Raw genomic sequence first — 144,179 nt, 5'->3', positions numbered from 1 at the left:
TTGACCTGTCCTGTATGTTCCCTTCCCTCACCCTCCACCCACCAACAGGCCCTGGTGTGTGTTGTTCCCCACCCTGTGTCCACATGTTCTCATTGTTCAACTCCCACTTATGAGTGAGAACATGCGGTATTTGGTTTTCTGTTCCTGTGTTAGTTTGTTGAGGATGATGGCTTCCAGCTTCATCCACGTCCCTGCAAAGGACATGATCTCATTCCTTTTTATGGCTGCACAGTATTCCATAATGTTTATGTACCACATTTTATTTATCCAGTCTGTCATTGATGGGCATTTGGGTGGTTCCATGTCTTTGCTATTGTGAACAGTGCTGCAATAAGCACATGTGTGCATGTGTCTTCATAGCAGAATGAATTATATTCCTTTGGGTATATACTCAGTAATGGGATTGCTGGGTCAAATGATATTTTTGGTTCTAGATCCTTGAGGAATCACCATACCGTCTTCCACAATGTTTGAACTAATTTACATTCCCACCAACAGTGTAAAAGTGTTCCTATTTCTCCACAGCCTCACCAGCATCTATTGTTTCTTGACTTTTTAATAATCACCATCTGACTAGCAAGAGATGGTATCTCATTGTGGTTTTGATTTGCATTTCTCTAATAATCAGAGATGTTGAGTTTTTTTCATATGTTTCTTGGCCACATAAATGTCTTATTTTGAGAAGTGTCTGTTTGTATCCTTTGCCCACTTTTTCATGGTTTTTTTTTTTTTTTTTTTTGTAAATTTGTTTAAGTTCCTTGTAAGTACTGGATATTCAACATTTGTCAGATGGGTAGATTGCAAAAATTTTCTCCCATTATGTAGGTTGCCTGTTCACTCTGATGATATTTTCTTTTGCTATACAGAAGCTTTTTATTTTAATTAGATCTCATTTGTCAATTTCAGCTTTTGTCACAATTGCTTTTGGCGTTTTCGTCGTGAACTTTTGTCCATGCCTATGTCCTGAATGGTATTGCCCAGATTTTCTTCTAGGGTTTTTATGGTTTTGGGTTTTACATTTAAGTTTTTAATTCATCTTGAGTTAATTTTTGTACAAGGCATAAAGAAGAGGTCCAGTTGCAGTTTTCTGCATATGGCTAGCCAGTTTTCCCAGCACCATTTACTGAATAGGAGATCATTTCCCCATTGCTTGTTTTTGTCAGGTTTGTCGAGGATCAGATGGTAGTAGATGTGTGGTGTTATTTCTGAGGTCTATATTCTGTTCCCTTGGTCTATATGTCTGTTTTGGTACCAGTAGTATGCTGTTTGGGTTACTGTAGACTTGTAGTATAGTTTGAAGTCAGGTAGTGTGATGCCTCCAGCTTTGTCTTTTTGCTTAGGATTTTCTTGGCTATACGAGGTTTTCTTTCATTCCATATGAAACTTAAAGTAGTTTTTTCTAATTCTCTGAAGAAAGTCATGGTAGCTTGATGGGAATAGCATTGAATCTATAAATTACTTTGGGCAGTATGGCCATTTTCATGATATTGATTCTTCCTATCCATGAGGATGAAATATTTTTCCATTTGCTTGTGTCCTCTCTTATTTCCTTGAGCAGTGGTTTGTATTTCTCCTTGAAGAGGTCATTCACATCTCTAGTTAGCTGTATTCCTAGGTATTTTATTCTCTTTGTAAAAATTGTGAATGGGAGTTCATTCATGATTTCACTCTCTGCTTGTCTATTGTTGGCATAAAGGAATGCTTGTGATTTTTGCACATTCATTTTGTATCCTGAGACTTTGCTGAAATTGCTTATCAGTTTAAGGAGTTTTGGGGCTGAGATGATGAGGTTTTCTAAATATACAATCATGTCTTCTGCAAACAGAGACAATTTGACTTCCTCTCTTCCTATTTGAATATGCTTATTTCTTTCTCTCGCCTGATAGCCCTGGCCAGAACTTCCAATACTATGTTGAATAGGAGTGGTGAGAGGAGGCATCCTTGTCTTGTATCAGTTTTCAAAGGGAATGCTTTCAGCTTTTGCCCATTCAGTATGATATTGGCTGTGGGTTTGTCACAAATAGCTCTTATTATTTTGAGATATGTTCCATCAGTACCTAGTTTATTGAGAGTTTTTGCCATGAAAGGACGTGGAATTTTATCAAAGGCCTTTTCTCCATCTATGAGATAATCATGTAATTTTTGCCTTTAGTTTTGTTTACATGATGGATTACATTTAATGATTTGCAAATGTTGAGCCAGCCTTGCCTCCCAAGGATGAAGCTGCCTTGATCGTGGTGGATAAGTTTTTTGATGTTCTGCAGGATACAGTTTGCCAGTATTTTTTTTTTAGGATTTTCACATTGATGTTCATCAGGGATATTGGTCTGAAGTTTTCTTTTTTTGTTGTGTCTTTCCAGTTTTGGTATCAGGATGATGCAGCTCTCATAAAATGAGTTAGGGAGGAGTCCCTCTTTTTCAATTGTTTGGAATATTTTCTGAAGGAATGATACAAGCTCTTCTTTATATTTCTGGTAGAATTCAGCTGTGAATCCGTCTGGTCCTGAGGTTTTTATGGTTGGTAGGCTATTAATTGCAGCCCCAATTTAAGAACTTGTTATTGGTCTACTCAGGGATTCGACTTCTTCCTGGTTTAGTCTTGGGAGAGTGTATGTTTCCAGGAATTTATCCATTTCTTCTAGATTTTCTAGTTTATTTGCACAGAGGTGTTTATGGTATTCTCTGACGGTAGTTTGTATTTCTGTGGGGTCTGTGGTGATATCTCATTTATCATTTTTTGTTGTGTCTATCTGATTCTTCTCTTTTCTTCTTTATTAGTCTAGCTAGTGGACTATTTTGTTACTTTTTTCAAAAAACCAGCCCCTGAATTCATGGATTTTTTAAAGAGTTTTTCATGGCTCTATCTCCTTCAATTCTTCTCTGACCTTAATTATTTCTTATCTTCTGCTAGCTTTTAGATTAGTTTGTTCTTGCCTCTCTAGCTCTTTTAATTGTGACGTTAGGGTGTCAATTTGAGATCTTTCAAGCTTTCTAATGTGGGCACTTAGTGCTATAAATTTCCCTCTTAACACTGCTTTAGCTGTGTCCCAGAGATTCTGGTACATTGTCTCTTTGTTCTCGGTGGTGTCAAAGAACTTCTGGATTTCTGCCCTAATTTCATTATTTACCCAGGTGTCATTCAGGAGCAGGTTGTTCAATTTCCATGAATTGTGTGGTTTTGAGTGAGTTTCTTAATCCTGAGTTCTAATTTGATCACACTGTGGCCTGAGAGGCTGTTATAATTTCAGTTCTTTTGCATTTGCTGAGGAGTGTTTTACTTCCACTTATGTGGTCAATTTTAGAATAAGTGCCCTGTGGCACTAAGAAGAATGTATATTCTGTTGATTTGGAGTACAGACTTCTGTAGATGTCTACTAGGTCCACTTGATCCAGAGCTGAGTTCAAGTCCTGAATATCCTTGTTAATTTTCGTTCTCATTGATCTGACAGTGGGGTGTGAAAGTCTAGGTATGGGTGTCTAGGTCTCTTTGTAGGTCTCTAAGAACTTGTTTTATGAATCTGGGTGCTCCTGTACTGGGTGCATATATATTTCAAATAGCTCTACTTGTTGAATTGTTCCCTTCACTATCATGTAATGCCCTTCGTTGTCTATTTTGATCTTTGTTAGTTTAAAGTCTGTTTTGTCAGAGACTAGGATTGCAATCCCTTTTTTTTTTTTTTTTTTGCTTTCCATTTGCTTGGCAAATTTTCCTCCAACCCTTTATTTTGAGCCTATTTGTGTCTTTGCATGTAAGATGGATCTCCTGAATACAGGACACCAATGGGTCTTGACTCCTTATCCAGTTTGCCAGTCGGTGTCTTTTAATTGGGGCATTTAGCCCATTTACATTTTTAGTATTGTTATGTGTGAATTTGACCCTGTCATCATGATGCTATTTGGTTATTTTGCATGCTAGTTGATGCAGTTTCTTCATTGTGTCATTGGTCTTTATATTTTGGTGTGTTTTTGCAGTGGCTGATGCCGGTTTTTCCTTTCCATATTTAGTCTTTTCTTTTCTGTTCTTTACTTTTTTCTTCTTTTCTCTTCTTTTGAGACAGAATTTCACTCTTGTCACCCAAGCCAGAGTGCAATGGTGTGATCTCAGCTCACTGCAACCTCTGCCTCCTGGGTTCAAACTATTCTCCTGCCTCAACCTCCCGAGTAGCTGGGATTACAGGGGCCTGCCACCACACCTAGCTAATTTTCATATTTTTAGTAGAGACAAAGTATCACCATGTTGGCCAGCCTGATCTCAAACTCCTTACCTCAGGTGATGCACCTGTCTTGGCCTCCCAAAGTGCTGGGATTACAGGTGTGAGCCACCACACCTGGCTTTAGTGCTTCTTTCAGGAGTTCTTGCAGGGCAGGCCTGGTGGTAATGAAATCCCTCAGCATTTGCTTTTCTGGAAAGGATTTTATTTCTCCTTCACTTGTGAAGGTTAGTTTGGCTGGATATGAAATTCTGGGTTAAAATTCTTTTCTTTAAGAATGTTGAATATTGTCCCCCAATCTCTTTTGGCTTGTAGAGTTTCTGCTGAGAGGTCCACTGTTAGTCTGAAAGGCTTCCCTTTGTAGGTGACCTGGCCTATCTCTCTTGCTGCTCTTAACAGTTTTTCCTTCATTTTGACCTTGGAGAATCTGATGATTATGTGCCTTGGGGTTCATCTTCTCATGGAGTATCTTAATGGTGTTCACTGTATTTTCTGAATTTGCATGTTGGTCTGTTTTGCTAGGTTGGGGAAGTTCTCCTGGATAATATCCTGAAGAGTGTTTTCCAGCTTGTTTCCAGTCTCCCCATCTCCTTCTGGTACTCCAATCATAGGTTCGGTCTTTTTATGAAGTCCCATATTTCTTAGAAGCTTTGTTCATTCCTTTTCATTCTTTTTTCTCTAGTAAGGTCTGCATGCCTTATTTCGGCAAGATGGTCTTCAAACTCTGATATCCTTTCTTCCACTTGGTCAATTCGGCTATTGATACTTGTGTATGCCTCACAAAGTTCTCGTGCTGTGTTTTTCAGCTCCATCAGGTCATTTATATTCCTCTCTAAACTGGTCATTCTAGTCAGTAATTCCTCTAATCTTTTATCAAGCTTCTTTGCACTGGGTTAGAACATGCTCCTTTAGCTCAGCATAGCTTTTTATTATTCATCTTCTGAAGCCTACTTCTGCCAGTTCATCCATCTGATCCTCCATCCAGTTCTGCACCCCTGATGGAAAGATGTTGTGATCATTTGGAGAAGATGCACTCTGGCCTTTTGGGTTTTCCGCATTTTTTTCGTTGATCCTTTCTCATCTTTGTGAGTTTGTCTAGTTTCAGTCTTTGAGGCTGCTGACCCTTGGATGGGGTTTTTGTGGGGGATTTGTTGTTGTCGTTGTTGTTGATGATGATGATGATGCTGCTATTGTTGCTTTCTGCTCATTTGTTTTTCTTTCAATGATCAGGTCCCTCTTCTGTAGGGCTGCTGCAGTTTTCTGGGGGTTCACTTCAGGCTCTATTCATATGATTCGCTCCAGAGCCTGGAGATGTCACCCAAGGAAGCTGGAGAACAGCAAAGATGGGTGCCTCCTCTTTGTTCTGGGACCTCTGACCTTAAGGGGCACCAACCCGATGCCAGTAGGATGGCTTCTGGTGTGTTCCTCACTGGGGGAAAACCCACTCATCTGGGCTGCCCAGATTCCTCAGAACTACCAGGAGGAAAGGCTAACTCTGCTGGTCCGCAGAGACTGCAGCCACCCTCCCCCTCGGGGCTCATGCCCAGGGGGATCCAGGTTCTGTCCCTGAGCCTCTGGCTGGAGTTATTGGAGTTCCTGCAGGGAAGCCCCATCCAATGGGAAGGATGGGTCAGGGTCAGGCCCGAAGAGGCACTCTGGCCACAGACTGCCACAACTGGTGTGTTAGGCTGTGGGGGACAAGTCTTAGGATCAAGCCATCCAGCCTCCCTGGCTCCAGCAGGGGAAAATCACAGCCTGGGACTATAGAGATAGTTGCCACCCTTCCCCCACCCAGGGAGCTTGGGCAGTTGCAAGTCCCAGTGCTGGCTGCTGCCCCTCCCCGAAGCAGCCCAAATGGCTTAGATGGCAGGCAGCCACAGTCCCATGATGCTGGTCACCCCTCTGCTTGGAAGTTTAGTAGGCTTAAGCAAATTCCAGCTGAGAGGCTAATAGTCTGCGCGTTCCAGGGTTGGGACGCTAGGTCCCGGTGGTGTGGGTTTGCGAGTGGGATCTTTCACTCCATGGGTTGCAAAGTTCCGTGGAAAAAGTATGGCCTCCCTGCCCGGGTAGCATGCTCACTCACCAGCTTCCTTGGCTGTGGAGAAGGGGCTCCCCCACCCCATGTGGCTCTCAGGTGGGCCACTGCACCACACTGTTCTTCCTTCTCTTCATGGGTCACGTCAGCCTCCTAGTCAGTTCTGATGAGAGAATCTGGATTCTTTGGTTGCTAGTGAAGGATTCACATGCTTATTATGGTTTTTTTTTTTGATGGGTGCCTCTGAACACCACTGTTTCTAGTAGGTCATCTTGGCTCCACCCCCAATTATACTATTTTGTATTCTCATTAGCAGTATATGAGGGTTCAGTTCCTCCACTTTTTTGTCAGCACTTGATATGCTTGGTCTTTAGTTTAATCCATTCTAATAGGTATGTGGTGTTATTTAATTGTGGTTTTAATTGGCATTTTTAAATAACTAACATTATTATTTCATTTGCTCATTTGCCATAAAGGTATATTTTATTTGGTGAAGTATCTATTCAAATCTTTTGACTATATTTAATAAGCAAATTGTTTCTCTTCCATTGAGTTTGGGGAGGATATAAATTAATAATATATTTTTAAATTTTCTTTTTGTCATTGGTTGTTACAATTGGATTATAGGCTTGGTTTGGTGGATGACACCTGGAATCTCAGCGCTTTGGGAGGCTGAGGAGGCAGGATCACCTGGGGCCAGGAGTTCGAGATCAGTCTGGACAACATAGTGAGACTGAGTTTACACAAAAAAATTTAAAAATTAGCCAGGTGTGGTAGCATATGTCTGTAGTCCTAGCTACTTAGTGGGCTGACGTGGGAGGATTACTTGAGTCCAGGAGTTTGAGGCAGCAGTGAGCTATGATTGTGCCACTGAACTTTAGCCTGGGTGACAGAGAGAGAAAAAACAAAAAATGGGTGTCTCAAAAAAAAATTTAAATTAAAACACCCAATTAATTGGATTATGATGAACTGTGTTTGTTATAGCTGTCTTCATGTTTCTTGAATTTGGGGTTCATTGTGCTTCTTGGATCTGTGAGTTTACTGTTTTTATCAAATTTGAAAATTTTCAAACTTACTTTCTTCAATATTTTTTCTGTCTCTCTCCTTGCTTTGGCCACTTAACTTACAAGCATATTAGACCACTTGAAATTGTCTCATATCTATATAGTCCATTTTTTTAAAAAAATTATCCTTTATTTTTGTGTTTTATCTTGATGGTTTTTATTTTCATGTCATCATGTTTACCAATATTTACATCTGTAATGTTGCATTTGTCATTAATCCCATCCAATATATCATTCCCCTCACACATTTTAGTTTTCCTTTCTAGAAATCCCATTTTTGTCTTTCTTATAAATTCCATTTCTATACTTAATATTTTAACATATATAATAGTTATATAAGTGTTTTATGTCTTTATTTGCTAATTGTAATATCTATGTTGGTTCTGGTTTTCAGTTGATATTTCCTCTCATTATAAATCATATTTTTGTACTATCTTGCCAGTTTATAATATTTTATTGAATTCCTGACATTGCAAACTTTACTTTGTTGGATGTTAAATGTTTTTGGATTCCTATAGATATTCTTGAGCTTTTTTCTTGATACATGAGTAATTTATTTGGATACTGTTGGAGCTTGCTTTTAAGGTTTGTTATGCATGACTGGAAAGGTGTTTTAGCCTAATTATTTCCTACTATTGAAGACAGGTCAGTGTGCTTTACCCAGTGTTCCATGAAACATGAGATTTTTCCAGTTTGGCTGGTGGGAATGGGTGCTATGTCCAGCCTTGAGTCACTTCTAGGCAATGCCACCTTTAGTCTATTTAGGCAGTTTTTTCCTCTGTCCTTGGGTGGTCTCCTCATACATGGGCACTCAGTAGCACTCTGCTAAAGACATGGAGGGGCTTGCTGTTGACTTCCGGAGTTCTCACTCCGTGAAGCTCTCTCTTCTCCAGCAGACTAGAGACTCTCAGCTCTGTCTCTTCAACTCAGAGAATTGGTCCGGCTCTGCCTAGATTCTGCCTCCATATACTATGTCCTGAAACACTCTTGAAGGCAATAAGATAGGAAAATAACAGGGCTCACGTCATTTTCTCCTGTCTCTCGGAGATCATTGTCCTACATTGCTCGATGCTAGTGTTTTGATAACTTTTATTTCTAATATTTTGTCAATTTGTTTATTTTTCAGGTTGGGTGAAGTGTATGTCCCTAAGTGTATTCATTTTGCTTCTAAATGATAACTTCGTAAGCCTCAAATTCTAAATAATGAATAAAATATTCCCATAGCAACTGTTATGTCTAACCAACCATGTAGACCCAAATATTCCTTTGTAAAATACTTCACATAAGAAAACCTAAAAACAAAAACAAAACAAAAAAAATGATGGGGGCGCAGTGGCTCACGCCTGTAATCCCAGCACTTTGGGAGGCTGAGACGGGCGGATCACGAGCTCAGGAGATCGAGACCATCCTGGCTAACACGGTGAAACCCCGTCTCTACTAAAAATACAAAAAATTAGCCGGGCGTGGTGGCAGGCGCCTGTAGTCCCAGCTACTCGGGAGGCTGAGGCAGGAGAATGGCGTGAACCTGGGAGGCGGAGCTTGCAGTGAGCCGAGGTAGCGCCACTGCACTCCAGCCTGGGTGACAGAGTGAGACTCCGTCTCAAAAAAAAAAAAAAAAGATGGCTTCAACCAGAATTGCTTTTTTTGTTGTTGTTTTTGTTTAAGGAGCATTGCTTTGAATAAATATTTCTCACTTTATCTTTTGAAAAATTGCCTTTTAAAATTAATATTTTAATACTATTCTTGAGTAGCTATGTTTATTAAAGCACTAGATATTAATTTTGATTTTTCATTGCCAACTTAAAGCTGTTCTCAATAGACTATAGAGATAAATTCAGAAACTATTGGTTTTACATTTTATTCTTTTTTGAAATTTAGGATACTTCTCTGCAAACTTAATTTTAGAAAAATATTTGAATATTTTTTAAAAGCGCAATAAAGCAATGGCAATATTTTCTAATAACACATAATTTTTGTGTGGAGAAAACATACTGACTTATAAACCTTCAAATCAGTTGCTTAGACTATACCTGCAGGTAAAATGAGCTATTTGGCCTGAATTGACTGCTTGGTTGCTTCAAAATCCCTGAAAATTCAGTTAAATTGGTTGGATCATTACATAGTATGAAACTGGCAGATTGCTTAATCAAAGATGGTTGAATTGGCTGTATGTGCAGCTATAACATGAATCTGGGAATAGTAGTCTCATGCTGGGTGTTAAGGGTACTAGAAAGAACTAAGAAAACATTTGTGAATATTTTTTATCCTATAATAATGCTGTTTTTCATCAAAGGACTTTGAAGTTACAATAGTATTAATCTCCTTAAATCTAAGGTGTCTATGTCATTAGAGAAATGATGCTGGGTACTTGCAAATTGTCCATGGCATGTATTATAGACATAATAGTAAATGAGAGGAAATCACAGCTAGAACTTAGAATTATCCCATTTACACAATAAATAGAACACCTGTTATAACTAAATTAAACACACACCAGCAAGAAACTGGCCCAATCTTTACCCAAGGACCACTGAAAAGCTTAAACAGAAACCTCACATGGCATTCAATAAATAGATTAGTATATTCATGCTAGATTTATAAAGTATACCTCAGCACTTCTTGTCACTGAAAAGTCAGTAAGCGTTACAGTTACCAATAGACCTGCTTAAAACTTCTTCCTAAAAGAAGGAGGTTTTTGCTTAGGATGTTATTTGGGGGATTAAAAGATTTAGACAAAGCTTAACTGGGAAGAATAGTATATTTTCTTTGAAATCTTGTAGTTTAAAGCTGAGTTGACAATTGCACATTCACTAGTTTAGTTCCTTTCCTAACTCTGAATGGTTTTGCTAAGAAAGAAGAATGCAGGCCGGACTGAGAGCATTAGAAAAGAAATATCATGATATAAAATGAGGGCTGAGGTAAAGGTGAGGGTAAATGACTATCCAAATGTGAAATCTCATAGATCCAATTAACTTTAGAGTTAGAAAATAGTTCAACAGCCGGCTCATATATTCCCTAATTTTGCAGATATTCTAGGAAGTGAAGCGACTTCACATGAAGACAGGATAAAAGTCCACCCAAGCAGATCGATTGTTAGTAGTTCTCAGAGACTTACCAGGTAGATCACCAAATTTGTGGACACCGATAGGTCCTCCTCCCTGAGGTTCAACAGGGTTTCTAAAGGTGAGGGAGGCTGGCTGTGGCTGGCAGCACGCAGTGCTTCTTTCTGCCTCTACATAGTGTGGCTGGCACTCTTTCTATCTTCCAAGGGACTTTGCTGAGAAAGCTCCAATGCTTCCCATCACTGTAGATCTAATGTTTCAGAGAAACACAAAGTGACTGATGCTTCCAACATAAATTCTTGATTTCTTAGACTGGGGAAGGGAACTTAGGGGCATGGTTAAGAGCACTGACTTAGGTGTGAATCACACTGATTGTTTTGTGAAATTGTACGAGCTATTTTACTTCTCCAAGGCTTACTTTCCTGATGTGAATAAATCAATAATTGTTCCAATTTCATAATACTGAGAAGGAATAATCACATGTAAGGTGCTTAATCCAGTATCTGTCAAAAAATATTATCCGTTGTCACAATAAAACAGGATTGCCCATCCCCTATGTTTCTTTTCCTGGAAGAGCATTGTTGTCTGGTAGACCCTTACTTTACTCTGGATTCACAACGGGGGGAAATGACATTTTTATAGATTACAAATGTTTTGGGTCAGCCATGGAAAAAATGGTCACGCATCAAGTGTGAAGTATTGTAAACACATCATAATGAAATCAACACCATATTATTACAAACTTCTGTTTCATATTTATCTGGGGTCACAGGTTTCTCAAACAACTGTGGGCTTGAAAATATAGTGTCAATGGAGCTTCAATGCCAGTCCAATGGTGATGGCAATGACCCATAAGATTCTCGAATTGGGACGGGGCGTGGTGGCTCATGCCTGTAATACCAGCACTTTGAGAGGCCAAGCTAGGCGGGAGTTGGAGACCTGAGGTCAGGAGTTTGAGACCAGCCTGGCCAACATGATCATACCTCGTATCTACTAAAAATACAAAAATTAGCCAGGCGTGGTGGCTCACACCTGTAATCCCAGCTACTTGGGAGGCTGAGGTAGGAGAATCGCTTGAATCCAGGAGGCGGAGGTTGCTGTGAGCCGAGATCATGCCACTGCATTCCAGCCTGGGCTACAAGAGCAAAACTCCATTTCAAAAAAAAAAAAAAATGTGGAATTGGGTAAAATGTCTTTCTGCACTTCTTTACCCTCTTCACATCCTCTTTTTCCTCAAACAGGCTGGATTCAAAGAAGGGCTGGGAGCCGTGTAGCTAGTTGGTAACAGCTCCTGAAAACTCAATGTAGCAGTGTAATAGGAGAGAATGAAATGGTAAAAGAGAAAAGTTTGAGAATCACTGAATTAATTCAGTCAAGTGTCTCTTTGCTTCCTGTACTAGAACTAGAGTCAATGTATGTTGGAATAGTAATCACTTATATAAATTATGTTTCTCTTATTTCTGTTTAAAGAACTTTGAGTGAATGAATTATTAAATTATCGAATGAAGGTGAGCATGATATAAACAAATTTATTCTTCCCCATAAGATTTGCTTGGACATGGTGCAAAATGAATGGCTCTCAGCCTTCAGAAAGAGTGTTCCCTGCACAGTGTGCCTCCCTTTTTCTGCTGTGCCACATGTGACAAGAAAACACAATTAAACTTTCAGTTGGGTTTTGCATTTTTCTGATCTTCTAACAACTGGGTGTCAGATATCTCAACGCATAACCACCCACTCACAACAAGATTATACATTAGACTCTTTGTTATCTACTTTTATGAAGGATTTCTGAATGCTAAAAGGAATAAATTAACTGTGCCAAATCTGTAATAAAGTTGTTCTCTCTATCTGATTGTTAATATTTCCATGATTGTACAGTAATCCTCATCAAGGACAAGAGTGTTTACATTATCCTAAAAGAAGGACACTGAAAGTTATATAAAATGCATTTGATTCTTGGAGCTATATATCCACATTTGCTCTAGACTAAATATCATAATAGTATCTAATAGCCAGGTGTAAAATAACTACTAGAATAAATCTTTCCAAATATAATGAGAATATAAACCAGGAATGCAAAATCAAATAAAACCATTTTATTTAAATTTCTCAGATTTTAATAATCTGATACCTAGGTTTTCTTCTAAGTGCTGTTATAGTGTTAATATCCCTGTGTCCACACTTGGTAAAAAGGTATTTGCTGGTGACTGCCTGTGAGCAGAGAGGTTCGTCTTTTTCAACATTAACTCCATCACCAATGAGAGTGACTGGCACACATACTCAAAACATACTTGTTTATTATTGAATCAAATAGTACATAAATCATAAACTGTGAATTATGGAGATTAATATATATTTTAAATAATAGCTACAATGTTTGGAATAGTCTCAATGGGTAGGCTGCTTCCATGTATATCGTACCTTTTCAAAGTCATAAATACACAATAATATGTTAGCATGATCACTTTGAAGATTTGAAGATGAGGAAACTTTTAAAATATCTTTAAAATTTTCAATTTAAAAATGATTTAACATAATTTGTGCAGAAAGGCAGAGGATATATCATGCAATCTGTTACCTGTGACCACTCTGATTTCATCCCCAGCACTCTTCCCCTCCCTCATTCACATTGCTCCAATCATCCTGGCTTCCCTGTTGTTCTTGAAGACACCAAGTTTAATGTTGGCTTAGGGTATCTGTATTTACTGTTCCCTCTCCTGAGATATTCCTTCCTCTGTACCCGCAAGACTGGCTTCATCACTACTTCATATGTATCATTGTCTTCTCAAAGAGACAGTCACTGACTACCCTGCGTCATATAGCTGCCCCACTCTCTAGCCCCTTGCCTTCATACAGTTTTCTTCACTGTACTTGTTGCCATCATATTAAATATTCGCCCGTTTGTTTACTCTAGATCTCTCTCCACTAGAATATAAGCTCCAAGAGAGTAGACTTTGTCATTTTGTCATTTTCTTCACCACTGGCTCCTCCTGGTGTATAATAGTGCCTGGCACATAGTATCATTCAATAAGTAGATAAGTATTTCTTAAATAAATGACTCAATTGGTTGCTCTTATTTACTTAAAAATATATTTTACATGTGTTATGAATAAATTCATTTGGACTTTCTTAGTTCATTATAGATTACAAACAAAACTCCAAAACAATGGTCTATCTAATTCTGACTTTCTTGAGACATATTTTGAGAATATTTTGCAAAAATGATCACCAGTACTCATCACTGCTATGGATTTGCCTAAGGAGAAAAGGGATACCTCAATTTACTATGTTAACTTAACCCAGGAAATGTTGAGATATACAGAGCCCCACAATTCCAACACTCATCAGCCTTGCAAATTAAGTTTTTCATAAAAATTTTAGTGACCACAAAAGGTTATTGTGGGAAAAAAAATTCTAGTGATTGTATTTCTGTTGCTATGTGCCAGGCATTGTATTTAGTACTTGACATGTATTAACGTATTTAGTTCTCACTTCAGAGCTCTCTGAGGCACTATTATCATGCTATTTGTTATGAGCTGAATTACGTCCCCCTCAAAATTCATATGTTGAATTTCCAACCTCAGTACCTCAGAATGTGACTGTATTTGGAGTTGGGTCTTTAAAAAAATGAGTTAGGTAAAATGAACTCATATAGGTTATCTCTAATCCAATATGACCAACGTGCTTATTAAGAAGAGCAGATTAGGACTCAGACAACACACAGACTATGAGGCATTGTAGTAGTTAAGAGTTCTCCAGAGAAACAGAACCAATAGGATTTTATATACAGATGGTGGCTGACTTACAATGGTTTGATTTAGGGTTTTTCAACTTTATGATGGTGTAAAAAGCAATAGGTATTCATTAGAAACCATACTTCGTGTAGCCATGCACTATTCTGATTTTCACTTTCAGTACAATATTCAATAATTCATATGAGCTATTTAATATTATATTATATAACAGGCTTTGTGTTAGATGATTTTGCCTAACTGTGGGCTGAGGTAAGTGTTCTCAGTGCATTTAAGGTACGCTAGACTAACATATCCTCTTCAGTAGGTTATAAGCCCATCATAGGATATTTCAACTTACGATGGGCTTATCAGGATATAACCCCATTGTAAGTCAAGGAGATTTATTTGAAGGCTCTTAAGATTATGAAGGCTGCCAAAAAAAAAAAAAAATCTGCAGGGTGGGCCAGCAGGTTTGAGACCTAGGAAAGAAGCAATGTTGCAGATGAAGGTCCGAGGCAGTCTGCTGGCAGAATTTCCTCTTGCCCAGGGCAAGTCAGTCTTTTGTTCTATCCAGGCCTGCATCACCAAGAACAATATATTTTATTCAAAGGTCATGCATTTAAATGTAAATGCCATCCAAAAACATCCTCACAGAAACATTCTGAATAACATTTGACCAACTATCTGGGCACCATAGCTCAGCCAAGTAGACACATAAAATTAATCATCACAAGTCCACTCCATGTGAACTTGGTGCCCACACACATCTTTAACCATACAGTAATCCCCCCAGACTCGTTGTTTTGATTTCTTTGGTTTCAGCTACTCAAAGTCAACCATGGTCCTAAAATATTAAATTAAAATTCCAGAAATAATCAATTCGTAAGTTTTAAATTGCACACTGTTCCGAGTAGTGTGCTGAAATCTCACACCATCCCACTCTGACCCCGAGACGTGAATCCTCCCTTTGTCCAGCATATCCACTGTCTATTCTCTCTGCCCATTAGCCACTTAGTAGCTAACTTGGTTATCAAATCAACTGTCATGGTTTACAGTGCTTGTGTTCAAGTAACCCTTATTTTACTTAATAGTGGTCCCAAGGAGCAAGAGTAGTGATACTGGCAATTTGGGTATGCCAAAGAGAAGTTATAAAGTACTTCCTTTAAGTGAAAAAGTGGAAGTTCTTGACTTAATAAGGAAAGAAAAAAAAAATCATATGCTGAGGTTGTTAAGATCTGCAGTGAAAATGAATGTTCTATCTGTGAAATTGTGAAGAAGTAAAAAGAAATTCATGCATACTATTTATAGGTTTGGGATTATCCTCAGTTTCAGGCATCCACTGGGGGTGCTGGAACGTATCTGCCACAGATAAGGGGGCTACTGTACTTTAATCTCCAATAAAGACAATAACAAGGTCATACTTCCATCTAGCGTAACACAACTATCCTATGTACAACTGAAAATGCACTAACTCTTTTCCCAGAAAAGGATGTGAAGTCCTTACATGGTGTTTACTCTTCTAGATATCTTGTAATTTAAATATTATGATATGAAGTCAACAATACTTAATACTATGACATGAAGTCAATACATCTTATAATCACATAATAAGAGGAAAAGGGAAGGAAACAAAGATACTATATATTATATATATATATTAATACATACATATGTATGTGCATACATACAAACATATTGATAACAAAATAAGGAAGAAATACTTATGGCAATTACAGTACGTAGTTCTGTAACTGGTCACATGGTCATAGCTGAGATCCGTAATTACCTTATTTCACTGCCCATTCTGCATTCTAGCACCTCAGCTGGTCATAGTTCCTTCCCTGGCAGGGTGACCCAAACCTTCATTCCTGAAGGGTCTGGGCCATTAGCAGTTCTATCTGGATTGGATTATTTTTCCATTGATCTTAATCAATGTATAGTAATATAGTACAATATAGTAATACATTGATTAAGGTATAGTAATACTATGAGAAACCCTAAGGGATCTCTTGTATTAGACCGACTCTTACTTAGTATCAGTCCAATTTCTCCTTGGTATAATAGTTAGGATCAATCACCCCAGCTAACACAGTAACTCCTGTATTTGCCTATTGATTCAGAGGCATGAGTAGCCTAAAGTGGTTGGGTGGTAATCTTAACTGCTGGTTCAATGGGATCATTGTTATCTGTCCTGGTGGAAGCATTCCCCCATTTGGAACTGAGACCTCTAGGCAAGCAGAGCGTAAGGTCACAGGAACAGAAAGCAAATATTTTGCTAGTTGGTTATAAATGGTGCTGCTCCCATTTCTACCCCTTGATTCCTGGACATTTGAGTGTCTGCTGTGGAAGAAACAGCATGATATATTGCACACTAATTCAGAGTATGTACAGCCTTTTGCAGAATATTGACCCAGCCAGGCAAGGTACCACCCCTCAGATGTTGCTGTAACTGAGTCTTCAAAAGGCCATTCCACTATTCTATCAAGCCAGCTGCTTCAGGATGGTGGCGAACAGTTCACCATGTGTGGACACAGTGAAAAAGTGGCGATCCTTAAAAACAAAAACAAGAAGAGAGGACTCAGAAGAAACCAAACCTGCTGACACCTTGATCTTGGACTTCTAGCCTCCAGAATTATGGTCTATTGTTATAGCAGCCCCAGCAAACTAATGCACTATTTTGATAGCTAGCTAGCTAGCTAGCTAGATAGATAGATAAAAACCCTGAGACTCAGAAAAACAGATAAATTTGCCCAAAGTAACACAGATAATAAATGATTAATTCTTAACCTCAGAGCCCTCATTCTTGACCATTAGTTAAGAGAGCACCCAGTTACCTTATCTGCATAACTAATGTCAAGTACTTCTGTGGTTTTGATCATGCTCGGCACATTAGGTGGTCAACAATTAATAATTGGTGATAAATTTGTTCACCAGTCTATTCAAGGATTGTCAAGCAAATTAATATCTTGGAGGCATGAAGCTGTAAAGAAAAATACTTGTTCTACGTGTAAGAGGGAAGAGAATATGGAGCATTCTTTTCTTGAGTGACACAAAATGTAGAGAACATTTTTGAGAAAATTTTTACTTTACGAAGAAAATTTTGAAAACTTCCAATGACTTAGTGGTCCAAGCTGGCCCATGTGCTGAGGCTGAGGTGTATCCACCAGTCAACAGTGCAAAAAGCAAAAACAAAATCTCCAGGTGCTTCTGAATAGTTTCAGGAGCAAGGTGCCTCAGATTCTTAGCTGAGGTCAGGGCAGCTTCACACATTTGCTCCCTCTGAGAAAACAGTTCTTTTTAAAAGATTTGGCAAATGTTTCCTTGGAAAACTCTTCAGCTTAGTAATAGTTGGGGCTGTAATTTACTCAAAATGGACAGAGAACAGCTAAAGAAGAAGAGAAGCATCTTCATTCAGAATGTAAAATGTAAAAAACAATCGATACCAAGTGGGAAAGAGGGAAGATTTATATCTGAAAAGAGTAATTAGGTATTATCCCTCCCTAAACAACATATATTTATAATCTATAATACATAAAGCTATAAATATACTATATATACACATATATCTTTCCCAGATATTGAATATCTTTCGTGTATTATTGACTATTTCCCCACCCGTCTTGTATATGTAGAGCAATGCATTACTGGGTATATACCCAAAGGACTATAAATCATGCTGCTATAAAGACACATGCACACGTATATTTATTGCGGCACTGTTCACAATAGCAAAGAGTTGGAACCAACCCAAATGTCCAACAACGATAGACTGGATTAAGAAAACGTGGCACATATACACCATGGAATACTATGCAGCCATAAAAAATGATGAGTTCATGTCCTTTGTAGGGACATGGATGAAACTGGAAAACATCATTCTCAGTAAACTATCACAAGGACAAAAAACCAAACACCGCATGTTCTCACTCATAGGTGGGAATTGAACAATGAGAACTCATGGACACAGAAAGGGGAACATCACACTCTGGGGACTGTTGTGGGGTGGGGGGAGGGGGGAGGGAGGAGGGACAGCATTAGGAGATAGACCTAATGCTAAATGGCGAGTTAACAGGTGCAGCAAACCAACACGGCACATGGATACATATGTAACAAACCTGCACATTGTGCACATGTACCCTAAAACCTAAAGTATAATAAAATAAAAAATATATATATAAAAAAATTAACTTTTATTTTTCTAAAAAATAAAATTTCCTATTTACTATCAGACTAGCAATACTTTTTTTTTTTTTTTTTTTAAGATACAGAGTTTCACTCTGTCACCCAGGCTGGAGTGCAGTGGCACAATCATAGCTCACTACAGCCTCAACCTCCTAAGATCAAGCAATCCTCCTGCCTCAGCCTCCTGAGTAGCTGGGACTATGGTGTATACCACCACACCCAGATAAATTTTGTATTTTTTTGTAGAGACAGGGTCTTGTTATGTTCTTCAGACTGATCTTCAACTGGTCTCAAGTGATCCTCCCACCTCGGCTTCACAAAGCACTGGGATCGCAGGTGTAAGCCACCATGCCCAACCTGATCCTTAATTTTAAAAGCTTTTTGTGGAAGTGTACTTTGCACTGAGCTTGTGCTGATGATGAACGACAACCAAAGGGGTTGCCTCCTATATAGAGCAAGGAAATGCCTCCTATATAGAGCAAGGAAACTGTAAATAAAGCATCTCCCTTCCTGCCTCTTGGCCATTTACTTGATGTAATTAAGAAAGATGGCATTAGATGCTTGTATACTATCTGGAGCAAGGCAGCTGGACATGGTATATTAGGAGGAGAGTTATTTCAAGGAGTAAGGAGATTCACTTGAAACCATATTTCGCTAGGGAAGTGAGAGTACGAAGAGAGGGGATGAACAGTTCTAATTCTGACTCTGTTTTCAAATAACTGGAACCAGGGCCCACTGTATAATGTGTGGGGCACAGCGCAAGATGAAAACATTAGGGCTTTTGTTCAAAAATTACTAACACTTCCAAGACTGTGACAGCAGAGAATTAAACCAAGTGTCAGGCCCTGGTAGGCCTAGGAACCTGCATAACGAAACAGGTCACATACTGTGTCCAACGACCTGGATTCACAATTTATTTGTGAATTCAGGAACTGATTTGCTAAGTTAGCTTGTCTCCATGGTCCCATCCAGAATTTAGAATTCCACATCATGACAGTATAACACCTTATGTTTCTTATATGGAGAAGGTTATAACCTTCACTTGCTGTAACAGAATTTGATGATGTTTTTCTCTAAAAGTGAATTACTCACTAAAATATCTTCCAGTATTTATAGCATCCTTGCCTTAAAGAAAAAAATAATAATCTCATAAATGAAATTTTTGATGATTTCTATCACATATTTCTAAAGAAACACAAAGTAATCTTGCCTGTTAGAAAGAATTTGCGTAAGTCCTTCCAGAAGGAAAAAGAAAATGCAGCTATTACGTATTTTGAATCTTAAAGTTTAAAAGCAGATGTTATAGTTCTTTGGTTGTATTTAAGCCTTCATTAAAGGATACAAATTATGCCATCAAGCCACTTTGAGTTTTTTATGTTTTTGTAATATGATAATTAAATTAAAAGGTTTTCTCTCCAGGGAAGTATTGATTTTAGCACAATTCTCTCTCTCTAATATTAGAATCTGAATTCCTTTAAAGGGGGATGTGTTACATTATGACAGAAATATACAGGAGCATGAAATACCAAGAGAAAGAATGATGATAAGAAACGAAGAAAATAAAGGGGAAAGAGGAATGGAGAAAGGAAGGGGAAAAGGTAAGTTACTGTGATGCTATTCTAAGGAATGTTTACATTTTATATTAAAGAATATTCAAAAGTAAAATTATGTGACTGCAATGATGATTCAGAAGAAATAAATCGTGGGGAAAGAATCTATAAGACCTTTGAGAGGAGCTCTGGGCAATCATGAAGTCTGGGATCAGGCTTGAAGACATCTCCTAGGACTCAGTCTTCAGGTCGGCAATTCACTGCAGCAGACTGACAGCAGTGAGAAATGGGATTTCTGTACTGTCCACCGCAGGTTGTGATGTATTACAGACACAGATGTATTACAGATAGGTTATCCACCCTATACCTAGACTTCCATTTTCCCCTAGTAATGGAGCTCTAATTTTATTCTGTGGAAGCTGTGTGTAAAAATAAATATTAAATTATCCAGTATCCCTTAAAGGTAGGTGTGCTATGTGACTGGCTATTGAATTTGTGGTGAAATCTGGCCACTGAATTATAAACAAAACTCTTCATTATAGTTAGCACGTAATTCCTAATTGCTTAGTTCAGTAGGTCCATTTCCTGTAAGTTCTCTTTGGAGCAATTCACTTTACTTTTTATGTATCCTGAAACTCTGTCCTTCCTTAGCTTTCAAAATAAGATTCTGATTTTTTTCCCCTAATGTTTTAGCCACTCTTTTCAAATATCTATTACCACAAGTTTGGTTAAGATCTCAGTAATTTGGGGACTACAGCAATAAATTCTAAATTACCATCTCAGCCTTTGCTTCAAATATAGCTCTTCGGTTTGTTATACACTGAACATTTTCATATTTTTCTCTAATGGCATAGAACTAGTACAGTTTGAGGTTGAGAATATGACACAGAGAATTAGAGAATAATTATTATTCCTGTGACTGTATTATTCCCAGAATGATCTAGCAGGTAGACTTCAGAAACAGTGGTACATGTTACAATAAATAAACGTAGCTATAAAGTGCCACAGGAGGATGGAGGGAAGTGATTCTTGGAGATAATAGGAAAATTCATCAACGACTGGATGACGTTAAGGTGGGTCTTAAATGAGTAGGAGTTTGAAAGGCAGGCAGGAAGAACTCATCAATAGAAGGAAAAACATGAGCACAATTATAGAAAAATGAAAGTGCAACTGTGTTTGGAGAATGCTAAGTCAGTCTATGTGATTGGACTTTAGAGGAGGTGAAAAGTATGGAAGGTCATTCAGACCAGCAGTCTTCAAACTAGCCTGGGGCTACAGAAGAAAACTTCCAGAAAGTACTCTGGTATGGGTAGTGTTTTTGGTTATCAGTTTCTAGATACTAAATTCCTAAATCTATTCTTTTCTAAAACTGTCCACTTGAGAATATTCTTCCTTTCTAGAAGTCATACCTAATTTTCTTTCTTTCTGTTTTACAGTAGATGCTCTCTCACTTTAAAAAAGAGAGGCATAGCCCTTACACATCTGGAATTTTACTATGGCTAATTGCCTAGAGGGCAAATCCACCAGTAGCTAAACAAAGAGAAAATTAAAATATTTCTCATATATATATATATGGTGTGTGTCTGTGTGCTGTGTAATTAAAAATGCTGTATTCTTGTCAATGTTGCAATGTTCAGAATAATTTTGGGTGAGGTAGGGTTTATTTAATTTCCATTTAGTGACCTCAATCTCATCTGCCTCTGGTTGATCATCAAAGAATGCTTTGCTCCAGTGACTGTGTCTCATGGGAGCAAAGCAATGAGTCTATTAAGAAATGTGAAAACTTGTGATGCTTTATTTTATGCAAATGACAAGCTAGCAGCAAGGATGATCTATCTATTTACCTATCTGTGCACCCATCCTCCCAGCTATCACCTATCTGTCCATGTAATGATCTTAAAACACAGAAGGGAGATGATTCTCATGAAAATATGAATTTGTATGTTTATTTAAACTGAAAATAATGATTGACTTCACAATGAGGGCTGGCTTGATCAAATAGGTTATATGGCTGACATTTTCTATAAATTTCATGAGCTAAGTCTGTTAACTCCAAAGTTTTGACAAAAAAACTTACAATAAGTAAGAATAAAGCACTTCATCAAAAATTGTTGTCATAGCAAAGGTTTATTAAAATTAGCAATATTTAAATTTACCTAACCTTTTCTGTTAAACAAGGTGCCTCTAAAGTGAAAGAGTAAAAGATGAGTCACTGTCATTGAATAAGTTTTGGTAGAATCTGTGCTATTTTCCAGAAACTAAAGAGAAGAAAAACTCCGTGTGACAGTCACTTAGACAGCAGCTAAGTCTGTAGCTTAGCTCTTCTTCCAGGAGAGACCCTGTCCTAAGAAGTGTAGTTAGCAGGCAGCCCCCGACTGCCACATCTTCAGATCCACTGCGATTTCCATGCAAACATCCTACTTTCCCCCAGACTGCTCTCAGCCAGTGACAGCCTGGCAGAGGTACCAGAGCTGGGGGTCACTTCTGCCAAGCCAGGATCCATAACAGAAAAGTTTTGCTCCGGTAATCTCTTTGGCCTAAGACTTTTTGAGAATTGTGCTGTATTCTGAGGCCCTTTGAACCCACTTTCTTCTCCTTCCACCTCTCCCCTCATAGATCCAGACCTGCATGGCAGTCTGAAACCTTTCTCTGGCCCTCTCTTCTTTATCTCTTCTACGCATAGTTTCTATCAATCTTTGACATTTCTAATTTTATCTTGGAGTCTGCCTCCCAATCTGAGACACACTAATACCAGGGCATCAAATCCTTTTCTGATTATTTACTTTCAACAAAATTGAGAGAGGATCTAAGCAAAAGATCCTTTGCTAAATAATAATTTTAAAAACTGGTAATACATCCAGGAGTAAGTTAAACAGAGTAAAAGTAATCTCATTCCCCTAGTTTGGAATTAGCTTAGAAACTCAGGCCTAGGCCAACTGTGTGACAAAATAGTCACAGGGATTGGTTCAGGATAGGCATAAATTTCAATTTGAAGAAATGAGACACAAAGAGAATGTTGGGTATTCTGGAAAAGGGTTTTCCTATTCTTAAAAAAGTAACCATTGGAAAAGATAACTTCCTGTTTCCTTTCTATACCATGTATGTGGATACAAAATTAAAAGCCACCAAGTCACTTTCATACTGTAAGGAAAGGAAGCCAATAAGCAAAATGCTCACAGACCAGGGAACTGCAGAGAAACACGGGTGGAGCAACCAGATTAAGCTGATCTTAAAGCCCGCTCTACTCAGTGACTTCCTAGTTAAATGAGGATACATTTTCTCTCCATTTAAACCTGCTAGAGTCAGTTCCCTATCACGGCCAAATGCATCCCACTTGAGTGTTAGCCTTCCGTGCCTCCACTTACATTGGAACCTGCCTGGAATCCACCTTGCCCCAGCTCCCTCCCATGTGCAGTGGATCCTGTCCTTTATGTCTCAGCTACTTTCCTGGAATGGGCATGCAGTTGTTTATGTGGACGCCGGGCTTTGCCTCTGCCTCAGCCTCCCACTTCTTATATTTCCTCTGTGGAAAGGGACCAATTTGGACGTGAATACCAGCCTGAATCAAAGTCTTCTACCTGGTCGTTTATTGGACTTTCTGCTTCTTTGTTTACCCAGCTACATTTCTGTCTCTAGCCCCTACAACTACCCTGTCAGTTAACGCTTTTGCATCTCCGTGGATCGTTAAGATTTCAGAGACTATGGGCATATAAAGACAGACATATAAAATAATTAACTTTTAAGCTTATTCTGCTAATTTTCACTAATATATGCAAGTGTACATATTTGCATATATATTTTTGCACACATGCACATATATATGGACATAGAGACATATCTATATAGAGAAAAATGCCTTTCTATATATTTATGTCTGAATATCACATTTGAAAGTTCTTACTATGATAAATCCAGTGTATCACAGGTGAACTAATCTAAATAAAGAACTAATCCGAATAAAGAGCTGATACAGGGGTCTCCTAGGCCCCTGCTGTCTCATGAGACGTTTTCATTTCTGAAACTTGGGGACAATCTGGGGACAGTTCTAGAAGATGAGTCAGTGGGGTGATTGGAGGCCTATGCCAGCAGCTATTTAGCAATTATTATCAAAGTATTTAAATGATTTGTTTTTCCTACTGGCATATGTCTCTAGATAGCATCAAATAGTTTAATAACAAGTATGGCTGTACTAGTGCAAACCTCCCTGAATATGAACACTACTTATGACAATTTGAAGCCTGGTATCTTGAATTTCTATTAGTTCTACTGATGTTATTTATGTTTTAGGTTTCCTAATTCTTCTGCTGTTCCTAGCTTCGTATGTCCTCCAATATCCCCACCTTTGTCACTCACTATAAAGGAGGTAATAAAAACCATATTGATTGAGTCCCTTAGAAGTTCACACTATCCCCAACCAAGTTCTGGTAATCGCTCACAATTCCTAAAAAAAAACAAAAAAAAAAAAACCAACACCAACAACAACAAATTCCGGTAAGTTTCAACAACTCATCTTGGAAGCTCTTCTTTCTTGCTCACTACAGCCCAGACGCCCTGGTTTTCTTTCACTTCCTCCTATGCATTAAGCTTTTTCCCATCTCTGGGCCCTTGCATGTGTTGTTTCACTCAGCCACAATCTACTCCCCTTTGCCTGGTTTGTTCTTATTTTCTGGGTCTTAAGTCGTGCTTCACTGTCTACTCAATTTAAAATAGATGCTCCATATTACTCCCTCTCTTACATCACAGCACTTCACACAATTTGTAATTAAGCACTGTTATGGGCTGAATTGTGTCTCCTTTCCAAAAAAGACATATGTTGAAGTCCTAACCCTCAATACCTCAGAACGTGACCTTATTTCACTATGGGGTCTTTATAGAGGCAATCAAATTAAAATGATGTCATTAAGCTGGGCCCTAATCCAGTAAGACATGTGTCCTTGTGCAGAAGGGAAATTTGGACACAGAGACACAGAGGGAAGACAATGTGAGGGCACACAGGGAGAAGATGTCCACGCAATTGGAGTGATGATCTACAAGCCGAGGAATGCCGAGGATTGCTGGCAAACACCAGAAGCTAGAAGAGGCAAAGAAGGATTCACCCCTAGAACCATCAGGGAGAGCATGGTCCTGCAGACACCTTGATTTCCCACTTCTAGCCTTGAGAACTGTGAGACAAGTGTCTATTGTTGTAAGCCACCTGGTTCTTGATACTATTACAAGGCATCCCTAGGAAATAATACATGCATTAATTGAGATTTATTTCTTATTGTATGATGTCTGTCTCATTAGACTTTTAGCTTTATGAGAGTAGGCTATGTTTACTTACCATAATTATTTACAGCAACACAGAGGATGGTGTCTGGCACCTATTAGTAGTGGAGTATTTGTGGAATTAGTGAATTACTGAATAAGTGGATGCATGGATAATATTTTAATGCAAGGTCCTTCAAAAGAATTTAGAATCTCAGATTCTTCAAATAAACCACTTAAAAGCAACACTAATTTAACCTTAAAATCAGTAATCACAATGCTTCAAGTAGGAAAAGAAAATTTCTGATGCATAATTATCAAACACTTCATTTAACCAACTCTGATTAATTATTAAATTGCATGTTGTGGGATGATTCCCCTTAAAATGAGAAAGCATTGTTCTTCTGATCTTACGAAAGATTACCCTGTCATGTTTTAAGATAAAAAGCATAAACAATCTCTTCAATCTTCACGATTTACATTAAGAGAAATATAAACAGGAATTGCAGAAGTACAAATTTTCCCTTTTGAACGTATGTAATTATAGCCTTAAAGAATTACACAAGCAAAAGTGACGGCAAACACATTTAAATAGCTGTCCCATTTTAAGGGATCTCACTGCACAATAACCTTATGAACAGGCACATAAATACATAATCAAACCTAGGTGAACTGTAACACATGAAGACTGGGAGATAAGTAACAGCAGGCATGCAGTTGGCTTCCTGCTCCATTGATTTTTATTCCCATCTTTCCACTGATCACTATATACATTCACACACCACACATGCATACAAACACGCCACATAACACATGTATACCATATATATAAATATGAGCTTAAATATGCATCTATATCTATTTCGATTGACACATATGCATGACATTCTGAACATATCTTACTATGACATGCCTTGGTAAATGTGACTATTGTTTGCTTTATCTCAGGATTCACCTATGAAGGGATTTGGAGTTTCAAAGACTTAGTAGGTAACAAGGGGAAGCTGAGGCAGAACTTAACTTTTTAAATTCAAAGTAAGTAGTCAAAGTCAGCTGTTTCTAATTTATTCTTACACTTTCCAGCAATGTAGATCTGGCAGATTAATTCCCCCTTTCCACAGATGGGAAATTGGGGCCTAGAATAGTTAACTCACAAGCTCAGAATTTTAAATGCTAAAATGACTATTTTTTTTTTACAGTATGTTCAGAATTTAGTTCTAACAACTCATGTGTTTCAATGGAATCTGAATTCAGTATTTCCACATAAGAATATTTCTTACATATTGAACTCCTTATTCAATCAATTCTAACGTAAAGGTGGATTTTTTAATACAGATGAATGCACTAACAACTCTAATTTCACAGTCGTTTTATTTTTTAGCTAACACAATTATGATTGACTTCCTATGTAATTATATGTGCTGGACTAATGGTTTATTCACACTTGTAATCTCGAATAGATATTCTTTGAAGAGCTATTTTTACATGAGTCCTTGCTTGTTGAAGAATTTTAGGCGTAAGAAGTGTTAATTATATAAATATATAGAACTAATACAATTCTAGATAGATAAAAATGTATGTTCATTTAAAATTATCGTGTGGACATGTATTACTCTATCTTCCCCAGTACTCTTCTTTCTTCTGGATAAAGGAGCCCCTTCTTTTAGATGGTGAACACATAAGGTGGTTGAATGAAAACTGCCATCTCCCTTTGGTCATAACTTCTCTGCCTACTGTAATTTGTGTAAAAGTAGGAACTGATCTTGGCTATGATAATAATAGCACACTGGCTCCTAGCCACAAAGACTGACCTGAGACTTGGGGGTGGGGATAAGAGGGGCTTTGGCTGTATCCCAAGCCAGTTCTTCTCCCAAGAGTTTTAACTGAATTGAAGGTGGAAGGGAATAGCTCTCCCCTTCCTAGTAGCAAAGCTGGGCACTTGAGAACCAGGAACTACTAGAGACATTAATCTAGCCCAGGATTTCTCAACCTCAGCAATGACATTTGGGGTTAAAAAATTCTTTGTAGTTGGAAGCTCTACTGTGCATTCTTACCTCTATCCACTAGATACCAGTAGCACTCTCCTCCCCAAGTGTGACAATGAAAAATAGCTCTAGGCTCTGCTAATTGTTACTTGGGGATCACATTGTGCCAGCTGAGAACCACAGAATTAGCGTCGTGTAAAGGCAGCAATAGGAGAAAGTGAGGCCAACCATTCAAGAGAAGTAGGGAATAGACAGAAAGAAAAAGATATCTGTTTAGGACCAGTCATGCCCAAATATATCCTTTTCTTTTTCATTATGTAAACTGGTCAATTCCTTTTATATATTTTTTTAAAGCAGTTTGATTTGCTTTTTGTCAAGTGCATTGATAAGAATCCTGAAACAAAGCATGGTCTCTCAACAAGTAGTGCAGGGACAACTGGATACCTACATGCAAACGAATAAAATTGGGCCTTTTCTTCGCACCATATACAAACTTTAAATCAAAATGGACTAAAGCCCTAAAACTCTCAGAAGAAAACAGGAATTAATCTTCATAACCTCATACTTGGCAATGAATATGATACCAAAAGCATGAGCAACATAAGAAAAAATAGACACTTTGGACTTCATCAAAATGAAAAACTTCTGTGCTTTAAATGGTATAATCAAGAAAGTGAAATTCATAATTCAAGAGATTTGTATATTAAATACATAAAGAACTCTTACAACTCAATAATAAAAGCACACAAAACCTGAATTTAAAAGCGGGAATAATATGTGAATAGACACTTGTCCAAAAATATGTATATAAATGGCCATTAAGCACATGAAAAGATGCATCAGGGAAATACAAGTAAAAAACAATGAGATGCCACTTCATACCCACTAGGGCAGTTACAATAAAAAAATCAGAAAGTAACACGTATTGGTGAGGACATGGAGAAATTAGGACCCTTATCCACTGCTGGAGGGAATGTAAAATGGTGCAGCCACTTTGGAAAACAATTGGGCAGCTCCTCAAATGGCTAAACAGTTACAATATAACCCAGCAATCCCACTTTCAGGTATAGGCCAAAGAAAAATGAAAACATATGTCCACCCAAAATCCTGTATATCAATATTCATAGCAGCAATATTCATAATAGCCAAAGTTGGAAACAACCTCAATGTCCATCAGTGAAAGGATAAACATAATAGATGAACAAAATGTGGTATAACAACACAATGGAGCATTTTTAGCCATAAAAATAACGAAGTATTCACAAATACTACAACATTGATGAACCTAAGTGAAGGAAGCCAGTCACAAAATATCACATATGATTATATTAATATGAAATATCCAGAATAGGCAAATCTATAGAGACAGAAGATTCCTTAGGCCTTGGGAGATGGGGGTTGAGGGCTAAGTCAGTGACAGTGAAAAGGGATGGGGATTCTTTTTGAAGTGATGAAAAAGTGAAAGCAAAGTAAATACCTATAAACAAGAAAATGGCTGCATAAATTGCTGTAGATTCATTTCATGATATACTGTGCAGTCACGTAAAGAGCAGAGCTATTTTTGACTTTGAAGGCTTTCCAGAAGATATTGTTAAGTGAGGAAAGAGGCAAAATAGCATGTATAGGATGATGTCATTTTTAGATCAAAGATAAAAGCTATGTGTGTATAAGCATGTACAGTATATTATGAGAATGGAAAAGTGTAAGGAAGGGTACATGCTAGTTAACATGGGTTACCTGTGTGAATATGCATGGTATGTATTTGGGATAGCAGTCACATGGATGGAAAAGGAGGAGAGGGATGAGGAAAGGCATACAGTACACTAAAGCAGTGGGGCGGGGGGGAAGGTATTGCACTTAAAAACAAAGCACATTTCCTATTATCCCATTGAATCATTTAATGATGATTAACTATCATTTCTCTGCCAGGTTTTCTAAGTTTACTGTATCATTTAACAACCTGTGGGTTAGAGATTACTATCTCCATTACCTCCAGATGGGGAAACTGAGGTTCAGAAGGCTTAAAGAGCTTGCAAAACAGTACTGTTGGGGCAATTTTGATAAACAGGGAGGACTCCCACCTAAAATCTGTTTTGGATGTCAACACTCATGATGCCACGAACACACCAAGAGGATATGACAAGGTTTATCGCTCACATCGTGAGGCTTTCGGGGGAGAGCCAGGCTGGCCTCTTGGACTGATTCAAAAATGGTTGGAGACATTTGGAAAAGGAGACCAGCTAAGGTTTTTACGGTGGTTGGCTAGTAGATTCCCATCTGTAGGGAGGGGCTTGCATGGTTTGAACTGTATTCCGGTCAGTGCCAACGGAGGGAGCACTTGGGCTCTCCAAGCAGCTTGCCCAGAAGATGTAGGGCAGAAGAGGAAGACAGAGGGAGTGGGACTTATAAGCTGTCAGCAGCCAAAGGTCAAAAAATGGAGGAAGTTTTTTTATTACAAATGGTTTAAAATTATATTTGCCAATATTTAAGAAAAGTGTTTAGCTTTATATTTATAGTTGTGTGTGTGTAAGTGAACCTCTTGTCTTTGTTAAAACAATTTCAATGTCTAGTTTTGTGACACTTAATTTTTAATACCCAAAATATAAAGTCGTATGTATAAGACAGCATGCATGACCAAATTCCTCAAATTTTACATGGTCCTGAGAAATATCTATTTCCGAAAATCAGCAAAAATTAAATAATCAACACATTTAGCTTTTGTATATGGTTATAAAATTAATAGAAAAAATCTGTATGATCAATATTACTAGAAGGTAAGCTCTGAAAGTATCTTTTTCATCACTACAGAACATAAGCACCTACAACTGTGCCTTGCATGGGGTAGACAACAAAGGAATGGGAAAATGAACTTGATAAACACTGTATATCTTAACAATTAAAAGCTAGGTATGAGTTGTAAAGAATATGCACAAATTTTACAAAGCCCAAATATATATACTAGTGGGAATATAATTATATAAGGATTTCTAACTAATAACTCAAATAATACTTTAAATCTTGGATGGAAACTTTTTAATTGTGGAAAACAACTACTTAACTTTTAACAAATCCATTTTTGAAGTTATGAATTTTAATAATGTCAAATAATTTTTGGATATTACTTTGAATTCCTAATATTAAACTGAATAGTATTTCAGAGGAAATGATAATGAAATAAAAATGAATGTGCAGTATACTTAACACATGCTGAACTCATTTTAGAATGTTTAAGAGGCTTGAGCTACTAGGAGGAAAAAAATACACTGCAGCCAGCCACTTCATACTAAACGTTTTATTAAAACAGTCCTTACAATATATTTAAAATGGCATGTTCCACAGTCAAATATTTAAGAAAAAAAACTATATGCAATTATTGGCACACAAATTTAAGAACATAATTAAAACCAAGCCAGATCTCTCTCTGTATTTATATATCTATATACATATAGATATATATCCATACAGATAGATCTATCTTCAAATTCATGTCAGTGACCTGGAATACCTGAGATTTCAAGTTGTTGGTTTTCCAGATGGGTACAAAATATTTTTCATCCACTTTATAAGGACAGGGCATATCCAGAAAGAATAACTTTGGTTAATAAATGCTGTCTCCCAAAGATCAAACAGAAGTCCTCAGTGGGATTAAGGTTTATCTTCAGAGGCTTCTTCCAAGTGGAGGTTGGTCTGTGATGTAAGGAATGATTCCCACGTAGCAAGGCACTGAATAATGGAAACACACCATGAGGCAATCAACAATAGTTTACTTTCAGTGTTAAAGGATTAATAAATTCTAACACATCTGTTCCTTCTTCAATCTGCTCTATTCTTCTCTCCCATCAGCTTGTCAGAATCCTTGTCATTTTCTACATATTTTAATTCTTAATGAGGGATGCTACTGCTAAGTAAGGGGAAAACATATTAAAGGTTAAAAAGATTAGCAAGGATTAGTTTGCTGAAATAATCTACTATTACCCCATATCAAGAGAAAAATAAAAGCTCCACGTTATAGAGGAAAAGATGGACCCAGCTGGAGCTGAAGAGTGATGATACAAACATACTTCAGTTCGATGTGAATCCCATTACGTCAATTGTGAGTTTCAGAAAGTTGATTAACCTTTATTAGAGTTTCTTCAGCTATAAATTAGGTTAACAATAGTACTCACCACTAGAATAACTGTGGGAATTAAATGTATATAATCTGTATAAATCTCTATGCAGAATGCCTAGCATAAACTGAATGCTCCAAAAGTTAGCAACTGTTACGATGATCTGTTGGGACTGGGTGGAAAGACTTAGTTATTAATGTGCCACAGGAAATGAAACAGGATTGTTAAGGGTCTGAAGGCGTTGGGAACACATAAATACATAAAATGTGACCTGTTTGATTTCGCCTGGGGATGATCCTCCTAATAGACTAGCCTCAAGCATCTGTATGAAGTTTATCTACAGCATAATTTTAATAGTCTGTACACATTTAGGATTCTTCTCAATCATACCTACTCTAATGTATATTCAACCTGAGCTATAATGAATTTGGAAAGAAATTATGTTTCTTTTTTTTCAAACGTGGATAGACTGCCATAGACGTGTATGTTTCTACATAACACACTCCAAAGCTGGACTGATTAACACTGGTCCACCTGGCTCAACTACCTCCACGTCACTTCTTCTGCCTCTAATCCTTTCACAGCTTTAAAGTGTCCATATCGGACAACCGGTGCTAATAACAGACTAGAGATTTCTCAAACACTGTAAAAACTCAAACGTTTAAAGCTCTCAAATTATAAGTGTGTTGCATTTCAAAAAGTATGTATGTATATACTTACGTATGTGTTTATGTGTGTGTATGTATGCACAAACACTTTTTTTCAAACTGAAGATTTAGAATATGGGAAATACTATGTCAAATCAGGTGTTCGTAAAGATTACATACTGTGATTTAATTCAGAGCTAGGCTCTAATAACTTAGGAAGCTAATAATAAAGCTAAAAGATTTGTATAATTACAAGAGAACAGTAAAACACTGAAAGACCTAATTGTCAAATAAAAATGATACTGGGTAAAATTTTCCCAATAAATTACTGGGTTAAATAGTGGGTATTTATTTTGTCATATATTTTGAAGGACAGGCTTGGGGTAATGTAGGCCTCATTAGAATAATCAAGTTTATCAAGACTTTAAGGGATACTTTTTGCTTTAAATAGCTTTAGAAGGTACTGAAAGCCAAGTACAATCCAAGAAGCACAGTCACTGTAATGAATTGATTCTGGGATTTGCTTTTATCCTCCAGTGAGTTACTAACTTTATGATATTATAGCTCCTCAGATATATAATATTAATAGCCTCCCTCATAGGGATGGAGAAATAACAAAATAAAACAGGAAGAGGAGGGGAGGGGAGGGGAGTAGAGGAGTCAGGGTCAGGTAGTTACTACAGGAGCCAACTAGTAAGAGTGGCCTCCTCTTAGACGGTACAGGAGAATAATTTAAATATCTTTAAGTGTATCATAAAAGATGAATACTTCACATTTGGTATATTTTTCAAATTTTGGACTGTAAGTAATTTATAATTGTCCAAACTATGCATGATTTGGGGGACATGGAGGGTAGACATACAAAAATCTCTTCACTCAACAAATATTTTGAAGTTCTTACTATATGCCAAGCACTGTGATGATGCTAGCACACAGCTCACAAACTAACAGAAATTATGATTTAGCATGAAACCCAAGTGAGCAAATATAATCAAGTATAGGGTCTGTGATGTTACAGGACATGATGGGAGTAACAGTAATAGGATCTAAGTCAGATTGGAGTGTCCTAATGTTTCCTAGTGGAAGTAATCACTGAATGCAGACTAAAAGATGAGCAAAATCTCTGCATGTTGGTGAAAGGTCAATGTGAGGAAATATAGTGTAGTGATCAAGAACTCAGGCTCAGGACTTCTGTTGCTGACCCAGAGGGTGTAACAGGGACTGGAAAGGCTCTTTTGCCTAAATCAATCAATCAATCAATCAATCAATCAATCAGGTAGATACTATATATATAACGCAATGGTTTTCAACACCCTGGAAATCAGGCAACAAAGGATAGTGGCCCCTGAGGGGGGGAAAAAAAAATCCAGAGTAAGCTCCATGATTACCCCAGTGTTATGGACTGCAGCTCTAATTCTAGTACCTCAGAAAGTGACTATATTTGGAGATAAGGCCTTTAAAGAGGTAATTAAGGTAAAATAAGGTCATATGGGTGAGCCCTAATCCAATATGACTGATGTCCTTATAAGAAGAGGAAATCTGGACACAGAGAGGAAACCAGAAATGTGAGCAAGGAGGAAAAATCATCTGAGGACACAGCAGGAAGGTGGGCATCTGCAAGCCAAGGAGAGGGACCTTAGAAGAAAGCAGCCTGCTGACACCTTGATCTTAAGACTTCTAGCCTCTAGAATTGTGAGGGAACAAATTTCTGTTGTTTAAGCCACCTAGTCTTTGGAATTTTGTTATGGCATCTGTATTGGGCTGTTCTTGCATTGCTATAAATAAATACCTGAGACTGGGTAATTTATAAAGAAAAGAGGTTTAATTGCCTCACAGTTCTGCAGGCTGTATAGGAAGCTGGTGCCAGCATCTGCTCAGATTCTGGGGAGGCCTCAGGAAGTTTACAATCATGGCGGAAGGTGAGGTGGCAGCAGGCATGCATGCCACATGGCGAATACAGGAGTGGTGGAGGCGGTGCTACACACTTCTAAACAACCAGATCTCGTGTGAACTCAGAGCAAGGGCTCACTTACCACTAAGGGGATGGCCCAAGCCATACATAAGGGGTCCACTACTATGATCCAAACACCTTCCACCAGCCCCAACTCCAACACTGTGGATGACATTTCAACATGAGATTTGGGTGGGGACGAATATCTAAACTATATTAGCATCCCTCTAATATACCGGCTTATTGCCTTAACAGAATTTCGAGGCCATGATGAAGGGAGACATTACCTGGCTGACACACTGAGTTAAAAGGATAGAGCTAAGAGTTAGAGAAAATGCAGCTAGAGTTCATAGACCAGAGTATCAGAGAAGAGAGTGGTGCATGGGAAGCTCTGGAGATATGCGGAGGGTGCCCCACACCAAGCTGAGTACTGACTGGCGCATGTACATGAGAAGACTACCAGAGACAGGGGAAAAAGCCATCGGGAAGCATTAAACAGTATCCAGCATTCTCATAGGGCCTACAATAGTACAGGATCCCATCAAGCAGACTGGAAAATCACTTAATTCATTATCTACAAAATTTATCACCAGCAGAACACACTACAAGAAATATTTAAAAAACAAAAAAAACTCATCTGGCAGAAAAAGAGACCAGATAGAAATATGGATCTATAAACCAATGACATAGTAACTACATGAGTACATATGATACATACTTTTCTTATTATTTAAATGTATTTAAAATCTAATGAATTAAAAATAGCAAAATCTTAACAGGGCTTATAATACATGTATAGGTAAAATGTATGACAAAAACAGCATAAAAGCCAGATGAAAGGGAATGAAAAAACACATTTGTAGGTTCTTATATATGCAGTATATACTACCTGAAGGTAGACTATGATAAATTTAAGACACATACAGTAACCTAAAAATAACCAATAAAATAATAAAAGTTATACCTAATACAAAAGAGTTATATCTAATACACCACAAAGAGATGTAAAATGAAATCATGTCAAATTGTCTATCAATTCAAAAGAATGCAAAAGCAGAAAATGGGAACAATGTACAGATAGGACAAATAGAAAACAGCAAGATAAAAGACTCAAATATATCAATAATCTACTCAAATGTCTATATGCTAAACACACCATTAAAAGATGCAGATTGCCAACTGAATAAAAAAACAAGACCTACCTATACTTTGTTTAAATTTCTTATAAATATTTTAAATATAAGGACAAATATAGTTAAAATTAAAAGGATTAAAAAATATATATATGGCCAGGCACGGTGGTGGCTCATGCCTGTAATCCCAGCAGTTTGGGTGGTCGAGGTGGGAGGATCGCTTGAGCCCAGGAGTTTGAGATAAGTCTGGGCAATACAGTGAGATCCTGGGTTTATTTTTTTAATTAAAAAAAATATATATATGTTTTATTGTAACACATGTCAAAAGAAAAGCTAGCATGGCTACATTAGCATTAGAAATGTAGATCTCAGAGCAAAGATCATTATCAGAGATAAAGATGATCATTTCATAATGATAAAAGGGCCAATTCATCTAGAGGACGTAATTTAAAATGTTTACGCACATCAAAGAGTTTCATAAAAACTGACAGAAATACAAGGAGAAAGACAAATCTACAATTATAATTGATTTTGATACCCCTCTCAAGAACTGACAGAATGTGTGGACAGAAAATCAGCACTCATATAGAAGATCTGAACCACACTATCAATCAAGTTGACCTAATTGAGATCTACAGGACAAAAGCAGAATACATATTTTCTTTCACATGCCCATAAAACATTTACCAATATAGATCACATTCTGGGCCATACAAGAAGTCTTGATAAATTTTAAAAGATTCAAGTCATATAAAGTATGTTCTCTGAACATAATGGAATTAAAATAGAAATCAGTAACAGAAAGATATCTTTAAAATCAACAAATATTTGAAATCTAAACAGGGCAATTATAAAAAGCCTCCAGTGTCAAAGGACAAATCAAAGCAGAAATTAGAAAGAGTTTTGAACTGAATGAATATGAAAACACAACATATCAAAAATTTTGGTATGCCATTAAAGTAGAACATAGAGATTTTTTAGCACTAAATGCCTACATATGAAAAGAGGAAAGATTTCAAATCAATGACTTTAGTCTTTACCTTGAAAACCAAAAAAAGAACAACTAAATGCAGAAGAAAAAAAACAAAAACAAAACAGAAAAGAGCAAAGTAGGACTCAATGAAAGAAAAAAAAAAAAGAAAAATCAATGAAACTGATGCTAGATACTTGAGAAAATTAATAAAATTGTTAAACTTTTAGCCATGTTGATCATAAAAAAAAGAGATGACATAAATTGCCAAGGGTCAGGAATGAGAGGGTTAATGTTAGTTCAGATTCTACTAAAGGAAAAGAGAGAATTATGAAGATCTTTATGTCTATACATTTGACAATGTAGACGAAATGGACCAATTCCTTGAAAGACATAAACTACCAAAATTCACCACAGAAGAAACCAATAACCCAAATGAATTTGAATTTGTAGTTAAATATCTTCATACACATACACAAATTTCCAGGCCCAGAATTCTTCACTAGTGAATTACAGCAAACATTTAAGGAAGAAATCATACTAATTCCATATAATCTCTTCCAGAAAACTGAAGACATGGGGATGCTGTCCAAAATACCAGAGCCAAAGATATTCCAAGAAAAGAAAACTACAGACCATTATTCCTCCTAAACATAGATGCAAAAATTCTAAATAAAATTTTGGTAAATCAAACACAGTAATTTCTATAAAGAATTACGCATCAAAACCAAATGGAGTTTATCCCATGAATGCAAGATCGGATTAACATTCAAGTATTTATCAAATGACAATATTAAATGCAATATTATCTCAATAGAGAAAAAAATTTATCAAATTCCAATGTCCATTGCTTATTAAAAAAAATTTCTCAGCGAATTAGGAATAAAGAAGTTCCACAACCTGAGGAACAACATCTACAAAAAGCTACAATTAACATCATATGCAGATATGCAATAAATATTAGCTGTTATTAGTATTTTATTGATTTTCAATACCAAGAAAAAAAAGAAATTAAAACTCAGTTTCATAAACCACTCACAAATCTCCTTCACCAAATGTCAAGTATAAAAAAGAAGGAAATACAAAAATGCCAAAGTATATCTTTAAAAAATCTACCCACAATATTTATAAAACAGAAAACTATTAACTGGGTTGAGAGGGCTCACAGGAACAGCACCACACTTTACATTTAGAGAAAAGCCCTCAGTTTCCTTTGCAAACCATCTTTCTACTAGAGCTTTCTGGTTTGCTCTCTGCAAACCCATACACAATCTTGTATCCGGTAGCCCTGCAGGGCAGCCCCAAAGCAATTACTACTTTCAAAATATATTATATATTTTTAATAACTGCAAAACTATCATTTAAATAAACTTCTGAACATTCTCCAAGTAAAATTCAAAATGAAATTCTAAGTAGTCTGCTCTATTTAGAATTCCTGTCAAATAAGTGATTCAAATTGCACCAAAGATGGCATTAGTCCTCGAGTGAACAAACTCCTATCATTTTCATATTCTGCATTAACGATACTAGTTTAATAAAGATCTAAGATATTCAGTAGTCGTCCATGCTAATTAGTGTGTTAATTAACATTTTCCTTTCTAAATTAAGTACTAAAAGGGACAGTAAGATATGGTAAGACAGACAAATTAGCTATTTCACGATTTCCTTATCTTCCACACCAGAGGCAGAAAAAGTATGTGTTTTGAAATACAGAACATTACAGAACAATTGACATAGGATAGCAACAGAAATAACATTAACAACTGCCACATAGATGATTGCTTTATATATCACCTTCTTTAAGCCTCACAATGACTACTGTGAATCCTATTTTACAGGTGAGAAAGCTGAGGCTCAAATGGTCTAAGTGTGTTTATATGATAAATCTCATAAATTGTATGCCAGTATTTATCCATTAACAAATGGATAGTCCATCTCCTGAACCATCACCAGGGTACATTTAATAAGTCACTGGGCCAAGAGAATGAGATGCCTTTCTTTCACATAGTAGAAGGATGATTTTGGAAGGAGAAGTAGGTAAGAAACCCTGACTGCAGGGGCATCAGGCTGATCACATTTTAGGAAAGAGTATTTACAAAAGGTGAGGTTATGGAAATTAATTCCCTTTATATATCTTGGAAATTCTGTATATATTTCTAGGAACAGATCTATACTTTGAAGAAGACTGAATTAATACGTGCCAGGAATATGGTAAGTGCTCAGTAAATGCAGATGACTCTATAGAGAAGGAATATATTGAACAACTGATGTTAAGATGCTGGCCATCAGAAAACTGCACTTTTCTATTTGAACACTAACCAACTGATATCTTGGTTTCTATTGCTCTCCAAACATGTAAATATTAAGTTTTGCCCTAGAGCCCGATCCCCACTTATGTTGCTGACCAATATGGTTTTTTTCTAGGCCTGTAAAGCTGAGAATCTGACCTTGAACTATGCAGCTCCTGACGCTACCAGATCACTTTGGGATTCTTGACAGCTGATTTTTAATTAAATAAATGTAATTGCCTGTTTCCACCAATGTTTAATATTCACCTGTGTTATATGATATCCTGCACATATATCAAATTAATGTACACAAATCTTTATAAACAACAAAAAGATGATCTCTAAGGCTCCTTAAATTTCTTTGCTCTTGAGTATGAAACCTAAGGAAAAACTCAAGAAATATATTGTTTATACCATATAGTTAGGTAATTTATTACAGTGAGTATTTACTGTCCTCAGGATTATAATTGGAGGATATAAAGAATCATTAATACAACCAAAAAAACTCAAAACCTAGTGTGAGACTTGCTTATAATTATGTAATATTTTTAAAAGATATTTCTATTTGTTATTTGGCTTTGCATTGTCATCAATTTTTTTCCACTTTTAAATCATTACAGTGAGAGAAGAAAGTTAGTATCTGTCAAAATCAGAGTAGTAATAAAAAACATCCAGCATCACTGCTGGCCTGACATTGAATAGTTCTGGCTAGCTCATTCTAGCTTTGGATTCTCATACTATCATGGGAGAACCAAGAACGACAGGAGTTCCACTTCCATTTGAATAAGATGTCATCATTTTCCATACATACTGTTTTATTTCATGCAATAATCTTCTGATGAAATCAGGTAATTTCATTTTACAGTTAAGAAAACTGACTCTCATAGTGCAGTACTGTGTTTTTTCCAGTGCTCTACATGAAACCATGGTGAACAGCTCCTTCTCACTGCAGAAAAAATAAGCTGATAAATATGCTATACATGCAATTAGCCAGGATGTGGGTTGACCAGAAAAAAAGCTTATCACAAATCCTTGTTAATTGAGAATCCAGTACACGTTTCCCCCAGGTGGCTGCAGTTGTAGCCAAAGTCAAGTGCAATTTCTCTTTGAGGAGAGAACTCAGAGAAAGAGAGCCACCACAAGAAGGTGAGCCAGAGGTGGGGAAAACAGACCCAACAGGTAAACAAACCCTTTTTGTTTCTACACACAGGCTGAAAACCTTCTTAAATGCAGTACACACAGATGGAATACGTAGAAAATTAAGTTTTAATTCCAAAAGGAACTTTCAGTTTTGAAAATAAATCTCTTGCTACTTCAGTAAAGGTGGTGACATTTTGCATTAGAAGGGGTAAATGTCTCTTTGGCTCTTATAAGTGGGTAGTAATCCCACAAGCAGATGTGATCAAGTTCTCTAAAGAGTAAATGGTGACAATAATGGTATTTCTACAGATACGATACAGCTCTCAATGGAAGCTTCCACATTTGAGAATCACTATTTTCTCAAGCTTGTCGGATATGAAGATGTTCTGTCCTACGATGTGATTTCAGGCAAATTTCTTTATTGCTCTGGGCCTGTTTACCTATTCATAGTAAGGGGTTTGAACTATGTGTGTCCATTAAGCTTCATCCCAGAACTAAAACTGAAGATTTCCAGAGGCTAACCGTGGCTGACAAGAAGTTGGCAAATGAAATCACATGTAATGTATAAATATGGCTCGCTCTGCTTTGCTTGACCCAGTGTGGAATACAGCAAACATAAAATTTTACTTCTCCTCCTAGCATTTGGTATTTATAAGATAACTGTCATTATAATTTCCAAAGATACGATTCATAAATATATGAGAAATATTTTCAGTACCACTACAGCTGCTAGTACTACTAGTAGCCAACATTTACTGAATCCTTATTAGACACTGAGTTAACTGCTTTTCTTTCATTCATGCATCCATTCATTCCTTTAGCAGCTTTAAAACCTATTTTCTATGGTGGCAATTTTGGGCTCAAGTAAAATTAGTGGCTTAAGGCATATGCTGGTTAAGACTCCTGGAAATACCTGATGAGCATAAAATCTTATAAACTATTTTTAGTGACTCACTGGGAATGTTAAACTTTGCTTCAAAGACTTTTCTTTCATATTTACGTATTCCTTTCCATACATACATATATGTATATGCATGTACATTTATATTTTAACACCTAAACAAATCTATGGCATTTTCGGCACATCATCGATGAGGATACTGAGGCTCACTAAAATAAAAAAACGTCCTCAAGGTCACTCAGCCGAAAGTCAGAAGTCATGCCTGTCCAAAGCCCATGCCCTTAGCCACCACGTGATGCCTACATAACAGCTGATATCTCCATAGGTAATGACACCACACTGTTGATAGAAACAGCTAATAGAAAATTTACTTTCATCCAAATTATTACATAAGTCAAAATAAAATATATTTATGTATTTCTGTGGTAATAAAGTAAAATAACTAGATATTTACCTAATAATAATGATACTTATTATTATAGAATATGTAAAAGACACACCTTCCCATATATTTATTTTAAAACTGGAAATTCCCATATTAAGCCATGCACCTCTAATCAAAAAGCACCTTTTAGAGAGAGTACCATGATAATTACATCTTTCTCAATAAGCTACCAATTGGAAATATGATGAGTTTCTTCTAAGTATTTTAACGTTGTCTCAAATGATCCTGGACACAGATGATATCACCTACATTTGAGAAAACGTTGAAGCTCAAATTCGCAATCATTTCTATACTAGGCCAATAGCATCATGAAATTATTTATCATCTATAAAAGTTGTTAGGTTATGCCTAAAATGAGGGCAATAGGGTGTGTAACATTTCAGTAACTTTTTAAATCTCCTAAACCTAAAATTGAAACACTAATTAAAACTTTCAGGAGCTACATATTTTCAAATTTTGAAATGTAATCAATCTGGAAATTAGAGTTGATATTGCCAGAGAAAAACAACTTCTATTATTTTGCAATAGCTCAAAATTATTCATTATATTTCATTTTTGGAAAAGTCTAAATTCAGCTTCTGAGAATCATCTGCCAAACTTATAATTTTAGAAATACCGATAACTTAAAAATAACAGGATTTGCACATTATTTTTCTAAAAATTACTTTTACATATCTCTCAAGAATGTAAGTGATAAGTGTGCACTTGTAATTATTGCAAATATTTAAATGATTGCAACACAGATAGTTAATGCAAAAGGACTCATTAGCTACAAACGCCATCTTGTGGTCCATTTTTTTATTATTCTGTAGCATTATTCTGTAGATGTCAAGATTGATAAAGACAGATGGAGCCCTAGATAAAATTTATTCCATTTCTCTCAATTTTATAAATGGGGAAATTGGGGTTCTGAAAGGTCTAATATATTGGAAATCTTTATAGGAGACATTAACGTAAGAGCCAAAATTTAAATTCATATCCTTACAAACTCATACTTTTTCTATACCACAACATCATTGTTGTTTACTTATAGCTAAGCCAATTACATGAAGTTTATCCAGTTTAATGCTAGACACTTCAGACATCAAGCTTATCTGTTTTTGTGTAAGCATATGCTGAAAGTACAACAAACTATACAGATAAGCACATTTACCTTTGGATTATTAGAAAATTATTAAGGTGCAACTATGAAGTTTAAGCACATTATTTCATAGCATGTTATATATGTGTTCCAGTTTTATTCTCCTAAAGACTTGTAAGGGGTGAATGTGAATGGGATGTGGGGTGGGGGAAGGGAAGAATACCTCTATTTGGCAGTTTAACAAACTGGGTATATAGAGAAGACATGATCAGGACTTTATAATTAGCTAATGCAGGCATCATGGTACCTAACTTTAATTTTTTCCATTAGAAGACCCGCCTTTCTTATTTTTGATAAAATGCAGTGTGTGTGTGTGTGTGTGTGTGTGTGTGTGTGTGTCTGTGTGTGTGTGTCTATGTGTGTGTTTAAATCATTTCTTCCTTTTCTATACAGAAACTATTATATTGGGCCATAGTATGTAGTCTGTCATTTACAAAGCAAAATAAGCAGAATGTCCTTGATTCAGAAACTAGACATTTTTAGAAATTATTTCATTATTATGTGTAATCTCCTTCTATGCAAATCCCTGATTAACTACATAAAAACTTATGTAGCCCAAAGGATGGGAAGAAGCACAGACTATGCCGTGATATAACCGTCTATTTCATACCTAAGCTCACTTTATTTGCATAGATAGTTGAGAACAAATTACATTACAGAATATAGGGGACTGATGAGAATATTTTTCAATTAAAGTTTTTAAGACTGCAGAAACCAGGCTAGGTGCAGTGGCTCACACCTATAATACACGCACTCTGGGAGGCCAAGGGAGGCAGATCACTTGAGGTCAGGAGTTTGAGACCAGCCTGGCCAACATGGTGAAACCTCATCTCTACTAAAAATATAAAAAATTGGCCAGGCCTGGTGGCAGGTGCCTGTAATCCCAGCTACTTGGGTACTCGGGAGGCTGAGGCAGGAGAATCGCTTGAACCTGGGAGGCAGAGGTTGCAGTGAGCTGAGATTGGAGCACTGCATTCCAGCCTGGGCGACAGAGCAAGACGCCATCTCAAAAAAAAAAAAGAAAAAAAAAAAAAGTAAAAACCTGTAAAACAAAAATATTTAAGACTTATATGACACATAATAAAAGGTTCAAAACTAGATGGAAACATGAGCTATAGCTATGGATTTTGAAAATTTCAGAGCAGAAATCACACTTAATCAAACAATAAAATAAGTACATAATACTTAAGAATTCTAAAAATGACAACTAGTTGATTCTAAAGTTTCCTTAGAAATAAATAAAAATAAAATCCTGCTGCATTTAAACTTAATTCTACCATTGACTGTGTTTTATATGCTTTATATGATGCTTCAATATTAAATTGACTATAAACTTTTAAATGAGAAAGGACACTATATTAAGTGTAAGAGATCAACAGACTTGTAAAAACCAGAAGGAACTTCAGAGCAATGCTTCTTAAACTACCTGTGGTGAAGAACAATTGTTTTGTTTTTTCTTCTTTCAGTCATCTAAGGGCCATTAAATGGTCTTACTGGCCATGACTAGTCTGTAATTCATGCTACATGCAAATCACCACAAAAGCTGGACAATATTTGAATTTTTCCATAGAATTCAACAAGTCAAACCACCTAATCACCTACTTGGTTGTCTTGGCAATGTCTAATTGCTATCGAAGATTCCAACTGATTTAACTTCTAAATTGAATCTGTAATAACTTAGGGAACGAATATCAGTCCACACTTAAAGTAGCATTAGAGATCAACACTATTACCCAAGATTTCCTAAACTATGTTCTGTAGAACACTCATCCTGCAAGAAGAAACACTGATCTAGTCAAGAAAATTATTATGTCTTCAGATTCACAACCATACAAGCACATAAAGTACTCTGAGAACTTCTTTAGTAAATAAACCTGCTTAACTACTTAATAATTACTTTTTTTTTTTAAGTCAGAAGTGTCTTCTAATACAACAGGACCTTAATATGACTCATAAAACTTAACTTTTGAAAAAAATTAAGTTTTTTTTAAATTAAGAGGTCACCAAAACAAATACCCAGAAAATTAAATAAATTGACCTCTAAAAAGCATATTATCATTCTCCATGCTAAAGATTATCTTATTCAAAATAACTTTGGCTTGAATATAAAGATTCCTGCAGAAAGAAACTAGTTAGATTTTAGATTTACCTCCTGGAATGTGAAAGCACGACCTTATCAATAACATAGAAGATAATATTTACCTTCTTATTTGCTATGGTAGGGGAATATTCATCTATACATCAGTGAAAAGTTGCATCAAATTATGCAAACGTAAGTTCAAAGGCAGTTGGCTATAACAGAGCAGTGTTTTAAGCCATGCTGAATTAAAATCTACTCTGTCAAGACCTCATGGTTACCTAACCTCGTTCAAGTGGTGTTAAAATGAACACTCTAATGAGCATTAGAAATCTTATATCTCTATCATGTGTTTTCCCTCTGTTTTCTAGAGAACATTTCAGACAATTACTCCATAAATGGCTTCTGTGAGCAAACAAATTCGGTATGAGAGAGGATAAAGAAAGGTGAGTAGGTTTCTTTCCTAAGAATTTCTTAGAAACTTAAAACATGCTAAGATGCATTGCCAACCTTCTCCAACAAAATGAAACAGTATAACCTAAATGGGAGTAATCTGGCTATCAAGTTGCTATCCTCAATCAGTGGAAGTAAAGGATTGTGGGATCATGTATACCACAAACACACAATAATTCGAGACCCAAAGAACTATGCCCAGGGACTTCCTCTAATAGTCAATTTTTAAAAAGTTATTTGTGAAATACCTTAAATGTAGATTTCCCTGAGTTCAGCTTACAATTCTTGCTTCTTCACTTATCCAAATTTCCTGGTAATAATGTGTCAAACTGAGACGGCAGTTTCTTGGAGTCTATATGGTGGCTTGCCTCCAAAGATGTCCTAGAATCACAGAAGGCTATTCCATTTCTGTATCTTTTGCTCTGATCATTTGTATGTGCCTTTAGATTCTATTTGAAAAAAGAACTGATGGCTCAACAAAAAAGTGATATATTTGGTTAAAAGGACAAGGTTAATCATTAAATAATCAATAACAATGTTGGTCTCTCGAAACACAAGGAGAAAACTCTATTCAATGTGTTGCCATTTAATGGCATTAAAAAGATGAAAAGTTGTTGTTTTCCTTTTGATGATCATCCCTAAATAAATTAGATGATCCACAGAAAAGTAGCAATGATGCAACCTGAATTTCTTAATGCATTCAGGCTTCCAGTGAGTACTTCCCAATGAATAAGACAGTAGGATAATGCAGGTACAAGGATGTAACGAATTGGAAAAGTTAACTGGTATAAAAATGGCTAGACTGAGTAAACTTCTAAGCTTCTTATCCTCTCAAGCTGGTGTGTTTGCTTTGCCAGAAATAGGGCCTACATGTAACTGGAATCTATTCAATTTTAGGGTGTATAATATAGTTCTGAGATATTCTTCACATAGTTCCAAAGATATAGACTGCTCTTTTCTGAAGGCCTATTTTAGCACCATCAGGGCATCTGTCTCCTGAGGTCTAGGGTTTAGGTCAGGCTTTAGTAACTATTAGGAGGCATGACTGTAAAAAGAAATGCACCTTGTTATGGATTCAAAATTCCCTGTCCTGGATAACTCTGGATTATTTCAGCTCTAGTCAACTTCTTTGTTTCATAATAAGGAAAGAGAATTTAACTTTAAAGAATGTGCCTCCTGACAGAGATTCAGCCTAGGAGCCTTTTTTTATGGCCAACATAAAAAAAAAAAGATTCAATACAGACCATCTATTACACCTCTGTTCCAACAATTTAAAAGAAAACTCAAACACTACCTGCCATTTCTTAGGCTCAAAACTATGCTGAACAACGCTATCTGGGTAACTCTCCTACCATATCCATCCTTCTCTCTCTAAGACAGGCTATTATTGACAAAGGGTTGAGCAAGTATTAGGTGACTGTGCATGGTGTGCATCAGAAATTACAAAGGAGGTTACTTTAGAAACATTGTTCCAGTATTGTTGAAAACCTTCTCTGGGGGTAATTTTAGGCTTCACCTAGGAAAGTAACATGGCCTGCATTTCTCCTGGGTAAGTAAAGGTCTGTCAATCTTCCTTCTATGAGTAAATTTAGAATTAAGAGCTTCAACTGGGGCTTTGTAAGTACTGCTCTCAGGTTGGGAAAGGGTGGGCTTTTGCACCACTCACTGAAAGACAGAAGACACCCAGCCATCTCTTTTTGCGGCAATGGATAGTTTTTGTTTTATTACCTCTTCAAATGTATTGGATTTTAGTTAACTTTTATTTGTATTTGCCTAATCCTTTCATCTTATACTTTCATTCTCCTTCATGGAGAAAACAGCAGTGAAACAGAAATGAGTTAGTTCTGTTTTCTTAGTTTACATTACACAGTTTCCACTAGGAATTCATTTTTATTAATTTTTTGATAACATATTAATTCCTAATTTTCTTGCTTCCAAAGATGCTCCTCATACCTACTCTCATTTGACTCGGGTGCTGTTTGGAAGCTCTTCACATGTTTTCCCCCAAAACTCTCTTCTTCCTGACATATGCTTTTACTGACACTGCCCGTTTTTTTCTGTATTCCTCCTTGACTGTATCCTCCTCTATCATCTTTGTTTCCATGACCCATGGTCCACAGGTATAACTGTGTCAGATTCTTTACCTGCTTCATTCTTTTCACTTTTTAGAATTGTCCACTCCTCTCAAGCCATATTTTCATTTAGAGTGTATGATTTTGAGAAAGTATAACTAACTTTTCTCTAATTTTTTAAGCTACTTTACTAAATTCTAGGAAATATGACTGAGAATGGCCAAGTTTTCCTTCCTTTGCTTTCACCTCCCAGATTCTGAAAATAGTACTGTCTCCCGATGGAACTGTCATGTTAAGATAACAGTTCTCTGTTAATCACAATTAAGTCTAGGGAGACCATTCCCCTCATTGCTCCTTTCAACTCACAGATGAGCACAAATCAATACTTTTCCTGACTTTCAGCTTTGAACAGAATGAAATTTCTGACAGGAATCTAAATGCCATCCAACCAAATCTTGCTTAGGTAGCAGTTTTATCATCATTATCAATATAGTTTAACCTCTTAAGGTCAGAATACTTGGAAATTGTCCTAATTTGGACCAGGATGTTTTCAAGTAAATATTTACAAAATCTACAAAATGTTCTGAAGTATGTAGTGTAGTATTAAGTTTAAAACAAACAACCATGTCACTAGAATTTATTTCACCATTTTCCCAACACAACAAGAAATAAATCCCTAAATAAGTAAAACTACACTTGAAGAACCTTCTGGACACTCAGTGCTTATTCATACTTAGTTTTTAGAGGACTGCTGTGAGATCTATTTTTACAAAATTTCTGTAATTTTTAAATGAGCCATAAATAACTAGACTTGGATTTTAAGAAAACATTAGTAGTACTGTTCATCTGGCTAGACAGATACCCTTGTAACGATTTTTTTCTTTTCCTCAAAATCTTTCAGAAATTTTCCTTTGCTAGAATTGTTTTTCTGCTTGCTAGACGTCCATATAAATATATTTGTGTTATCTGCTAAGAATAGAACCTTTTATTCAGTCTATCCATTACAATCAAGCAAAAAAACTAATTTAAATACTTCACCATTAGAAAAAAATAACTTTAGGGCTGTATTAATCAAATAAATGAATAAATATTTTTATATATTATTTTTCCCTAATCAACTTTAGCCTCCTAACAGCAAGACTTAAGTGTGAATTTGGATCACCTCTCCCCATGCCACGCCACCCCCGTGTTTAGCACAGGGCTTTGATGATAACAGAATCTCACATAAATGAGTTTACATAAGGGAACTGACATTCCTAAATAAGACTGATAGAATAAGAAGTGCAGTAATCACAGACCTGCTTATTTCTTGAAATTCTTACCAAGTAAGTTTTCAAAAAGCTAATATTTATAATTATTTTAAATAGTAATGATAGAAGAAAAAAACAAATGTTTAACTATTATTATCTAAGCTAATAAATATACATCAGTATGATGTATCATAAGAAAATTATGACACTGTGGAAACATATGTAAAATAAATGAAAAATATGGAACTCAAAATACTATTCATTTTAATCATTGTGACACAAAATAAGTAAACATGTGTTTTTATGCTGACACATTCCAAAGACCCATGCAGAAAATCTAACAATAATTTAATCTTAAAATAGCAAATTATTTTCTGTAATTATATTTAAATGAACCACTCGCTAGGAGAAAGGATTATATGGGTATTCTTTATCCTCATCATACATTTGTGTACTGAGCTTTTGTTGCTGTAATTGTTTTCAGTGAGCCTGTATTAATTTTATAACCAGAAAAATAAGATAATAAAACAAGCATTTCTATATATTTACTAATAATTTTAAAATAAACTATTCAAAGGAATGAACTATATTATAAAATAAGCTATGCAAAGGAATAAACTATATTCCTTTATCATATTCACTTAACTACAAACTGCATAATTTGGCAAAAATTAACATTAGTAGAAACTTGGGCCAGCAAGACTGCAGAGAGAGAAGAGCGCTATCTCCAAGAGTTACAGAGAAGGTCATGTGAGATGCCACATGTGAGATACAGAGCAGGGCCGGATCATAGCAGGTACTCAGAAATGTTAATTTAGCAGGCACGTATTAAGAATCTGCTGTGTGCCATAGACACCTTTGAACATAGCTCCCTTTACTAGCCCTACCCTTTTCATTGGGAATATTTGTGAATTCCCTACCCTTTCTTACTATCAGCCTTGTCCTTGATGTGTTAGAGACAAAGAAAACAAAGACATTAAATGACCAAAAGGACATCAGAGTTGTCTGTCACCTCCTTAATAACAAAGGTAATTTCACTGGACTGGGTAAATTGTTCCCCATTTTTTGTGCTCATCCTGCCAAAAGGTAATTGTTCTCTTTTATATTAATAGTTCTTGCCAAGTCCAGAGCTATTCTAAAGCAGTTCCTAAATAGCTGCACTTTCCTGCCAGAATTTCCAAATAAGCCCTCAAAGTCTAATCATAAGAGGACATTGGATAGCCAAGTGAATTCAATGATATTAAAATAAAGCTTTGAGAAGAATGCGCTCTTCCACTTCGTAAGATCAGCCAGGAATCACTTGCTCTCAAGCCTTCATCATTAGCATCATCAGCATTGACAGCAACAAAGCAGATATTCTTTTGCACCTTCAAGAAAAAAGTTAGGAAACATCCATGCCCTGTATTTAGGGCATGGATGTTTTACTGTTTTAGAATCCCTTCACATTAGCAGGAAGTCATTTTCTTTCGTTATTTGGGTATCAGTATACTTTGAAATCATTCACCCTGCTCAAATGGATTTTTAATTTTATTGTTTTGTTATTCATTTGTTTAAAAAGACTCAACACATTTATCCTTAATTATTGGTCATATAGAACAAAATGGGAACAACATCATTTTACCTAGTAAAAGTTTCAATTGAGACACCTGTTCTGGATTTAGAATCAACTCTCTCCCAATAAATTCATACATCTAAGTACAACATGACACTGATTATTACATGTTCTTAGATGTAATAGATGCCTCTAAGTATAACATGACACAATTATTGCACAATATGATAATAACTGGAGTTGGATACAGACCCATACCACATACTTATAATATAATCTCCCTCTGCCATTTTGATATTTAAGTTTTAATTTCTAAACAATCTGTGACCAGAACTTAATACAGGTAAATCCAAAGGCAAATGTATATATACCCTATTTCATCCATCACACTAGGAACAGACCCTTTTGGGAATACTGATGAAAAAAGAAGTATTTCCATTAGAACGTGATGAAATTAAACAGGAAATGAATGACCTCTGGAACATTTCACTTCCCTGTATATCTGAGATTTTCTGATGTTAATAGTTAGTGACAGATTGTTGCTGTTTAGGCCTTAATCTTTCTGCTAAGAATCCTTGATCATTTAAGGGCTCCAACTTCTTGATTTTGTTTTACTGGACTGATGTGCCAAATCTGTTAAAAGTTTTTCACTCAGGAAAAATTCAACAAATAATTGGAGATATAAGGATCTCTGGAAGTTATACAAAAGAGAAACAATGATCCCTCCAAATTGATACATTTAAGGTGGAGGACACTTGATATATTTTTGTAACATTTAGAAATGTAGTACACTTGGGGAAAGATTAAAAACATCACACACTGATAGAAACTGCTGTGAAAAACAAAATTTGCAATATGGCACAGCGATGCTCATTTAGCTGTTTCTAAGAAGGGAACGTTTTGTATAAACTGAATTCAGTCAATGAGACTGAAAATAAATACGTTTTTATGGGAGAAGTACGGTCAAAACCCAAACATTTTAGTTGAAATTCTGTGGAATTGTTATGAACACTTTTAAAAAAAATCCAAATTCAGAAAAATTGGCAGATCTTAACATTTAAAGGAAAATATATTAAATGCATTTGTCATGTGATTTTTATACCCTAATATACTTAGGTTTTGTAATCATTTATAGAAAACTGCATGTTTTAATTTAAGGCATTTTCTTATAAATTATCTCAATTAAAATTTTGGTTGTATTGTTTTGTTACCCATCACAAGTTGACTTTCTTAACAATTCTGTAATGTAAGTGTAGACAAGTTCTACTATAAAGGAGAAGTAAGGTTAGTTCTGTGGATTTAAACAGTTAAATGGTAATAAAGCCTTATGTTGATAAATGTGTTCATTAAAAAGAAATATTTTATGTCATTCAAAATCTGAGATTTATGGGAAATTCATTTTAGATACTTGAATTTACTCACGGTTGTTACCAGAATAAAAAATTAAGGAGAGACAGAAAATGATCTTTCCAGTCCTACCCAGTTAAAAAACAAAACAAAACAAAACAAAATAAAACCACGGATCTGTTTGATAATCTCTAGCCCACTAACATCAAACTCCTAGGTCAGTTCACATCTCTGCCTTTCCTGCCTCCTAACTAGTCTCATCATGTCCAGTGTTGCCTAACTCCAACCCATGTACAGTCAGAGCGATCTTTCCAAAAGGCAAGTCTGATCCGGTCAGTTTCCTCCTGAAAACTACTCAATGGCTCCCATTTCCCTTAAAGATAAAAGACTAAATTTATAAAGCACTGTTCAGCTTAATCTTTCAATTCAAAACTACCTTCACTCCTTCTTCCTCCAAAATAGAACCTCAGTTATCTGAACATGTTCTCTCTCCCTTCTACGCTTTTGTGCATGTGTTTTCTCTGCTCCAACTCCATTTCTCACACTCTTATCTGGCAACTCCTTATTCATCATTCAGGTCTCTGCATAAACATATCCTTATTTTTTCTAGATTAGGTTTTATGCCCCTGCAATGTCTTTCTATACTGAACCTTATACCATTTTATTATGCTCTCTTTGTGATTGTTTCCTCCATTGGCTGTAACTATATGAGAAACAGATTGTGTTTGTCTTGCATACTGTGGTCTCTCCAGGGCCAGGCACAATGTCTGGTGATAGAAGGGGCTTAATTAACTCTTGGTGAATAAAAACATCAATATCAGTTAATCTTTCAAGATACATCATATTTCAGTTTAAAGTTCTTTAAAACTGATAAGCACTATATACTATAAATTACAGGGGTCTTCAACCCCTGGGCCACGGACTGGTACTGGTCATTGGCCTGTTAGGAACCCAGCCGCACAGCAGGAGGTGAGCAGTGGGTGAGCATTACTGCCTGAGCTCTACTCCCTATCAGATCAGAGGCAGCATTAGATTCTCACAGGGGTGCAAATGCTATTGTGAACCGAGCAATAAGGGATGCGCAGGGATCTAAGTTGCGTGCTCCTTGTGACAATTTAACAAATGTAAGGGATCTAAGTTGTGTGCTCCTTATGACAATTTAACTAATGGCTGATGATCTGAGGCAGAGCAGTTTCATCCTGAAACTGACCCCGCCCCCCACCTAGGTTCATGGAAAACTTGTCTTCCATGAAACCTGTCCCTGGTACAAAAAAGGTTGGAGACCACTGCTGTAAGACATAATTTTTTTAATGTAATAATTTCATATACTCGTTAATTCAGCCAGAGATAAGGTTAAAGATGTTATTTTAAAATATACTTTCTAGAAAAAGCATGTTTACAATAAAAAAAAAAAACTTCTCTGAGGAAAAGTCAGTTGTAAAAAAAATGAAATACAATCATTTGAAAAACAAAATGAACTTAAAAAAAGATGTTTTTACTCTTTTGCTGATGGAATGGTGTGCTCCTTTGTTGATGGTTTCAGAATAGCTACAGAAGACAGGGATAGCAAGGACATAGAGAACAGGCCCTGAAATGATTTTCTGCTCATTCAAATCTCTGCTCCTTTCCTTCCTTTGCAAACTCTTCATAAACGGAGAAGAGAGAGGAAAGAGTAGTAGTTAGGAAAATCATTAGAAAGCATTATCAAATGCTTTTGAAGAATTCAAATCCAAAACAACAAACTGAGGATAAACAAAACCAAATGGTAACTGACAACTTCATCGAAACTAAGCTACCAGAGAGGCATTAGAATGTGACACTTGTTCTTTAATACACTCTTTCAACATTGGACAGACCAAAAGTAAATGAGAATATAACTTTAAAATGAAGCAATATCAAATAACACTAATTACCTGTTCATAATAATGGATATTCTCCTCAGCCATATCTGTAAATGCTAACTTGATATCATTTTGCATATTTTGTTTCCATCTTTCCCAATCTGCTTTCAGGGCATTATTAGCGCATTCCACTTTATCTTCAAGTTTTCCAATCTCCTCTGGAAGCTGAATTAAGTCACAAAGAGAGATAAATTGATCTATGAATTCTTTCCATCAGGTGAATTCATCAAATTTAAGTTGAACAAAATACCAAAACAGCCTAAATATAACTCTTTTTTGTTTTTAATCACCAGTATTTACTCTGTGTACTAATTAAAGTAAAAAGAACATGGGGTTCAGTCAGGTTGAGTCAGGGTTGTTGAGTACAGTTCTATGGTTGGCCACCAATTAGCACCTGACCTTGGCTAAGTCTCTCAAATCCTGGGCTTCAGTTTCACTATTTATAGAACAAAGGCAACTGAACCAAAAATTAACTCCAAAGTCTTTTGTATTAAGACTCTCCTTACAACTACCATTTCTGGTGATAATATTTATATTAAAAGATATGGTTTCTTTCACTTCAGATTCCCAGTTCTGGTCCTCATTTTTCAATGGTTTTTAGCTGAAGCCTCAACTAACTGAGAGGTTATAACATCTATACTCTGTAGTCCCACCTGGAGGCCCAGGGGATTAACCTGCAAACTCTACTCAGATAGCTAGTAACAGAGGCAAGTTTATGACTCAAGATGCCCAAATCCTAGACCATGAGCCACTGGACAGGCTTAGTGTAATATTTACCCTCTTCCCCACCTTATCAACCTTTGAGCATGTAATCCATTGATTTATTCTTTTATATTTGGCATATTCATATATACATATATATTTTATATTTATATTATAGCTATTCATATGTTCAGTATATATTTACTAAGTGTCTTGTCTGTAGCAGGCATTCGTCTAAGACCTGGAGATTCAGTAGTGAAGAAAATACACAAAAATCCCTTATACCGTACTGGGGAGAGACAAACTACAAGCAAGGTAAATAAAAAATGCGAACTGTCAGCTGGTAATAAATGCTAAAGAGAAAAATGAAGCAGAACGGTAGACAGGGAATGTTAGGATGCTGCAATTTTAGATAAGGTGGCCAGAGAAAGCCTAAATAAGTATGACTTGAATAAATATCTGAAGTAGATGTGAGAATGAACCATGGGATTCTCAGTGGAAACACATTCCCAGCAGAGGAAACACCAAGGGCAATGACCTGGAGGTAGAAGTATGCCTAGGTGATTTAAGAACGGAAAGACCAGCACGGTTGCAACAAAAAGAGAAAAAAACGAGGGGGGAAAAGTCCTGGGAAATGAAGTTACAGAAGCAGTGAGTGGCCAGATCATACTGAGCCATGTAGTCTATGGTAAAGGTTCTTGGATTTTATGGAGATTCAAAGCCAGGAAGATTTGAGCAAAAATGACATCATCTCTCTTACGTTTTAAAAGGGGCCTTATATGTTACCACCATTTCATGACAAAGTATTTGTAAGAGGCCATCTTTTAAAAAGAATTCCCATTTCAAGATGCTATAATGTACAAATGTCTTACAACCAATAAAATGTGTTACTTCTGATGCTTGTTTGAATTAGCTCCTTTTTAAATATGAAATTTCACTTCTGTTATTTCACAGCAGCCATGTGTGCTTTCATTTCTGAAATAATAGATATTTGGTATTACATAAATCTTGCATGGCCAATGTGAGATGTATTTCAGTAGAAAGGCTGACTTTCATGTTTGTGTCTGTGTTTTATTTTTTCACTCTCCAGTTTGTAGGGTCAAACTGTATCAGTGAGAACACTTTATGGGAATCTGTAGTCTTCTGGGCATTTTTCTAAATCTTAAAGAACATGTCTAATGGGATGTTATTGAATAACTAATAATGATAGGCTGTGGGTGTTTGGAAATAGGCACCCACAGCCATAATAAAATTGTTGAAAGGCCAAACTCAAACAGGATCTGGGTCTGCTAGGAGACCTCAGGGACGTTAGACAGCCTCCTCTGGATTGTTGGATGGAATCCTGCCATTTGCAGAGCCAGGTGGGGATTATTAACAGAATGCCTCCATCTAGGATCAAGGGGTACGTACACCAATTGTAACCACACTGTTAACTCTCCTCTGCTTAGGCTTTGCAGTTTAAATTGCCATGCAATGGCATGGAATGCCAACAGAGTGGTTCGACTGAAATCGGCTTTCAGGAAACATAGTATCTAAATCACATAGTCTATCTTCCTCTTCTTCCTGATGGAGCTTATAATGGTGTCACTGCCATAAAGGATTTACTACAAAGAGTTTTTCCATGTCAATCTGTAAATCCCCCTCATTAAAGCCTTTGAAGTGGTGGTCTGGTTAGTTGGTGGCTCTGCTGTAACCAACAGCTACTGTGTTCCTAGAGAAGAACTTAAGAACTCACTCTCAGAACTTTGCCCTCACTGTCACCTACAGAAAGAAGGACTGTAGCCTTATCAGTACAGCATTGGGATTAAGAGGACTGACAGTAGGTTAGCCTGGTCTCAGTTTAAGTCCCACTTCTTTTACAAGTTATGTGACATTGGGTAAGACTATCTGTTGAAGCCCTAGTATTTTTATCTGTAAAATAAAGGTAAAAATAATAACATGCATTTCATAGGGATTCTTATAAAAACTGCAGCATGAAACAATGACCATTAATTGACTTACACAGGGCCTGAAAATTTGCCTACTAAATGTTCTCACCACCATCATAACCATCATCATCAGTTGGTGAAACTGACATTAATTCACTGTCTTCTTCCAGTATTTTAGTCTCTGGTAATATGTCATTCTTCTACCAGTGTCTAGGTCTTAAGTCAATTTCTAGTGCTATTTCCTCAATCTATTTTCACCAGTGTAGAAAATGACACATATGCTTTAAATATGTATGATCAATTCTTGTCATTTTTTGGTGACTATATTGGAGTTTTCTTCTTTGATGAGTTATTCATAATTTTAGTCGGAAAAAAGGAAGGTAAAAAAATTAGGTATTTCCTCACAGTGAATCATCTTCCCATAATTTCAATTCTAAGAAACACTAACATAGTAAGCACGAAACACCTAATTCAAATTAAGAATAATCTGCACTATATCTTTCCTAACAATTTACAAAAGCATAATATAATTAGATGTCCTTCCCCTTAGGTGACTTCAATTTTACTAAGTTATTTGGTACAAAGACTATGCATTCTGACTGTGCCATCCATCTAAGTTCTAATAGAACACATATACTCAACAAAAGTTAATCTGAGGGGGAGAATAGCCCACTGGCAGGCTAAAGAAGTCCTTCTGGTATTTTATTGCTCCCTCCAACACCATAAGTCGGGTTTCAATAACTCTGACCATAGGAAATTCAATCCATATGCTGCAAAATAGCATGGAAAAGACTGGGCTATATAGGATTTAAGGCTTGGTATTCTTCTTCTTTTCACAAGTACTGACAGCAGTTTAGCCCTCTGTTATTGGAAAAATTGAAGCAAGCAACCCTTGTTGCCAGCAAAATGTTGTAATGCCAAAATAAGTAATAATAAAAGACTGTGTAAGATAGTGAAAAAATGCTTTATATTTAATGGTAAGCCTAATAGGTAATTTCTAGCTTCAGTTATATTCAGCTAGAAATTAGCCACACAATTAAAGTCATTAATTCTAAAAGCTCAAACAAAACAATATGTTTCTACGATGGTGACTACATATCTATAGTAACAGTAACAGCAGTAATCATGACTATTTTTTGCATTCTGTCATGGGCTATATGCTTTCCATACATTATTTCACTTAATCTGCATAAGCATGTTACAAATTTGGTATTATCATCTTCCTATTACAAGCTGGGAAACTAGAAGAAAGAAGAGGCAGAGATTATATAGCTATTTGTGGCATATTAGGGATTCAAACTGATGTTTGCCAGTCAAGGCACATGCTCTATTCATACTGACTGAATAGCACCAGCCATTGATTGGACAAGCTTGTCCGTGGCTTTCAAGCTTAAACTGATATAGCTGTTATCTCAAGGATAATCTATTAGGTACAGATACACAAAAGTAAAGCAAAAACCAAAGGCTATAATAAAAAGTAGAATGGGATACATACCATAATGGAAGGAAAAACGTAGAAGTGGTATTTACAGATACAGAATGGAAGACTGATTCTGATTGTGGGGTAGGGGACATTTTGACTTTTAATTCACTAGGCAGTGACTGGGACAATGAAACACCTATCTGAGGGTATGATATGAACACAACCACAGAAATAGTATGCTGCAGAGTGTGACAGAAGAATGGACAAGAGGCTGGTCTGGAGTTGGCAAGGAGAAGCATGGGAAATACAGCTGCAAATGCATATTAGAGACTGACCAGTAAAGGCTGGAAATGATATTGAGCATGAAAAGGATTTTGCAAGAGATGATAATCCACTGAAGGTTTTGATCAAGGCAGAGCTGTACTTCAGACAGACTGAGTCAGAGGTATGTGGAAATTGTTAAGAGAGAAACAAAGGAGGAGGAGAAGAAAGGAAACCAGTTCATCTGAAATGGGACTAAGGAATCAACCATAAAAAGCAATAGGGAGGATCTGGTTGGTTCTCACTCATTCACCCAGCAGCTTCCACTCAGCATCCATCTAGCCTGCGTTAGGAACGAAAATGGAGGGGGAAGAAATGGACCTTGCCCTCACAGACTCATGCTAATGGGGAGAAATAAATAAGTAATTAGGAAAAGGAAACTTGAAAGGCATTCATGCAAAGCAAACTGCAGACGTTAGTTTACAGAAGCATGTTTACCTTGGAGTTTCTGAAGAACTACAGATGGTTCTTTAAGGTTGATACCTAGAGAATGAGTAGATGAAGAGCTAAGGAAAAGGAAAGAGAGGCAGGCAATGCCAGGTCCTAACGGGATTTCTCCTGCAGGTTGTTGTCTTTTCACAGAAGACAAGTGGAGGCGCTGAAGGAGTTTAAGAAAGAGGACTAGAGAACAGTGGTAAAGATCAGACTCCTGATGCCACAGAAACTGAAAAGCAGCAACTGAAATGCTGGGAGGCAGAGTCAGGAGGGTCTAGCCCTGACCTAGATGGTGGGCACTGAGAGAAAAGTCTGCATTGCTGATAAGGTTAACTGGAAGAACAGGTACCGTAGGGTGTGATAGGAGATGACGGCCTGAAGGCTAACAGTGGTAATACATTCACTGTCCCAAATAGTATTGCAAAGTGAGGGACACTGCTATATAAACATTCAAAACATTCAGTTGCATACAGAGCAAAGAATTTTTGGAGGCTAGTAGGAATCAAGATTAAAGTTAAGCTTTGAAGCTACACTAATTTGGGTGGTTTGGGCAGGCTGGGAGATAATATGCATACACCGATTGACATACCAATTGCACCAAAGCAGACCTGACATTTTAAATAAAAAATTACAGGTATATGCCTAAGGAAATAAGTAAAACTGATGTGCAGCTCTGCTCTTTTGCGAGAGACCTCTCTCCATTATCAAGGTTTTTTATTTGATGTTTCAGTGATGCTTAAACTGCTTTGGAGTCTGTTCATTTGGAAACTATTAAAACATTTGGTCCTCTAAAACGAATGACTAATCCTCCTCAAACACATAAATATACAAATCTGTTTTTATTTGTTGACTCTGACCTCTTTGATACCTCTTTGGATACAATCAATTATGGATGCTCCTGACTTACCTATGTGAAAGAAAACAAAAACTCCAATCTGAACCCCAATTCACTATGCCAAAAGAAAAAAATTAAGCTGAAAGCTGAGTCATGCAAGAAGCTGCCTTTCCTTTTGTTCCTAAGCAGATACCTATAGATAAAAAGCTTTAATATCTCCATAGGTAGCTACTCTATGTTCACCTTATCTTATGTAAAGTGCCCATTCACTAAGGCTGAGAGGAATACATAATTGACTACTCCCCTACCTGCTCCTTTTCTCTTGCAACAAGTGGATAACAGTACGCTCTCAGCCCACTTTTCCCCTTTAAATACTGAAGCCTTCAAAATCATTTTGGAGAAAGCTACAGGCCATAGACTGTTTCTGTGATTCCATGTTTATTTCCTCCATGCATGTCCCTAACCTTGACAAAATAAACTAAACGGATTAAGACTCGTCTCAGATACTTTTTGGGCTACACCTACATCCCAATAAACCCACTGTTAGTTGAAAATATTGTAAGTCAAAAATGTATTTAATGCTGGCAACACAGCAGATGGTCTCCAAATTACAATCATTCAACTTAGGATTTTTTGACTTTAGGATAGTGAGAAAGCCAAACACATTCCATAGAAACTGTAACCCCATCTTAAAGTTGAATAATCCTAAATGGAACCATCAGAACTCAGGAACCATCAGAATTCAGGGACCATCTGCATTCTGAAGTGCTAAGCTTTCAGGGCTATCTGAAAACTGTAAATCATTTTACTCGTTATAAGTAATTCAAATGTCATTCACATTTAATTATATAAAAGCTTTAAGTTTGGTGTACCTATAGCAGAATCAAGTTAGCAAGAAATGCAAACAAATTCAGGAAACTTTGTAGAGTCATGTGCCACATAACAACATTTCAGCCAATGACAATCTGCATATATGACAGTGATTCCATAAGATAATCATACGGTATTTTTACTGTACTTTTTCTATGTCTAGATACAAAAATATTTACCACTGTGTTTCAACGGACTGAAATAACATGCTGTACAGGTTTTTAGCTCGGGAACAACAGGCTACACCACAGAGCCTTGGTGTGCAGTCGAGTATGACATCTCAAGGTTGTGTAAGTATACTCTACAATATGCACACAATGATGAGAATGCCTAAAAACACATTTTTTACAGAACATATCCCAATCATTTAATAACATATGACTGTACAGTAATTGAGTTATGGAAAGTTTGACATGAAACATAACTGAATATTTTTCTACTGAAGTCCAAAGAGAAAGACGGCAACATGAGGGAATTCTGAAGCAGCTCATGTTCACCAAGACAACTACTTTGTGAGAATTATGAACTAAAACTATGAAGTTCATTCACTTAGTTAATATTCTTCCTGTCTACTATGGGCCAGTCACATGGTAGATGTTATGAGAGATACAATCTAATAAGCACATAGTTCCTCGAGGCACTTGAAGCTAAATAAAACAGTATTCTTATACTTTTTAAAAAATTTTTATTCTTATAAAAAACAGTATTCCTATACTTTGGAGTTTTCTTTTGTTCGTTCTTAAAAAAAAAAAAAAGAGGCAGGAATAAATTCTGAATTGTTTTTTAGTTAAAACTATTTTTCCTGAGAGGGGAATATGTTACATAGGTAAACATGTGCCATGGTGGTTTGCTGCACCTATCAACCCATCACCCAGGTATTAAGCCTAGTATGCATTAGCTAGTTTTCCTGATGTTCTCCCTCCCCACCTCCCCCGCCAATAGGGCCCAGTGTGTGTTGTTCCCCTCCCTGTGTCCACGTGTTCTCACTGTTCAGCTCCCATTTATAAGTGGGAACATGTGGTGTTTGGTTTTCTATTCCTGTGTTAGTTTGCTGAGGATAATGGCTTCCAGCTCAATTTAACGGGAATAGCATTGAATCTATAAATTACTTTGGGTAGTATGGCCATTTTCACAATACTGATTCTTTCTACCCATGAGTATGGAATGTGTTTTGCATTTGTTTGTGTCCTCTGATTTCCTTCAGCAATGGTTTGTAATTCTTCTTAAAGAGGTCCTTCACTTCTTTTGTTAGCTGTATTCCTAGGTATTTTATTCTTTTTGTGAAACTGTGAACGGGAATTCATTCATGATTTGTCTCTCTGCTTGTCTACCGTCAGTGAACAGGAATGCTTGTGATTTCTGCACATTCATTTGTATCCTGAGACTTTGCTGAAGTTGTTTATCAGCTTAAGCAGCTTTTCAGCTGAGACAATGAGGTTTTCTAGATATAGGCTCCTGTCATCTGGAAACAGAGACAGTTTGATTTCCTCTCTTCCTATCTGAATATTCTTTATTTCCTTCTGTTGCCTGACTGCCCTGGCCAGAACTTCCAATACTAAGCTGAATAGGAGTGGTGAGAGACAGCATCCTTGTCTTGTGCTGGTTTTCAAGGGGACTGTTTCCAGATTTTGCCCATTCAGTATGATATGGCTGTGGGTTTGTCATAAACAGCTCCTATTATTTTGAGTTATGTTCCATTCATATCTAGTTTATTGAGAGTTTTTAACATGAAGGGATGTTGAATTTTATTGAAGGCCTTTTCCGCATCTATTGAGATAATCATGTGGTTTTTGTCTTTGGTTCTGTTTATGTGATACATTGCATTTATTGATTTGCATACATTGAACCAGCCTTGCATCCCAGGGATGACACCTACTTGATCATGCTGGATAAGCTTTTTGATGTGCTGCTGGGTTTGGTTTGCCAGTACGTTACTGAGGATTTTCACACTGATGTTCATCAGGGATACTGGTCTGAAGTTTTCTTTTTTTATTGTATTTCTGCCAGGTTTTGGTATCAGAGTGATGTTGGCCTCATAAAATGAGTTAGGGAGGAATCCCTCCTTTTCAGTTGTTTAGAATAGTTTCAGTAAAAATGGTAACAGCCTCTCTTTGTTCCCCTTGTAGAATTCAGCTGTAAATCTGTCTGATCCTGGGCTTTTTTGGTTGGTAGGCTATTTATTACTGCCTCAATTTCAGAACTTATTATTGGTCTATTCAAGGATTCAACTTCTTCCTGGTTCAGTCTTTAAAGTGTGTAGGTATCCAGGAATTTATCAGTTTCTTCTAGATTTCTTAGTTTATTTGCATAGACGTGTTTATAGTATTCTCTGATGGTTGTTTATGTTTCTGTGGGGTCAGTGATGATATCCCCTTCATCATTTGTTATTGTATCTATTTGATTCTTCTCTCTTTTCTTCGTTACTAATAGTCTATTAATTTTTCAAAAAAAAAAAAAAAACAGCTCCTGGATTCATTGATTTTTTGAAGGGTTTTTCGTGTCTCTATCTCCTTAGTTCCACTCTGATCTTGGCTATTTCTTGTTTTCTGCTACCTCTGCAGTTTGTTTGCTCTTTGTTCTCTGGTTCTTTTAGTTGAGATGTTAGGTTTTTTGTTTTTGTTTTTTTTTTTTGAGACGGAGTCTCGCTCTGTCGCCCAGGCTGGAGTGCAGTGGTGCAATCTCGGCTCACTGCAAGCTCCACCTCCTGGGTTCACGCCATTCTCCTGCCTCAGCCTCCCGAGTAGCTGGGACTACAGGCGCCCGCCATCACACCCGGCTAATTTTTTTTTTTTGTATTTTTAGTAGAGACAGGGTTTCACTGTGGTCTCGATCTCCTGACCTCGTGATCTGCCCGCCTCGGCCTCCCAAAGTGCTGGGATTACAAGTGTGAGCCACCGCGCCCAGCCTAGAGATGTTAGGTTTTTGACTTGAGGTCTTTCTAGCTTTATGAAGTGGGCATTTAGTGCTATAAACTTCCCTCTTAACACTGCTTTAGCTATGTCCCAGAGATTCTGGTACATTGTTTCTTTGTTCAAAGAACTTCTTGATTTCTGACTTAATTTCATTATTTATCCAGGAGTCATTCAGAAGCACGTTATTCAATTTCCATATAGTTGTGTGGTTTTGAGTGAGCTTCTTAGTCTTGAGTTCTAATTTGATTGTGCTGTGGTCTGAGAGACTGTTATGATTTCAGTTCTTTTGCATTTGTTGAGGAGTGTTTTACTTCCAATTATGTGATCGATTTTAGAGTTAAGTGCGACGTGGCACTAGAAGAATGCATATTCTGTCGTTTTGAAGTGGGGGATTCTGTATACATCTATCAGGTCCACTTGATCCCTAGCTGAGTTTAAGTACTAAGTATCTTTGTTAATTTTCAGTCTTGATGATCTGTGTAATATTGAAAGTGGTATGTTAAAGTATCCTACTATTATTGTGTGGGAATCTAAGCCTTTTTGTAGGTCTCTAAGATCTTGTTTTATGAGTCTGGATGCTCCTGTATTGGGTGCATATGTATCTAGATTAGTTAGCTCTTCTTGCTGAATTGAACCCTTTACCATTATCTAATACCCTTGTCTTTTTTGATCTTTGTTGGTTTGAAGTCTGTTTTGTCAGAAACTAGGATTGCAACCCCTGCTTGTTCCTGCTTTCCATTTGCTTGGTACATTTTCCTCCATCCCTTTATGTTAAGCCTATGTGTGTCTCTGCCTGTGAGATGGGTCTCTTGAATATAGCACACTAATGGATCTTGACTCTTTATCCAGCTTGACATTGTCTTTTAATTGCAGCATTTAGCCCATTTACATTTAAGGTCAATGCTGCTATGTGTGAATTTGATGCTGTAATCATGATGCTAGCTGGTTATTTTATAGACTTTAGTGCTTCCTTCAGTAGCTCTTGCAAGGCAGGCCTGGTGATGATGAATTCCCTCAGCATTTGCTTGTCTGAAAAGGGTTTTATTTCTCCTTTGTTTATGAAGCTTAATTTGGCCAGATATGAGATTCTGGGTTGGAAATTATTTTCTTTAAGAATGTTGAATATTGGCCACCAAACACTTCTGGCTTGCAGGGTTTCTGCTAAGAGGTCCATTGTTATTCTGATGGGCTTCCTTTGTATGTGACCTGGGCTTTCTCTCTGGCTGCTTTTAACATTTTTTCCTTCATTTTGACCTTGGAGAATCTGAAGATTATGTGTCTTGGGATTGATCTTCTCATGCAGTATCTTACTGGGATTCTCTGGATTTCCTGAATTTGAATGTTGGCCAGTCCTGCTAGGTTAGAGAAGTTCTCCTGGATGATATTCTGAAGTTTCTTTTCCAACATGATTCCATTCTCCCCATCTTTTCCAGGTACCACAAACAGTCATAGGTTTAGTCTTTTTATATAATCTCATAGTTCTCGGAGGTTTTGTTCATTCCTTTTCATTCTTTTTGCTCTAATACTGTCTGCCTGTCTTATTTCAGCAAGATAGTCTTCAATCTCTGGAATTCTTTCCTCTGCTTGGTCTATTCGGTTATTGATACTATGGTTGCACTGTGAAATTCTCATGCTGCATTTTTCAGCTACATCAGGTCATTTATGTTCCTCTCTAAACTGGTTACTCTGTTTAACAGCTCCTGTAATGCCTGTAATGTTTTATCACGGTTCTTAGCTTCTTTGTAATGGGTTAGAACATGCTCCTTTAGCTCAGTGAAGTTCATTATTACCCACCTTCTGAAACCTCTACTTCTGTCAGTTCATCCATCTCAGCCTCAGCCCAGTTCTGTGCCCTTGCTGGAGAGATGCTGTGATCATTTGGAGGAGAAGAGGCACTCTGGCTTTTTTAGTTTTCAGCGGGTTTTTTTGGTTGATTCTTTCTCATCTTCCTGAGTTTATCTACCTTTAATCTCTGAGGCTGCTGAGCTTTGGATGAGGTTTTTGTGGGGGTGGGGACACTTGTATTGATGCTATTGTTGCTGCTGTTTGTTTTTCTCTTAACAGTCAGGCCTCTCTTTTACAGGGCTGCTGTGGTTTGCGAAATAAATTTGGTAGAAAAGTAAACAATAATTTTTTAAAAACTTTGAGACAGAGTCTCGCTGTGTCACCTAGGCTGGAGTACAGTGGCGCAATCTCAGCTCGCTGCAAGCTCTGCCTCCCGGGTTCACGCATTCTCCTGCCTTGGCTTGCCAAGTAGCTGGGACTACAGGTGCCCACCACCATACCCAGCTAATTTTTTGTATTTTTAGTAGAGATGGGGTTTCACCGTGTTAGCCAGGATGGTCTCCATCTTCTGACCTCACGATCCACCCGCCTCAGCCTCCCGAAGTGCTGGGATTACAGGCATGAGCCACCGCACCCGGCCAAAAAAACTTTATTTTTAAGTGCCTATTATGTGCCAGGCATTGGCCTAGACACATGACCAAGGGCACAGGATGAATATGAGAGGGAAGGTCCTGCCTCTGGGAGCTTACAGTCTAGCAGGGACTGAAGATTCACATAGCACTGGGCATTCCCTGGCATTCTACCTTAACAGTCACCTTAGAGTTTCTCAATGAGTTTTCTTTTTAAAATAAAATAAGTACCCTCCAAACTAAATCTTAAGAAATCCAGACAATCTAGATCCAAAAAAATCCCCTTAAAAAGGAAATATATCTCTATATTCAATGGATATTCCTTACTGGACTAAATATTCACTTGATGAAATTAAGGTACATACTAATATAGACAAGTAAACAATCAGACATAATCAAGCTCAGTTGAATGACATCTTTATTTCCAGGACATTTTTACATGTCCAGTGCTCTGCTACACGTGGGGAGAAAGACATGTACCTGTTACGAAGAGGATGCAACACCTGCCTCAACAATAAGTTTCCTGTCTCCTAATAACAAATGCTTCTGGCTTTAGGTCAAGACAGATTATACTGGCCACTCAGGCAGCTCCACTTTGAAGAAATAACATTTCATCTTTCTCAGTTGCCTTAGGGTATTAACAACTTGGTGTTACCTGCTTCTCTTGCTCCTTTCTTACTGAACTTTAAAAATTTACAATCACACACATTTATCAGTCAGTGATCTGAAGTCTGGGCTCCGAAGTCCTGTGGGTTCAAGCCCTAACTGTGTGAATGCAGACAAGGTCATTTCCTTCAGAGGGTGCAGTTTCCCCCTCTGTAAAATGCGGCATCCTGGTGTGATTATGAGAAGATTTTTATTAAGGTATCGGAACTGTCCTAAATGAATCTGCCCTCTCACTTATCCTGTGTTAAGGAATTGAGGACCTGTAAGAAAAGAAAACCACAGGAGAAACAAAGAGCTATGATATTAATAACTCAGTAAGCTCCTCAATAGCCCTGACAAAGCCTGAGAGTGTTGGTGGGTGAACTGAACAATGAAATGTTGCAGGTCAAATAGTCTTCTATTATAGTAAGACCCTTCTTCAAATCAGATAGTTGAAGCCAAAGAGCCCAGAAATTACCTCTATTTTAGAAACTTAGGTTGCCACGCCACCTCAATAAATCATTCCTCTCAAATCCAAGAAATTTTAGTGTCTTGCAAATTACAGAATGTAAATACCCTAAGACAAAAATATGCAAATGGATGTTTTCCCCCTGACTCTGAAAGCACTTTAGAATATACTTCCTGGTAACTAAAAAAAGCTGTCTAGCAATCTAAGAAGAATAAAAGCCAAGACCATCCCTTTCGACTTCCAAACATCTTTTTAGGCCTTTAGTTTTTTATTAGAGATCAGTTTTTTTTAAGTATATTAACTCAGCCAACAACTATTTCTTCAGCACTTACTTCATGCCAAGTACCATACCAGGCACAGTGCCCCCTTGTGAAATGCTTTTCTTCCTTTCTCATTCGTTTTTGGAACACTTCTTTCATAGAGGCAAATCTTTGCCTAATCTCACAAAGTCCTTCCAATCCGGATATAGTCTCACGATGAGACCACTAAGGAATGCTTTAACATGTTTTTCTCAAATTGGGATTCCTATATCTACATCAACACTCAGCAATGGCCTAAGGATCGCCAAAGTCATGAATAAACATAGAATAATTTTCATAGATATTTTACAGAGATTAAGCCATTTCTAAATTAACAAATATAAATATATCATGGAGTAGTGATATTCACACAAGATTTAAAACAGGAGATCTTAAAGAAATTTTGAGTTTGCATTGCCCATGGGGGGTACCTCTCAGACTTACTGAAGCATATATTCCAACTTTCCTATACCATAGAAAGTAAACTCTTTTGGTAAAAATGTTTGAACTGTACACCATATTAAAATATGTGTTAAAAGAAACTCTGCTTGACTGTTAAACTATACATTTAATAAATAATATACTTTAGCATGATGATTCTAGAGGACTTAATTTTCATAATCACTAACAGTTTTATCAAAGTATCAATTATAAAAATTATGGATTGAGAAATCAGCTTCCCTACAGTCTGTTTCTCTAGAAATAGCTGCCAGAATGGCAGAAGAAAATATCCAGTCAAAACCTTTTTAAATCACTGCAATTTATCATTGCTAAAAAGCAATCTAGGGAGAAATTTCACTTCTCTCTCTAAGAAAGAGCCACCCATGTTGACTATTCAATTAATAATCTTCCATCACTAATCCCTGATTTTGTAATCTAGAACTAGAGCAAATAAGCATCCTTTATCTTTATCCCATGATTGTCTCTATACATACAATAGTAAGGTCATATAATAGCACAATTAAAATTTAGAGTCTTTCCAATATTATTACTAAGCCCCTAATGTCTAAACATCTTATGAGGTCTGCTCCTAATACATTATGAAAAGAGTTATTTCTTCATTAACAAATAATAGCATTCTCATACAAATTAATCTAGTATGTAAAAATTTATGAGGCTAGCATAACTTTGATACAAAAAGTGGCATTTCTGGCAGAAGCAACTATAATTACAAATCATTCTTATTCAGAAATGTGGATACAAAAGTCCTAAAAAAGAAAGTGAGCAAGCCAAACCCAGCAATGGCCAGAGTGGGTTTATCCCAGGGACCCAAGCATGGTTAACATGAGAAAATCTCTAGTGTAAGTTGCCACAAGAAAATAATAAAAAGTGCACAATTATCTGAGTAGACACAGAAAATCATTCTGAAAGTTTGATACTAACTTATGAATCAACCTCTCATCAAATAGGAGTATGAACTGCCCCAGCCTGATTAAAAATATATAGGATAAAAAAACTATAGCAAACATTATTACTTATGACAAAAATCTTAGAAGCATTTACTTTACAATCAGGAAAAATACAAGAATGTTCTATCACTAAGAACGTTATAATGTTTTTTTGCCAGCTAACAATGAAAAAGGAAGTATGAAGTATAATTATTGAATAAATAAGATAAAACTGCCAATATTCACCCGTAATAGAATTTCTTTCTTTTTTTTTTGAGTCAAAGTCTTGCTCCCGTCGCCCAGGCTGGAGTGCAGTCATGCAATCTCAGTTCACCGCAACCTCTGCCTCCTGGGATCAATCAAGCAATTCTCCTGCCCCAGCCTCCCGAGTAGCTGGGACTACAGGCATGCACCACTGCGCCCAGCTACTTTTTTTTTTGTATTTTTAGTAGGGATGGGGTTTTGCCATGTTGGCCAGGCTGCTATTGAACTCTTGACCTCAGGTGATCTGCCCACCTTGGCCTCCCAAAACAGGTGTGAGCCACCGCACCCAGCCTAGAATTTTCTATGTAGAAAACCCATCTATAAATTATTAAAATTAAAAATAACTTAAGTCATTAAATATAGAATAGATACGCAAAAGTGAATTACTTTTCTCTAATTCTGGCCAAAAAAAAGGCCATAAAATGTTTTAAAATACAAAATTTATGATAAATACAAGCCAAAAAAATAAGATACTTAGTAATAAATTTAACAAAAAGTGTACACGGCCTTTTTGGGGAAAAAAAACGTTTAAAACTTTATTGAGAGATACTGAAGGAGTTTCAAACAGTGAAGTATCTAAAAAAAATCATCTATTTTAAATCTCTTGCTGGTTATCTTTCATCTCAGCTTAAATAACAGTTACCAGATAATGCTTCCCAAAACATTTATGTACAAAGCAGGGTTGTTGTTCTTTTTGTTTTTTGTCTTTGTTTTTTGCTATTTCCTATCTCAGTCCATTCATTTCCTTAGCATTCATTAGATCTCGCAATTATTTTATTTATTTGTCTTGTACTTTTCTGTTGGGATGTAAGGTCTACCATGAGGGGCTTGGGGTCTATCCATCTTCTCATTGTTATCCCCAGTGTTTACACTAGGTGGGAATCTGGTAAATATCTGTAGATTGAATGAGTGATTTTAAGAAAGCGAAAAGTTAGTAATTAATCCAGGCTTATTTCTCCTACTGGCTTTATGAGTATTATTTCTTTACATAGATGTGTATCTATGTAAAGATATATCACCAACATTTTTGAGCAAAATAATAAAATTTGAGGATGATAGTTATTCTTACTTAAAAATATCATCAGTTTTCCTTTTTAAATGGCTTATCTATTATTTCCTTTTATGGAAAAAAATCAACCATTCAATCTATTTATTCAAATGCTAAAAATTTCTCTTCATAATCAGAAAAGCTGGGAAATTATCATTTTGAAAAGTTCTTGAAAATAATATACCTAAATAAAAAGATTAAGATTGCCACTCCATCAGAAGACAATAGAAAATTCTGAAATTCATTTCTAATCTGACAGCTACCTCTTCTTAACAAGTATTAATTAAATTGCAGGGGAAAGATAAGAGGGCTCTTAACAATAAAATTGTATTATTTTCTGATTCGTGAGAGAGGTGAGATGTGTCTGAAGAAATTAGATGCTTGATTATACAATGCTGCTTAAGCATACATGTGATTACTAAGTAGTACCTTTTTTACATACTTTACAATACATACTTTTCTTAAAAAGTGGAAACCTCTCTCCCTGAAACAACTGCAGATTTTGTTATCCAAATGTAACTTGTTCAGTAAAACACAATGCATTTTCTAAGAATGACAAATTGAGTCATAAAACACCCACAAATGTAGTTAATGCATCACTTTTCAAGCCAGCACCTTCAACACCATTAACATCCCTCAAATAATGATTATAATTTTTTGTGACATTGCAGGAAACAGAAAGCCAATTATTTAAAGGGCCACATTTTAGGACAGGTAGAGATCTCCTCAGAATCTTCTATACAACAAAAGCCACTAAATATACATCAGAATATAAAGGATTCATTTCTTTCTAGGTGCTTCCATCAGTCATTAATATATTTCTATTAAAAAGAAATGATGTGTCTCCTTAAAAATAAAACAAAAAAATTCACCGTCCTTTACCTCTTTAGATATAATTCCCTGTACTTTTCTGCAAAATATAACCTAAGCCTAGAAAAGCAATACGTTCAATTACCATTAGGCTTTCCAAAGTTAAAAATTATTTCAAAGCCAAAAATCAAAATTTATTTATTTCACAGAACTTCATAAGCCAAACAATTTTCTGTTATTAAATATTTGTATTTTACTCACTACTTAACTAAACAATATCTCATATATTATCTCATTTAGTTCTCAATATACCCTGTAAGGTAAATATTATTTTTCCCAGTTTACTTACAAGAAAAAATAAGGCTTATTGAAGCATAAAAGTGACTTATTTTGAAACTTTGATCTAGAACCTAGGTTCTTTATAGCTTGTGATGCAAACCTTAACATACTACAAAACTCCCAAATTGAGTAGATGAGGTTTAGAGCATATACAAGACAGCTCACAGTACTACATAAAGGAACTTCCATTTATATTTAACTGCTATGCATTGTCTTTAATGTCTACTTACATGCACAGTTTATAACACAAGTTAAACATGAGTATAGTACAGGTTAAGTATCCCTTATCCAAAATGCTTAGGATCAGAAGTGTTTCAGATTTTGGAATATCTGCACTACACCTAACGGTTCAGCATTCCTAATCTGAAAATCCAAAACCCAAAATGCTCCAAAGAGCATTCCTGTGAGCGTCATGTCAGTACTCAAAAAGTACCAGATTTTGGAGCATTTTGGGTTTCGGAGAAATGCGTTGGGAATACTCAACTTGAGGTGCAAGTAAATAATCTGTAAATTAAAAATGAACATCTATTGGGAGGTGTGCTTAAAAAATATTTATTTGATGGAGTATGTGATCAAAAGAGTCTGGTGACTACCATATTATTTTTGCTCTAGTATGGTGTACACTATAGTTTTAATCAGGTGAATTCCCCTGATGTTTCTTTCAGACATTCATCTGTTTTCTGTCTGAATCTCTACCAAAGCTAAAACTTCCATGAGAAATGATCTCCCTTCTTTGATTCGATCAACCAAACTACCATATATAAAAAACAGCTCCTAATGCTGCAACATACTGTAAAACAAATCCAGCCAAATAGAACATTCTGTGATGATAGAAATATTCCATTCTGGACCATCCAAAATGGTACCAACAGCCACATGTGACTACTGAAATTCAGCTAGTGTGACTGAGAAACTGAATTTTTAGTTGTCTTTAATTTTAATTAATTCAAATGTAAGAGTAAATAGCACATGTGGCCAGTGGGTACCATAATGTATAGCATGGCTCTAGAAAGTTGTGATCATGTAACTAGAATAGTGTCATATGTATAGCTCAGGTACAAAAATTAGGGGTTCACTCAAAAAAGTATCCTTTAATAAGGATAAAATTGCTTTCATGTGTTTTCCTAGAAACACTCTAATATTACTGAATATTTTCTCAATCACTTCATTTTGAAAAATGAGGTAATATTTTATAAGAAATATTGGCCTGAGGCAAATTCAATTAATGGTAGTTTTGGATATACATAGTAGTCTACTAACAGAGTTATTTCTTAAAGAAAGGAGACAAAGATTAACAACAGAGTTATTTCTAGGAAATCTCTCATGATTCAGGTATTTGATTATTATTATAAATATTTTATAGTTTACTTTTAAAAGCTCTGTAAATAGACAAGCAAGAGGAACAAAGAGTGGGGGCAGACAAGTCCTGCCATTTATCAAACATATTACAAAACCTCCATTATTGACACAGTATGGTCTTGGAGCATTAACAGACCAAGTGAACATATAGAAAGTCTTAACATCATTGCATATGAAAACAAATTAAGTATATTTCAAAGGCAGCATCAAATCACTAGGGAAAACATGATTATTCAATAGATAACTTCAGTACAACTGGGACAGTTATTAAACTATATACAGTTGAATAATATATATAATATACATAGTTGAAATATATGCCGGGCACGGTGGCTCACGCCTGTAATCCCAGCACTTTGGGAGGCCGAGGCAGGTGGATCACGAGGTCAGGAGATCGAGACCATCCTGGCTAACATGGTGAAACCCCGTCTCTACTAAAAATACAAAAAATTAGCCGGGCGAGGTGGCGGGCACCTGTAGTCCCAGCTACGCGGGAGGCTGAGGCAGGAGAATGGCATGAACCCTGGGGGGCGGAGTGTGCAGTGAGACAAGATCGCGCCACTGCACTCCAGCCTGGGTGAAAGAGCGAGACTCCTTCTCAAAAAAAAAAAAAAAAAAGAAATATATATATAATATATAGTTGATATATACCATTGAAAATATACATTATATATATAGTTGACTCAAAAACCTCCTATTTATAAGAATCAATTTCAAATGACTCAAATATTCTACTGTAAAAAAGGAAACTCAAAAATTAATGGAAGAAACCACAAGACATTTTATTCTGTCACCTGAAGTAGAACACTTTCTAACTCATCCTTAAATGTAAAATCTTTAAGAAAAAGATAGATAAACCTGACTTTATAAAAACTAGAAACTTCTGCTAGTAAAAATCAGTACAAAAAATTACAATATAAATGAAAAATAAAGACTAATTTCCCGAATAAGAAGTTCCTATAAATCAGAAAGACAGAGATCAAGAATAGAGAAAATATAATGAACAAAAACCAGACACTGACAGATAAAAGCAATACAAATTTCACTTAAATATATAAAGCAATGCTTAACCCTACTCATCAGATGAGAAATGCAAATTTTTTTTATTATTATTACACTTTAAGTTTTAGGGTACATGTGCACAATGTGCAGGTTTGTTACATATGTATACATGTGCCATGTTGGTGTGTTGCACCCATTAACTCGTCATTTAGCATTAGGTATACCTCCTAATGCTATCCCTCCCCCCTCCCCCCACCCCACAACAGTCCCCGGAGTGTGATGTTCCCCTTCCTGTGTCCATGTGTTCTCATTGTTCAATTCCCACCTATGAGTGAGAACATGCGGTGTTTGGTTTTTTGTCCTTGCGATAGTTTACTGAGAATGATGGTTTCCAGTTTCATCCATGTCCCTACAAAGGACATGAACTCATCATTTTTTATGACTGCCTAGTATTCCATGGTGTATGTGTGCCACATTTTCTTAATCCAGTCTATCATTGTTGGACCTTTGGGTTGGTTCCAAGTCTTTGCTATTGTGAATAGTGCCACAATAAACATATGTGTGCATGTGTCTTTATAGCAGCATGATTTATAGTCCTTTGGGTATATACCCAGTAATGGGATGGCTGGGTCAAATGGTATTTCTAGTTCTAGATCCCTGAGGAATCACCACACTGACTTCCACAATGGTTGAACTAGTTTACAGTCCCATCAACAGTGTAAAAGTGTTCCTATTTCTCCACATCCTCTCCAGCACCTGTTGTTTCCTGACTTCTTAATGATGGCCATTCTAATTGGTGTGAGATGGTATCTCATTGTGGTTTTGATTTGCATTTCTCTGATGGCCAGTGATGATGAGCATTTTTTCATGTGTTTTTTTGGCTGCATCAATGTCTTCTTTTGAGAAGTGTCTGTTCATGTCCTTCGCCCACTTTTTGATGGGGTTGTTCTTTTCTTGTAAATTTGTTTGAGTTCATTGTAGATTCTGAATATTAGCCCTTTGTCAGATGAGTAGGTTGCAAAAATTTTCTCCCATTTTGTAGGTTGCCTGTTCACTCTGATGGTAGTTTCTTTTGCTGTGCAGAAGCTCTTTAGTTTAATTAGATCCCATTTGTCAATTTTGGCTTTTGTTGCCATTGCTTTTGGTGTTTTAGACATGAAGTCCTTGCCCATGCCTATGTCCTGAATGGTAATGCCTAGGTTTTCTTCTAGGGTTTTTATGGTTTCAGGTCTAACATGTAAGTCTTTAATCCATCTTGAATTAATTTTTGTATAAGGTATAAGGAAGAGATCCAGTTTCAGCTTTCTACATATGGCTAACCAGTTTTCGCAGCACCATTTATTAAATAGGGAATCCTTTCCCCATTGCTTGTTTTTGTCAGGTTTGTCAAAGATCAGATAGTTGTAGATATGTGGCGTTATTTCTGAGGACTCTGTTCTGTTCCATTGATCTATATCTCTGTTTTGGTACCAGTACCATGCTGTTTTGGTTACTGTAGCCTTGTAGTATACTTTGAAGTCAGGTAGCGTGATGCCTCCAGCTTTGTTCTTTTGGCTTAGGATTGACTTGGTGATGCGGACTCTTTTTTGGTTCCATATGAACTTTAAAGTAGTTTTTTCCAATTCTGTGAAGAAAGTCATTGGTAGCTTGATGGGGATGGTAATGAATCTATAAATTACCTTGGGCAGTATGGCCATTTTCACGATATTGATTCTTCCAACCCATGAGCATGGAATGTTCTTCCATTTGTTTGTATCCTCTTTTATTTCATTGAGCAGTGGTTTGTAGTTCTCCTTGAAGAGGTCCTTCACGTCCCTTGTAAGTTGCATTCCTAGGTATTTTATTCTCTTTGAAGCAATTGTGAATGGGAGTTCACTCATGATTTGGCTCTCTGTTTGTCTGTTATTGGTGTACAAGAATGCCTGTGATTTTTGTACATTGATTTTGTATCCTGAGACTTTGCTGAAGTTGCTTATCAGCTTAAGGAGATCTGGGGCTGAGACAATGGGGTTTTCTAGACATACAATCATGTCATCTGCAAACAGGGACAATTTGACTTCCTCTTCTCCTAACTGAATACCCTTTATTTCCTTCTCCTGCCTGATTGTCCTGGCCAGAACTTCCAGCACTATGTTGAATAGGAGTGGTGAGAGAGGGCATCCCTGTCTTGTGCCAGTTTTCAAAGGGAATGCTTCCAGTTTTTGCCCATTCAGTATGATATTGGCTGTGGGTTTGTCATAGATAGCTCTTATTATATTTTGAGATACGTCCCATCAATACCTAATTTATTGAGAGTTTTTAGCATGAAGGTTGCTGAATTTTGTCAAAGGCCTTTTCTGCATCTATTGAGATAATTATGTGGTTTTTGTCTTTGGTTCTGTTTATATGCTGGATTATATTTATTGATTTGCGTATGTTGAACCAGCCTTGCATCCCAGGGATGAAGCCCATTTGATCATGATGGATAAGCTTTTTGATGTGCTGCTGGATTTGGTTTGCCAGTATTTTATTGAGGATTTTTGCATCAATGTTCATCAAGGATATTGGTCTGAAATTCTCTTTTTTGGTTGTGTCTCTGCCTGGCTTTGGCATCAGAATGATGCTGGCCTCATAAAAGGAGTTAGGGAGGATTCCCTCTTTTTCTATTGATTGGAATAGTTGAAATGCAAAATTAAGCCTACAAGGGGATATCATTTTTCACTTTTGAGGTGGCAACAATTCTACGGTTTGATATCTCCCCTTAACAAGACTGGGGGTGGAAGGTACAGGAATAAGCCAGCTGGTGAGAATGTAAAGTAGCTTTTCTGTGGACAGCAGCTGGGTGGTAACAAGAACAGCAGCAGCAGAAGAGCTAATTCTTTTATCCCTTCCTATGGGCCAGGCAATATTCTAACCATCCTACATGGGTTAATACATTTAGCACTATGAGCTAGGTACTATTATTATCCCTAATCCACGAAGTAAGAAACTGAGGCATGGAGAAGTTAGCTAATTTGCTCAAGATCACTCATCTAGTAAAGGGTTATCAAAACTAAATATCCTCCGATTTAGCAATTTCACTTCTAAGTATTCTAAAGATCTACTGGTATACTTACAAATAACATGTACAAAATTCTTCAGCAAAGCATTATTTACAGTCACAAAATATCAGAAATAAATATTTACCAGCAGGGGTCAGGTTAAATAAATTCTGCAAAGCCATACAACGGGATATCATGTAGCTGTAAAACACCAATAAATGGAATGATCTCCAAGATATCTTATTACATTAAAAAAGCAAAGTGCAGAAATCTTTAGAGTGTATTAACACATGCATTAAAAAGTCAGAATGTATAATGGTATTTATTGTATATCCTTAAAGAAAGTGGAAGGCTACAGAAGTAACTAATAGGACGTGCTTATATTAATAACATGGGTAGTGGGACTTGGGAGAATAGGATATTGGGATGAGCACACTTTTCACTGGGTGTGTTTTCTAAATTTATGAATTTTGAGCCATGTGAATATGTTATCTTTTCAAATAAATAATAATTTGGGGTTATTTTATAAGCAATGCACTAATTAGTTATGTTAGAGATGGAGACTATATATCTTATGGGATGAATGAAATGTTGAACTACCTAATGTTATATAAATGAGTAGTGGTGGTTGGGAAGTAATATTTGTAGGGACACGTTACATCTGGATTCAGAAAATAAGGCATAAAAATGGAGACTCTGAGTTCCTTTTTCCTGATGTGTTTATATATTTCCTCTTCCAATAAAAGTGTCAGATGATAAAAGAAGTATTGAAAATGCATGTGAAAGTGGAAAAGGTGTTATTTCTATATTAATGTATTATTTAATATATACTAAAAATCACACATTCATGTGGGATCTTGACTCAAAGTTAATCTAAATATTGTAACTAAAAATTTGACATTGGACAAAAACTATGTTTTTTGGTGAGGGACCTTCTTCAGGAAGTGTGTTAGGGAAGCCTTACATTTGCACTTCTATGTGCAATAAGTAATTAGCACATCTGGCACTTCTCTCACCATCTGATCTATGTGCATGCCCCTTTCATTTCCTCATTTATGGAGTGCCCATTATATGTCTTGCATTTTCCTGGCACAAGGGTCTGCAACAGCTCTTTAAATGCATTAAGGTTTATTTTGAATGCATTTCACGGATATCTGTCTTTTCTCTTACTAAGTTTACATTAAAAGCTTCTAAATAAGAAAGTCTCAGAAGCAACAAAATCTGCCTCCTGGTAAGGACACTATCTTTGTAATTTTGTGTATTTTGAAAATGCCTCTTACCCTCTCCCTACCCACACTGCTTATGAGAACCACTGACATACATTAAGGAAAGAAACTGTACCTCCTTAACTCATTTCATACCCTCTTTGTGACTGAGAGATAAACAAGGCAGGTCAATTTAACCTAAAATAAACACTATTAAGACTGCCAGTTCACTGTAATAAAATATTTCAAGTCACCAATGATGTTCTGGCAAAGAGAATTTATCACATGCGAACTCTGATTGGTATTAATTATTTGAAGCATGTTGGTAAGTATTTTCTGAGGATTGTTCTGGGATTAGATATAGCGGTTTCTGCAATGGGTAAAGCAGTAGTAGGCTATTTACAAGTATTGTCTTGGAATATAGTTTTCAAGTCCTGGAATATAGTTAATAGCACAATTTCTGAAGTTCTGCTTCAAAAATTCCTGCATGTGCAATGTTGTTCAAGTAATTCTATTTCTCTTTTCCTCAACTGTGACATTTATAAAACATAAAAAACTTATAAAATGAGGAAAATAATAGTACCTACACCCCATTGTATTGTGTGAGACTTAATACACATAGAACATTTAGGACTCTGCCTGGCACGTCGTGAGTGCTTAAGAAATGTTAGCTATTACTATTATTATCATCAATTAGTTTTAGTATGACTTGTTCATCTAGTTAACACATAATTCTATATAATAATTCCTTGAAAGAAAAAAAGACTTTCAACTCTCTGAGATAATTATAACTCTATGTATTTCAAAGCATTTCCTAGTGGCAATTTACAATTTATTATGAAATCCAAGTATATTTTTTTAAAGAAGATAAAAGAAGAAAATACCAAACTTTTATTCCTTTTTGCTTTTAGTAGTAGATAATTGTTACTTGCCTTAAAATTTTCTCATCTTCCTATGTATTTCAAAGCATTTCCAAGTTGCAATTTATAATTTATTATGAAATCTAAGTATATTTTTTAAAGAGGATAAAAGAAGAAAACACCAAACTTTTATTCCTTTTTGCTTTGATTTTAGTAGCAGATAATTGTTACTTGCCTTAAAATTTTCTCATCTCCATGGACTTCAGACCCACCCGTTGGGAAAAAAAAAATTGTAGTTATGATACATCAGGGAGTACAGAGTTAGGTTACAACTCTGGCTCTTCTATTTAACTAGCTGTATAACTGTGAGCAAATCACTTAACTTTCTTATCAAAATCTCCACTACTACCTTCTTTTTTTATGCCATCATCACCCCCTACTCATGGTATTGGATTCAACACAGCTTTCTGTTTTCCCATGCAGGAAACATAGTGAGCATTTGAGAGCAACTATAAACTCTTCCTTTCTCTTTTCCCTTCATGAACAACTCAGCTCTAAAGGTTAATCATTGCAGGTAAAACAAGACTAATGTCCACACTGATGGAGAAAAGGAGGCAAAGTCACGGTGGCCTAGCACAGATTGTCAAAGCAGCGAGATGAGGAGGTAGTTGCTGCAAACAGTGGCCTAGAGTAGGGAGTAACTGCCCAAGTAGGATGAAGAGGGCACCATATGGGGATAGGAGGCAAACCTAGCATGGGGAAACAGAAGTGTGGTAAAGAGGAGGTATGGCCCTTGCAGGGTGTGAAAGCCCAAGTGGAGTGGAAAGTGCCACCAACTTAGGAAAGATGACTTGGGCTATACAGGATTGGTTATATACAGGGGGATTAATCAAATAAGTAGATAGAAAAAAGATGACAGCCTGTCTCTCACTGTCAGAAAGGGAACTACAAATACGGAAAATAAAAGATATCAAGAATGAATCCTTATAACTAGATTAAAATTGGAGGCATTGGTGTAAATTCATTGTTTTAATATATATGTAAATACACAAATAAATCATAGATCTAAATATGTGTGTGTGTGTGAATATGATTAAACAGACATACTCCCTAGCTCTGCTCATACAGAAGGTCTTAGATAGTGATACCTCAATAGCAGTGAACACATCTAATGCCAAGATATTGTATTCTAAATATAACTTTTTCTACCAAAAGGAACCAGGGCTCATTAGAGAAATAAGTGATTCCAGGGCTGAGCCAGGTAAAGCATATGAGAGTCAGAATGTTTTGTTGTATCAGAAGCAAAAAGGTGATCAAAATGATGTGAACACATCAAAAGGGCATAGAAGCCAGCTTGAAGATGGTCCCACTCATCAAATTTGGGAAACTCGTGCATCAAAACAAGTAATGATAATAAAACCCACGTCCTAAAATAAAAACAAATTCATACATGAATAAATTGAAAGTTAAAGTACGATAAGGCATGAGATCATCAGTCTCAAAGACGCTCCCCACAAAACACTTATTAATTACATTGGAAAAAGAATGATTTTTATAGTGGAGAAGCTGGACGGATATTGCCTTAATCAGTGATCAAAGGGCACAGAATCATTAATGGGACAAATAAACATCATGTACTACCTAAAAGGAATCAATGAAAGGATCACAGTAACACTTAAGTGACATTCCTGTCAAAGACTGATAATATAAATCTAAGCTTAAGGAAATATGAAACAAGTTAAAATAGGAGGCATTCTACAAAATAATCTTCAAATGTAGAATGGCCATGAAAGTCAAGGGAAGATGAAAGACTGTTCCAGACTGAAGGAGACATCTAACTAAATACTGTCAAAAAAAATTAGAGAACTGGTGAAACTTGAATGGATCTGAGCATTTGATAATATAAATATATCAATAATTTATTGATACTGATGGTTGTACTATAGTTATATAGGAAAATATTCTTGTTTGTAAGAAACACACTATTCAAAGCTTATTAGACTTACAACTTATTCTCCAATGGTTCAAAGGAAATGTAGGCCTTTGAAGTGTACTTACAACTTTTCTGTAAGTTTGTCACTTTGAAATGAATTTAAAAACACGTAACACATCAAATCACAACTCTTCCCTACTTGAAACCCTTCAGGGGCTCTCCACTGCAAACAGAAGAAAACTCAAGGCCTACATGTTCTTCGTCTGCTCGCTTTCAGTCCTCATGCCACAGTGCTGCACCTCTGTCCTTCATATTCTAGCTACTTGCAACCTAACAAAGCTCCTGGAACATGTGAATTCATTCTCATTTCAGAGGATCATGGCTTTTCCTCCTTCTTCCAACACTGGTGCTCCAGAATTTGGATCAATGGCCCCTTATGATGATTCAGCTCTCTTCTCAAGGTCATCTCCTCAGAAAGGCCTTCTCTGATCACTCTAGATACTTCCCCTCCTGGTATTCTTTATCGTGTTACCTTGTTTTATTCTCTTTATAGCACTAATCACGGTCTAAAATTATCATATTCATTTAATTTTTTTTACTTATTTTCAGCCTTCTTCCACTAGAGAATAAGCTCCTAGGGAGACGGGCTTTTTCAGTCTTCTTAAGGAGCTAAGAACTATTTGCCGACTGACTCTCTAGGACTCAATTTTCCCATCCACAAAAATGGGAACAAATTACTACCTATCACACAGGATTAGACATTGGCTGATATATGTGAATGCTTAGCATAGTGCCTGGCATACAACATGTACTAAACAGATGTTAAATATGCTTATAAAATGAAAGCACTAGTTTGGGTCTAGAAATTCTCTGAAAGTTGAATGGCCATGTGATTGGGGCATTGATACCACCCTAAATTGACTATTGACTAAGATTCACCAGAGAGAAAAGGCTTACTCTCCAAAGTCTACTAATTATACAACTATACATCATTTTATCGTACTGTGCTTTTCCGTGCTTTGCAGGTATTCCATTTTTTCTCTAACAAATTGAAGCTTTGTGACAACCCTGCACTGAGTAAGCCTACCAGCATCATTTTTCCAACAACATGTGCCTACTTCACGTGTCTGTGTCACATTTTGGTAATTCTTACAATACTTCAAACTTTTTCATTATTATCATATCTGTGATGGTGATCTGTGATAAGCAGTCTTTGATGTTACCACTGTAATTTGGAAGGGGGGGAATTGTGTCCATATAAAGTAGTGAATCTAATCCATAAATGTGTATGTTCTGACTGTATCACTGAACATTCTCCTGTCTCTGTTCCTCTCCTTCGTATTCCCTGAGAGACAATAATATTGAAATACGACCAATTAATAACCCTACAATGGCTTTTATGTGTTCAAGTGAAAGAAAGAATTGAGCATCTCTTACTTTAAATCAAAAGCTACAAATGATTAAAGTTAGTGAGGAAGGCATTTCAAAAGCTGAGATTGGATGCAAGCTAGGCCTCTTGCACAGAACAGTTAGACAAGTTCTGAATGCAAAGAAAAAGTTCTTGGAAGAAATTAAAAATGCTATTCCAATAAACACATGAATTAAAAGAAAGCAAAAAAAAAAAAAAAAAGCCTTATTGCTGATATGGAGAAAGTTTTAGTGGTCTGAATAGAAGATCAAACCAGCCATAACATTCCCTTAAGCCAAAGCTTAATCCAGAGCAATGCCCTAACTCTTCAATTTTATGAAGGCTGGGAGAAGTGAGGAAGTTGGAGAGGAAATGTTTGAAGCTAGCAGAGGTTGTCCACTAGGTTTAAGGAAAGAAGGAAGCTGTCTCTGTAACATAAAAATGCAAGATGAAGCAACAAATGCTGATGCAGAAGTTATAACAAGTTATCCAGAAGATCGAACTATGATCATTGATAAGGATGGCTACACTACAAACAACAGATTTTCAATGTAGACAAGTTTGTTTTTTTGTTGTTGTTGTTGTTGTTTTTCCTGGGACAGAGTTTCGCTCTTGTTGCCCAGGCTGGAGTGCAATGGCACGATCTCAGCTCACTGCAACCTCTGCCTCCTAGGTTTAAGCAATACTCCTGCCTTAGCCTCCTGGGTAGCTGGCATTACAGGCATGTGCCACTATATCTGGCTAATTTTGTATTTTTAGTAGAGACAGGGTTTCTCCATGTTGGTCAGGCTCATCTCCAACTCCCAACCTCAGGTGATGCGCCCGCCTCGGCCTCCCAAAGTGCTGGGATTACAGGTGTGAGCCACCGTGCCCAGCTGACAAAAGTTCTATATTGGAAGAAGATGCTATCTAAGACTTTCATAGCTAGAGAGGAAAAGTCAATGCCTAGCTTTAAAGGACAGCCTGACTCTCTTGTTAGGAGCTAATGTAGTTGGTGATTTTAAGTTGAAGCCAATGCCTGTTTACCATTCTGATAATCCTAGTGCCCTTAAGAATTACTCTAAATCTACTCTGCCTGTGCTCCACACCTGAAATAACAAAGCCTGGATGACAGTGTTATCTGTTTATAGTATGGTTTACTGAATATTTTAAGTCCACTCTTGAGATCTACTGCTCAGGAAAAAAGATTCCTTTCAAAATATTGCTGTTTATTGACAATGTACTTGGTCACTGAAGAACTCTGACAGAAATGTACAAGGGGATTAATACTGCTTTCATGCCAGCTAATGTAACTTCCATAGTCCATGAGTCAGTGAGTCATTTAGACTTTCGAGTCTTATTATTTAAGAAATACATTTTGTAAGGCTGTAGCTGCCATAGATAGTGATTCCCTTGATGGAACTGAGTAAACTGAAAATCTTCTGGAAAGAATACACCATTCTAGGTTCCATGAAAAATATATGGGATCCACGGGAACAGATCAAAGTATTAACATTTATAGGAATTTGGAAGAAGCTGATTCTAACTCTTATAGATGACTTTCAGCAAAGGGTTCAAGACTTCAGTGGAGGAAGTAACTGCAGGTGTGGCAGAAATAGTAGAGAACTATAATTAGAAGTAGAGCCTCAAGAGATGACTGAATTGCTACAATCTCATGACAGAATTTGAACAGATGAGAAGTTGCTTCCTTATGGATGAGCAAATAAAGTGATTTCTTGAGGCAGGATCTACTCCTGGTGAAGACGCTGTGAACAAAGAACTCAGAATATTACGAAAACTTAGTTGATACAGCAGTGGCAAGTTTTGAAAGGATTGGCTCCAATTTCAAAAGCAGTTCTGTGGGTAAAATGCTATCCAACAACATTGCATGCTACGGGAATTCACTGGTGAAAGGAAAATCAATCTCTGCAGCAAACTTCCTTGTTCTCATATTTTAAGAAATTGCCATAGCTACCCCAATCTTCATCAACCACCACGTGATCAGTCAGCAGCCATCAACATAAAGGAAAGACACTCTACCAGCAAAAAGATTACAGCTCTCTGAAGGCTCATATGATCATTAGCATTTTTAACAATGACATCTTTTTTAACTAAATTATGTACATGTTTTACACATAATGCTATTGCATATCTAATAGACTACAGTATAGTGCAAACATAACTTTTATATCCACTAGGAAACCAAAAATTTCTTGTGACTTGCTTTATTGTGGCAGTCTGAAACTGAACACAGTATCTCCAAGGTATGCCTGTAATAAATCAAAATGCATTTAATTTATTGATATCCAAATGTGCTAGAGGAAAATTACTGGTTCTCTATTTGGTGGGAATACAATTTTTGATTTTTAGTACTAAACTATTTATACTTTAGGCCAGTCCTGTAATCCCAGCACTTTGGGAGGTCAAGGCAGGCGATCACTTGAGGTCAGTTCGAGATCCAGCCCGGCCAACATGGCGAAACCCTGTCTTTACTAAAAAAATACAAAAATTAGCTGGGCGTGGTGGGGTGTACCTGTAATCCCCACTACTTGGGAGGCGGAGGCAGGAGAATCGCTTGAACCCAGGAGACAGAGGTTGCAGGGAGCCAAGATTGCACCACTGCCCTCCAGCCTGGGTGACAGAGCTAGATTCTGTCTCAAAATAATAACTAAATAATGTTTTATAACACCATGATGAATTATCTAACATTTTACATATTCATACTATAACTTACCAAAATTTTTACTAACACAAGTCCTAGATTTATAAACATTAATTCATCTTCAAAAAAATTCTGTAAGCGTAATTTCTGCATATTAATGGATAAAGAATAGTTAATGTCTGATTAAGGTCACAAGTTAAATAAAAGTGAATCAAAGCCTTCTCCTGGCTTCTAATTCCCAGTGTGTTACTGCTCTAAGCATTATGAAATGTTTATTAAGTGCCCAGGCAGGGCCAGGAGTGAAAGAGATATGTACGACAGATCCTTAGGACATATTTCTTATTAACAAAAAGTCTAAATTAAAAAGAAATTGAATCTGGTTGGAGTTTCTATATAGGAAAGCTATTTAAACTTTCTATCTATGGCAGGCAAACCCCATAAAACACACCACAAATCCAAAGGACACCATAAGTAGAATTTCTTAAAACCCTGAGAAGAAATGACTGGAATTTTAAACTACCCCTTTTACTTGTCCATCTGTTACTTTTTCAGTTGCGGTTAAGGCAACAGAAAAAAAAAAAAAAAAATCTTCCTAGAGAAAGACACAGAGCTTAGTCTTTCTTTAGAAAAGAAAGACTAAGAAATTATCTGCAACATTGTCACACTGCCTGTCTCTTTCCACTGTCTTTGTCTTCTTCCTTCTTCTCCCCTTTCACCCTCACCCACCACAAACATACACAGGCCTTATTCATCAAGACTGTACATTTATATGTTCTACTTTAAATTAGCAAACCTTAATATGCAGTTACTTCCCTAAGCAAATTTCATTGGTAAAATTTTGAAAATAGTACAGTATTTTTCACCTCACCCTCTAATATCTCTTGACAAGTTTTCTGGGTGATGGTTACATGAGTCATTTCGTGTTCAGGTTTGTGTTCATGACAGACATGCTGCTGTTTATGAATTTCAAAAGAAATGACTAAAAACACACTTGGGCAGGGTGGGTCACAATATGTTGTAAGAAATGTGTGGTCTTTAAAATGATTTGGAATACTTTACCTCTAGTTCTTATTAATTTGTTTCTAATTTATTCCCTATTAGATTCCATATTCCATATAAGAGAGCTTCCACAATTGTACTCTACAAGTTTAAAGACAGAAAGTAAAGACATTAGTGCAATGAGAACATGAGAGTAAGGAAAAAAACAAGGTAAAGCCAAGGGTGAGTTTGACACACAAAAGACACACTTGCCAGACAGAAGTGGATCAGAACTGGGGCTCTCAATAGTCTAGTAACTACTGTAAAAAGTGAGATAAATGGGATAAGATCAGGTATAAAACCCAAGATGTGTATAAGCTGAAAATACACTAGCTACTCAGGAGAAATGAAACCATATTGCTGGTGCTGAGATGTAAATGAAAGCTTTTTCATGAGGTCTCAAAAAGAAAAATATAAAATAGTGCTGTTGATGTTTATCATAAATAGATTTATGGTTCTCCTTAAAATGTCCTTCTGATGCATCAATGGTACAACATCGAGTGAGTTGAGTTAAAATAATTCCACAGGAGTCCAAAGCACAACCTCTGAATAGTCTTCATAAATTCAGATACAATTTAAAGTATCTATGCAACTGCCTAGAGCGACCAGGTAGGGCAAATGGGAGTAGTCACTACACAGCTAAAGCTAATTGCTGCCTCGCTTTTTCTTTTTTCTTATTTTAACACTGTGGAGGTCTCACAAGCAGGACTGCAGTTAACACTTTCCAAACTTTGATCTAGAAGAACGAAACTAATACATACTTCAAAGAAAGTTCCTTTAATATTGTTTATAGAAATATTTACAATCTAAACCTGGTTAGGCACTGGGCTAAGGTTTCAATATGCTCATTTAACAACACTCTACGGAAGGTATTACCCACATCTCTCACAGTTGAGTAAACTAAAGTATGGAGAATGTTAAGTAACTTGGCCCAGAACTACAAAGGCAGGAAGTGGCCTCTGCCACAAAATGCTGTGTTTAAATTACACACAACTCTGCAACTGGGATTAAGACCTTATATTAAAAACTTTACAGAGACTGCTCTGTTGGGAAGTGCCAGGGGCACAAAAATAAATGACAGAGAGAAAAATCCAATATGGTAAAGTTCCAACTAGAGATCTCAGGCTCAACAGACTCCTATTCATAAGGTAGATATGATGATTTTTGCAAATTAATCAAATATTCATTATTATCCTTTACAAGTTTATATAAATAGGAGAACACAGTTTTGCTTTTGTACCTACCACTCAAGCCAATGAAGCCTTGAATGAGACAGGGCTGCCCGAGAAGACATAGAGGGAGAGGAACTCTAGGCACTCCCTGGTACTTTCTTCTGGGAGGAGCTGGCTGCTGAGGGCCTTCTTGATTATGGCATCACTCATGCACCATTCCAAATTCCCGGCCAGCTGTGTGTGTGCAAACCCACTACCCTGCTGCACTGTCTGTGGCCAGCATTTATTAGTGTTTTACCCAGAATCCATCCTCTACTCTCCACATTACGTTCTGCAAAGGCCCCAGTTTTTTCAGGTATCTGTAACAGGGTGTGTGTTGTAGCTTTTAAGTAAATTCTGATGGCCACATTCCCACTCCATGTGACTGGTTTGATCCTGACTTTTCACAATTCTGACCAATAAGTTTTGAGGAAACGTCAGCCAGGTGCCTTTTAGGATAAACTGATGAATGGAAATATGCAAGAAAAAAAGCCTCTTCTCATCCCACTGGACACTGTCATGTTCTTTACTGCTGTGTGTGTGTGTGTGTATATGTATACATGTGTGGATGCATGTGCATCTGTGCGTGACAGACACATAGCTGTAAACAGACAAAAAGAAGCAGAGTAGAAAATAGATTATATTAGGAAATGAGGCATATAGAAAGGAATAATTTGTAAAAAGTTCAGGAGAGAAGTGAGCCAGAAAATACTTAAGAAAAGGAAGAAGCAACCTTCACCCCTGATCACAAGCAAGGCTCACTATGTCAAAATTGTTTCTTTAAAGCTTCCTAGAATTAGAGAGAAGGCAATCTTGCTCTGTGCACCATTTATACACTACCAAGATCATCTGAAAATTAATAACCTCTATTTAAGGATGAGAGTAAAACACTAGCCAAAAATAGCATGTCATACTGAATAAGGACCAGCTTGAATAATCTGGTATCTGTTTGTATCTACTGAATGTGGCTGTGCAAAATTCCAGACTATGATGATCTTATGAAAATGCATTTCTTTGCTCACATAAATATACTGCTAAACAGCTATGGCATTATATCTAGATCCAACTTTCCAATTCTATGCACATATTGCTAAATGTCAAATGTATTCATATTCATTTATATTTGAATGCTGCTTTGAGTGGAAAACTATAAATCATCCATTCAGAAATAAAAATAAAATAGATATGCAGTATTATTTAGCACCACAGATGAACCTTATTTATTTTACAGTTAAGCAGTGAAGTGAATAAGCATTTTCAAACAGAAGCTCTGACTCTGAAAACTTATAACAAAATGGCAAAACCCACAAGTTTCTCCAAATATCTGAGTTCCCTCATAATCTCAGTTATCATTATACCTTTATCATCCCAGTCAAAAATGATGACTTTCATAGGATGGTATTTATTACATTGAGTATCTTCTTTACTGGTGCACATAATGCAACTCAATTACTCTTGAAATATTTTAATTATCATATATCAAATTGCTTTTTGAAATGCCTCATAAATGGAGAAATGGTTTAAAAAGTTGGATGACCCTAATCAGATCTGTTTAGTTAACCTTACTGGTGCAATGATCTATCACCAGACAAAGCTACATCAAATTCTTTTCCCTTCTCCTCATCAGCCAAAACTTCTGATTCTTCCATTATCACTAATCTCTTAATGTTGAAATATGCCAAGGCTCTAATCAGATTTCTTTCTTCTCTCTTTTCTCATACTTCAATGATCTTGACAAATCTTATAGCTTTAAATACCATCTATTTGCTAATAATTTCCAAATATATATCTTCAGCTGAACCTATGAATTTTCACATGTAACTCCCTACTCAATAGCTCCATTGGGTGACTAATAGGCAAATCAAACTTTACCTTTCCAAATCTGAGAAAATTATCTTCCCCATTAAACCTGTTGTTTCCAATGTCTCCTCATCTCAATTAATGCCAACTATTACCTTCCAGTTGCTCTGTCTAAAACCTCAGAATCATCCTTGCCTCTCCTTATTGGCTCACGATCCACAGCCCACCAAATAGCAAACAGCTCTTCCTATGAAATATACTCAGCTTCTGACCCCTTAACATCACTTCTGCTCTGGTCCAAGCTATTACGTCTCACTGGGAATATTTAAGAGCTACTCTCCAGCTCTGGCTTTCCTCCATCCAATGCACACACCACATGCACATCATCTTGTGCTTTCTCCAAGCACAATAATCATCTTGTAACTTAAATATGATTATGTTACTCCTCTGTTCAACTATTTGCCTATCTCACTGAGACCAAAACCTTACAAAGCTCTATATGGTCTAACCCCTGGTTAGACCTGACTTCATTTCCCACAACTCTTCTACTTGCTCACTTCTTTTCTGCAACACTGGTCTTCTTGCTTCTTCTGGAATGTACAAGCATACTTTCGTTGTGCATGTACTGTCCCCTCTGTCTGAAAGGCTCTTCCCCCAGGTACACATATTACTTAAACATTACCGCCTTGGTAATATTTACTGACCGCTAATCCTAAATTGCACTGCTCCTCAACACTCTGTCTCCTCCACACTTACCACTATATGACAATATATTATAAATTTTAAGAATTTACTCTTTTTTATAACACACTAAAACATAAGCCTCATGAACACCTGGTTTCTTTCCCCAGTGCTGGGAACAGTGATGTTCATATGGTAAATAGTCAACTAACTGCTGGAAATATTTTGTTGAATACCTCTACCTTAAATATCATCTTATCATTATGTAAAGTTGCACACCTCCAAATTTCTTCTTCACTTTTTATTCTGTAGCTCAGTGTAGAGAGTCACGATCTGCCCTGCTGCAAGTTAGAAATGTTAGTTATTGACAACTGGAAACATTGGCTGCCCTTCATTCTTTAAGTGATGTGGATTCTACCCTCTGCCTACCTCTTTCTCATATTAACTCTTCTCTGCAACTCCACTGCCACCTCTTCAGTTCAGGTTCCCACTGGATCCATACTGAGCAAAGGATAAAGTACATATTTCTCAACCTGACAGATAAGGCCTCCTTTCCACCTGACTATAGTCCATCTTTAAGTCACATCCCCTCTTCCTTACTGTACCCTCCCCTCCACACACCAATCTGGTTTAATCAATTTAGCATGCTTTTTGAGCTTCTAAAGCTTTTCATAATATCCGTTCTACCTGAAATATTCCTTGTGCTTTGCAATGAATAATTCCATAGTCATTTTATAGGACCAATCTCAAATTATTACCTCTATACTGTCATCAAAATGCAACAGCTAAAAGCTACTGAGTGCTTACTATGATCCAAGCAATTTATTTGCATTATATAATTTAATCCTTAAACAAGCCTATTAGAAAGGTACGAATAATTTCCTCAACCTATACATGATAAAATGAGGCTGAAAGAAGTTAGAAAACTTGTCCTGGGTCACAAAATTAATAAACAGGTGAGCTAGGATTTGATCTCTGATTTATCAAATTCCAAAGCTTAGATGACAAAACTCTACATGAACAGCTGAACTGACCTTCAAATGAATATTCTGAATGTCTTTACTGACTTAGGTAATTTTGAAACCATTAATTTTATTGCTGTGAGATAAGAACTACAAACCACAAACTCTAAGAAGGAGCCACTTTGCAACTAACCATGTAATGTATCAAGGACTCACTGTCAGATATTATTTTAGTTTGCAGAAAAACACATACCTTTTGTGGGTGTAACTGTGCGATAAGAAAAAGTAACTGTAATGCCATTATTGTTCAAATGCGGGATTATAGGCAAGGTAAAAAGACCAGAGCCCTTGTATTTGCCTACCACAAAACCCACACAAAGGTCACCTGACATAGTCAAATGTCCGCTGGAATGTTACATAACTGCTATCTTTCTACCCAATAACTATAACTCCTCTAATCTTTGCCTTTCTTACTAGAGCTTCATTTCACTGACCTTTTCATTATCAGTTGCTTTGCTGGGTTTGCACGTAGCATCCCACCCAAAGGTGACTTTGATGGAGTCTCTGAAGGCTGCCCCAATGTCTCCATAGAAATGGCCCCAGGGTTGTCTCCAAAATGGCCCTGTCTGAGTTGCCATGGTAAACAACCAGGCAGATTGCTATATTCAGATCTCTGCCAGGGTCGCCATGGTGACTGCAAAGGACGGCTCCTTAGAAGGACCTCACATGGGCACGTTGCCATGGTGACCCTATCCTGCATATTTCTAAGCAACTTCCTTTCAGTCTTTCTGTGACCAATCAAGGCCGGTTCATTTTTAGAGTAACTCTGGTAGATTCCTCCCGAAGATACCATCATAAGGCATAGGGATTTTAAAAGTGAAAAGGCCTATAAACAAATTAATTATTTGAAAATATAAACAGTTCCATTAACAAATCATTAACTCAGTCCCCACAAATTTTAGGAAAAATTTGTTTTGATGATAAACAAAAAAATACCTGCAATGTCTCTGTTAAATGTGTCTGTTTTGAAACTTAATCAATCAAAAGTATCTTACAGAATATAATGCAGATAATTAAAGTTTCAAATTTTTTCAATCTTACAATGTAGCAGCTACGTGGGTATTAAACACTTTATAGTAGACATGACACACACACCCAAGTGAAATCATAAATATATACTGATCAAGTTATAACAAAATATCAAAAAAATCTTATACAGAAGAAGATGAAATATTTGCAAGCCCAGTGGAAAAATAATTTTTTTTTTTTTTAACTGAGTCGGGAAATCCCAGCCATATTTGGACCCAAGCTATTTTTTCCCTTGTGCTTTTGTGTTTGGAACAATCCCGATTAATCTTCTTTTCATTTTAAAACATGAATATAGGCCATTCTTAACATATGCTTGGTTTTTCAGCCATGCTATTATTCTCCTGAAACTTTAGAATATTCTACTGTTTCTAGTATTTCATCAAGAGCAAAATTTTGTCTAACCACTAATTTCGATATCCTTAGTTACTTAACACCTAAAAACAAATTCTAAAATTCAGAAGATGCAATTACAATTTCTATACACATTTGCAGCCTTTCACAGTCAATTCTAATTGACTCTTAACTCTATATATATAGTTAAGAAATATGTGTATATGTACATATATGTATATATATACACACATATGTATATATATGTTTCTTAACTATATATATTGAGAGTGTTAGGAGTCAATTGTTTCTTATTAAATAGAAAAGGTTAACCTGGGATTCTCTCTAAATCATAAAGATGATTTTTCCCTTCAGCACTAGTTCCTCTAGTTCTACATTTTCTGTTATTCTCTCTACAGATTCCTTTCTCCTAATCTGTCCACAGCAGCCCACCACTCCCCACTCACATTACACTGGAGAGAATAGAATTTCAGTTAATATACATAGTCAAGAAACGTGAGAATAATTCATAGTATAATACTTCTAAGTTGCATAGAGACATGCAAGTTAGACTTTGTAGACACAAGGACTCTTTGTATTTGTACTCATCTTTTCTGGTTTTCACAATATTAATTAAATAATGAAATAATTGCACAGTCTGATTTTGTAGAGACTTCATGCTTCAGGCCTTCAATATGCTTGCACAAATCAGAGTAGTCACTGTGGCTTCCACTCATTCCTTCACTACATATTTATTGAGTGACTACCATGTGCCAGGCAGTGCACAAGGGTCTGGGAACACTCCAGCGAACAAATAAAAAAAATCTGCCTTTAAGGAGTTTCAATTATGGAGAGGGAAAGAGAGAGAAAAATACGTAAAGAAAACTAATTAGGAAGTCATATGTTAGTAAGTGATTAAAGTTAGGGAGAAAATTAAAGCAGGGAGGGGGGATGCAGAGTCCTTGGCCAGGTCAGGGCTGAGGAGGCTGCGATACTACAGATTTACAGGGAAGTTTCAAGGACTCCCCCACTCACCTGATGTAAGTGCACTCAATATTGTATTCAATAACAACCTAAATCCTTAAATTTACAGCAAAATATAAAAAATATTTCATAATGCACTCAGCAGAAGTTCATTAGATTAAAAGTCCACTTTTCCCACTTCTATACCTGCTTTCTGATAGGCAGCACTGTCTGAGGCAGGCAAGAGACATCATCACCTCCAGTCCTATTCTGCATTTCAAGAGCTACATACAAACTTAGGCAAATTACTCTACCTTTCAAGTGTCTTCTCACTTTTAAAATGAGAATAATTATTCCAACCTGGTAGTATTACTCTGAAAATGCAAAGATACTAAAATATAAATATAAAAATACCATGGGTAAAATAATCTATATCTAGAATTTGCTTTAGAATACTTCAGTAAAAATGTAAAAATGAGGAGAGACAATAAAAAAGTTGAGAATTAATGAAGCCCAGTTATGAGTATATGAGAGCTCACTATATTTTTAGATCTCATTTTGTTTGAAAATTTCCATAATAAAATATCTTCAGGGAAAGATTACACTTGCAAACACAAAGATATTCCCTTTCATAAAGATTTTAACATACTTAGAAAAAAGTATACAGGAACATTAATGTATATAAATATCTCAAAAAACTAGAAAAAAGTAGATTTACTTACTGAGTACTTACTAGCCTGGAATAAGGCTAGCATTGCCTTGCATACTTTCTTCCAACATATTATCTCCTTTTTACAAAACAATACTTTCCTAATAGTATGAGACATAAGTCAGAAAGGCAGAAAACCATCATTGTGAAGCTTGCAGACTCACATGGTATCCAATGTATAACAGATTTTAGAAAGAAATTTTACGATAATTTGCTGAATGCTTAGAAACAGTCACATAAGGACAATCATGTAAGGACATTGCTAATAAAAATTGTAGACAATGAATTCTATATGATTGTATCAAGAAACTTAAAAACTTACCAGATCAGTATCTGCCTTTTTATACGTCAAAGCTTCAACTTTGGAATCCAGTTCTGCTTGTATTTGGTCTCTTCTTTTCATAACACCCTTTACATTAAAACACACAGATAAAATAGGCTGTACTTAGTTTTAATAATCTTTCCTATAGCAAAAATATATATTTCAGAATATAAATAGCATCTCTTCCCCAAGCCATCAGTCATTTGGGGATATAACACACTTAAAAAGTTGTGTTTTTTTTGTTGTTGTTAATCTCTAAAAACTAAATTGAAAGCAAGTATTTAAGAGGGCTTTTTTCCTATAAATGTTTTATTAGTTTTCCTAACGCACATTTTACCCAATTAAGCATTGTACATATATACTACATTTGATGGAATACGCATGTACAATTCTTCAAAAATAGTAAAGAGCAAAACAAACAAAAAATAGTAGAAGCACTGGAGACATGCACTATGGCATAAACTAGTTACGGGTGGGATGTCACATGGACCATATCTACACTCTGTGGCAACCTTCTTACCTGACTCCAAAGGATCAGATAATGAAACAGGAAATTATGGTAGGAAATCAGAAAATTGAAGTATGCATTCATATCCTAAGCATTTTATTTTAGCTCAAAATATAAACTATTCATCAGTTAGCCAAGCTTTTGATGAGAGATCATAGCCTCCTCTTTGATAGGCATTTCATCTTGTTTTCTTGATTTCATGTTTCAGAGTTATTAAACTTAAAGCACCCACATGAAGAAATTTGAGTGCAGAATTAATCTACATCTTTCATTTTTGCCGAACTTTTACAGTATCTTTAAGTGATTCACGTTTCTTCCGAGACATGTAACTTAGACTTTATGGACACAAGGACTCCTTTTATTTGTACTCATCTTTTACTGGTTTTCACAATATTAAATAATGAAATTCTAATAAGAAGCACAAATGGCCTAAACAGGTTAAGGAAAAAATAAAACTAAGTTTGGACAAGCAAACAATTCAACCAGCTAGAGAAGTACAGGACATAAAAGAGAAGGGCCTTCTGGTGTTTTAAAGAAGAAGGAAAGAAACGACACAAATCAGTTACATGGAGGTCAAACAAGATGGCTCTACACTATTTAAATGATAACCAAAAAGCATTAAGGATTGAGAATCACCTAGTACAGTTTTGCACCTGGTGGAATGACTCTTAAGACATTCAAAGCAGGCCAGGTACAGTAGTTCACACCTATATTACATCTCAGCACTTTGGAAGAAAGAAGTGGGAGGACCACTTGAGCTCAGGAGTTCGAGGCTGTAGTGAGATATGATTATGCCTCTACACTCCAGTCTGTGCAACAAAGTGAGACCACGTCTCTTAAAAAAAAAAAAAAAAAAAAAAAAAAATCAAAGGAAGCTAACATTTTTCCTAGTTGCAAAGAAGTCCATAGAAAATTCAACTAATATCACAAATTCCTTCATATTTACCTCAATGTTTAAATGCCATCAATGTCAAGAAAGCCCTTCCTTTCTTTGACCAAAATGACTCACTCTCTAATTCAGTCCTATTTATTTAAGGTCCGTTTCAAAAAGGATGAAGCACTGGTTTTCATATGCACAAATACATTTTAAGTAAAAGGTTGCTTCAGAGGACAACTGGTGAAAATTATATGAAATTAATCATTTTTATGGAAGGATTATTTTTCATTATTTTAGCTGAAATTGAAGAGAATGTTCCAATATCAAACAGAACAAGAAATACAATATAAGTACTACTTATTATACCCTAGGTGTCTAAAAATTAATTCAATCAAACGAGGACCTATAAAATAATTCTAATTTTTCCATACCCTTAATAATGTAATACTTCAATTACATAATTTCCATCTTGATATAATATAGGAGAAAACACAGAACATACAAATCTGATCTTCTTGAAGATTTACACAACGGGGTGACCCCAATAATGAAGTGAAACCAAAGGATGTAGCCAAGGAAATGGATAGAGAGAGGAAAGAGAATCATCAACAGTGAAACATCGAAGGCCTTTGGGAAGCAAGAAGCTCTGTTTACAGGAGGACTCCAATAAAGTTAAGTACAGCCGAAGCCTGAAATGTCTGTACAATATTTAATGACTCTGTCAAAGGAAACCTAAACATGATCAACGAGAGAGGCAGATCTCATGCTGAAACACAAGTGAGCTTTTCAGACCAAAACAAGGAAAAGTTTTTAAAAAAGAAAAAAATTGAAAGAAATCCCTAGAAATCAAGGGTACATGTCCAAAGAAACCATGGTTCCAATTATAAAGAACAGAAAAAAGGAGCTATAGCTGAATGCAAGCTGACTCCTTTCCCCATCACCACCCTAAAACACTGAGGGTGCCAATTTGCCTGTGCAAAGTATTGTGGGAACAGAAAAATACTGGATGAAAAATATTAGCTTTGCAGATAGCACTGCTAAATTCCAAATATCTGGAAACCTTAACTTGAATTGAGGAAGTAAAATGCAAAACTTTGATATACGAGGAATAAAAGCCTTTTCAAGTAGTGAAAGAAAAACATTTTAACTTGAAAGATTTCTTTTAAAAGCAACCAGAAGGCAGAACATCAAGATCCGACTCAAGTACTTTCTACATAATGGTACTAAATATACTGCTAAATCAAATGTACCTAGAAGCAGGAGAGCAGTTCTTTCATGAAAAGAAATCCCCAAAGCACTAAAAAATTTTAAAGTAAAATTTCACAAGGTTTGGAAAAACTAATCATATTCCCTATGTAAATTTTGATTGAGGATGCTTCAAGTCTATGTATAATCTGATAAATTGTTGGTGTTGCTATTGAGTATTCCTGCTTTTTAACAACGGATTCTTTCCTTCATCTATTTAGGCACACAGTGAACAAATATTTATTGAACATCTACATGCAAAACAAAAAGGACAAAAAGATAGTGGTTTTAAAGAAAAGAAATATAGTTGCCTTTATAGAGCTTATAATCAGGTAAGGGACTGAGGTAAAATTAGAATTAGGTGTTCTTACCATTAACATTTCACTATAAAGCACGTACTCATGTACAACAGGAAGCAGGGCCTCTGAGAGTCCAGACATCCGCCTTTCAGTGGCCTTACAGCATCTGTCAATGCAGCTGGCAACATCCTTTAGAGTATCAACCAGATCCTCTTCTGACGCTGACCACAGAATATGAATTGGGCCATATTCTTTCATTTCATCAAAATAGTCTAAAAAAAAAAAAAAAGACTTAATAAGCTCTTCAATAAACAAAAATTTTCAAAATACCTGTATCCTAGATAGTAAGAAAGGGTCTTATTTCTCTCACAGTGCACGTGATCTTACACAAGAACATAAGAAAACAGATACCATCCTTCATTAAATCAATCGGCCATCACAGTTTGCCCAGGTCAGTCTTTGAATGACTACTGTCCAAGTGTAACCAATAATAACATACCTTTTCATTGTCAAAAATGTCTTGGCTTGAAAAATAAATTATATGACCATCATATCTATTATAGACTTCGGCCTACCACACAACTGTATCTGAGTGCCTCATAGGCAACATGCCCTGAAAAAAACTTAGTAACTTCTTTCTCTCCTTCTTCTGACTATATATTCTACTTAGTGGTAATTACTATCCATAAATCTAAGCAAAAAATTGGGAGGTTATCCTAGAATCATAACTTACACAGAGCCAGTCAATCACCCATTCCAAAACTTCTAGATCTTAAACTATCCATCTGCCTATGTACTTATCTTCACTTCCACCACCATCGGCATCCCTAATCTGTACTGCTTCAAGGGTCTCCTAACTATTCTCCCTCTATCTTTATCACAGTATAGAAACATTGATTCTTTGTAGCTAAATTAGAATTAGTTAAATTAAACCTTTATCATTAGTCCTCTCCGTCTGCTTCTCCAGGTCCAATGTGAAATTCTCTGCCAAAGATTTTACCTCAAGCCAAATTGCTTGTTCATTCACGAATATCCCACGATTTCTCTTTACAAAAAACATTTCCACATGTCCCTCTGCCTTGTCCTCCATTCCTATCACCTGACAAACTACTTCGAATCCTTTAAATTCCAGTTCAAATAAATCTCCTCTGATTCTGTTCCAAAGGATTCATAGATGCTTTGGCTCTCAATGAGCTTATCATAATTTTATACTTCTATTAAAGCATTATCCCACTGTATTATAGATGTCCTATAACTCAAATGCTCTTGGCCACATACTCCTTAAAACAGGGACTGAGTCTTATTATTTTTCTATCTCAAACCCTTATACTTAATGAGTTCAATAAATATTTTCATATCAATGAAAGAATGCATACATGAGTAACCAAAGACCATTCAGTGTTTTATACGCTATGTATTCAAAAATTTGTTATTTTAAAACGTGACTGTCTTTATAATTTTACATTTTTACTTTCACACTTAATTTTCAATGATGTATAGCTTTTTGTGGTAGAAAATTTATAAGCAGTGAGCATTTTTTGTTCACTATCCATATAAATACAATTATCTATATTTAACCATCTTACAACTCATTAGGATTTGCTGATATCTGTCATATTTCTCTAAACTATTAAACTATTAAAACTTTAAAAGTTTGTATTAAAAAATTTAATAATATGAAATTGGAAAACAATGGAGATACTAGTTGTTACCTAATGAACATTTAATCACCTCTGTAGTCCTTCCAAACTCCACCTTCCTGATCCTAGGCCTGTCTTTATGTTAAATAATGACCATACTCAACTAATTTCTAGAGAAGAAAATTTTCCACTTTCTTTTCTCAATTGAGTCAATTGAGAAATCTCAAACTTCTCATCTTCTCAATATATGTCAATGTCAGTCATTAAACCTGAATAATATTTATGTTTACATGCAAAGCTGCCCTAAAATTCTAAACTGCGCTTACATACCACTCAAATCACATCTGTATGCAAACATTTAGTTAGCTGCACTTTAATTTGTCTGTTAATACACATATTTCCCAACTAGACTGTGAGCTTAACAGGTACCATCTTAATTACTCTTCGATACTCATTGATAGTTTATAAAGCTTTTAACTACCAATAGTTTCCAGAGATCTCTTTGAATTGCCATACCACCTAACTATGCATCCAGAATCTACTTAATAGAACTGGAATCACAGAACCTAGTTAAAATAATTCACTTATTTAGGTTAAAAAGACAAATAATAAATGTAAGGGCAAACCAAGGAGGTTTAAAACAAATTATTATACTACATTCAGCCACTACAGTAATCTCATCAGGGGTCAATGCAAGAAAAAAAGGTAGAAAAGGGGAAAAGTACATGCAGTTATAATTTTTTTCTATATCTCTTTTTAAAACCACTCAATTCTTAATAAAGCACATTTTCCTACACCATTCCAAATCTTATGTTCATTCGTGTTTTTTTTTTAATCACTGAATATATTTTAATTGAGTACTTATTATGTTTAAACACTGCCCGGATACTAGAAATAAAATATTTCCCAGCTTATCCTGATATGGGCAGTATAGTTAAGTAGAGGTCAATTAACAAATAAGCCATCAACTTAGGAACTTTTGTTTGTCTTTATGTAGTTCCTCATCTCTAATAACAAATTATATTAGGAAATTATTTGCTGACTCAGTTATCTATTTTTTAATGTAAGTAAATGCGATTAGAAAATTAGGCGAAAAAATCATCATGTGATTAGAATTAGAATTAGAAAAAATTCACCAACAATTCTGATTTATAAACTAGAAAGAAAAAGAAAATAGGAAAAGAGGCAGATTTTCCAATACGTAAATCTCTCTGCCATACTTTGACAGGTTTAATACAGAGTATCTGTTCCCTCCAGAAAAAAATAATTACCAGAAAATGTGAAAACCCTATTTTCTGAAACATCACTTCTTTGATTCTGAGCTCTGTTCCATGTTGAATACAAACTTCATACAACCACATCCACAATTTTAAACTCGGGGCTTACTTTACCACTATTACCTATGAATGGGAAGTAGAGCAGCTAGTGATTCATAAAAGTGAAAATGGAGACTGGCCATAACTACCTTCGAAATCATTTAGGAATCAGAAATGTCCATAAGATGGCTAGGAATAAGCCACACTTTGAAGCTGACATTCTAACTGAATGTTGCTACACTACACCAACAAATGTGAAGATTCATCAGAAACTGAACAACTTTGAAATCACATTTCAGTAATTCTACTTACCCCTTTCTTCCTTATAAATTCTCTGAGATATTTTATCTATCAAATTTATTTTCTGGCTAAATAGTTCAATAAAGTTATTCATTTCCATGAACTCCTCTGGGCGGTTTTTAACTCCTCTCATTGAGGATGCAACAGCTCTGACTGTTTGCCCCATCCTGCTTAGCAAGCCAGGACCTTGCTTCTTGTGAGAAGAGAGTTCCTAGAAACAAAAAATAAAGTATTTCTAGTGAAACAAGTCTCAATATTCCAAGACTCAATACAAAAATAAACCTAATTAGGAGAATAAAGTTAAGATAAAATGGTTTCATAGGCATCAATCTTTTTAATGTTAGCTTGAAGCAAATGAGCTTTATTAAGGTACAGTGTTTCCTCTAAGTGGCAGCCTCCTCAATAATATTCCCTTTCACAGTACTCATGTAAAACAGGTATATAGTCTTTCCTCAGACCGTAAATCTTTAAAAGAACAGGGTTTAACAGACAGAATAGTGCTCAATGAGATACTAGAGAAGATAAGGATAATATGACATACCACCTATATTTTATAACAGGAATTTAATGGAAAATGATTGAGAGAAGATTTCTCAGGGCCCAAGTTATACTCCGAAAAATAAAATTGGAAAACTTCATTAATTCTTTAGATGTAATAGTAGCTAACACTTATTTAGAGCTTAATACATTCTGGGCACTATATTGACATTTTAATATATGTAATTCACCATAAACCTATGAGGTAGGTTTTATTATTTTCCTCATTTTACGGAAGAAAATAGAGGCACAAGAAAGTTAACTAACTTGCTCAAGATCCTAGAGCAGGCCGGGCGCGGTGACTCACGTCCATAATCCCAGCACTTTGGGAGGCCGAGGCAGGCGGATCACGAGGTCAGGAGATCGAGACCACCCTGGCTAACACAGTGAAACCCCGTCTCGACTAAAAATACAAAAAAATTAGCCTGGCGTGGTGGCAGGTGCCTATAGTCCCAGCTACTTGGGAGGCTGAGGCAGGAGAATGGCATGAACCCAGGAGGCAGAGCTTGCAGTGAGCTGAGATCTCGCCACTGCACTCCAGCCTGAGCGACAGAGCGAGACTCCGTCTCAAAAAAAAAAAAAAAAAAAAAAATCCCAGAGCAATTAAATGGTAGAGCAAGAACTGGAATCCTGGAAGTCTGATTCCAGAGGCTTCATTATTAAGCACCAACTTGCTCTGCCCACTTAAAGTCATTAGGATAGTTTATAAATAGATACTGCCTGAACATAGCACTTCAACCAAATGAAGTGGGTAAACTGTGACACCACCTTCACCGGCTGGCTGTCTACAGAGAAAACTTTTAATAAGATATGAAACTAGTTATTTCATACTTAACCTAGGAGGGACAACTATAGACTTGCAAAATAGATAGAAAAAATCATATAAAAGAATATACTACACACAAACATATCCCTTGAGAAGTATGGCATAAGTTAAAAGAACAAATAAAAACAAAAAAGGACAAGGGATTCTAATAATGGTTGTGGCCCTTGTTGAAACACAAGCTTGGGATCAAATAAAATATTTGATCAAATAAAATACTGCTGACTACCTGATCTACAGATAAAAATATTATATATTAGTTACCCAAATATTAAATAACACATTGTCTATCTTCCTCCAGGTTTTCGTTCCTGAATATCTTACAGAAAATAATACATACAAAGTAAACTTGTTTATTTCCAATTCGGTGTGATTTTTTTTTGTGCCAATAATAACAGATGCCATCCTTGACCAGGCAACACATCCATCCAAGAGTGCTACAGCCTCATTTGATAGAGTAAACATTATCAAAGACAGCTCACGTCACAACTGGCAAGCTGTTACTGAAACTGTTGACTGTAGAGAATATTTCTAACAGCTTCTAAGGTTCTGAAGTCAGGCCACATATTCATTTCACATAAGTCACAAAGGGCTTCCATAGAGCAGGACTATCTGTCAAGATTGAAATGAACCACTTTTTAGCTTCTACCACTGGCAACAACTGAGAGATATAAAACTCAACATTTGCCAGTAACTGTTTAATATTGACCCTTTGTCCTGTCTGGTATCTTTCTTGCTGAGTTACAGCTTTACAGAATAAAAGAAAAAACAAGTAGAATGGATAAGGTTTCTGTATTAGAAATTGGAGACTCCCCCACTTAGATAATTAAAGGAAAAGTAAGGAGATCATATTATCTATCCGTCCGTCCATCCATCCATCCGTCTCCATTCATCCATCTACCCATTTAATAAGGACTTTTATCCATCCATCTCCATTCATCCATCTACCCATTTAATAAGGACTTTTATCCTAACTTAAAAAGCCCTGACCAATTATTACTCAAAATAAAGTAGACCCTTGAACAACACAGGTGTGAGCTGAGCAGGTCCACACATGTGGACTTCTTTCAATAAATATATTGGAAAATTTTTTGGAGATTTGCGACAATTAAAAAAAATTCACAAACCACATAGTCCAGAAATGTAGAAAAAACTGAGAGAAAGGTATGTCATGAATGCACAAAATATATGTGGATACTATCCTATCATTTACTACCCTAAAATGTATATAAATCTATTATAAAAAGTTAAAATTTATCAAAACGTATGCACATATTTTGACTCACATGCCACCATATGCAGTTGAGAGAAATGTAAACAAACATAAAGATGCAGTATTAAATCAAAACTGCTTAAAATTAACTACAGTACACACTGTACCATTGTACTGTTTTTGTAGCCCTCCTGTTGCTATTTGTGGCGAACTCAAGTGTTGTGAATATCTGCTTCAAACTCCATGTGATGCTGATCATCTCCAAGTGAGTAGTTCATCTCTCCAGTAAATTGGGTATAGCAGTAAAAAGTGATCTCCTGTGGTTCCCATGTATTTTTTTTATTGTGTTCAGTGCAATGCTATAAACCTGAAATAATACCATGGGACCCATATGAAGTGCCACTAGTGATGCTAGAAATGTTCCCAAGAAGCAGAGAAAAGTCATGGCATTACCAAAAAAGTTGAATTGCATGCTAAGTACCATAGATTGAGGTCTGCTACTGTCATTGCCCTCCATTTCAGACCAACAATTCATCTTGTAAACAGACAACATAAACTTCTGGTTATCGATAAATACAGTAGAATACTGGTAGTGTATTTTCTCTTCCTTACGATTTTCTTACATAACATTTTCTTTTCTCTAGGTTACCTTATTGCAAAAAATACAGTGTATAATACACAAAAGATACAAATATGTGTTAACCAACAGTTTATGTTACAGTTAAGGCTTCCAATCAACAGGAGGCTACTAGTAGTTAAGTTTCTGGGGAATTAAAAGTTACACATCGATTTTCAATTTCATAAGAGGTTGGCTTCCCTAACCGCCATGTAGTTCAAGGGTCAACTATAGTGTCAATAAAAGAAATATATTTATAGCTGTTCAGTATTTGCTATTTATGCAAGAAGCACCCTGATATTAAAACATGAGAGAGAGAGAGTGTGTGTGTGTGTGTGTATATACATATGAAGAAGATACAAGATTTCTGTAATATTTATATGTAGATTTGACACAGGGTTATATCTGAAGGATAACTCTCCAGTGTTTCTGAAAAATTCCATCTCAATTCAAGTACACCACTGCGTGATTTTTAATGGTAAACAAGAGGAAGAATACAATCTACTATAGATACAGACACCCAAAGATTATATGAGTATAAATAAAAATCATTTACCCAAGCTTGTGCGGTCAGAAAAATTTTGAAGTCTTCATTAAATGTTAAAGTTGGATGATCAGCGATTCGGTTCAAAAATTTATGTAAAGCCTTCCTGCGTGTCTCAATGAAGTCATCGTTAAAGCGTTCCACCATTCCTTTTACTATAAACTTTTCTGGCAATGGCTAAGGCAAAAAAAATTAAAAAGGTATTCAAGTATTATTAGCCACAGGTTTACAAGCAATTCTACGCTTTCCCTTTTTGAAAGTCTAGTTGAACATCTGATCATTTCTTATAAAAATAATTTTTAAAAATTCACAATGTTAGAACCAAAAATGAGAAATCATAACACATTATGAAGAGATTTTTTAAAAAATGTGTACATCGATTGAAACATTTAGAAATAAATATTATTCCTAAGATAAATGAATTACAGTGAACCTAAGGTCTGAAATTGGGTTTTAGGCATTCAAAAAAACTCACTAGAAAACTGGTAGCTATTCTATGAAAAAAAAAATTTGCAAACTTACTGGAATAATCAGAGTGGGGTGTGCTTCTTCCAGTTTTCCCTTCAACCAAAGGAAATCTTGATACCGTCTCCTAACTTCAAATTCACTGGAGTCAAATTCCCCACGAGATGTCTGAAGAAAGTAGGAGAAAATAACAGCACATGCAATATAAGATAGAAGATATTTGCCTAATGCTATTTTAGACATTGTGAAATAAATGGGTCTCAAAGAAAAATTAACAAATCCTAAATATTCAGTGTTTGTCAGCCTGTAATTTTTTTTTGTCATCTATTCATGTAGCAGATGAAACAAAGCAAACTTTCTGGTATTTCCAGAAAGAAAGCAAATATCATACTTAAATTTAAAATCCAAACTGAAAAATCTGTCTTACAACAACCATCTGCCTTCCACAAGATTTTAACTACTATTATCTTTGGCATGACTTTCTCGCTAACAAGCAAGTGTGTTCTGAATTTAGGTTTCAAATATATTTCTTTTCTCAAGATGATTAGAATTCAGAATTTGAGGAAAGTCCTATTTTTGCAATTTGGAAAATAACCTGAATGTAACTGAGAAAAATGTTTTCTTGGAATTTGCTCAAATGAATTGCTGTGCTAGGATTTGCTTTCGGTATACGAAAATTCTAACATTTTAGAGTGATTTTTACCACTGTTTTAAAAGAAGTAATTAATAGACATTTGATGTGAAAAGCAAATCTTCCTGTCATTTCTCAAAGAATTTTATTTTGGGTTATATGCCTAAACTCCTGAAAATTAAGCAAATACATTAAAATATCTGTTCTCAACAAACCAAAAATCCATGCCAACACATATGACAAGAAGAACATGGGTACAATATCAACCTCATTTCTATTGCCTGAGTCCCAAGCCAAAGACAAAAACATGAGTTACCTAACGCATACTCACCTCTCATAAGAAACAGTCACTCACACCAATACCTTATTTAACTGAATTTTTGCATATTAAAAATTGCATGCAGTAATATTTAGGTTGAAATTTTCCTGCAGAAGTAAACATGGAATAACACATTGCATATATATTTCACACTCACCAGAAATATCAATCACCCACACAGATGTACACACAATTGTAAATTAAACAGTCCAAGTCATAAGATGCAATCTTCATTGTCATAAAATAAGGTCCATGAAAGCTATACTTTCCAAAGTTTATTCTCTTAAAATGAATGTTCAGAATATCATACAATGTATCTTTGTACAACATTCCCTTTATAATGGGAAAAAGTGGGAGCAAATGAAATGCAGAAATCTAAGAAACTAAATGTTCACAAAACACTACAAAATCTTAACTATTATGCAACATGGTACATGATACGGAAATGGTAAAAACAGGAAAACTAAATGAAGTACCAGCACAGTTTAATAATATAGACTGGTTGGTGTGTGTATGTCCGTGGGCAAATAGATGCATGCACACATACATATGCACCCAAAACATGGTTTAGAATAACTCATTAAAAAATATTACTGAGCACCTCCTTGTACTGGGTACATATGTACAGGTCCACTACCAATTTCTAAGAATATAAATTGCCATAACGAACAATGAAGCACTTAAAAGAAAAAAACCAGCAGTTAAAATAAGATTGAGCTGTATATGTCTTCAAGAATATCCAACATTTTAAGTAAGCGTAAAACGATCTAGTATAAATTCCAGTAAGAAGATATAAAATCAAGTCAAATAATTGGTTCAGTCTATCCTCATCACTCTGTCACTGACTCAAAAGAATTCTCTAATGTAGTGCAACAGAAGAAGAAAACAGAGGATAAGTGCAAGTAACAAGAAGAATATGTTATTTCTTCCTACTGTAAGATTTCGTTCTTCTCTTGAGGGGTTGTAAGAGATACATATGTAGGAATATGATGAGAAAAACAGTCATTATCAGCGGGGTTTGGAACAAGACTAATTTTCCTACAGCAAGGATGAGAATCATTGTCCCTTCTAAAGTGGACAAATTTGATCATTATAAGATGCCACAGTGGCTCACACCTGTAATCCCAGCATTTTGGGAGGCCGACGTGGGCAGATCACAAGGTCAGGAGTTCGAGACCAGCCTGACCAACATGGTAAAACCCCGTCTTTACTAAAAATACAAAAATTAGCCAGACGTGGTGGCGTGCACCTGTAATCTCAGCTACTCAGGAGGCCGAGGCAGGAGAATCACTTGCACCTAGGAGGTGGAGGTTGCAGTGAGCCAAGATCACGCCACTGTACTCTACCCTGGGTGACAGAGCGAGACTCTGTCTCGAAAAAAGAAAAAAAGAAAAAAGATGCACAAAAGCTTCCAAACAAAAGCTTCCAAACTGTAGAAATAACTGGGTTTGATAACATATACCCAACTTAGAAATATCATGTATTTCATAAAGTGCATTTGGAGTACAAATAATGCTTCTAACATAGAATACAGTTTTCTATGGAAGCAACATTGAAAATGCTGGCCAATTTTTCATGTTTGACCATAAAAGTTTGGGTACTTGAAGTTTAGTACTAATGAACTCATGTGATCTCTACCCCCAAATGCATTTATCCCAAAAATACCAACCTTCCGTGAAGTGTGAACAGTTATTCTAAACTCACTATTTAGAAACCTTTTTTTGAGGGAAAATGAAACCTAATAGTTCAGCCAATCAAGAATATAGCTTAACTCCTAACTATACAACGACAGGCATTTATAGGTTTGTTTTCACAAAGAGGAAGTGGAAGCAAAGTACCTTGTTAAATCTCTTCATTCTTACTCTTATATGTACTAAGAGAACATACGTCTCTAGATCTCCAAAAGAGAAAATACTTCTTTAGAACAGTCACTTAAAATATGCTAACCTAGACAACAAAGGGTAATTTCTCATAAAAAGAACAGATGCCACAAATGTGGTCTTCCCGATACAATCATTTACAGTTGGATCATTCTTAAGTATTCCTAAATAGGTAATTTTCCGTGTACATATGTATATATTCATTTATCCTTATAATCCTTAGTGTCCATGAATATAAATATTTATAAAACTAAGATTTTCCCAGGAAAGCCATCTTTCAACCTCCAAATTAGATGGTGTATCTCATGCTCATAATATCCAATATGTTTCCTTCAAAATATTTATAACTATAAAGAAATAACTTAGCATATGATATGGTTTGGCTGTGTCCCCATCCAAATCTCATCTTGAATTGTAATAATCCCCATGTGTCAAGGGTGTGGCCAGGTGAAGATAATTGAATCATAGGGGCAGTTCCCCCATACTGTTTTCATGGTAGTGAATAAGTCTAATGATATCTGATGGTTTTATAAATGGGGGTTTCCCTGCACAAGCTCTCTCTTGCCTGCTGCCATGTAAGACGTGTCTTGCTTCCCCCTTGCTTTCTGCCATGATTGTGAACCCCCTACTCCAGCCATATGGAACTGTGAGTCAATTAAATGTCCCTCCTTTATAAATTACCCAGTACTGGGTATGTCTTTATTACCAACATGAGAACAAATTAACACAGTATAAAATTAATTATTTAATATCATCATACGCAAACACCCCTTCCTCAGAGTGAAAACACCAGGAAAGCAGAAAGTTCCTTTTGTCAGACCTATCCTGATCACTGATATATTCTTAATATATAAGCACAATACTTGGGACAAGCGGGGTACTCAATAAAAGCTTGTGGAATAAATAAGTAAATGATAATAAGAAAAGACTATTTGATAACATGATCTACCTGTACTATTTATATATTTGTATCTGTAATATATATTTCTGTATATATAGATATAGTCTATAAACTATGAAATAGTAAAAGTAGTGAGAAGTAGAACAAAGGAAGTCAGTTTATAATAGTTAAACTGAAAGTTTACCACATCCATACCTAAATGCACAAAAATATAATAGAAAAAATGTATACTATGAAAGTAAACTGTTTGGATTTAAATCTCAGCTCAGCTAATTACAATGTTGTGTAACCTTTAACAAGCTACTAAGTTTCAGTGTCCTCATGCATGAAATGGGGGTAAATCATGGTATCTATGTTTGAGGATTACTGTGAGCCTAAATGAGTTAACATGTAGAAACTGGTTAGAATATTACCTGGCACAAAGCAGTCACTCAGTAAATGTTTGCTAGTTTATACACTTTAATATTATTATTACTAATACTATTACTACTTCTATAAGACCAGTCCATTTAAAGTATGTGTAAATAGGAAAACTCAGAAGAACAGTATGTCTATGATCAGAATGAAACTCATAAGGTGGCTTTAGAAAGAGTGTCTTTCTGAGAGACGCAAATGATGGAAAAATAATTCAGTTTCACAAATTATTTGCCAGAATGGATAATGACCACAGATAATTATAACAGTAATAATAGAAGAAATTTGGCTCTACTCTAGCAGTATGACTGTATTAACATATTCAATTTTCATAAAGACCTTATGAGGTTAGTACTGTTATCCTATTTACAAACAAGAAAACTAATATAGAGACGTTAATTAAATTGTCCAAGTCATATAGCAAGGAAGGAGAGAAATCAAGATTCAACTCCATGTTGTCTTGCTCTACCACATCTTGATATAGCTAAGATAATTCCTTCACTCATTCATCAACAAGGTAAATAGTTTACTTATTATGTCCTAAGATTTGTGTTTGGAATTATGGATAACTTAAAATATAGTTACCTTCCTTGAGAAACTCACAAACTCACTGAGAATAAATACAAATAAACGTCTATTCACATACAGGTAGATGGCAATTACTGAACACTTATTGTGTGCTAGACACTTTACTAAGTGGGGTGTGCATTGATTACTTATTCTACTGCAACCCTACAGAAGTGAGTTCTATTATCTGTTTTATCGATTTAAAAAAACAGCTTAGTTGGATTAAATATGTGCGTTTGATGTTTTGCTATATTGACTCTTACGTTTTACATTCCTTAAGAGTTCAATAGAACAGTATGAGAAAACAAAGAAAGAATAACTATTTCGGCCAGGGGACAGTAACAACTAGAGAAGCCTTCACAGGCATCTAACATTTTGAGTTGTATATTGAAAACTAAGCATGACTTCTTCTGTCTAAGAAGGGGACTGACACAGCAAACAGAAGGAAAACTATATGCAGTTATGAGAGCAAGAGATCTCCTAAATATTCAGAAAACAGAAGCAGCTCTACATGAGTGGAAAGCAAGGGTACTGAATGTGAGGTGTAACAAATAAGTCTTATATGGTAAGTGGGCACCAGACTGAGAAGCCTGTTTATATGTCATACAAGAAAGTCTGCACTTTGCTTTGCCTGAAATAAGGGGCCAAGAAAGGATTTTAAGAATTCGAGTGAAGAAATAAGATATATATATATTCAGGAAACATAACTAATAGCAGTGTGGCAGTTTCATTGGAAGAAGTGATTATAGGAACATAGTTCAGAACTTTTTCAGCTAAAAAAAGAGATGTACTTTTACATTTATTAAATATAAAAGTATAGGGTGAGGCTTCATAAACAAAATATTATAAAGAGAATTATTTAAAAATGCTATTAAATAAAGGACTTAAAATAAAGATTATACTAGGTGGTTGCTTAATTGCGTCTGAGGTAAACTGTCTTTGTAGCACTTTGCCCTACGATTAAAGAGATCTGTGTTCTAGATCTACTTTGCCCTTGAATTATTGCACACATAACAGTATCTCATACATGAGACAAAGTGGCCACCTGCCCCACTTTGAAAAACAAATGGTACCATATTTTATAATCTTCCAAAGAAATCTGAATACATAATATTGCAAACTGTTTAAACATTTTATTTTTTTATTAACAACTTGAGGCCCGTCTTTTCCAAAGGTATTACTTAATACTTTTTTTAAACTAAAAACCTAGATATTCTTATTCTAAGAAGTATAGCTGCTATAAAATAAGTGACTATTTCTCAAGTCAAGTTGAATTTCACTGACTTAATACAGAACAAGCGAAGGGCAGATAAGAAGCAATGTGTTAGCCAAAAGGTTTGAAAAAGTAAAAGTCAATTCAGCTAAGATCCTGGAATGTTGGGAATTATAATAAACAAGAGGTACTTACTTCCAAAGCTTCAAAAAAAGCAGCTATATTCAAGAAAATATTCATCCAATGTTTACCTTAGTAATGATCCTATACGTAATGAAAGTTTCTATTGTAGTAACGTGACTTTCAGGTTCATCAACTGTGATGAAGAGATCCTTTAAATCTGGTTCATCCTCAAACTTGATTTGGTTTATCATTGATAAAGGGGATGTTGGCATCATAGGGCTGAAGGAGTTCATGTCCATCAATGAGGCATCCTAAGAAATAAAACATTCAAAAATTAGTATCAATAGAAAAATTAAACTCTTCTATTTCTAGATGCTATCAATATTAATGAAATATATCAAGAACAAAAGGGATTATTGGACTTTTAGTTAAATGTGGTATATTGACCATGTATTTTTTACCTGTTTCCTCTTGAAAATCCCACCCAAAAGATGACAGTAAAGAAAGAAACAAACAAATGAAAAGTATAAACCCTCAAGGATTGCTATGGTTTGAATGTTTGTTCCCTCCAAATGTCATGTTGAAACTTAATCCCCAATGCAATAGTATTAAGAGGTGGAGCCTTTAAAGGTGAGTAAGTCATAAGGGTAGAGCCCTCATGAATGGTACTAGCCACCTTATAAGAGGGCTGTAGGGAACAACCTAGTGCCTCTCCTGTCCTTTCACCTTCTGCCATGTGGGGACACAACAAAAAGACGCCATCTTGGAAGCCAAAACTGCCAGCATATTGATCTTGAACTTCCCAGCCTCCAGAACAGTGAGAAATCAATTTCTATTATTTATAAATTACCCAGTCTCAGATATTTTGTCACAGTAGCACTAACGGACTCAGGCAAGAATAAGAAGAAAAAAACTATAGTAAACGAAATGTGCCAACTACTTTTTGGAAACTGGAGATCTGATTGTCAAGTGGTAACTAAAATAGCAGTGCAAAGAAAACTGAAAAGTAATCTAGAAGAGAACAGTAAACTAGGAAGAAGCAAGGATATTTATGATGTAGAATGCCAGAAAGGTTCAAGAATTGGAGGCACCAAGAACCTCTGGACATAAAGGTTGTGGCAGAGCAAAAACCAGATGATTAGTTACTAAGAAGATCTAATAAAACAAAAAAGAGTTAGAACCTCAGATTCCCTCACCTACTCTAGGCAATCAGGTAACTTTCCCACCCCAATTTGGCAGAACACTGGAAGTCTACTTTCTGAAAGGTCTGAACTCAAGGGCATCCAGCAGAAGAGGGAAGAGGTCCTGTGAAAATACAGGTATCAAGTGAAAGTCCTGCATACCAGACCAAAAGACATGCAACCCTGTTCACCTGGTCCCAAGAACGTTGGCAGGAAGGTGCAACCCCCACCCCATCATAGTCCATTCAGTCTGTTATTAAAGAAAAATACAATAAACTAGGTAGCTTACAAACAACAGAAATTTATTTCTCACAGTTCTAAACTAGGAAGTCCAAGATCAAGATGTCAGCAGATTCAGCGTCTGGTGAGGGCCCACTTTACAGAACAGCTTCCTTTCACTATAATCTCACATGGTAAAAGGGAGGACGGTCTCTCTGGGGTCTTTTATAAGGGCGCCAACCCTAATCATGAGCGCTCCACCCTCATGACCTAATCACCTCCCAAAGGCTCCACCTCCTACTATCATCAGCTTGGCAGTAGCATTTCTATGTATGAATTCTGGGTGGACACAAATATTCATACCACAGCACCCACCATAGTTGGAAGTTTCCTCTCTTAGCTGATCTTGGAGAAAAACTGACAGTTGTAGTCCCCTAATGAATTAGCCAGGTCTCTGCATAACCACCCTACATCAAAGCCCCTACCATGCATGCAGAATGTCTACTCTGCTTTTTATTATTTGTTGTAGGAACTACCAAACATCTAAACATGAGGAAGGGCTCTGACATGAAATAAAGTCACAAACAAACCAAATCAGAAGATTAGAGGAAGCAGATAGAACAGAGCATAAACACTTTTAAAAAACCATGAAATCACCAGAAAGATAAAATATTAAATCCATGAATGAAAGCATGCTGTTTTTAAAAAGAAAATTCAGAGAACAGCAACAACACCAACCAAAAAAGACACTCACGAACATTAAAATATGATAGCAATATAAAAATGCAACAGAAGGTTTGAAAATCAGAGCTCAAGAACTGTCCTACTATGTGAACCAAAAGAACAAGAGATGGAAAATGAGAAGATTTTTTAAAATGAAAGGATCCAGGCAGGCAGTGCCTGAATAAAAGGAATTCCAGAAAATGAGAAAGAAAAATATCCTTGACATAAAGTGTTTCCAGGTTGATAGAGCCTGTGAGGTCTCCCCAAAATGAACAGGACACTGGTTGGGTAGGTAGTACTCCTACAAGCATCCATCACCATGACATTTCATCATACTAGAGATTTTTACATTCCTGAAAGATTTAAGAAACAATATAATAAAGGAGGAATCTTGGGAATCAGAATGGCATCAGAGTTCTTAAATGATGATGCTGGAAACTACACGATAATAAACTAATGTCTTCAAAATTTTGAGAGAAAAGTATTTTCCACCTAGAATTATACATATCCAGGCAATTGTCATTCAAATATATAGGGAGAATAAAGCCATTTCAGACACAGAAGATATCAAATACTTACTTCCCATGTACCTATTCTTTGGAAGCTTCTTTACTTCTCCAAAATAAGAGAATATGCCAAGAAAGAAAAAATAGAATCTAAAAACAAGAGATACAACAGAAGATTAAAGTAAAGGAAATTCCCTGGAAAATAATGTTCTATGTTGACAGTTTTACAGCAAACCTAGAGAACAGCCCATATACACTGGACCAGGAAAATAAATATCCAGGGTGTCAAGGAGACGACATGGAGAAAGAATAAAGGAAGTGAGGGATGAAGGAAAAGGGGATGGTGGAAAACAGAGTAAGAAGGGGGAGTAAGCAAAGGAGGAAAGGAAAAAGAGAAGGTGAGAGAGAAAAACAAGGAAGAAAGGGAATTTAAAAAGGAAGTGAAAGGACAAAAAAAGGAAGAAAACTGACAGAATAATGACATAAATGTGATAGGAAGCATGCCTATGTTAGATCTGTAGATAAATTATAATTGGTACAAGAAAGTTAAGGAGAGAGAAAGCAAAAGAGAGAAAAGGAGGGATGAGAAAACTTTTACTTATTGAGAGTAAGCTAGAAACATGTTGCCCCATTATTCCTAAATAGGTCTGTGTGTATTTTCAGAAAACAAGAACACTCTCCTGCCTAACCATAGTACCGATATAGGTATTTGAATTGGGAAATTAGCACTGATGCAATACAACAGTCTAATCCACAGACCCTTTTGAATTTCTCTGTCCCAAAAATATCCTAAAAAGAAAATGTTCTTCCCCTCTGGTACAGAACTAAATCCAGGTTCATCTGTTACATTTAACTATTATATCTCTGGCCCCTTCAATCTGGAACCATTTCTCATCTTTCACTTTCTATTATGGTATAGACCTATTCGAAGCTATTTTACAGGCAATGTTTCCTTTTCTCAAATATATACATATGTTTTTCTCTCTCCCATCATCTTAATTTATCACCATTTTAAGGTAGATAGAGGTTTAAGAAAAAAATTATTTTTATTCACAGCCAAGCCATATAGTTAATTATGATTACATTTTCATTCTTCTATTGCTTTAAAAAATATCTTATAGTGATAACGTCATGCTGTGCTGCCCTGGCTGGTCTCAAACTCCTGGCTTCAAACAATTCTCCTGCCTTGGCCTGTGACAAGGTTTGGTTGTGTCCCCACCCAAATCTTATCTTGAATTGTAACTCCCACAATTCCCATGTGTCATGGGAGGAAACTGGTGGGAGATAATTGAATCATAGGGGTGGGTCTTTCCCGTGCTATTCTCCTGATAGTGAATAAGTCTCATGAGATCTGATGGTTTTAAAAATGGGAGTTTCCCTTCACAAGTTCTTTTGGCCTGCTGCCATCCATGTAAGATGTGACTTACTCCTCCTTGCTTTTCACCATGATTGTGATGCTTCCCCAGCCACGTGGAACTGTAAGTCATTAAACCCTTTTCCTATACAAATTGCCCAGTCTCAGGTATGTCTTTATCAGCAGCATGAAAATGGACTAACACAGTAAATTGGTACGGAGAGTGGGGCACTGCTGAAAAGATACCTGAAAATGTGGAAGCAACTTTGGAATTGGACAACAGGTAGAGGCTGGAACAGTCTGGAGGGCTCAAATGAAGACAGGAAAACGTGGGAGAGTTTGGAACTTCCTAGAGACTTGTTCAATGACTTTGACTAAAATGCTGATAATGACATGGACAATGAAACCCAGGCTGAGGTGATCACAGATGGAGATGAGGGACTTGTTGGGAACGGGAGCAAAGGTGACTCTTGCTATGTTTTAGCAAAGAGACTGGTGGCATTTTGCCCCTGCCCTAGAGATTTATGGGGCATACTTTGTATTTTACTGACATTACGCACAAACGTGCTTTGGCATTCTTTTTGCTCATCCTCCCAACTCAACCACAGCCTACTTCTTTTACCTACTACATAATTTAGGATTCTATTTCTTCTGCTTGAAATGCATCCTTTTGTAGAGTGGGAAAGATCTGCATGAATGTACAGAATTTACTTTAAACTTGAGAGAGATGATTTAGGGTATCTAGTGGATGAAATTTCTGAGCAGCAAAGCATTCAAGAGGTGACTTGGGTGCTGTTTAAGGCATTTAGTTTTACAAGGGAAATGGAGCATAAAAGTCCAGAACACTTGCAGCTTGACAATGTGATAGAAAATAAAATTCCATTTTCTGAGGAGAAATTCAAGCCAGCTGCAGAAATTTGCATAAGTAACAAGGAACTGAATGTTAATCCCCAAGACAGTGGGGAAAATCTCTCCAGGGCATGCCAGAGGTCTTCATGGCAGCCCCTCCCATCATAGGCCCAGAGGCCTAGGAGGAAAAAGTGGTTTTGTGGGCTGGGCTCAGGGTCCCCACACTGTGTGCTGCCTAGGGACTTGGTGTCATGTGTCCCAGCCACTCCAGCTGCTTCAGCTATGGCTGAAAGGGGCCAACATAGAGCTCAGGTCATGGCTTCAGAGGGTGCAAGCCTCAAGCCTTGGCAGCTTCCATAGTGTTGGGACAGACAATGCACGGAAGTCAAGAATTAGGGTTTAGGAACCTCCACCTAGATTTCAGAGGATGTATGGAAATGCCTGTATGTCCAGGCAGAAGTTTGCTGTAGGGATGGAGCTCCCATGGAGAACCTCTGCTAGGGTGGTACAAAAGGGAAATGTGGGGTTGGAGCCCCCACACAGAGTCCCTACTGGGGCACCACCTAGTGGAGCTGTGAGAAGAGGGCCATCATCCTCCAGGCCCCAGAATGGTAGATCCACTGACAGCTCGTACTGTGCCCCTGGAAAAGCCACAGACACTCAATGCCAGCCCATGAAAGCAGACAGATGGGAGGCTATACCCTACAAAGCCACAGAGGCAGAGCTGCCCAAGGCCATGGGAACCCACCTCTTGCATTGGCGTGACCTGTATGTGAGACATGGAGTCAAAGGAGATCATTTTGGAGTTTTAAGATTTGACTACCCACTGGATTTCAGAATTGCATAGGCCTGTAGACTCTTTGTTTTGGCCAATTTCTTCCATTTGGAATGGGTGTATTTACCCAATGTCTGTACCCCCATTGTATCTAGGAAGTGACTAACCTTTTGATATTAGAAGCTCATAGGTGGAAGGGACTTGCCTTGTCTCACATGAGACTTTGGACTGCAGACTTTGGAGTTAATACTGAAATGAGATGAGACTTTGCGGACTGTTGGGAGGGCATGGTTGTTTTTGAAATGTGAGGACATGAGATTTGGGAGGTGCCAGGGGTGGAGTGATATGGTTTGGCTGTGTCCCCACTCAAATCTCATCTTGAATTGTAACTCCCACAATTCTCATGTGTTGTGGGAGGAACCTGGTGGAAGGTAATTGAATCCTGGAGGCAGGTCTTCACATGCTGTTCTCATGACAATGAGTAAGTTTCATGAGATCTGATGCTTTTAAAAATGGGAGTTTCCCTGCACAAGCTCTTTTGCCCTGCTGCCATCCATGTAAGATGTGACTTGCTCCTCCTTGCCTTCCACCATGACTGAGGCTCCCCCCGCCATGCAGAATTGTAAGTCCATTAAACCCTTTTTTCTATATAAATTGCCCAGTCTCGGTTATGTCTTTATCAGCAGTGTGAAAACAGATTAATACATCCTGCCAGAGTGCTGGAATTGCAGGTGTGAGCCACTGTACCAGCCCAGTTTTTGTTTTCCTGAGTGTTCATTATTCATTTATTCATTCCCTCTCACTCCAAACTATATCAGTGTATATATGTATACTGCTATTTTTTATTTTTCAATGTTGATATCATCAATAGGTTTTCCACTAAGGAGAGTAAAGAGTATAATATTTTGTTTAAATTAATAATATGACTATAGAATCAAATTAATTATATGACTACAGACTCACAGATTCCTATTTTATTCAGTGGATATAATTCATTAACATCATAATTTATTTTGATGTCTAACAGTCCCAAGTTTAACAACTGGGAGCCCCTTAAAGCTGCACCAGTATGTTTTTGCTATGTCTTCATTATTCTTTGAGCACTTTACTTTTTAGAACAAGATGTTTCAAGTTTATAATATTTTGTTCTTTCCCTGCCCAAGCTCTGGAATGAGACATTTTCTCTGAGGGGCTCTGGTTCCTTTTAGGGAAGATTGGTATTTACAAAACCAAGATATTAATGCTAGGAAATAAATGTATGAGACATACACATACATATATATACTGATATAGTTTGGATGTTTGCCCTCTCCAAATCTCATGTTGAAATGTGACCCCCAATGTTGGCAGTGAGGCCTAGTGGGAGGTGTCTGGATCATTGGGGTGAATCCCTCATGAATGGCTTGGAGCTATCCTCATGTTAATGAGTAAGTTCTCAGTCTATGAGTTCAGGCAATATCTGGTTTATTAAAAGACCCTGGATCTTCCTCTTTCTCTTGCTCCCTCTCTGGCCACATGACATGCTGGCCGTCCTTCACCTTTCACTACAATCATAAACTGCCTAAAGCCCTCACCAGAGGTAGATGCCAGCACCATGCTTCCTGTATAGCATGCAGAACCGTGAGCCAAAATGAAACTCTTTTCTTTATAAATGACCCAGCCTTAGGTATTTCTTTATAGCAATGCAAGAACAAACTAACACACACACACACACACACGCACACACATGCACATACACACAGACTCATACAGCTCTAGATCTATGGCTAGATACACAAATTAGAATTATATACCTCTATTTCTTTTTTTTTTTTTTTTTTTTTTTTTTTTTTTTTTTTTTTGAGATGGCGTCTCACTCTGTCACCCAGGCTGGAGTGCAGTGGTACGATCTCGGCTCACTGTTAACCTCCACCTCCCGGGTTCAAGCAATTCTCCTTCGTCAGCCTCCCGAGTAGCTGGGATTACAGGCACCTGCCACCACGCCTGGCTAATTTTTGTATTTTTAGTAGACAGGGGGTTTCACCATCTTGGCCAGGCTGGTCTTGAACTCCTGACCTCGTGATCCACCCACCTCGGCCTACCGAAGTGCTAGGATTACAGGCGTGAGTCACTGCGCCCGGCCTATATACCTCTATTTCTAATTTGACATGTCATGGCTTGTCTAGCCTTTCCCTTTTCCATAGTTACAACTCTTTTCACCAGCAGTGAGAAGTCTGGCTCCTATTATCCCAAATATGTTTACTTATTGGCTCAATTCCCCTGTATGTAACCAAACTCCCAACCACACCAGCTTCCTCCTCTGCTCTGACCATATAAGCCAAGGCAGCCTTATTCTCAACCCCAACCATGCAGGATGCCTCCTCAGCTTCAATTTCAATTGGCAACACTGGTCATCTGCTCCGTCACCTTCAATAATTTTGTCTAAATAAAAGAAAGAAAAAGATGGGAAAGGAAGGGCTACATGTTATTCTTTATAAATAAAATTAATTGAAACATAAGGATAATTACAGTAAACCTTAAATTCAAATAATGGTTCTTTTACATGCAAAGATAAAACTAACACTCTCAATAGAATATTTGAGTTATCTCTGCAGTGGTAGTAAGAACTTGTTCTCCAACTCTATACTTTTTCTTTTAGATACGTTTGTTCCCCTAAAGTAGTGATACAGATGTTGGAATCAAAAGTTTTGTCTGTTGTTATGTATAAGATTATAAAGTTAACTGATGTATTTGAATATTAAATTTGCAACAAAGCCCATTTTAGCTTAGCAACAAAGTTGGCCAGTACTGAGTAAAAAAAAATCATAAAAGAGGCCAAAACGGCTTCTGGTCCTATCTCTGCCATTGACTAAGCAGGCATTGAACCACTAATACAGCCTTTCTATGTTAAATTACAAAGTTGGACCTGATGATTTCCAAAATATCTCATATCCAAATGCATTAATATAGTACAATGTAATAAATTCTGATGTTTTGAGAAGAGACACTTTTTTGTGAAACTATGAATGGGAAAAAAAGATGAAATCATAATATGGACTTGTTTTCTCCTCAAACCAAATCAATAAAAATGCTTTTGAAGCATCAATAATACTCAGAGCACTGCTCTAAAGGCTCTTCCCACAAAAAGTTTAGCTCTGTGAACTACAATGCAACATTTAGGTCATCCTTCAATGTAATAATAGAAGAGATATTATCACAGGACATGCTAACTGAAGAAAGAAGAATAACAATAGTCATAAAGATTACGAAGGTTCAGCCTATTATCACAAAAAGATTTGTGATCATTTAAGCACTACACAAGGAGTAGAAGACAAATTTCAGTTGGATTAATCAGACACAGAAAATTTAGAGGCAATAAATGTCTTGCAAAAAAAATTTAGTGAAATAAATCATTTTATATCTCTATGGGAGGATATAATGCTATCCATATGATAGAATACAACATAGTGACTTAAAGATGATTTAGAAGAACATGCAATAACTTGGAAAAAGTTTCACAGTATGTTATTCAGAAAAAAATGGCAAAATATAAAATTTGTGTAAAATCAGATTCCAATGTGTGTCTATGTGTATGACTGGGGGGATGGGCAGCGAGGGAAAGAGGGAATTTAGCAGCTATTTAAAAAAAAAGTTAACAGGAATTATTCCAGATGTTGGGATTGCTGTTGGGTTTAATATTTTTCTATGTGATTTTCTTTATTTTCCAAATATTCTAAAACATATGTTATATTTTGTAACCAAAAAAATGTTAAAATTGTTAAGAGTCAACATTGTACATGAGGTGCTCAGAGACAGTAAGAACTGTAGTGATAAAACAGTTGCCTAGGGCTGCTTTGGCAGAATACCTTGGATTATATTTGATTTTTTTCTTCACAAGGTTGCATAGTTAAATAATAAGTTATGGGATGCTAACACAATGAAATACTAAGCAGCCATTAAAACCAGAATTTAGAGCTTCCAAATAAATATGTAATCAGCATGTACAAAAATCTCTCTCAAAAGCCATTTCATATAAATAGCAACTTCGTAAGCTGACAAATTTTAATTTGGTGGGCAAACGTAACATACTTTGTATTTTACTGACATTACGTACAAACGTGCTTTGGCATTCTTTTTGCTCATCCTCCCAACTCAACCACAGCCTACTTCTTTTACCTACTACATAATTTAGGATTCTATTTCTTCCGCTTGAAATGCATCCTTTTGTAGAGTGGGAAAGATCTGCATGAATTTACAAAAGCTCACAATTCCAGTGAGTACAGTGTGGTGTCATAAAAATATGCTTCGATATCTAGCAAAGGCAGAAAATTACAGGCTGAAATTTAGCAACATCCAAGATTTCAGTAGAAGGATTTAAATTACTATGAATCACTCAAAAGCATTCTTAAAACCTCAATAAAACTGACTATCTAAAGTGTTTTATATTCACTTCAAAAAAAGGAAAGAAAATATACTGACAATACTTAAAAGACTTCACATTTGGACATGAATAACTGAAGAAAACAAGTGTTTGGGAAGATCCAAAGAAGCAATTAACCAAAAAGAACTCCATTTAACCTTTTGCGGTTGACGCATTTCAGGAGAAATGGATCATTAAAATTTGTTCTTTCCAAACAAAGGTCTCACCTCCACAATAATGGATGTGTGTCTCTCTGTCTCTATTTGGATATAAGACCATTATCTTAGGGTCATTTAAATGATGAAAATATATCTTTTTACTTTTTCCTTCAACGGATTACAGCAGAATAAAAATTATCTGTGTGACAAATCTCTACTTCTTAAATAACGTTTACTCCTATAGCTAGAACAGTGAAAACGCACACACACAAGAAAATCCTGGGATGGTTTCAGGCTGAGACTTGAGTGTGTTTCACAGAGAAGAAAGCCAGTGTTGCAAGAATTCATGGTCTTTTATCCTTACTCCAAAACAATACATCCACTGTCAGAAAAACCACTTAAATAACTTAACTGAAATAAATGGATTAGATTGGTGTTAGCATGATAATAGAATTTATTGCAAAAATAATAAATTAAGTGTAAGTTTTTCTGTTGTTACTCGGGGCTTATTATAAGCATTTGTTATGGGTCGAATTGTTCCCTCACCCAAATTCATATGCTGAAGCCCAAATCCCCAGTACCGCAGAGTGTGACCTTATTTGGACATGGGGTCCCTACAGATCTGATGAAGTTAAAATGAGGTCATTAGGATAGGCCCTAATCCAATTATGACTGGTATCTTTATATAAACAGGGTAAATGTGGACACAGAAACATGGATGGAGGGAAGAGGATGTGCGGAGACACTGGGAGAACACGGATCTATAAGCCATGTTGGGAAGTCTGGAACAGATCCCTCTCTCACAGCCCTCAGAAGGAACCAACTCTGCTGACTTCTTGATTTCAGACTTCTGGCCTCCAGAACTGTGAGTCAATACATTTCTGTTATTTAAGACACCCAGTCTGTGGTACTTTGTTACAGCAACCCTGGCAAACTCACACAGCATTTCTGTACTTAAAATGGTACACAATAAAAATCTGAGGATGGAAGCAAAGCTAAAAGGAAGAAATCACGATTAAAATATTTCAACTTTGCTCCATTCTTTTTAATAGGTTAGTAGTCAACTCCAGGAATTTCTGGGAATGTTTTTTTCCACCCTCCTTTAATGCAATTAGATGATTCCAACATTCTACCACTGAAATAAAATAGATAGCTGAAATTTAAAATAAATGATGGTTTGTCAATTTTGAGTGCTCAGGTGATAAACACCAATAGAAACAGGTTAAAAGGTGAGATATGACCTCTTTCAGAGGGGTCCTTCCTTAACATCCCTCGCTGAAATGCTACTCAGGAATGTCTCATAAATATAACGTGAATTACTCTGATAATACTAAATCACACCCACCATCTGTGCACAAACAGCTATTTTCTTTTTACAAGTCACAGGGAAAAAAATCCATGTGAGAAGTGTAATAAATCAGAATACTGGCATGAAAAGGCCATGCAAATAAAATTGCTGATGCACAAGAAACACACACACCCAAGAGACATCTGGTAAAAAAGCAACTTACGGTGGAAGGAGTTTGAGAAACCATGTTGTTAAGAAGGACACTCATCTTGATAGGCCTAAATTTAGACGTGCCAGCTGTGTTTTGGTTTACAAATCCTTCCAATCTGCCTGCTTATAATAATAATAAAAATGAGAAAGGCTTTCTGTGGAACACTGCTGAAAATGTGACTGGGGGAAAAGTCAGCCTCTGTCATATTCTATAAAGGGGCCTACAACACTCTAATCTTGTTTGACATGATTTCCATCACTACATAGTATATACACCCTTGCACACATATATCACAATTTATTTATCCATTCTTCTGTCTCTAGTTTTTCTACTTTCTAATGGGGCTGCCTTGAATATGCTTGTACTTCCTCAAGTTTCATATACTACAGAGCTATAGACTGACCTTAGAAATTTTTCACATAATTTTACTTAACATAATTTTCCCTTCCGGCAGAAAAAAAGAGTGGTATAATAAAAGAAAAAGTCTCTGTACATAGGCAGTGCTAAAGTTAATCCAAGTTTACACATGTACCAGCTGAGTGAACTTGGTCAAGTAACTTTTCTGAGGTTCAGTTTTCTTTTACTTGCAACTTCTTAGAGAGGTCATAGCTCACCTTAGATCACAGAGGACTAAGAGGACAAAAAGAGATAATAAATGTGTGGTACACAATGTCTGCTTGAAGGGTTTATATGAATTATCTTATGTAAACCTTACCACACTCCTGCAGAGTATATTTTCCCCCTTGTTAGAAAGACAGAAATACTGTTGGTAAGTGCTCTTTCCCCTCTTATTTTCAGATTAAATTACTTGTTCAAACAGTAACTGCTATTAAGTGAAAGAATCAGGATTTGAGCTAATGGCCAATAAGCTCAAGTATGACAGGGGTCAAAATCTTACATCAAAATATGACAGGGGTCCCTGGGACTCATCACTGAATTCACTTTTTTCAGTTTCCCATGAAGTTAAATAGAAATCTAAAGCAAAAATAAATGTACATGGTCAGTATACAGCTCTGTAACATACAGAACCTGAGGAAGTACAAGTGTATTCAACAAAGCATTGCTGGAAATTAGAAAAATACTAGAAACAGAAAAATGAATAAATAGTGAAATATGCATATAAGGGTGTGCATACTACAGAGCAATGAAAATAAACTACAACTTCATGCAGCAATATGGCCAATTCTCATAAACTAAGTATTAGGAGAAAAAAAGCAAATTAGAGGAGAATTTGCACAGGATGGTATCACTTTTTGAAGTCCTAAAACATTCAAGGCCCCCAAATCAGTAAATCTTTAAAATATATTACTTCAAGATACCTATATAAACTTCTATAATAACCAAACAAATGATAAACATAAAATTCAGATTATTAGTTTCTTTTTCATAGGAGAAGGATAATCTATTGAGGGGAACACAGGGATGTCAAAATTTTTGAATGTTTTATTTCTTAAGCTGAGGAGTGGGGCATGGATACAAATTTTATCATTCTATTACCAAGAATCTGCAAAAATTTTCTGTAAAGGGCCAGATGGTAAATATTTCGGGCTTTATAGGCCATCTGGTTTCTGTCACAACTTCTCATCTTGGCCACTGTAGTGTAAAAGCTGTCATAGACAATACATAAATAATTAGGTGTGACTGTGTCCCAATAAAACTTTATTTATAAAAGGTCAACCAGATTTGGCCCACAAGCTGTTGCTTGTTCCTACTTTACACTATAGATATTATATAGACAGCTATATAATATAGACAGATATTTTATAAACATGTATAGTGTTTCATATGTATGAAAATATTACATAATAAAAGTCATTTTGAAAGTTTTCAAAAGGTATGTTTGAGTAGGTTAAGTATATAGTGTCTTTCCACAGTTTTGTTTCGATTTTTGTCTTTTGTTTTAGAGACAGGGTCTTGCTCTTTTGTCCAAGCTAGAGTGTAGTGGCGCAATCACAGTTTACTGTAACCTCAAATTTCTGGGCTCAAGAGATCCTCCTTCTTCAGCCTTCCAATTACCTAGGACTATAGGCAGGAGCCACCACACCTGACTATTTCTTTAAATTTTTTTGTAGAGACAAGGTCTCACCATGTTGTCCAGGCTTGTCTCAAACTCCTGGCATCAAGCAGTGCTCCTACCTCAGCCTCCCAAAGTGCTGGGATTATAGGAGTTAGCCACCACACCCAGCCTCTTTTCAGTTTTCTAATGAAACTTAGAAATAAAAATAAAGTCCTCTTGACAAGTGGTAGGTAGGCAGAGGTAAGTTCCAGATTTGTAGCATTTCCCTTTCTGCTAGGGACATTTTTTACACTCAGACAGATACACTCACAAATCAATGTTTTTAATCACCACAATAAAGACAACTCCATATATAAGCAAAAACAAGTCAACAACAAATAAAATACTAAGGCTGAAAGGTAGGAAAGCCTCCCTGACTAAGCACATCCTTCAGCACACTGATGCAGTTCACACATGTGCCTCAGCGATATGTCATATTATTGCATGTCAAAAATATTTTAAAGCCATGAATGCTAAATCTACAAATGATAGAAGGTCAACTGAAATTGCCTTAAAACAAGTTTGGGGTAATGGATACGCACATAAAACACAGTATCAGCCAACTACCCAACTGTGTTTCAATGATGACTAACTGGAAGCAAAACAAGCCAGGGAAAATAATTTCTCTAACCAGAACTTACCAAGAGGTTTAATATATGTCCTACAGACAGAGATCGCTGCAGACCCAACTCAGGAATGTAATCAGAAGTGGTTTTAAGGAGCACAACCAGCTGACTGTGCCCTTACTAGGCATGTCTAAAATGGATCCTGTCTTATCGTAAACTACAGCTATTCCCCTAAACCAAAGTGTTGTCTTTATAGATATTCTCCAGAGAAAGGGCCTAGATATCTAACTCCACCAACCAATTGACAGAGCATTTCTCAAGGGACAATATATGCTTATACACATATCGGGAAAACCAGTCGGTAATTAAAACAGATTCACCAAACATTCTAATCTCCCAGGAATTCTAAATTGCCTGGCAGATATTACATGAAAGGACTCACTCAAAGAGGGAATTATGCACATACTGTATCACTTAAGAAACAATACTGTTGAAAGTGATACCAAAATTCTGGTAATTTAAAAACATGTGCTCTAATTATTTCAAATTAAAAGTACCCTACCCTCCTATGTTTTATCTCCATGGAGCCTTTATATCCACAGAAAATTTTTCCAAACTTTCTATACTTAACTAAGTAGATGTACATATAGCCCCATCTAGATTATCAACCTATTGCCACAATATTTTCCCTTAAATAAGTATAGGTTCCTCAAAGATAGAAACCAGTATATTTTTGTGATCCTCTGAAGAGCTCACTACAAATTCAAAGTGGCTGCTTACACAAGTCAAAAACAAAATATTAATCTTATATACCATAACAGGAAATACTGAGAGTTTTCTAAGTGCCAGAGACTATGTGCCTTAGCAACATATACATGCATTATTTCATTTAATTCTCTCAACAATCTGATGGAAGTATAATTGTCCATATTTTACAGTTGAATAAATGTGTGGTACAGGGATGATAATCATTCTCCCCAAATCACTTATCTCTTAATTGACAGCAAGACTCAACCACCCTCACCATCCATGTGCACACGAAAAGTACTCAGTATAGTACTTTGATTTCATTTAACAAATGTTCACTGGATATCACCCATGTGTCAGGCACTGGGCTGGGGATACGATAGTGGCCAAGACTGGTAGAGTTCCTGCTCTCATGAAGCTTATACTTTAGTTGAGAGGGAAGAGGAGGGTACATATAATGAGCAAATCTATAGATAAGTAAGATAATTTCAGATAAGAAGAATAAGTGTTAGGAAAAAATGGAGCAGGTTGCTGAATAAAGGGGCTGCAGGGAGCAGGAAGAATGCTTTCCATAGAGCTGTCAGGGAAATTGAGGAGGTAACGTGAGAAGGTAACGTGAGGAGGAGTCAGCTATACAAAACACTTGGAGAGCAGGATTCCAGTCGGACGGACCAATGAGGCCCAAGGCAGGAAGAATATTTAAGGAACAGAAAGAAGACATGTGGCTGGAACATAGACTGTGATGAAGGAATGACCAGCAAAGCTCATTTTCACATTTGCTGTATCAGAATTCAAGTATTCATATATTTTATCTAATAGTCTTTTAAAAAGGGAGGAGCACTCTGTGATAAATGAATGTTACACCTGAAAATCCCAAAGTAAAACACTTGTTACATAGCCAGAGATTGTTAAGTATCTGTATGGTCTTATTCAGACTCTTCATGAGCATTAGCCAATTGGAGGTGATTAATCATATCAAATGCAGCTCCATTTATCTTGATTACACTTGAATAATTTCTTACTTAGTAGAAAATTTTATTTCTTGTATTTAATACTCTATTTTAAAAAATTGGTTTTATTCATTCAGAAAGGTCTAAGATGCCATTTGCCTATAACTTTGCCACAAAACCATTGTTAGGGGTGGTCTGATTGTTCCTAATGATCCCTCTTCTTCCTGTGAGAGGATTACATCTCCTGGCCAGTTGCCAGGTGATTTTCAGTGCCTCCCAATTGGTTTGACCAGTTACTTGCTTTGGACAATGGCAGTATCTGGGTAGAAGATCTGGAGCCACTGTCTATTTCCACCAGTGCTCATATTATTTTCCGTCTGTCACAGGAGTGGCATGTCCCAGTTAGGGGTTACTGCTTCAGTCTTGATCCCAAAATGAAGAAGATATGTGGAACAGAGTCAAAGCCGAGAGCAGAATCACAGTTTAGCCACAGCTGACAGATACACGAGCAAGAAAGAAAACTTAGTTGTAAGCAAGCCACTGAAATCTCGAGGTTGTACTGCAGCATAACCTAGTGAAAGCTGATGAAGACAGCATTCAGTGTTCAATTAGATTACAAAATACACATGCATATTTTTCTCAGAACAAATTAGGGATTAATTTTTTCTAATTTTCAAGATTCATATACCAAGAATTTGCCATTTGTTTCTGGTTACACATAAGGCTTTCATTTTCATTCTAAACAGACTTTTTTTCTTAATATTTCAATTTAAATGATTCAGCTTGTTTATTTTAAAACAAAAACTTATCTAAAAACTATGATATAAAATCATTTTTATAATAGAAATGAACCTAAAAACATGACAAACGAAACTCAAAATTGTGATAAAGCATATATAATATGATTCTATTTATTTGAAATTACCTAAAAAGACAAATTTATATAAACAGAAAATTTAGATGAGTGGTTTTTGTCTATGACAGAGAGAAAACAGAGATTAACTGTAAACAGGCATAATGGATCATACTGGGGAGATGAAAATGTTCTAAAACTGGTTTATAGTGATAGTTGTACAATCTGGTTAATTATCTTTAAAAAAATCATTCACCCAAAATGGGTGAATTTCATGGTATGTAAATTATACTCAATGAAATTGAATTTAAAAAGAAAAAAGAGCATGTGATATAAAAGCATTTCTCAAAGTCAAAAAATAATAAAATTTTTCTATTTCAATGTTAAAACTGTTGGTTTAACCCTATGTTTTAACATAAGCAGATTTTTATGTCAGTAGTTGCTAATAATTTTAATTGTCTTTTTTTATTAATACTAGAGGTAACACACTACTATCCAGCTTGATTGATACATGCAATCCAAAGTTAATCAAATATTCTGTTTAAAACAAGCAAAATCTTTTAAGCATATAACTCTTTACCTGTTTATTGAGAAAACTGTAAAGTATATACTTAAGGTGATTCCAATGAAAATGTTTAACTTTTAGTCTCGTATCTTCTTTGGAAAGTGTGGGACACAAATAAACAAACATGAATAAAATAAATTTTGAACACTGTAACCACATAGCTATTGAATCTGTGTTTCCTTTTGATCACACTAGCTACTTGTAAAACTACAGCAGGCTATGAGGACCCTCAAGGATACAAACATAAAACTTTTATCTTTAAAACTCACAGAAATAAAGTATTCTTTTTAGAGTACACTAAGTTTAAATCTAGAGCCTTTTAACATCATTTTCTCAAAATATTTGTAATAACTTTCCTCATTGCTCCTGACCAATAAATAAATAAATAACTAAAACTCACTGTCTCTACATAAAAGAGCTGTAGCTCTCTTTCCTATAGGTCCTCATAATTTTTTTTCTTTGTTTATACAACATCCAATCCCCTTTCCGAATACAGGCATGTGTTGTTTAACGATGGGGACAGGTTCTGAGAAATGCATCCTTAGGAAATTTTGTCATTGTGTGAACATCATAGAGTTCACTTACACAAACCTGGATGGTATACCCTACTTCACACATAGGCTAGATGGTATAGTCTATTGATCCTAGGCTACAAACCTGTACACGTTACTGTTCTGAAAACTGTAGGCAGCTGTTAACGCATGATTAGAAAAGGCACAGTAAAAACACAGTATTACAATCTTAGGCAGTCCATCATTGACCAAAACGTTCTTACACAGCACACGACTCTATAATTGGCTATAGTTTCTGCTAGCGCCTGTCCCTTTCTGCACCTGCATTTCCAGCCTTTACATCTACTCTGTGAGCAATCTCATATTCAAGACTGCACTTCTTTCCTGCCAGAGTTGGCTTCCACTACTTGTAACCAAGCTCCCTGAGACAGGTGCTATTATAGTATTAATAGCTTAATATGTCTTTTTTTTCAAGTAAAAGAAGGTTTCTAAATTATTATCTTGGGTTGTTTATGCTTTGTGTTTATTTCTTCTAATAAAACCTAAATGGGAGATTTTGTTCAGGATTGAGGCTCAACATAGCTCTCTGTATCATCAAACAATAACATTACTCACCATTAATTAAGACTAATTTAATTCTATGTAGTTTAGTATCCTGACAGGAAAGACCAGTATGATACAAACTGAATTCACTAAAAACAGATCACCAGCAAATTGCTGTAATAACTGTCTCTATAAATATGAAAAAGTCAGAGGCTCTGTCATTCACTAATGTATTTATTCTGTAAATAGAGTTCCTACTCTCCTACCTTCGAGGAGCTTAATCTATTGAAAATAGGTGAGCAATCAAGATCTTGGAAAAGAGAAATAATATCTATTTATAAGGCAGAATGTATTAAGCATTAGATGATTCAAAACACTAGTATGGAGAGCACAGACTGGAGCACTAGTATGGAGAGCACAAATTAATTCCAGCTGAGGATTGAAGAAGGTTCTTAGGGATGATGAGTAACAGAAAAGGTTTTGTTTCACTGCCCTAACAATAACTATACAAAAGTAGAAAAATACACAGTAAGTTCACATAGTGGCAAGCGGACCAACCTAGATCAGTGCTTCTCAAATTGTATGGTGGAAACAAATCACCACAAATCCTGTTTAAATCAGATTCCAATTCACTGGGTCTGAGACTGCATTTGTAACCAGCCCCCAGGTGATGTAACGGTCATGGAACTGAACAGTGAGGCTCTCCAGGAAAGAGAGTGGTGGTGAAGGAGAAGGCTGACAGCCTAATCATCAACAGCTGTGAATGGCAAATGGCGACAATATGATCAGAGCTGTGTGCTCTGGAAACACTGATTTGCTGGGAACACATAGAATGGGGGCAGAATATTAGGAGAATGAAGACCTTATGAAGCTATTTTAATAGTTCTCAGAGGTAACTACATAACCACTCCAAACATAGGAGAGGAAACTGAAAGAAGGCACTAATTCCAGAGATATCAAAAAGGTAAAAATGATGGGGACATTCAGATATATGAACAGACTTGGACAGTGCATGAGAGGGATGATTAGAAGGTAAACACTGAGGATTTTATCCTGGACACCTAAGGAATTATTACATCACTAGGAGAAAATTAAACGGAAAAGACAACGGGTTTGGGAAGAGAAATTAGGAATTGGAGAATGGCAGAACATAGTCCAGTTGGAACTAAACTGAAGGGATAAATCGGCCCATATAATTAAGACTTTCCACTGCTCTTACAGTCAAATTTAGTAAGTTAAAATTCCATTGGAACAGCCTCTTAATAGTAAAAAAGGACAGTTCAACTGTCCCACCCTCCTCTCCTCTGGGACAGTTAGTCATCCAGCTTGTACCAGAACATTTTTAGTGACAGAATTCATGATCCTGTTGGGTAATCCCTTTCATTTTGGAACCTTTAATTAGAAATCTATTTTCTGAATTAACCTGAAACTTCTCTATATTTTTGGACCCAGTGGTCCTAGTTTTGCCCTTCAAAACTGTAAACATTTAATCCACCTAGATCATAGTAAGTCTTCATAAGGAGTTATTAAAAGAATTAACCCCTCTCTTCCAAGCTAAATCACTTTTTATTCTTCGCCAGACTTTCTTCACAGGCCATGGTTACCAGAACATATAATCAGTGAAATCCCTTAGTTGATTCTCTTTCATGGATAGCAAATATGTGACAAGACTGTTGCTACTTCCTGTGCCAAAGGAAGACAGTGTTAATGGATCTAAGCCCTCTTTCTAAGCCCGGACCAGATTTCACCTCCATCTTAACACAGTATTCCAAAGAATCCATAACAAAGCACTGGCATCTGAAGATGAGACCATATTCCTCTGCCATTTTTTGACATCGACTGTTAACTCTCCTTTTAAAACGCTGAGAGTGGAATGGATCTTCTGAAGTGGCATGGACAGTTCAAATTTACATTAAAATTAATACCCTATATGACCTTGAAAATATGGTGTTTAAATTCAATATCATGTCATTTGTGTATACTAGTTTTTCAGTCACTGAAAACCACTGGGAATGTTTGCACATAAAATGGTCCTATACAAGGTCTCCCCAAACTTATTCTGAAGTTTCCTTATTTGTTTTGGTTTTATTGTTGATCACATATGCTACCTCAAAAAGAGAAACTTAGAGCTTTTCACCTTCTTTCTACTTCACCTACCTAGACTTCCTCCCCAAGGATAAATATAAAAGAATATTTAACCTATAAGACAGCTATAATGGCACAGAGTGAAATTTTTTGCAAGAGAAATAAATAGTCCTGGATCAGCCCTATTGTGTTTTCGTTTTTTTTTCCCTAATCATCAAAACAGTAAGGCCCACTAAGACAAGATCAGGATGTAGGCCTTAGGGAAAGGGGAACATATATATTAGGTCATGTAATCGTCATGTTAGTATTTATCCTCATTTTACAGATGAAAAATCTGACACATTGACATTAAGTTACTTGCCTTAGGCAACAATGCTAGTAAGCAGTGCAGCCAGGATTTCAAATGCAGGCAATGTAGTTAGAGTCCCTACTCCTGGACCAGGTGTGGTGGCTCACACCTGCAATCCCAGCACTTTGGGAGGCCGAGGTGGGCAGATCACCTAGGTCAGGAATTCGAGACCAGCTTGGACAACATGGCAAAACCCCATCTCCACTAAAAATACAAAAAAAAAAAAAAAAAAAAAAAAATACTGTGTGTGGCAGTGTGCACCTGTAGTCCCAGCTACTGGGGAGGCTGAGGTGGGAGGATAGCTTGAGCCTTGGGAGGTGGAGGATGCAGTGAGCCAAAATCACGCCACTGCACTCTAGCCTGGGTGACAGAGTGAGACCTTGTCTCAAATAAAAAGAAAAGAGAGTTTCTACTCCTAACCACTAAGCTTATATCTTAATGGTATTTTTACTTACAATGACTAATGGAGCTTTCTTCAGAACTTCATATTTATCCCAATTAAATTTCATAGTCTACTTCTGAATACAATGTTCTAACTTATCAAAAGATTTGGAAGGCTGATTATGATATACAGACTATTAGCTATTGTTATAGTTACTACTGCTGTGTAACAAACCATCTGAAAACATAGTCGTATAAAATGATTTTATTGTTTTAGATTATATTATGCTCACTGGTTTAGGCAGGAATTCAGGCAGCACACAGCAGAAATGGCTTGTGTCTCCTCCATTATACATGAGGGCTCAACTGAAAAGACTTGATGGCTGAGGGCACATGAATGCTGGAGGCTGAAATCATACAGACATCTTCACATGAAAGCCTGCCACTTAATGCTGGAGAGTGCCAGGGACTTCGGCTGGGGCTGCTGACCAAGCATTTACATGTGGTTTCAATGTAACACGGGTTTCCTAACATGCAGGTTTTAGGTTGCATTTCTTACATGGTGCTCCAAAAAGCACAGTGTCCCAACTGGACAACACGAAACCTACATCCCCTTTCATGATCTAGCCTGGGAAGTTGCACAGCATCACTTCCACCATATCCTATAGATCAAGGCAATCATAATCCCACCGAAGTTCAAGGAAAGCAGCACTTATTCCATCTCTCCACAGGAGAGTGGCAGGTCACATCATAGAAGAGCATATAGAATGAGAGATACTGACACAGCCACCTTTATTGGAAGTAACTCTCCACATTGTTGTACTATGTCCTATGACCCCACCCATCTATTTTCTGTGCCCTAGGAGGCTGGCACCTATAGATGACATCACCTTAGCAAGATCACTCAAAGAGGAGTGCAAGCAGGAGATCCAAGGGCAGGAGGAGAGGAATTCAGGGAACATACCCCTTATTTCCTCCTGCTTTGGAACGTTTCCGGCAGTAGCTACCTCTCTCTGTAAATGCATTTCCTGAAGAAGTGTCTCCATCTCCACAGCTCCAGGTCTGACTGGTTTCCAGCAATGCTATTTCCATTTCTTGTCCTTTTAAAGCTAGGGATGCTAATAGCTTTTTCCCACTACAACTCTCTAAATGCCTCAGTATTCCTTGTTTGTTCACTAACTCTGCCAATAATTCCATAAATAGTCCCCACATTCAACTCTCATTTAAATCATTGGAGAGAATTTTGATTTTTATCAGAGTAATGACTGATATAGGTACACAACAGAAACCAAATAGAGACTGTGCAGAGAATATATGTGAGAAATTAGTAAGCAGGACTTCCTAATCTTTTTCCAATTATTTGATAGACTAGATGAATAGTATAATTATGCCGCTCCATCACTATACTGAATTTCCAAATTGACAAAGAAAACATATATATATAAAGATATGTATACATGTGTATGTTAGACTTCTCAACTTTATTCTTTCAAAAATAACCTTTTCAGCTGGGCATAGTGGCTCCCGCCTGTAATCCCTGCATTTTGGGAGGTCGAGACAGGTGGATCACCTGAGGTCAGGAGTTCGAGACCAGCCTGGCCAACATGGTGAAACCTGTCTCTACTAAAAATACAAAAAATTAGCGGGGCATGGTGGCTCATGCCTGTAATCCCAGCTACTCAGGAGGCTGAGGCAGGAGAATCGCTTGAACCCAGGAGGCAGAGGTTGCAGTAAGCCAAGATTGTGCCACTGCACTCCAACCTAGGTAATAAGAGCAAAACTCCATCTCAAAAAATAAATAACCTTTTCTGAAGAAATGAGTGATTTTTTTCAAAAGCCTTGCTCAATCATGTTATTATAACTCTGATTTACCATAAACACAATCTTAAGTCTTTCATTATTCTTATGAAACATGTAGCTTCTATTGATCATGTTTTTTTCGAAGTGTTTATAAACAACATACTAAATAATTCACTTCATGGCTTTTTTGGAGATTGAAATGAAATCTACTGTTTGGTACCTTCCAGAACTTCCTTTTTGCCCATTATTTTTAAAAACAATATTTACGTATCTCTAGTTTCGGGGAACCATTATTGCATTTCACGATTTCTCAGATGACTAGCGGTGATGAGGATGATTACATCTGTAAGTTCCCTGATTATCCTAGATGATATATATCTCACTTTATGATCCTGAATATCTTTAAAGAGGCCAATTAGAGCTATCACTTACTGAGTACCAGATAAGCAGCTCAGTGCTTCATTGTGGCCTAATCACATACCCTGTATCCACAGCTGTTTCTTCTATACAGTATTCAATAAAAATAAAGGCAATTTATTTTAATTTATTGTTTTTCCCCCAAAGAGGAGGATTTTTTCCTTTAAACATGAAGAAATTGGCCCTTTTTCTCCAGTTAAATTTTTTGGAAGCCTCATCTCATTGTGACCTAGTTCTAAAATAATTCTTAGGCTCTTGTTACCATTTGTATCTTTTTTCTTTTTTTTTTATTTTACTGTTTTCGTATGATTGGTTCTGTTCTCTTCCTTCTAACATCTATCCTCGTTCTTTTAAATCAATGTCCTCTGCATTCTCTTGAGGTCTGGCATCATTTTCTTCTCACTGGATTATATGAAAATTCAGAACAACTTTGTTTTACTTTCCATCCCTCTTGATTTATATTGCCATTTAGAGTTTGTCACATCTTCCTACCTGGACTATAAGATTGTGATAGCAAGGACTAAATCTTGTCTTTCTTTTTTTTTAAAGCATACTTAACACAAAATGTATATTTGCCATGTACTTGTAATATGTTGTGGAAAAAAAATAATAATTTCTTTTTCTTTTGAGACAGAGTCTCACTCCGTCACTCAGGCAGGAATGCAGTGGCGTGATCTCAGCCCACTGCAACCTCTGCCTCTCCGGTTCAAGCGATTCTCCTGCCTCAGCTTCCCAGGTAGCTAGAATTAAAGGCTCCCACCACCACACCCGGCTAATTTTTGTATTTTTACTAAAGATGGGGTTTCACCATGTTGGCCAGGCTGGTTGTGAACTCCTGACTTCAAGCGATCCGCCAGCCTCAGCCTCCCAAAGTGCTGGGGAAATTCATACTCTTTAAAAAGCTTCTGGAAGAGGGCACCAGGCAAATATTCACAAATAATCTAAGGGAATAAGAGGACTATAAAGGTGAATGTAAATTGAATATGCAGTTTGCCAACCTCAAAGTACTGACAAGGGAAGGACAGTATGCTTCATAAGTAATTGTGAGATTCCATCCTAGGGTAGGCTGAACAGCAGTGGTGTTTTGTAGAGCAGCAGGCAAGGAAGGCAGTGGAAAGGGAAGGCCACGTGGAGCAGGATTTCCTAAATTTGCTTGCTTAACTACAGATAACGGTTGAGAAACTAAACTTATTGAAATGGATGGAAGTGGCTAATTTTAAACTTTTCCAACTATTCTTTTTGGATTTTCACTAATATTATATCTTTGCCTTAACCTATGTGGGCAGTTTCTACAGAAGTTGTTCTTAACTTTTTCTAAGCATCCAACACGCGCAGTTAACACTAACAAGCAGGGTGGACCCAGGTGTACGGGCTTATAGAGTTTGGAAGGTCCACTTTTAAAAGAATACAAAATCAGGTAGAAAAACAAATTATTCAGAATGAGAAAAGAAATCTCAATAATTGATTACAGCCATGGAGATCTAGATTCCTTAGTCTGAGAGAGCTTTAGGCAATTCACCAGAAATGCTTATTTAGAAATGCTTCTGGTTGGGACCTATCATTTCCTTCCCACCTAGAACATCTGCAACTCCAGCAACCCCCAACACGCCCAGAGGTCTAAGAAAACGAATAGCATTGAAGTTTCAATTTCATTAGCTTCACCTTGGATCTGCCTCTGACAAGAGGACCTCATTTAAACATTGATTCTTAAGAGCCAGCTAGGACACTTAGAATCTGGGGAAAGAGAAACCACTTGACAAGTTTAAAACAATCCGAGGCATTGTGGCTCAAGCCTGTAATCCCAAGCCCTTTGGGTGCTGGAGGTGGTAGAATCCCTTGAGGCCAGAAGTTTGAGTCCAGCCCCGACAAAAAAAAAACAAAAAACAAAAAACAAAACAGAAAGAAACCCCGATGATTCTGATACACTATTGCTATTTCCAACATCCCATCCCAAAGTTTCACAATGCATAACCATAGACTAATATTCCTTATGTAAACAGCAATGTAAAGAAGGAAAGAAAGTAACCAACTGGCCAATTGTCGTTGATCTGAACATAAAGTATGTGTGGAATATAAAAAGGCAGAGTTTACCTTTTACAACTAAACATAAAATAATTCCATTGTTTTACTACTTAATAGAAAAGTCAAGAGCACAACACTGTGATAGTCTGTTTACATATTCGGAATACAAACCTGGGCCTATCATTCCATTTAAACCGAAGTAGAAATAAGTTTTATATACTCTTCTTTGGAGTCAGAGTATGGATGTTCACTTCCTAACTTTGGTTTGCTCTCCCAGAATAAATGCAGTGGTTAAGTAGGTCGTTTGCTTTACCTAATATCTCCAGGTAACATTAAAATGAACAGGCTTCTTAGTAATGAATACAGCGTTGTGATCTGAACTCAAGTCTTCTCTCAGCAGCAACTTGAGAAACTGGAGTGACATTCAACCTCCCTGCAAGAAAGGTATTTTTCTTTTCTAAAACCCTTTAATTACAACCACCAGTCTACACGTACCAGAAGTCTACCACTAGCCCCCACAAGTCAATTTCTCTCCAACTGTAAAATAAGCAAAGAAGAGCCTTTGGTCCTAAATTTCCCTGGGGCAAGGAAAAACGAAAGCGCTGGCTGTGGGTTGGGTGGCAGTAGCTGACCACCCTTCTGAAAAATCCTTCGCTCCTCAGCGGAGGAGCTTCCTGTTAGAAACAACCGTTTTCTCCTGTTCAGGGAGATTTCCTAGAACCTATTCCCACAGGACCTGAGACTCACCCAAGTCTCAAATCCACAACTAACAACACTAAATTAAGAATAATTTCTCTCAACTTGGCTGATCTCTCTCCCAGAGTTCAGGGCTGGCCTCGCCCGAAAAGCAGCTGGCGGGAGCGATTTCGAGCCACCAGCCTCCCAGGTTCGGGAGCTGCCGCGAGGAAGATGTCTGTGTCAGAGAAGCAGAAAGGGAAAACAAATCACAACTTTGCAGACTCCACTAAGCCACAGCCCCGCCGAACGGAAGGTCAAAGTGCGGAGGAGGGAGCGGTTGCGGTTTGAGGCCCCGAGGCGACGCGGCCCCGGGTGCGGCCAGAGCTGGCAGGCGGAGTCCAGCAGCCCGGGGGACCTCACCCATCCCCAGCTCAGAGCCGCCGCCCCGGGAGGGCGAGCGCGCCAGAGGCAGCTGTCGGCGCAATGCTGGCAACTCCCGGAGTTGCCTTGGAAGTTTCCCGGGACTCGCCGCCGCCGCCCTCACCTTGCTGAACACCTCCAGGTCGTCCTCGTCCTCGTCCAGATCCAGCACCTCCGCCTGCAGCAGGGCGGAAGAGCCGCTGCTGTCCGGGAAGGGGGCGCCGCCCCCCGGGCTCTCCCCGTCGGCGCCCCGGGCCGGGAGGCCCGAGGAGCGCGCCTGCGATGCCGGGCGCTCGCTCTCCATCCTGAGAGTGCGCGCCCGGCCGGCCGCCACCACCGCCGCCAGCCCGGCTCCCCCGAGCGTGCCCATTGGCTCCCGCGTCTCCTGCACCTCCCCGGCCGGCCCCGCTCCAGCCCCTCGCCCGCTGCGCAGACGCGGAACTGCAGGGACCAGGGCTGACCGGGGCCGGGCGCATCCCCACCTGGCCTGGGGCGGGTTGGAGGGGCGGGACTGGGACTCTCGGACTCCGGCTAGGTTGGAGAAAGGGTTGGGTGTACCCTGGAGAAGCGGAGAGACTCAAAGGTAGGAAGTGGGCGTCCTCGCATTGACCCAGTCGGGGGCCACCGAGTGACGGTTTCCGCAGTGGCGGGGTCCGGGAAGAAGCCACGGAGCGAACCGTCCACTTCGAGGGATCCACAGCGAGGCTGGAAGGCACCCGACCCAGCCTGCCAAGAGAAAAAAAAAAAAAACAGCAATAACAATACTGTATTCTGTGGTTGCCTTTCTTCTTGGTTGTGATTTTCGAGCTAATGTAAAAATAAAGACATGAAAACTTCCCCTGTTTCGTTAATTGATTTTTGACCCAGTGACCGGCCTGTGCGGTCATTTCACGTGGAGCCCGGAAAGCTGAGCTTTACAAACTATTTTCAGCCACTTTCAAATGCATCTTTACTCCTGGACGTCTTCCTGAAGTTAATGAGCAGAATGTTACCAAGACTCAGGGACAACTAGCAAGTCTGGAAAATTGCCAGCGAGAAATAATCTTCAGTCCTTGCATTGCCAAGGCAAAGCTTTAATTATTTAACTGCTTATTATTCAAAAACTAAACTAAGTTCCAAAACTAATGGAAAATTATGCCCACGTTGATATATTTTTTAATTTATCTTCAGGTTTTATTTACTTCCGTCAGCCCCACCTCTTTTCTGTAGGCCCATTTAAAGATTTTTAAATACATTAAGCTCTATGTAAGAATTCCTTATTTGGGGAAATAGAGAATATCTTTATTTCTGATTAGAGGCAAGGCCTTAATAATGTATTCTCTCCTAATCATTCAAACGTATTCCCATTGATTTCAGACGTGCACCCACTCTTCAGTCAGGTTGGTCACCGCCCCATGATATCCACATTTGTTCCTGTGCTTGGTGATTTCTGTACTTTAAATGCCATCTCCTGCCCATCCTTCAGAAATTAAATATAGTCCCATCTCTTTCAGAAAGACTTTCTAAATGACAGTCTGTTCTCAATTTAGCATTTAATTTTATTCCATCTTGCAGATTGTATTTGTTTCATGTACAAGTATCATTCCTCAGTAAATGATAACATTTTCAGGTTGGGGATCCTGGTATGTATTAACCACAGTATCAGATGTACTCTCAAAATGCTCTCTGCTAATTTCTGTAAAGAATATAAGTTATTAAAAGACTTTATTTTTCCTTGATAAGCTTATTCTGACTAGTAAGGAAGATTCAAGGTTTTCTAATTGCAGTCTGAACCAGGAAATTCTTAATAATGCTGTAACTCACAGAATTGCCAGAAAACATAGAGAATGGGCTCAGAAAATGGGCAGAATAAAGCAAGGCTGCACAGCTTGGATTATAGCCAAAAGCCAGGCCACAGAACCAGTGTTACAGACATCAGTGCTACCATTCCCGGGTACTGGATGCCACACCATCTTCACCAGTGTCAATATTGTCATTAACACTGATGTTACTGGACTCCAGTTGCTGTCCCTGGCAGCAGTACCACGGCTGCCTCTGAGAACTTCCGTGCTATTACTGCCACAAGAATGTCTCTATCGCCCTGTTTCTCTGTGTTGATTTTTCTAGTATTAAAACCCTGGAGAGTATGTGTGCTTGGCCAATCTGGCCAAGTTTCATGGAAATTCCTAAGGCAGAGAATTTTCTAAATATAGAAAGGCCGTATTGATGCTTGTCAACCAAAAAAGAACAATAGGAAGAGGGGAAGGATGAGGAAGAGGAGTAGGGAAAACCCAATTATAATTTGCCCCTTTGGCTGTCCGATTAATATTGCCTTTCCTCACAAACTCCCCCTACCTCCATGCTTTGAGCACCTGAGCATGCAGTTCACAGCCCCTCAAAGGGAGGAAATCCCAAACCTACTCCTTATTAGTACAACTCCAAAGCAATATGTCTATTCCTCCTGTAGTCTCAGCTTCTCATTAAGTGGGACTATCACTGGGTTTTTTTGTTTGTTTTTGAGACAGAGTCTCACTCCGTCGCCCAGGCTAGAGTGCAGCGGCACGATCTCTGCTCACCGCAACCTCCGCCTCCCGGGTTCAAGCGATTCTCCTGCCTCAGCCTCCTGAGTAGGTGGGACTACAGGCGTGCGCCACCACACCCAGCTAATTTTTTGTATTTTTAGTAGAGACGGGGTTTCACCATGTTGGCCAGAATGGTCTTGATCTCTTGACTTCATGATCCACCCGCCTCGGCCTCCCAAAGTGCTGGGATTACAGGCTTGAGCCACCGTGCCCAGCCTATCACTAGGTTTTTTAATGGAAGAATTTTTATTTGGGTACTAAAGCCTTTAAACCAGCATAGTCCAAAACTTTTGAGTACAAGTATAATATTAAGAGGAGCCCTACCCACTCCTGTCCTGTTTAAGAGAAATAATATCATACATTAATTTATGGTTTCATGAATATACATCTTGTCAAAAAGCCTTCTCTCCCTTATACTTTCCAGATGGGATCTCTTCAGACCATAACTGGGTCTTTAATATTCCATTCCACCATCTATGAAGTCTGCTGTTTCTAGTAATTGGTTTTGTGATGAGACAAGCTACCCCATGGGCATTGCCCAAAGGCTTTACTTCTTTTGCTAGAAAGTGATTTAACTAGTTAGAAAAAAATATAATATGCAAAATCTGATGAGGAATAGACCAGTCAATAAGTTCATGGATGAGCATGTTGAGGGAAATCTGATGAGCAGAAAAAGCAAAGCCAATTTGACTTCTCCACTAAAGACAAATCATGGCATCCTCCAGTGTGGCAGGGTAAGGGTCCTGCATAGTTGCTGCTGTGGCCAGCTGAGTGCTGAGCAATGAAAGTAGCCAATTATCCTTTAGTGAGAGGAAATCCTTATTTTTGAGCCAATGCATAGCATAAATCCCTGCCACCATGGCCATTTGGTATGTGAAGCCATAGAACAAGCACTAGAGTTTCTAGAAAAGCAGTAGGATTAACATCCACAGGAGAATAAGCATTATTGTCATATTTATTTTTGATGACATAAATTCATCAAATGAAAAGGCTTTTTTGGAGAGTATTGTTGTGGGCTACATACAAATATGCTTTTATTCTGGGGCTATTCCAAGAAACTCACTCATATACATTTTCTGAAACCTTCTTGACCCCGAGATCCTACCTTGTTTCTTCTAAGTCTCATCAAGTCAAACCTCTAGCCTTTGTCCTGGAAAGAGCATAGAATCCTCATTCTAACTCCCCTTTGAAGCATAGTGGGCACTGTTGTATACCAAAGGGAGGATTTCCCTTGTCCACTGCCCTTTTGCACTGCAATAACTACTAACTGATTCCCGCAAATGATAAAGATCCATCTGTAAACCAGATTTGGAGTTTTTACCCCTTAGTTAACTGTTCAGATAAAACTCCCTATGAGATCATAGGGGTAGACCTGCTGAGAGCAAGAGCCAAATGCTCATGCAATGTATGCTCATAGGACCACTTTCAAATATAACATTTCCACACGAACATGGCTTGCTGAAGGAAGGCTCGTTCAGTTTTAGGATTTTTTTCATTATAGCACCCATTTCATGAGGAGCTGCTTGGATCACATGGTCAACTGATGTCACATGCTTATGTATCTAGTTGATATTGTTTGGCTACTTGTCCCCTCCTAAAGTTATGTTGAAGTGTGATCCCAAATGTTGGAGGTGGGGCCTAGTGGGAGACGTATGGATCACGGGGGAGGATCTCTCATGAATGGCTTGGTGCCCTCCCTGTGATAGTGAGTCAGTTCTTGCTCTATTAGTTCGCACAAGAAATGATTGTTTAAAAAAAAGAGCATAGCATTTATCTCTCTCTCATTCTGACTCTTTTTCTGAATCTCTCTCTCTTGCTCACTCTGTCTCTTGCCCTATGACATGCCTGTCTGTGCCCCCTTTCCCTTCTGCCATGAGTGTAAGCTTCCTGAGGCCTCACCAGAAGCCAAGAAAATGCTGATGCCATGCTTGTACAGGCTTCAGAACTGTGAGCTAAATTAATCTCTCTTCTTTATAAATTACCCAGCCTCAGGTATTCCTTCATAGCAACACAAAACAGACTAACGCACTCGTCTTTGCCAAAACCTGGTAACAAGCCAATGGCTGGTTTCCTAAATCTATCAGAGAGAGCACATTTTGCTCTAAAACGTTAGTCTTTTTGATTTTCTTTCAGAACTTGTCACAGGCCCCTCAGAGTATCCTTATTCTCTACAGGCTTATCAGTAATATTAACAGTGAAAGGTAGGTCAGGCGTGGTGGCTCACGCCTGTAATCCCAGCACTTTGGGAGGCCGAGGCTGGCAGATCACAAGGTCAGGAGATCGAGACCATCCTGGCTAACACAGTGAAACCCTGTCTCTACTAAAAATACAAAAAAAAAAAAAAATTAGCCAGGCGTGGTGGCGGATGCCTGTAGTCCCAGCTACTCGGGAGGCTGAGGCAGGAGAATGGTGTGAACCCGGGAGGCGGAGCTTGCAGTGAGCCAAGATCACGCCACTGCACTCCAGCCTGGGCAACAGAGTGAGACTATCTAAAAAAAACAAAAAACAAAAAACAAAACAAAACAAAACAGTGAAAGGTAGTGAATGTCTACTTGAGTCAGACACTCTTATAAGTGCTTTATGCATGGTCACTCATTTAATCTTCACAAACACCTTAGGATGTAGATGCTATTATTACCATCCCCATTTTACAGATGAGGAGACTGATGAGCAGAGAAGTTTAGTAATTTACCCAAGGTAAGTAATAAGTGGGAAATAATTCACTCCTCACTGAAAAGAGTGTTACGTATGTTGTCTTTAAAAATAGAAAAGAAACCAAATATGGTGGCTCATGCTGGTAATCCTAGCATTTTGGGAGGTTGAAGCAGAAGGATAACTTGAGGCCAGGAATTCGAGACCAGCCTGGGCAACATAAGGAGACCCCATTGCTTAAAAAAAAAAAAAAAAAACTTTTTTTTTTTTTTTAATTAGCTGTTGGTGGTGGTGCATGCCTGTAGTCTCAGCTACTAGGGAGGCTGGGGTGTGAGAATCTTTTGAGCTCAGGAGTTTGAGGCTGCCCTGAACTATGATTGTGTTACTGCACTCCAGACCGGTGACAGAGTAAGAATCTAAAGAAAAATAAAATAGAAAGGAGGATTTATAAGGATATTCAGGGATTCTCAGCTCTTGAAATTTAGCAGAACAGGTAATTCTAAAATTCTTCCACTACAAATCCTGAAGAACTGGAACAAGAATCTAAATTCATGGTTGAATTTGCAAAAAAAGTAATTAACTTTAAGGAGACAAGAAACAAAGTACTCTTATGCGAGAGAATGAAATTGGTAAATATTTGGGCCGCTAGTCTGCCTGTCCCCAGGGTGGAATGTGTAGGATTGGTCTCAATAATCTAAAGGTTTGCATTTGAACTATCATAGGAATAAGGGAACTATAAACTTATAAGATATTCAGTCAATAACAATACTCTTTTGGATCAGCCTGGACTCCACATAGGAAAGATACCTCCCCGAAAATCTTACTCATGGTTTGGGAAGTCACAATTAAAAATATTAAAAGTGTTCTTGAGTTAGTGATATAACTGGGGTCTCTGGCATAATCAGATAAAAAGATCTCTTTCTCAACTCACTCTTGACAGTTTCAACAGATAAAACTATACTGCAGATGAGATCATAATACATAATTTAAAGCATTCAAGGAAACTATCATGGATCAGAAGCATCATATAAAACTTTTAGGAGTAGAGCCTCAAAGAACTTTAAATAATCAAACAATATACAAAATATAAATTATTAAATAAATAAAAGAATAACTACAACAGACTATAAAAAGGACCAAAAAGTCTAGAAATGAAAAATATAGTCAGTGTGCTGATTGTTAATTCTTTGCCTCTCTGCTCCAAATGGACTCTCATTGCCTGCTCTGTGATAATGGAGATGAGCCTTATAGATATTTCTCCTTTACCACCTGTCAAGATGTTAAACATTGTCAGTAGAGGATCTGGAGGGATACTGCAGAAGGAAAGGCTTTTCCTCTTCCTGTTTCTGGTGTGCTCTCTTACCAGTGTCCTACAGAGAACTCTTTTTCTCCACTGTTCAATGTGAGGTTCCTGTAGGGCAAAACTTTTTATGGTATTTGACTCACTATCAAACTCACACAGCTGTGTTGGCATAGTCCTAGATATTCTGGGCCTGCCCCCAGCCCAGGTTGCTGCACCCCCTTCCCTCTTCTTAGTCGCAGGCATGGACACACACCAAGGACACTGGAGTCCACACATTCCCTGACGTCTGTCAAGCACAGTAGCCCAGAGCTGACCCAGTGCCCTGGACTCCTGAAGAGGAGGACTTTGTGAGGCTCCTGAGTCTGATAGTTTCCATCAGGCAGCAGCTTCTTCTGGCATCTAACAAGTTCTGAGGCTCAACACCTACCGGAGGGTAGATTTCCATTAAGTCCTACCGTGAGATACTTCATTGACTTCTCCAACATTCAGGAAGCTAAGGTGGAGCTAAGGTGGTGACATCCGGATCTCACTCCTATCAAGAGAGGTCTTGTCCATGGGTACTTATCTCAGCACTATGGGTAGCAGTCACATTTTGTATTATATTTGTGTACTTTTAGAATTATTTGGACTCTCATTAGCCAATTCTTCACTCCAATTCCCTGTTAATAATGCTTTATATTAAATTTTGCCTCCTCAAATGACTGTGTGATTTTTATTGCCTGACTGGACCTGGAACAATACAGAATTGCTACCAGGAGTGGTCCCAGAAGATAGACCTGCAAAAATGGCATTGTGGGAATCTACAACCAGGTGACTGAGGAAGAAAAATCTTGAGCCTGGCATAGAGATAGGTCTTCACAATATGCTAGTACCATCTGAAAAGAGCAGCTGCAGCACTGCAGCCCCACTCAAGGGTAAACCTGAAGAACAGTGGTAGAGGAACATTCTCCCAGTGACCAGAACTTCAAGTGTGACATTGGTCATCTATATGTCTGGAGAGAGAGATGGCTAGAAATACAGGTTCATATAATGCATGGGTAGTTGCAAATAGTTTAGATGGATTGTCAAGGACTTGGAAGGAACAGTTTTAGATGATTAGTCAAAAGGGAGCTTACAGAAGAAATATGTGGGTTGACTTTTCAGAATGGCCACAGATTAAAATATTTGTGAATGTGAAATGCCCACCAGAGGGCCACTACTGCAGAGGTGGCTTTAAGTGAATAGAATTATGCACTCCAGGATGTCAGTCAACCTTTCTCTCTAGCCATTCTATTCTTTGTTTAAAGGGTCCATGAACTAAGTGGCTATAGTGGCAGGGATGGACTCTATGCATGGACTCAATAACATGAACATCCCTTTACCAAAGCTGATGTGGCTAATGTAACCGTTGAATACCTAATCTGCCAACAGCACAAACCAACACTTAGCCCTCAATATGGCACCATTCCTGGGATATAGGGGCCAAGCCAGCCAACTGGCAGCGGGTTGATTATGTTGGATCTCTGCCCTCATGAAGTAGGTAGAGATTCATCCTCACTGAAATGAACACAATCTGGATATAAATATACCTTCCCTGCCATTAGTGTTTCTTCCAGCACCACTATTTATGGATTCACAGATGTCTTATTCATCACCATGTCATTCCATAGAGCATCACATCTGATCAAGGAACTCATTTCATGGTGAAAGAAGTCATCATGGGCTCATGCACATAAAATCAACTGTTCTTACTATATATTTCATAGGTTGGAAGTAGCTGGCTTGACTGAAAGCTGGATTGGCTTACTGTAGACTCAGTTATGCTTCCATTTTGGAGACAACATCCTGAAATAATGGGGTTCTATCTTAGAAGATGCAATGTACACTTTGCATCAGAGTCCGTTATATGGTGCAGTCACTCCCATAGGTAGGACACATGGGACCAAGAATCAAGGAGTGGAAGTAGGAGTGACTCTTCTTGCTGTTACACCTAATAATCCACTTGCAGAATTTTTGCTTTCCATCCTACCCCTTCTGGCCCAGAAGTAACTCATGTTTCTTTTGCTCATGACTCATTGGCCAGAAATGATTGCGCAGCTCCACTCAACCTAAAGGGGGTCATGAAGTATGATCACACCCTGTGCTCAGTAGTCAGAGGTCAAAAATACTTGAATAGCACAAATGACAGTTACAACCTAAAAGCACTTAATTCTAGGTGATTAAAATGAGATATAGCTAATCTGATGGAGAGGCTATAACCCTAAGCCTGTGATTAACACCCAATTATTCTGCAAATGGACAGATCTTTGCATGAAACTCCTTACTGGCTTAGAGAACTCAGGCATGTATTTTAAATTATTAGCTTCAATTTTCCCATCAACAAAGTAGAGATAATTGATGATATATATTCAAAGGTTATGAGAATCAAAGAAACTAATATATGTGAAATAATTTGTGAACTAAAGACCTATATCAATTTTAATTGTGTTATTACTATTACTGTTAATATTAATTTCAATAGTAGCATATGGTTGCCAAATTTGACCCATAATTTCATTTGGACT

General features: G+C 36.9%; 1 protein-coding gene across 5 annotated transcripts; it reads right to left on the bottom strand.

Annotated features, from left to right (window-relative positions):
* Positions 1-30,347: 30,347 nt before the first annotated feature.
* Positions 30,348-135,794, bottom strand: SNX7 (sorting nexin 7). Of its 5 annotated transcripts, none has more exons than XM_063624349.1 (9): positions 135,679-135,794; positions 108,642-108,824; positions 102,523-102,633; positions 102,013-102,177; positions 98,280-98,478; positions 95,084-95,283; positions 92,083-92,169; positions 52,460-52,612; positions 30,348-30,793 (listed from the first exon to the last, which is right to left on the bottom strand). In XM_063624349.1, exons 1-9 carry the CDS (start codon positions 135,724-135,726, stop codon positions 30,716-30,718), a joined length of 1,224 nt encoding a protein of 407 aa, XP_063480419.1. In that variant the 5' UTR covers positions 135,727-135,794; the 3' UTR covers positions 30,348-30,715. The 5 variants fall into 5 exon arrangements, with proteins under 5 accessions (XP_063480419.1, XP_063480416.1, XP_063480417.1 ...); XM_063624346.1 differs by lacking the exon at positions 135,679-135,794 and adding an exon at positions 135,245-135,535; XM_063624347.1 differs by lacking the exons at positions 52,460-52,612; positions 135,679-135,794 and adding an exon at positions 135,245-135,546.
* Positions 135,795-144,179: the final 8,385 nt, after the last annotated feature.

This window comes from Symphalangus syndactylus, chromosome 12 (genome assembly GCF_028878055.3).
Source record: "Symphalangus syndactylus isolate Jambi chromosome 12, NHGRI_mSymSyn1-v2.1_pri, whole genome shotgun sequence".
Lineage (NCBI taxonomy): Eukaryota > Metazoa > Chordata > Mammalia > Primates > Hylobatidae > Symphalangus > Symphalangus syndactylus.
This window is presented reverse-complemented; position numbering and strand designations above follow the sequence as displayed.

What these genes read in the sequence shown, in the direction of transcription:
- SNX7 (XM_063624346.1), bottom strand. Translation starts at nt 135,490, where the DNA reads ATGGGCACGCTCGGGGGAGCCGGGCTGGCGGCGGTGGTGGCGGCCGGC. An exon ending in AATTTATAAGGAAGAAAGGG is followed by an intron (nt 95,284 to 98,279) that starts GTAAGTAGAATT and finishes TTTTTTTTTTAG; the next exon opens with ACTATTTTGATGAAATGAAA. An exon ending in AAAAGGCAGATACTGATCTG is followed by an intron (nt 52,613 to 92,082) that starts GTAAGTTTTTAA and finishes GACTTAATTCAG; the next exon opens with CTTCCAGAGGAGATTGGAAA.